The 144,179-nt window shown below is 42.3% G+C and overlaps 4 protein-coding genes, 1 non-coding gene and 1 pseudogene across 6 annotated transcripts in view; 5 read left to right on the top strand and 1 right to left on the bottom strand.

Moving 5' to 3' along the window:
• Positions 1 to 6,971, top strand: part of Me2 (malic enzyme 2) — a 43,502-nt gene extending 36,531 nt beyond the window's left edge. The window contains exons 14-16 of the mRNA XM_038330494.1: positions 3,034 to 3,104; positions 3,941 to 4,039; positions 6,376 to 6,971. Of these exons, the coding sequence (XP_038186422.1) occupies positions 3,034 to 3,104; positions 3,941 to 4,039; positions 6,376 to 6,543 (338 nt within the window). The 3' untranslated portion in view covers positions 6,544 to 6,971. The remainder of the gene's footprint in view (positions 1 to 3,033; positions 3,105 to 3,940; positions 4,040 to 6,375) is intronic.
• A 10,260-nt stretch (positions 6,972 to 17,231) lies between these two features.
• On the top strand, positions 17,232 to 17,338 carry LOC119816008. The gene has a single exon (XR_005285666.1). It is a non-coding gene; the product is annotated as a U6 spliceosomal RNA (small nuclear RNA).
• Positions 17,339 to 18,924: 1,586 nt separating this feature from the next.
• Positions 18,925 to 37,293, top strand: Elac1 (elaC ribonuclease Z 1). Of its 2 annotated transcripts, none has more exons than XM_038330663.1 (4): positions 18,925 to 19,034; positions 24,854 to 25,018; positions 30,005 to 30,469; positions 32,990 to 37,293. In XM_038330663.1, exons 2-4 carry the CDS (start codon positions 24,862 to 24,864, stop codon positions 33,454 to 33,456), a joined length of 1,089 nt encoding a protein of 362 aa, XP_038186591.1. In that variant the 5' UTR covers positions 18,925 to 19,034; positions 24,854 to 24,861; the 3' UTR covers positions 33,457 to 37,293. The 2 variants fall into 2 exon arrangements, with proteins under 2 accessions (XP_038186591.1, XP_038186592.1); XM_038330664.1 differs by lacking the exon at positions 18,925 to 19,034 and adding an exon at positions 23,629 to 23,809.
• LOC119815384 lies at positions 36,886 to 42,714 on the bottom strand (annotated as a pseudogene).
• A 23,483-nt stretch (positions 42,715 to 66,197) lies between these two features.
• On the top strand, positions 66,198 to 123,760 carry Smad4 (SMAD family member 4). The gene is made up of 12 exons (XM_038329527.1): positions 66,198 to 66,328; positions 82,478 to 82,853; positions 84,695 to 84,869; positions 85,489 to 85,518; positions 93,670 to 93,882; positions 97,708 to 97,827; positions 97,930 to 98,046; positions 99,407 to 99,457; positions 105,873 to 106,056; positions 106,911 to 107,079; positions 116,625 to 116,763; positions 118,048 to 123,760. Exons 2-12 carry the CDS (start codon positions 82,605 to 82,607, stop codon positions 118,257 to 118,259), a joined length of 1,659 nt encoding a protein of 552 aa, XP_038185455.1. The 5' UTR covers positions 66,198 to 66,328; positions 82,478 to 82,604; the 3' UTR covers positions 118,260 to 123,760.
• Positions 123,761 to 130,444: 6,684 nt separating this feature from the next.
• On the top strand, positions 130,445 to 131,474 carry LOC119814535 (ras-related C3 botulinum toxin substrate 1-like). Its single transcript, XM_038330377.1, has one exon. The coding sequence runs from the start codon at positions 130,679 to 130,681 to the stop codon at positions 131,255 to 131,257; it is 579 nt and encodes a 192-aa protein (XP_038186305.1). The 5' UTR covers positions 130,445 to 130,678; the 3' UTR covers positions 131,258 to 131,474.
• Positions 131,475 to 144,179: the final 12,705 nt, after the last annotated feature.

Raw genomic sequence — 144,179 nt, 5'->3', positions numbered from 1 at the left:
AACTTGAGCCTTTGCTCTGCACTGTCAGTGCCTGGCAGAAGCAAACAGATGTCTCTGAAAGCACATCAGTCCTCAAGTTGTTTTTCTAAAGAAATGAACAAATGCAGCTCTTGTTTGGAAGGAAAAGAGAGACCTGTGCAAATCCCTAAAACACCAGCAGATGCCACAGGACAAGATGACATGTTTGGGCCCACAGGAAGACAAGTGCTAAACACAAACGTGTGTTACTTCATAGCAATAAAGGCAAAGCTTCTGAATTTAGTCAAAATCATTCACTTCTCGAATTGAGTGACAGTAATAATCTAATGGATGCATGAAGATTAGACCAAAGCAAATAACTGGAGGGCACCGCAGAAGAAACTATGAATGAAGCAGGCAAAAGGGAAAATACGGAAAAGTAAGGGCTAGACCTTTGTCATTATTAAACCCTGGAAGAGAGTGAGAGTGGAGTGGAGCAGAGGCAGCATTGCAGGCTGCATGGCCAAGGATGCCTTCCAGCGCAGCTCCGGAAAGCCTCCGTGGGTTAGACAAGATGTCCATATCTAAGACCCTCACTGTAAAGGGTCGGAAAGGCCCAAGAAAGAGAAATCATGACAGCAGCTGGCGCAGCTGTGGGAGCAACATTTGATTTCTCAGTATCGCCGAGGGCCAAGAGGACAGGAGTGATCTCTACTTGCTGCTTGTTGGAAATACTTGCCAGCCTAGAATTCATTACACAGTGACAGTTTCTCACAAGAATTAGGGCAAAATGGAGACATTACAGTAGTACAGAGAACTCACTGCCTGCTTATTTGTATGAAACAAAAAGACAGAAAGTCTTGTTCCTTAGACCAATGGGGAACTGTCCCAGGAACTCGGAGATCTAGGAGGAAGAAGAACAAAGCGTGCTGCGCATGGACAGACAGACAGCAGGACGGGGACACAGTACTCCAGAAGATGTGTAGACGTAGTGGACAACGGTGCTTGTCCAGTGAAATAAACCTGACCTGTCAGGGATTTTCCTTATCTGGCAGGAAGATAAATTTTAAACTAATGGGAACTTGTGGTGAGGACACACGCTGTGAATTTGAGGATGGTCACCAAGATGCTAGGAAACCTGCCATTTCCAGACAGGAAATAGTGGGGGTAAAATGCAACAGTTAAAGAACAGAACAAAAAGCAGTGGGGGAAAAAAGAAATCATAGACTGAGCAAGACAAACACAAGACAAAGCACTAGCTTTAGCCTCAGACCCTTAAATGTCTACATTACAGTGAGCTGGACCGCTAACAGGGAAGGGGGAGAGAAGGGCATTAAACTTTGGGGCCTAGAGATGGCTCACAGCAGCTGCTCTTCCAGAGTCATCTAAGAAAAGTCTCTCGTAAAAAAAAATTTAAAAAAAAATTTTAAAAAAAAAATGATTGCTGTCATAAGAGACCAAAGCAGTGTTTAAACAAAAATGGACATCTTGAAAGAAAACAGGTCTGTGGGGAAAGTTTTTGAAAAAACTATAAATATCCTCATAGAAAGATTATATTTCAAAACAAGATAAAATTTCAAATTAGAAAACAACAAATTCTTGAAAATAAGTTGATAGCAGAAAAATTATAATAAAAAAGTTGAGGGAGACAGTTTAAAATGAATTTGGAACAGGAGATAGCAAATAAAGTTAGGTGTCATCTCTAGAGGTACAAGTTCAGAAAACAGAAATTTCAGAACGAAAGAAAAAAAAGCCCCCAGGGTAGGGGTGGGGAGTGTGGCATCAGAGACAAACATTTCTCCGAGTGGAAAGGCAGGGGCTCAGAGGGGCTCACCAAGGAGTGCCAGACACGGTGGGTTTGGAAACATACCCGAGACACAGTTACAAAGCCCCCCAGACAGACCCTGGGCCAAAGCTGGAAGCTAGGAGGTGCAGAGCTATTTTCAAACCGAGCCCAGAGGAGTGGAAATAGGTCAACACATATATTTTCAGTAATGTGGAGTTTCAAAAATAAAAAAAAATGTATTTCCCATCAGTTGTTTCTCAGAACAACTGGGGAAAATCTGTCCTGCTCAAAGGAAGAGTAACAAAAGACTAGGAAAGGGGGTTGAGTAAATGGACTCAAAGAAACACAGTCCCTAAATGATGGGGTGAAGAATCAGCTGAGCTAAGAGGGCTGCTGCGAAGATTTGTGCAGAAAATAAACGGGATGCTAGAATACAAGATCAGACAGTTAAGGAAGAGGTCCAAGGTAAAATAGTGTTAATTACTAAAGATCACGGTAACAGGGAAAACAGAACAGTAAACTTGGGGAAAGGAAAATTTATACCAAGAGGAAGTAGCCCCAGTATGACATGAACATGGCCGGTACTGAACAGCACTTAAAAAATCATAGTGTAGACCGCGAGTGTAGACCGGACCCAAATTAGGGTTTATCCATATTGGGAAGAGAGAGAAGCTTAGAAACAGGAGAGGGCAGGATGCTTGTGTTTGGTCAGGAGGAATCACAGCTCTCTGAAGCTCAAAAAACCTAAAGAAAGTAAAGCCTGTTTTTAAAGCTCAGAAATACTGAGGTAATCAGCTGAAGGAGCTGGCAGCAGCTGCTCCTGTGAAGTCGGGGCCAAGGTGGCCTGGGCCTGCTTTGTTGTTTGCTGCTGTCCTTAAATGTTAGAGAGTGTGTAGTTTTGTGTGACATTGGTGTTTTTCTGGGCTTGTCTGCCCAGTCTCCCGACCCTCCTCCCCCTTGTGTCTGTTTCCCTGCCTCTCTTTTGCTTGCTCTCATATTTTGGCACTAGGGTTTGAGGTAGGCCCTGACTCAAACCTGGAAGTATTTGCTATGTTAATAAAGGCAAAAAAAAAAATTGAGAAGGCCACTTAATTCTAAGGTGATTTTGTTAACAAATAAGAAATAGACATGACCAAAGATCATTTACTTTCATTTTAGTTTGGTTTTGCTTTCTCTTGGACTGTTTCGGTTAGGAGTTGATTACTGTTTATTTTTCTCAGTTTAGGAATTGAACCCTTCATAATCTGAAAAGTGACCATATTAAATCAGCTGTGTAATGTATATTCTAGGTGTGGCGTTAGCTGTTATTCTGTGTCAGACCCGGCACATCAGTGACAGTGTTTTCTTGGAAGCTGCAAAGGTAATGTTTTAAATATTGCTGATGTATAAAGTATGGGTTATAGAGGTGAATGGATCTTAGAACCACAGTGGGTTAAGTATCCTATGATGAAAAGGAAGTTAGCAATCCATTACTTTTTATTTTTCTACTTTTGTATTATGTTTACTTGTTAAAATCATAACTGTTCATATGTCTGATCATAAGCTGTGAATCAGTTCATATTTATAATACTTGTGCCTGTGTCTCGTGTGTGTATATATATGAAGGTGACATGGCACTCCCTCTGCTCTGCCCTGTGTCTCATGTGGTCTGGCATCTGAAGGTGATGCTGTGACAGTGGAGACAAACTGTCACTCCTCCCGCATTCTTCATGGAGCACCACACTCGAGCGGGAATTCTGAAGACCTCGCATTAATGCTCGTGCTGGTGTCTTTTCCTAGCTGTTACTGCGTGCAGCTTTGTGTGCAGAAGCAGAGTATACCATGAAGTCTTTAGATCTGGTTATTTATTGATTGCGTAGTGGTGAACAGAGTTGTTTCGGTTCTGTTGTGTTTGAATGGGGCTTTTTTATTTATTTTTTAAGACAGTCTCTCGCTGTGTAGTCCTAGCTAGCCTAAAACTCACAGTGTAAACAAGGCTGGCCTCCAACTCACAGGTCACTTGCTTCTGCCTCTGGGTGCTGAGATCAGTGTGTCCCACCATGCCCAGCTGTGATGAGCAGTTTTAATTTCTACATTGGTTTAGTGTAATCTTATAAGAATTAAAAATTCTGTTGTCTTTTTTGGTTTTCCAATGCTTTTTTCATTTTACTAGAGTCTTCTGTTTAAACAAAAATATGATACTGGTTTTTCTTTCAGGCACTGACAAGTCAGTTGACCGATGCAGAGCTAGCCCAAGGGAGGCTGTACCCATCACTTGCTAACATCCAGGAAGTTTCTGTTAACATCGCTATTAAAGTAAGTCATCTGTCCATCTTACATAAACTCTAATGACATTTTCTTGTCCAAGTCATACAAGTACATAAGTTCCTAATATTTAGAAGGAAATTTTATGTGATCCATGTTCTGATGTTTTTGTTAAAGAAGAGGTGTTGTAGCCTCGTCTGCTATGTCCAGTATGACAGTGAAGGAGACCACTGTGAATCACTGCAAGACTGAGCCCAGGCTGGTTGCACTCCTGGGAAGGAAGGGAATCTGTTGCCACTTCAGACTTTCCTTTTTAAGAGAAAAAAAAAATCAGGAAAATACGCATGGCTTTGTAGCCATAGGAACCTGCAACCCCTGACCATCTCCTTATAGCCCAGTGGCCAGAGAGTTCTATATCAGGTCAGGGCTATTGCGTGTTCCCCAGTTTGCCGCCAGTAACCCCTGCATCCGTGCATGACCAGCTGGGGCTCTTACCTAAAAAGGCTGACTTTTAGTCATTTTGTCAGCAGGATATGGGGGAAATGCCAATGTGAACTCCTATGCCCGGGCCTTTTAGCTCAGGGTAAAGCATAAGCTTCCGTTCCCTGGCACCCTGATGTTTTAGCCGCGCACTGTTCCCTGCAGTCTAGAAACTGTCCCACTTTCCCTTAAGGTTTTAGCTGCCTATTTGTTACCTGTACTTCGAGACAGCGTCCCGCCTTCCCTTCAAGAGTCTTGTCCCCTGTTGATGGGAGTTTTTTTCTTTTTCTTTTAAGGTTACTTTTATTTTATGGTTATGGGTGTTTTGTCTACATGTATATTAAATGTACCACATGGTTGTGGTGCCCAAGAAGGCCAGTAGAGGGCATCAGATCCCCTAGAACTGAAATTACAGGCAGTCATGAGTCACCGTATGGGTGCTGGGAACTGAAGCCCCCATACTTGGTGAGAGCATCAAGCGCTCCTAACTACTGAGCCCCAGAATTTCAAGTTTCTGTGTTACCATGTATTGTTATCTCAGTGGATGGGCCTAAGAAATTGAAGGACTTTTATTTAACTATTGTTATGATTTTTTTCCCACAGTTTTACATTTCAATCAAAAGTGAACATTTTCCTCCCTTTAAAAGAACGGCACTAAAAATACAAGACAAACATTTAGAGTTTACAAGGAACCGGCTTATTGCACTAGACAGCCTGTTTCGAATGGGAAAACTCTTGTTGACAGAGTCCAGGCCGAAGGACCAGGCTTTGGTCATGCGAGGCTTTATAGATTTGTGGTGGAGCCCAGAATTTGCTTTTCAAGTTCACCTATGGTGCTGGTGCTCCTGGTCTGAGGACTGTGTGTCCTATCAGTACCTCATGTGGTGTAGGAAGGAGGAACTGTCCAGAGCCAAGAACAGGAAGCTTCAAGCAGGGCGACTTGCATACACAAAGATTTGCAGAAAAGCTTTTTGGGGGTCAGGATTCGCTCTGAAGGCAGCAGATAGCCCCTGAAGGTGGAGTCGGCCTCACATACTTCAGGACAGTGGTTGATGCAGCTGTGCTTCTGGGTGTGTCTGCTTCTTTGTCAGTCCAATTCTTGTTTGGCACAGTCGTATTTAAAGTTGTGATTGCTCTTTGAGGCCGTTCTGATTAGGAGGTAGAGTCACCTAAACAACACACACAGCCTTTCAGCAGGGCTGTGGGAATGGTGACTGGAACATCACCTGCATGGAGATTAGCCACCGAGACTTTGATTTGCTTGTTGAATTTAAAGAAATACTCATAATTCTTTCCTACATCAAGAAAGGTGAAAGCCGGGCGGTGGTGGCGCACGCCTTTAATCCCAGCACTCGGGAGGCAGAGGCAGGCGGATCTCTGTGAGTTCGAGACCAGCCTGGTCTACAAGAGCTAGTTCCAGGACAGGCTCCAAAGCCACAGAGAAACCCTGTCTCGAAAAACCAAAAAAAAAAAAAAAAAAAAAAAAAAAAAAAAAGAAAGGTGACCAGAGGGCTGGAGAGATGGCTCAGAGGTTAAGAGCGCTGGCTGTTTTTCCAGAGGTCCTGAGTTCAATTCCCAGCAACCATCTGTAATGGATATCTGTCGCCCTCTTCTGGCGTGCAAGCATACATGGAGGCAGAATGTTGTATACATAATAAATAAATAAAAAAAATTTAAAAAAAAAGTGACCAGAACATCTGAGTTATCTTGAGATGACAGATAATTTTTATTATATCTTTCAAACTTTACATAGTTTTAAAATAATTTGAAACAAAGTAATATTATTTTATATTTTGGAAAAAGAAAAGTGCCATTCTTCTGTATTTGTGTCTGTGTGTTCTAATGCTATTTATTTCTCTGATAGGTTAACATTCAGAGCCTAAACAGTAATGGTGTTTATTTTCCAGGTTACAGAATACCTGTATGCTAATAAAATGGCTTTCCGATACCCAGAGCCCGAGGACAAGGCCAAGTACGTTAAAGAAAGAATATGGCGGAGTGATTATGTGTCCCTGCTCCCGGACGTGTACGATTGGCCAGAGTCTTCACTGAAGCCTCCTCAGATGACCGAATAGAAGCTGCCCCATTAAGACATTCCATGCTTCAGAGAACCACTATTTTTAGACAAAAAGATCATCTTCTCAGAGTTGCGGTGTCGCCTGTGCTTTATTCCTCCACACCACTTGCTTGGCATCTCTTTCTGTGAATCTCTCTCTCCTTGGGGACAGATGTGTTGACTATACTGCTAATGCCCACCAGTGCCCACAGTCCAGTACTGAGACCGCGTCAGTTCTAACGATTGTCGCCATTGTGCCCTTGTTGGAGCTGGCCACGGTCATCTTGCTGTTACATGAATGTATCCTCCACCTCCACTCAGCTCTTCCAGGGCTGTGGATCTGGGTACAGAGTATTGAGAAGAAGCCAAATTTTACCTAATTCCAAAGAAAACTTGTCAGTACTTAGAACTGTTCTTTTATATGTACTTCATTTTACTTTCGTGCTCTGAAATCCATTTGTAGTGTACAGATCTGGGGAAATAAGAAGAAAACTCCCCAATTTCCTGGACCTAAATCAAGGCTAACTAACATTATAGACGAGTGGGAGGAGCCCGTGCTGCCTTTAGACAAGCTGAAGAGTCACTTGCAACACTGTACAAAAATAAATACTACTTATTTAATAAAAGTAATACCTTACATTTGATTGTTTCAGTTACATTATCTTATTGATCAAACAAACCTAGGTTTGTTGATGCTGAAAACAGTTTGATTGTCTTCACGTCTAGTTGAGGGAGCGTCACCAACTAGCAGCTTACGACTCGTGTCATGTGACTTGGAAATCGTATCTGAAGGACTTGACTACATACAACCTACATCTTTTTCTTCCCGCCATGTTCTTTGCAGTCATTTGGGATTCTCCTATGACTCATTCCTTTGAGTATTGGTAGTGGCATCTTTCTCTGCTGAGAATGAGTAGTAGGTTTCCAAACTCAGTGGATATAAATAAAGTAGAATTAGACCAGGAAATGCCTTTTGTTTTCTCGAGGCAAGGTCTCCTTGTGTAACCCTGGCTGTCCTAGAACTAACTCTGTAGACCAGGCTGACCTAGAACTCACAAGAGATCCACCTGCAGAGTGCTAGGACTAAAGGTATGCACCACTCCACCTGGCAGGAAGTACCGCTTTTATCCCAGGAAGATGGCAAACGCTATATAAAGGCATCAGTGTTCACAGGTCACATATGGGGGATGCTGAAGGGCCTCTCTGAAGTGTTTTGAGAAGTAGCAGTGTGGCGGTGATGTTTGCCTGTCTAGATGCTTTGGGGGACAAAGCTCGCTTTTGTTATGAGACTGAAGCAAGGTGGCCTGGAACTCACTGTGTGTCCCTGGCTTGCTTCCAAATCCTGAGATCATAGTTACAAACCACCATGCCCTGCTCAGGACCGGAACTTAAAGATGCTCACCTGGAATGGTAGCGGTACAAAGCAGTTCATAGTTACATATCACAGGAAATACTTTATGCTCTCTGTTGGTGAAAAGGATCTTTTCAGCTTCCCGCTTAAAGAGATGGATTTAAAATTCTGATATCAAGACTGCTTAGTGTATACCAGACCTTGGGGTCACTCCACAGGACCACACCAAAAAAGAAGCAGACTTGAAATGGCTTTGGCATTTTAAGTATGGATAGATTGGTGGCTAATTTAACGTATGAGTAGTCAGACGTATGTTTAGCAAAATACGTCATAGTTTGATGCCTTTGAAGATGAAAGCGTATACAACCCTGGATCCAGCACTGAGGCAGGAGGACCTCAAATTCAAAGCCAGACTGGGCAGCATATCATCTGGTCTACAAAAATGAGCCCACAAAGTGAAAGCAAGATCGTTCCGTGGTTGTTAAGGCCTTTGTCCCCGAACCTTGACATTTAAATTTAGTTCCAGGACTCATGGAAAACCAACTTCCAAAAATGGTCCTCTAACACACATACACACCATAAATAAATTTAAGGAGACGCCTGAAGCGTCTCCCCACTCCTGCTACCCAGCATTCTGTTCTGTCTACTCTGCCTACCTAATTTTCTGTTCTCTTAAAGGGCCAAGGCAGTTTTCTTTATTAATAATGAAAGTAACACATAGACACTCCTCCATCACTTATAAAAGTCAATTATTGGATGTTAATTTAGATGTTTTTAATCTAAGAATGGGAGGCATCAAATTGAGGAAGAAGTATTTGGGCCTTCCATGGGGAATTTTGCCAAGCAAGAAGGTAATTACTTGGAAGAGTGGTAATGAATGGGCCCTTGCTCTGTGGAGTAGACGCGTTCCCAGTCACCAGTAGGAAAAGGGCACTGTTTTCTCTCTTAAGTTTACAGAGTGGGTAACTTGGTGAGGGAAGCTGATACATAAATATTAAATTCTAAAGGTCGCGTTAAACCCATTTTCCAAGGGTGGCTCCTAAACTACAAGTTTGCCTCCAAACCAATGTGACTCTTTTCAGTGGAGACTGTCCCCTCCCCACCCTCTCAGTGACCTCCGAGGGAGAGAACCCGGGGAAGGTGTCCTTTCAGCCGCACCCCAGGGTCCTCACAGTCACCACCGCACTGTGGGGCATCAGGGTCATCGGGATGGTTGACCCCGCCACTGTTGCTGCTGGTGCAGTTCTGGGTGGCATTCACAACCTTGCATTTCTTTTTTTAACTTATTTTTTATTAGTTTCCACACAACATATTTTGATCTTATTTCTCCTCCCCCAGATTCTCCCAGATTCCACCTCCTTACCTGCTTCGTGTTCTCTCCCTCTGTTTCTGCTTCTTCCTGGACAGAAAGGAGCAGGGCCGTGTCACCGGGTGTGTTGACACCCTCCAGGGCAGTCCCCAGGCCGAGGACTATGTCCAACACAACACAGACTCATGGTTTTCGTTTTTTTTTCTTTTTGTTTTGTTTTGTTTTGTTTTGTTTTGTCTTCCTCTTTGGCTGTTGAGATCTCATGTTTCTAATGATCTCACTGATGGTGCCCATGTTGTTGGTATAGAGAACTGGCTGGTGGTTTTGCATATGAGTACTGCCTGTCGCATGCTCTTTAGTGCCCAGACACTGTGTGCTTCGATATAAATGAAAAGGGTCAACTAAAATTCTGATACAGAATAGCCTTCATCTAATTTTATTTAATTGATACAGGATATTTTTTAAGCTAATAAGAAAACTTTGGATATAGTTTGTTCTATAAAAATATAATCTAGAATACTTTATTAAGCTCATAAAATCTAGTGGCCAGTGTGTATGTGTGGAACAGCAACTGTCCAATGGTTACATGGGCAGTTTTCTTTATTCTCTTGTCAAAGGACTTAATGGCCCTTTGGTTTTTCTCTTAAGTTACCGACTTCTGGAGAAGAGTTACTGATGGGATTCGGACTGATGTGTTCAGGAGTTCAGAGTGGAGCATTCCTCATTGCACCTACGGGGGATGGTGACAGAGTGCACAGAGCCTTGCCTTTAGGGGAAGTACAAATGTCCCTGTAGCTTTGTGTTTGGGGCTTTCTTGTGTTCTCCAGTTCGCCTAAACAGAATCAATCCTGGAGAGCATTTGCCATACTTGAGAACATCAATCCAAATCTCAGAACACCTTACTGGGGTTGCATTTTCAGAGAAGTCCTGCAGGGAACAGCAGCAGCAACCCATTCCCACTCAAGATGCACTGCAGTTGCTGACTGCACACGTGGGATGTGTTTGTTATCAACCAATGTGACTTGCCCTTTGTACGCGGTGTTAAAATGAGACTCACTAGCCAGGTGTGCTGCGAGCCTCTAATCCCCACACTTGGGAAGTAGGAGTGAAGGGTCAGGAGTTAAAGGGCCAGCTTCAACAAGAAATGGATGTCAAGGCCAGCCTGGGTTCCATGAGACCCAGCCTCAAAAGCCAAAACCTCTAAAGATGAACTAACGAGGAGATGAACTAAACATTTTAAATATTCAAGATAATTCAGCTATAGAAAACCACCCCATCTGAAGTCAGATATCTTAATATGGGGTAGAAGAAAGACAGTGGATGGGTTTTTGTTTTTCCTTTCAAATTTCAAGACATTCAGATGGTCCAAAGGAGGATATGCCTTGTGGAACTCTCGAATCTTTATTGGGACTTAAAGTAGTGCTTAGGTTTTAAAGTAATTGTGTCCTTCAGAGAGAAAAGGAAATGGCATATGTAGTTGATTTGTGTTGCATGCATGTTTAATTTTATATTCTATGTTTCCAGGAAGGAAATATGTCAAGTAAGTGTATCTTTGGCTAATTGATATTTCCCCAATAACTGAACTCTATTTTTTCTTCAATTAAAAATGTATGTGCAGTTTTGCTGCTTTAGACATTATTCCTACATTCCATACCCTATTTAGTCTTAGACTCTGAGACATGTTTCTGTATTCCTCTGTTTTCAAGACCTTTGTTTGCTTTCACTTGACTTTTTTATTTCTGTTTTTATTTGTTCTAGGGGCTGGACCATTGTAGCCCTAGTCAAACCTTACACTTGTGACTGAGCCGCCCCCCGTGCATGCCTGAAGAGTTTGCACACATTCTAGAAACATTATCTTCCCTTTCCCAAGTACTTCTAGAAAATCTTTGATTCTCATGTGACCATTGAATTGTCACCAGTGCATTTCATATACCCTTGGCAAATCACGACAGACTAACATGTGGCTGTGGTAGATTTGGCAAGTCTTGACACACTAACTCGTGGCTGTGCCTGCTCTGTGTCAGGCCTTCAAAGCATCTTGCCATTTATACCGGAGCACTGTGTTTCCGGCCCCGTATTACAAACAAGGACAGAGTCATAGGGACGTTGAAGAGACCATGGTGAGCAGCTGAGTTGGAACTTGGCTCCAACCCCTGTCAGTGAAGGGCCAGCCTCTGCAGCCAATTTTACCTGAGTGAGAATTCTCCAACTATTTGTACCAGATTAGTTTTGAGTCCTCTTGAGTGCATTTTACCAGTTCCTGTGATTTTTCCTTTGTCCCTACTTAACAATTCAAATGCACTACAAACCTCTTTATTAAGTATTGGATGTGTCTATTAAGGTTTTTAAATTTTGTTTTGCTTCGAATTTGATGGGTTACACAAAAGATTCTCAATAGCTGGTTCACTAGCAGCTCTTGATTTGGTAATACTCATAGACCCATCAGCTGCTCCACTCTTCTGCAAACCAGAGTCGGTGGCACCTGTCATTCACTCTGCGAATCTATTCCTATCGGCGTGTGCCTGGTGTATCACATGCGCACACACAGCTTCCATAAAGGAGGGATCCATGTGGAGGAAACCATATTTGCTCAACATCTGACAACATTTCTACCTGGTGTTTTTATTGTACTTTGCCTGATACGCTTTAAGATCAGCAGGAAGTAAAGCGTGATGTTGTTGTACCCGCTCAGTACTCTTCCCCAGCATCAGTCGCTGACTGGGAGAAACCACACATTGCACGTCATCGCTTAGCCTTTCTCACCACTGCGTTATGGTAAAATAATGGGCTAAGGCTTGTGGTGATTCCCCGGCGGGAAGACCAAGGGGATGCTCTGTGGAGAGCGTATCAGACACAGTCCTGAGACTGGTATAAAAACTTAATAATTATGTGAACTATTTTTCCCTTTTTGTGACATATTATTACTTGTAATGAGATGTGTTCTTATATTTTCTTATTAAAATTTTTCTTATGCATAAAAATGGCTGGTGACCTTTTTATTAATTAAATGTATTCAATTCTTTTACATCCTGACTGCAGTTTCCCCTCCCTCCTCTCCTTCTATTCCCTCACACACATTGCCCCCTACTACCTCTCCCCTGCTTCTGTTCAGGCTTCGCATGGGTATCAAAAACCATGGCATATCTAGTTGTTGTAGGACTAAGCTCCTCCCACTGTTTATAGCTGGATAGGCAACCCAGTATGTGGAATAGATTCCCAGAAGCCAGCCAGAGCATTGGGGACAGCCCCTGCTCCAGCTGCTGGGAGTCCCACAAGTAGACCGAGCTACACAACTGGGTGCCTTGTTTTTAAAGAACACAGGATACCTTTAAAACTTGGTATTATTGTGAGTTCCTCCTCTCCTCCTCCTCTTCCCTTGACCCCTTGGGCATTTGTTAGATTTAAATTCACACATAGAACATTACTTAGGCTCCTCATCTTTGCCCTTTATTTTCTCGTGTTCTGGGTCCCACTCTTTGTACCTCCCCATTTAGCCAAATTGCAATAGTAAAGGGAAACCGAACCCCATGCCAACACTTTTAGAAGAGAATGCGGACGTGATGATGAGCAGGTGTGTGCTGTAATGGACAGCACACACTGAGTGTTCACCGTATCAGCACTGTTCTAGGTGTCTGGCAAAATAGCTCACTTAGACTTCAGAACACTTAGGGGTGAAAAAAAAAATCACCAACTTCAAGAAGCCATTGCTGTTGTCTGGCGTGTCCCTGCCAGTGGATTTCTGGTACCCGTTCTCTCCAATCTCTGACATCCTCCTGCATCTTCGTGCTATGCAGATGCCTGGCGTCCATCTCACAGAGAAGGCTCAGAAGAGGGCACCCTGGGGCTCTCTCGCCATTGTTCTCACTGCTAACAACTCATCTAGGCTTGTGTTCTGTTGCGTAGAAATCATTACACAGAACATCAACCCCAGACAAGGCCACGCTGATCAGGATGGAACCAGATAAAAACAGAAGCACTTTGTAACCTTGTCTGTACCTAGATAAAACACAGGCATTGGTTGCTGAGACCACAAAAAAACAAAAAAACGATCAATCCACCCCCACCCCACCCCTACCCAGCACACCTAGTCAGAATGGTCAAGTGCTGATTCTTGGCAGATGGTTTGTTGAGACTAGCTGTCCTAGAAATTTCTCTGCTTCCTGACACCTCCAATCCTGAGCGAACCCCAACTTCAGTGGTCCTACAAGTTTACCTAACCTGATCCCCAGCTTGCAAGAGGTATAGTTACTCATTTTTAAAAATTTGTTAATGGAGTCTGGGGATCAAACCCTCATGCATGTGAGGTAAGTATCTGAGTTCAGCTCATAGCAATAACTTATTAAGACGGCCCCTACTTTCCAGCAGTATACATACTCCTTCACAAAACTAAGCAATGACCCAACTCGGTGAGCTACATATGCATCCTCGGGGCCTTTGACTAGAAGACACTGACAACCTTCATCCACACACACCTGAAAACAAACAAACACCTCCACCAGGACCGTGTGCTCTTTAGGCTCTGAGCTCGTTTCTGCTCAGTTCAAGAGTTCAGTGCTGTTGGGTCTGCTGTCTCGCTGGCCCTCGGTCCTCCCTCCGCAGTTCGCTCGCACCAGGATGCAAACTCACTTCTACTGTCCTCATTCTGAAAGTAGTGTTGGGAGGGCTCTTGGATCCTCTCCCTCTCAGGCCATGGCCCCCAAACAAAAGCTAGCAGAGAAATTTTGAACTAACTTCTTCCTGGCCTCAGTTCTCACCTTCCAGGCTCTGGCAGTCCTGACGTCACGCATGCTAAGCAAATGCTTTGCCACCCAGCTACAGCGCCATTCTTCGGCTGCTGTCTTGGCTCACCCCATCCAGGCCCTCACACCCATCCCACGCTCAGAGATCCTTCCGCTGCTAACCAAAGGCAAATTTAAATCCTCATAATCCCATATGCATGCCTACAGGTAATTTCTTCTGGCTTTTCTATTTGTTTTGGCCGGGGTGGGGGGAGGGCAGGAAAATGGTTAAGTCCAAGTAACAGAGCAGGTGCAGAAAGGAAGGCAAGGACTGCCAGCCTTGACCCAGGGACACATTTGCTTACATTTGGCCTCATCGTTCCTTCCCTCCTCCTCCTCTGTCGCTCTGTACACAGAAAGGTTATTTTCTGAATGATTGGGAGTGGGTTGCAGGCATGATGTTGGATCTCCAGAGCGGCCTCCACGCTCCCTGCACCCTCTGCCTGGAACTCTTGAGTTCACAGCATCTGCACCTCCTTCGGTTTTCGCCCACATCACTTCACAAAGACTTTCTCTGACTCACCCTCTAATAACTGCAGCTGAGACTCCCCAGCACCTCTCTCTAATTGTCTCCGCTATCTGATACAGTGATAATACTTATTTCATGTGTTTGTCTCTCCCCTCCTGAATAAGAATGCTATGAAAACCGGGCTTTTTTTCTTTCATGTTTTCAAAAACACCCGAGTTTCTCCCACAGCACTCTCCCGGCAAACTCCTGACCTCTGGTGTGTGTGGATTTCCCTTCATCCCCAGCAAGCGATGGTGCAGCCCTCAGGATCTCAGTTTTTCTTTCACTGTCTACCTGGAGACTTGGGTGTGGCAACCATGAGAATGCTTTCATCATGTCGGATTATGAGCCACAAGCACTACACTTTGAAATCGCCTTCCCTTTGAACTTGGAAGATGGGCTGCCTTTGGACTCTCTCAGCCAACAACTTACGGCAGCATGCAGCATATGGACTGCAGGCCCTTTCCTGAGAGTCGAGGACTGGCTCTTCTAAAGGGCAACATCAGTTCATGGCCTCCCAGTGGTCTTGCAGAACAAAACTATATCTCCACCTAATGTGCTTTCTTATTGAAACATTTCTTCCCTACCTGTCTCCTTCACGTTGGATCACATCTCCATCACATTTTGAAGGTTATCAAAGCCTTGCCGGCTCCCTCCCCACTTTGAACAAACATTTTTCCTAATATGTTACTTGCATGTTTAATTTTATCTTGTGTGTTTCTTGGAAGGCCAAGGCTAGCACAGGAGATGATTCTGGAAATGTGTCTGCAGATAAATACTAAAATGATGGGAATTATTGATGAGGTAATTAGAATTCTGCATTCTTTTTTTTTAAATTTATTATGTATATAGTGTTCTAGGCACCAGATCTCATTATAGATGGGTGTGAGCCATCATGTGGTTGCTGGGAATTGAACTCAGGACCTCCGGAATAGCAGTCAGTTCTCTTAACCTCTGAGCCATCTCTCCAGCCCAGAATTCTGCATTCTTAATACATACCATTTTCCCCCAGATTTAATGTCCCAACTTCAGCCAATACTATGAAATAACCTCAGCCAGTTTGCAAACATGCTCTTAATTAGGCACTTAAAATTTAATGACAATACCAAAACAATTGTAGGTGAGAAGGTTCAGCTACCCTCTACTTCATTATGACGAGGAATTAATGAAAATAAGTCTTAAAACAATTATATGTAAACACTCAATAGGCAAATATTCTATTACAAGCAGACTTATATTACTTGTCTGCCTTGGTTTTACAGGGTTGTCATAGCAAAATACCAGAGATGAATGATTAAACAATAGGAATTTGTTTTCTCATAGTTTAAAGGCTAAAGCTAAACCATCTTGGTTGGTTTCTGGTGAGGGTCCTCCTCCCGGCTTTTACAGTAGCTCCCCTATCCTTAGAAGACAATCCAAGGCCCAAAGGGGATGCTGGACATTGTCAGAAGTTAGATGATGGAGCTGAGCTCTAAGTTGTTTCCGTTAGAAGCCTGAAGAGTTTCCATAATCTGTTACGAGCCTCAACTCAGGCCAAACAGAGAGTTATAGCTTCAGTACAGAAAAGAATTTAAGAACCCATCAGTATGAAACAGAATTGGAGATTTTATTAGATACTTTAATACAGTATGGGTATGATGGTGTACACCTTAATCTCAATACTCAAAAGGCAGAGGTAGGTAGATCTCTGTGAATTCTCAGCCAGCTTGGTCTACATAGCACATTCCAGAACAGCCAGGGCTATATAGAGAAATCCTGTTTCAAAAAGAAAAGAAGGAAGAAAGGAAGGAAAGAAGAAAGAAAGAAAGAATTTTAATACAGGTTTTAAGCATGCGATGAGGGCTAAGAGAAAGCGGTGATCAGAAAGAGCATATACCATACTCAGATGTCAAGTGAGCTCAAGGGAGAGCTGCTATTACTGTGTTAGTGTTAGATATGTGTTCCATTTTGGTGGCTTTCAGGTTATATCTTTTTTTTTTTTTTTTTTTGGTTTTTCGAGACAGGGTTTCCCTGTAGTTTCTAGAGCCTGTCCTGGATCTAGCTCTTGTAGACCAGGCTGGCCTCGAACTCAGAGATCCACCTGCCTCTGCTGGGATTAAAGGCGTGCGCCACCACCGCCCGGCTTTCAGGTTATATCTTAAGAGGTTATTAAGAGGAGCCTGAGAGATGGCTCAGCAGTTAAGATCACTGGCTGTCATTCCAGAAGAGCTGGGTTCAGTTCCCAGGACCTACATGGTAGCTCAGAGCTCTCTGTAACTTCTAGACACCAAGGTACTGCATGTAAGTGGCACACAGGCATTCATGCAAATAAAACACCCATACCTGGTGCGGGAGAATTGTCTATATTCTGTCAATTATGTTTTAAATAAATGCTGATTGGCCAGTAGCCAGGAAGGAAGTATAGGCAGGACAACCAGACAGGAAGTAGAGGCGGGGAAATGAGAACAGGAATATTCTGGGAAGAAGGAAGCTTCCTTCCCAGTCATATTCAGACACCAAAGAAGCAGGATATGACCTGCCCCACTGGAAAAGGTACTGAACCATGTGGTTAACATAGATAAGAATAATGGGTTAATATAAGTTATAAGAGCTAATACGAAGCCTGAGCTAATGGGCCAATCCGTTTGTAACTTATGTAGACCTATGTGTGATTTTCTTTGGGGGCTTAGCGGCTGTGGGAACTGGTCAGGACATAAACCCCAACAAGCAGGTCTTCATGTTACACATACCCATAAGATAATTTTTTAAAAAGTTATTAAGCATGCTCACTTTGGCAGCACATATACTAAAATTGGAACAATACAGAGAAGACTAGCATGGTTCTTGTATAAGGATGATATGCAAATTAATGAAGTATTTAATATTTTTATACCCATAAGAGACCTAGTCCTTTCTAAAGAGAAACAAAAGAGGAGGGAGTTGGACATACAAAATGAAAGAAAGGTAAAAGAAAAACCAAATGGTAAATGTAGATTAATAAAAACAGGTTAAGTTATAAGAGTTATAAATCAAGGCTAAGCTAAGACTGAGCTTTCATAATTAAGTCTCTGTGTCAGTACTTGTGAATTGGCAGCCCAAGGAAAAATCTGACTCAATCCTCTCAATTCATTCCTCTTCTGTTTTAAATACCATATTCTGTAGGTCTCCGAAGTGTTTAAAGGCCACCTATCTAGTTAAAATATATCTCTGTTTGATCTTGAAAAGACACGTAACAAGTTTGACTGTTATAGATAACTACTAACCTGTCTTTATTATCCTAAATAGCTTTCAAGAACTAGAAATTTACATTACATTTTAAAATGAGCTGCATAGGCACCATACTTTAAACACATATATGTGTGTGTGTATTAACAAAAATAACCTTAAATTTATATCAATATACTGAAATCCATACCAATGCAAAATATTTGAGTCTAGTGGTTGTTCAAAAGTAGATAATCAACCCTTTTATCACATCATTTCTGTACTATATCCCTCCCCCTTTTCTTTTCAGAAAGAAATCCCTGACTCTTATCTCCTTTGTTTAGCTTTTTTTCCTGACCATGACCAACAATCAGCCCCCATAAATAATGATAAGCATCCATAATGCATTGAATGACCAAAAATCACCTACCCCACCTCTTAGGAATGTGGGCATCATGTTCTCTAGACTGCTTCCTGTTGTCTGGGGGTGACAGCATCTTCAGGGGACCCTAAGAAAATTGTGATAATGGTCAAATCCTGGGAGAGCTAGCTGTATCTTTTGTTGTCCATTCTCTGTGTAAGTGCAGGGCTTATCTAGAGTCTTGGGTGGAGTCGTACATAAGGCTGGACCATCTCAGCCCGCCACTTGGAAGTTGTTTAGGATCCAGAATTTTGAGGAAACTGCAAGAGAGGCATCCTGAGAGGCTGGGTCACCTGGGCTACTTGTCTTCATTGGTGTCTGGTCCTTTTGTTCTGAAAACAGAAACTTTTAAAGGTAACATATATATCTGCATTAACACAAATATGGTATGTGCGTTAAAGGTAACATACATATCTGCATTAACACAAATATAGTATTGTGGCGTGTACAAGTCTGCTAGAGATTTTCTATTTTGTTTGATCCAGTAAAAGGTATCTGTCAACTCTAATTTAACCATTTTGCTTTACATGAAAAAATAATTTATAAACCAATTTGTTCCATGGAAACATACCCCACCACCAAAAAAAAAAAAAAAAAAAAAAAAAAAAAATCAGGAGAAACATTGTTGTCTGGGAAAACGGCATGAAAATCAAACCAAACGCGGAAGAGTAAACGTTTTCCCTTCGAGGTCAGCAGCTCCAGCCGTCACGCGTCGCAGCCACCACATTAGAGACTTGGAAGTTAGGGAGCCGCGACCCTCTTCAGGCTACGCAGCCAGGCCGAGCGGGCGAGCGGGCGGGGGCCACCGAGCGCGGACCTCCCGCGCACCTCCCACGCGCCTAGAGCGGCAGCGGCGGACCGCGGGGCGGCGCACTTCCGGCCGCGCGTCTCTGCTCGTGCTCTGCTGGGCCTCGGAGCCGGCCTGTGCCTCCCTCGCCTCCGGCGGGCCTCGGAGAGAGGGTGAGTGGGGCCGGACGCCCGAGGGGGGCGGGCGCAGAGGTCCCGGGAGCGCCTGACGGCGAGGACGCGCCGAGTGGTGCCCGGAGCTGGCGGTGGCCACAGGCCTGGCCACTCACTCTCAGGCCCACACAGCTCCTTCATCTTCAGAATGATGGGCGGCGTCATCACCCTCCTGCTCCCCAGGCCTTGACACTGCCTTCCTGGAAACTGAGGAGCTGCTGGGCTCCACTAGTAACCCAGGGGCTGTGGGAGGCCACGGTTAGCAGAGATTGTGATCTGCAGTCAGGCCCACTGTGACAAGTGACAGCATTGTCAAGGCAGAAATTACTACGCACGCTCTCGAACGTGGATGACAGTCTTGGGAAAGCCAGCAGCTGCTTTTTGTCCAAGAAGACAGGGACCAAATGTGGTTTGCTAGCATTTAATTCCTAATAACCTAGAGAGATGCATGTCATCAAACCACCATTGCTTAAATAGTTGCTGTTTGCCACCTGACCTGCTGGGAGGGTTTTGATTGTTGAGTATATTTTTAAACTTTGTATTGGAGAAATTTTCAAGCATACATGGAAAAAAAAATTCCCAATTCATGATCAAGCTTCTTTCACCCATTACCCTCTTTCCCGCGGTTGTTTTAAAGCCATTCTGAAATGTACCCATTCCATCTGCTAAATGCTTGTCGATAAGCATTTATGTTTTTGAACATAAAGTCATCATCCATCTAGTTAGCATTTCATACTATCATCTATTATCCAATTAGTGTTTTTTTTTTTTTTTTTTTTTTTTTTTTTTTTTTTTTTTTTTTTGGTTTTTCGAGACAGGGTTTCTCTGTAGCTTTGGAGCCTGTCCTGGAACTAGCTCTTGTAGACCAGGCTGGTCTCGAACTCACAGAGATCCGCCTGCCTCTGCCTCCCGAGTGCTGGGATTAAAGGCGTGCGCCACCACCGCCCGGCTCCAATTAGTGTTTACATTTTCCCTCCTGTCTCTTCCTTTGCCAGTTTATCTTGTACTAGCTGAAAAACCAAGCCATGTGTCCTATGTGTATTTTCCTACCACCTGCATATTGTTATATATATATATATATGTATGTACATATATATACATACATATACATGGAATTCCTTAGTAAAGTGATATTTAGCCTTTTCTGGTTCTGGTTCTGGTTCTATTTTCGGCAAGAAAACCTCATGGAGGCCTACCGTTCATTTCATACTGCACCATCTTAGATAAGATCTTGCCTCTCTTCATGGATCTTTAATATGTAAAGCGCACCTCAGGGTAAGCAGATAATTGAGTAAGGAACAACTAAGGGCTACTCACCTTGTGGCAACCCCTAATGAAATAATGGGTCTTGCCAGTGATCATCTGTAGACATTAACAGCAGAAAAGGAGGCATTTCTAACACTGTGTCCTTCCTGTTGGAAGCCCCTCCTACCCAGCTGGGTTGGAGAGGAATCCAGGTTGCCCAGGAGAATTTGAAGCTCCATGAATACTCTATGGCAATGTATTGAACTGACATGTCTAATTCTGTGTGTGTTTCAAATCTCTCCTTTTCTTTGATTTTTGTCTCAAGATAGGGTTTCTCTAGGCCAGGTTGACCTCAAACTCTCAATCCCTCTACTTAAGCCTCGTCATGCTAGGGTCCGAGGTGTTCACCAACACACCCAGTTGGAATTTGTGTTGATGTGTGCCAATGCATGTGGAGGCCAGAAGTCAATGTTGCATGTCTTCCAGATCACCCTCTACCTTAGTTTTTTGAGGTAGACTAAGGTCTTTGACTCACAGGTTGTCTAGACTGGCTGGCCAGTGAGTTCCAGGGATGTGCTTGTCTACTTCCCCAGCCCTGGGGTTACAGACACCCCTGCCAGACCTAGATTTTTATGTGGGTGCTGGGGATCTGTACGCAGACCCTCATGCTGTGTGTCTGGCACTTTACTTGGCTGAGATATTTCTCTAGCCTCTGAAAAGTTTCAACTTGGGTTTGTTTTTGTTGTTTTGAGATAAGTCCTTACTGTGTAGCCTTAGGTGGCCTAGAGCTTGCTGCGTAGACTATTTAGAGAGAGATCTGCCTGCCTCTCTTCTGAGAATTGGTATTAAAGGCATGTGCCACCATGCCCCACCTGAATATTTTTTTAATAAACCATATTTTTAATGTTGACTGATGATTTCAGGCTATGATCCTTGGGATATAGTTTTGTTTGTTTGTTTCCTGGGCTGGTTTGAAAGTATCTCTTGTAGCTCAGTCTGACCTTAAAGTTGCTGTGTTGCTTAAGCTGGGGATTTTGTTCTCCCAGATCCTCTTAGCTCCACTGTCTGAGTGCTTGGATCACAGGTGTGCACCACCTAGCCTGTTTCACTAAACACTTCTAAGTGTGACTCGGTATTAGAATTCTGGGAAACAACCCTCTACCCTCTCAAAAACAATGTTAAACAGGTGCCTTAGAGAATTTCCTGGTTAATTGTTCTGGGATGGGCCCTAATCATGGGTGTTTTACAGCTCCCTGAGTAACTATGATGTGTTTTTAGTTTTCCAACCCCTTGTCTAGATCCATTCTTTGTTAGGGATTGCAAACCAATTATGTAAAGTAGGGATAGGAGCCGCAGATAGGAGATTAGGAAATTCTGCTAGGACGTGAAAATGCCCATCCCTGAGAGCCCTGAATGGAAACTCTTCTTAGTTTTGATGATTTGGACTCAGCTAAATTCACATGTACATATCATCTGGCTTCTGATACATCTTTTTCTATAAACTCTAGCACTGCTCTTGGTAAGGAGGAGACACATTGGAACTTCTCTTTCCACAGTTCTGGCCAGAACTGTAAAGAAACTGTTCCTTCCATCAGTTCTGTCTCCCAGTTTCTCAGTGGCAAACAACATGAATGCCAGCAACAGTTAGCATCCTGTTCTTCTTTCTGTGTTTAAGTTAGCTTTTTACATTAGCCCTCACTTCCTGAAAAGTGCAGTGCAACAAGGAAGGGGTGCATAAGCCTGCAGACACTAAATTACTTAGTTGTCAAAAGGTGAGCTTGGTCTTAGAGGCAAAAATGCGGAATAAACGCCGGGCGGTGGTGGCGCACGCCTTTAATCCCAGCACTCAGGAGGCAGAGGCAGGCGGATCTCTGAGTTCGAGGCCAGCCTGGTCTACAAGAGCTAGTTCCAGGACAGGCTCTAGAAACTACAGGGAAACCCTGTCTCGAAAAAAACCAAAAAAAAAAAAAAATGCGGAGTAACTCATGAAGGGATGCTAACAGTAACGTTAATGCTTGGCTGTAGATAACCACTTTCAAATTCATGGCCTCTTCCTTAGTTTCTACTGTTCCACACATATATTCATATATATGTATGTATATATATATATATATATATATATATATATGACCTACGAAATAATGGTGTTGCTCACGTGTGCATATGTTTAGGGCTGACCAGCTGGGATTGGATAACTAGGAAGTGGAGGAAGCCCTGAGTGAATGTGTGCTGTTGACACAGCCATGTCATGGACCTCAGCCTCAGACCCATGGGAAAAAGGCAAAGCCTATCAGAGACTGCTCCTGCTGACGTTAGCTAGCCCTGCCTTCCTTTTTAATAGTAGCCCTGCCTCCTTATTCAGCTATGTGCAGTAGTCCTCTCTGTTCAACTCTCTAGAATAAAAGCACTGAGCTTCTGGAATGTTGGGTTGCTCCATCAGATAGCCCAGCCCATCCAACTCCAGCTGTCTGTGTATGTGTATGTATGTTTGTATTTTCTTCGTTCCCTTGCCACCACAGTCACATCTGTCCCTGGATCCATGCAGGACACAGCAGATAACCTGTCAAGTGACTGGCTGGGTGGATACAGCAGATAACCTGTCATGTGACTGGCTGGTCCCTGGAAAAAAACTAATTCTCCCTCCCTAAACACCCATTGATTTTAGCTCTTCCTCTAGTGTGGGACCTTTGGAAATTTCCACCATCCAGGTGGCCACATGGACTGGTATTATCATTTGCAGCCCATGCCTAGGCAGCCATGCTGTTGAGGCTTCACGTGTGTTGCTTCCCGGTCATATTTAGAAGGCACTATCTAGCAGCAGGCATCCTGGTCAGCTGGCCCTTACAAAATCTTTCTGCTGCTTCTTAGATTTGCCTTAGCCTGAGATTTTGTGGATGTTTACCTTTTTCCTGTCATTTGACCGAGTTTCTGAGACACAGATGTTACAAAATGCTGTAATATTGTTTTTTAAAATTTCAGAGCTTCTTGCCTATGCTGGAAAGACTTTTCTACTCCCCAAAGTTACATATTCTTCTGCTCCCCCACCCCTACCTGAGTGTTGGGGCTGGAACCAGAGTTTCTTCCACATGAGGCAAAGGCTAACCTATTGAACTATATCCCCAGCACCCTCCTAATCTTAAAGCATATCCAACTCATGTGGAACTGGTCATTCATAAGTTTCAGCTAGCCCTCATATATTGTGTGTGACACATCCCATCACAGACAGAGATCAAAGGTGGCACAGTGCCTAGATCCAGTGAGAATAGTGCCAGGAGCTGGCAGAAATCCACTGGGCCGCAGATCACTGAGAAGAGTAGCTAGAGTCCTGGCTAGAGGCACACTTGCGGCAGCTCCTCTGTGCACCAGGCCCTGTGCTTGAGCCTCAGGACTTGGGGGAGAAGTCAAAGGTGTGCTCTAAACCAACCATGAACTCTGCCCTTGAGGGAAGGACACCATCCGCACTGCTGCGAAAGATCTGCAGGTGTCCCCGATATTCCCGGAAAAGGGCTGGTCTCCACGGCCGCCACTTGGTGAGCATGGTCAAATACTATCCCTTGTTTAGAACCTTAGCCAGATCCAAGTTTTATTAGGACTTAAAAAACATGAACTATTACAAGTATGATGCCTTCTCATCGGCCTTCTCATCCTCTATTCCCCACTTCTGTACTAACATGAGTCTGGTAAGTTCATGAGCCAGTATAGTCAATTATTAACAAATGTTACTTGAATTTTTGTGTTGTGCACTGTGTGCACTCACACAGAACAACATTTCCTTGTCTGTATATGTGGTACTGGGGTCAAATCCAGAGCTTTGTACATACTCTACCCCAGTTACATCCCCATTTCCAATATAACGACATTGCTGACTTGATTGCATCATATAGAATGGTTTTGTTTCCTTAGAAATGCACATCCCCTATTAATCCTTTCACTGGTATCACCAGCAAACCCCCATCTTTTTACTGTCTCTGTAGTTTGTCTTTTTGAGATTATCATAGGGTTGGAATTCAGTCGCAGTGTTTTACTTACAGTGCCAAGTACCAAGCCCAGAGCCTAGTACGTGCCAAGCAAGAGCTCTACCATTGAACTAAGCCCCGACCCTTCAACTATAGGTTTTTAAAAAATATATATTTATTGATTTATCTGTGTATGGAGGGAGTGTGGAGGTAAGAGGAGAACTAGGAACAGGTTCCCTCCACCATGTGGATTCCAGGGGTCACACTAAGGTTGTCAGATGTGGTGGCAAGTGGCTTAACTTTAGTGCTTTGTGTGTGTGCATACACATGCATGTGCACATGTGCCTGCAGTTGTATAAGGTTTGATGGCTTTTAGTTTCAGCCAGTTAAGATATAATCAGAACTGGAGTATAGCTCAGTGTTAGAGTACCAGCACCATCTTAAACCACCAAACAAGGGATAGCTCCACGGAGAACTCATGTTCAGCCAGTATGGAGATCTAGGCTCAGTTCCTGCACCAAAATCAACTAATCAGTCATCAGTCAGTAAAGCTCAGAGGAATGTGTTTTGGTGCGGTGATTTTTTAAAAATAACCCCCAGGTAATATTTCTGTTGCAGGTTGGAAGATGTCTATGGATGTGACCTTTCTTGGGACAGGAGCAGCATATCCATCCCCAACCCGGGGTGCCTCCGCTGTGGTTCTTCGGTGTGAGGGCGAGTGCTGGCTCTTTGACTGTGGGGAGGGAACACAGACACAACTTATGAAAAGCCAACTTAAAGCAGGTTAGTGCACCCAGCCTCTTGCATTGTCTAGGCTCTCGGGAGCTCTTGTGTAACAGCCCTGAGGTAGCATCCACTTCAGAGCTAGGGCTCTGTCTGGCAAGACTTGGAAGAGCATCCGGCATCCAGCAGTGCCTGCTGAATGTCATATATGCCTTTACTTGCTTCTCACTCATCCTGCAAGTGTTGAGAGAAGGATTTATGAAGGCCTGGGCATTCAGGATAGCGAGAGACACAAGAGGTGTAGCAGATGAACCCTGCCCTGACAGAGGGCTGGTGGCCAGACTGGTCTCCTGCAGAAGATAGCATTCTGGGAGAATGCAAAGGGCAGGCAGTCGGAGGGCAGACGGAGGATGCTCCCCTTGCTGTCATGGTAGCCATCTGACAGGTTTATCTATGAATTGCTGAGAGAGGAAAACTCCCTGGCCTGGGGAGAATGGAAGTCCAGCTTGAGGGAATGGAGTAGTGAGCCCAGACCAGCACCTGGAGCAGAGGATTCCAGTGGTGAAAGCTCTCAGCCTGGAAACAGCAGACCTGGGTGTTAGGCCCAGTTGTATCTCCGGTTTGACCTTAGCAGAGCAGAGGGCTTAATCAGGACAGGGATACGAACTGCCTAAAAGAAATGCTATAAACCAGTGTGTAGCACTTGCTTGGAATCCTAGAACTCAGGAGGTAGACAGGATAGCCTGAGCTACACAGTGAGCCCTTGTCTCAGAAAAAATTAAGGGAATTATATATATTAAGTAATTCATCTCTTCCGTGGTTGCTTCCATCTCATCATTTAAATCTTTAAAAATAATTTCTAATAGCTCATCAATTATCAGGTTTTCATCATTTAAATCTCTTCTCAAAGGCTATTTCCTCAGGATTTCCTGAACCTCCTGGGTTAAGTACCTTCCCCTACTCCAGTCATTTCTTTATTTTATATAGTTTATTAACTTCTTAGCGTCATTAGTGTCTGGAACTGTGCTATTTAAGTAGTTTTTGTGCTTGCATATTGATGTGGAGTTAGGTAGGTTTATTGACACTTGTGTGCTTGGTAAATGCCTAATAGGCTCCTGTTCATGGTGAACAGGTGGGCATTTAGGGTCCCACTCTTGAGGTCTTGATAAATCATAGTTGCCACAGATCATCAGAGGGTGTGCACTTGGTCTTTAAAGAAACATACTTCTAGTGTCCAGGGACCAGCAGCCATCAATCATGTAAATACAGAAAAAAGGGAGGTTTTTAAATACTTGCAGCATGAAAGAGGGAGTACTAATTATGGTAGAATGCATGCTTAGTATATATACCACCGTGTTCCAGTCCCCATTATTGAAACCAAAGCCAGCAGAGCGGAGGAAATGAGTATTAGGCGGTCCCTAGAGCAGTACACCAGCAACAGCACGGCGACAGCACAGATGACAGCGTGGTGCGTGGTCCATTTGCAAGGCCCTGATTCAGAGAGAGAGAGAGAGAACTGGCCATTGAGTGCTCTACCACTGAGACATATCCTAGTACTTTTTATTTTGAGGTAAGAATTTGCTATGTTACCCATTGACTGTCCTTGAATTCACTCAGTAGTCAGGAAGGCCTTGAATTTGTGGTCTTCCTGATTCAGCTTTCCCAGTAGTTGGAACAGTAGGCTTGTGCTACCAGGTCTGGCTAATTGTGTGTGTGTGTGTGTGTGTGTGTGTGTGTGTGTGTGTGTGTAAGCTGGAGCTGGAGGGAGGAAGGGAAGGAAGAAAACCATGTTGCTGAAGCTGCTCTAGTGACACATTCCTGTCAGCCCGGTACTTAGGTGGTAGAAGCAGGAGGATTAGGAATTCATGGTTATCCTCTGTTTTTGTAAAGCCTGAGCTACATGAGACCTTGTTTCAAAGGAACAAAACTTCTTAGTTATAACATTTTTGAATACATATTTTCATTGAAGAAATTCAAATAAAATAAAACTAAAAGGTGTAAATAAGAAAAGCCCAAGTCTTCCTCACATAGACACCCTCAAAACCTCTCTCTCTTTTCTTGTAGGCAGGGTTTTGTGTAATCATGAGGCTTTGAGCTTGTTATGTAGCCCATGACTTTGAATATCAACCCTCCTGCCTTTTTTTTCCTGTGGTACTGGGGAGTGAATTCAGGACTTGATGAATGATAGACAAACACTCTACCAACTGAGTTACGTTCCTAGCTCCCACAGGTACATTCTAAAAATACAGATGTGGTGATGGTGTGAATATGTATAGAAGTATGTGTAATTTGCCTAACTGGAGCCACACTGTACTCGACATTAACTACTTTGGATGTTTTTAGCTGAGCGGTGTGTTTATCACATACTGTAGAACAGCAGATTTAATTGCACCGTCATGTCCACCTAAGGATGCTCTGTGTTCTGCTTCTCTGTGGGCAGTGTTTCCCCACCACTTCCTTGTGCCTAGGGGAAGGGAATCGGGTGTGACCTCCACTCTTCACCTGTCGGCTTCCTCATACCTTTCATAACTGTGGTCGCCATTCCTTGTCTCTCAGAAATCACATTTCCCGAAAATGAAATGCCTGGCCTTCTTGAAACTGATAACTGTGGGAAGCAGTTTTTCTCTTACTTTGTTTCCCATGCTTGTTCTGGGTTCCCAGGCTGTTTTGTGTTCAGTGCTGGCTTTGTTTTGCAATAGATAGTGAGAAGACTTAGAAAGCCTGATGTTGGCAGTGTTGAGGCCAACATGGGATCTGGATTCGGTAACTGCTGCAGTTCTTTTGTTTCTAGAGTCCTTGGGTCACATTAAGAGACAGCCTGGAAAGGGAAAATGGGAAATTTAAGGATTATCCTTTCATTTGAAGTTTTTTTAAAAAGAAAAAGCAGTAAACTATGAAGGCTAAAGGGCCCAGGAGTGTAGCTCAGTGAGCACTCGCTAAGTGTGTGTGTGGCGCCCTAGATTCAATCCCCAGCACCACACAAAATTATAAATCAGACCTGAAGAACAGAAGAGCAAAGGCAGCATGTGGAAGACGAGGGGGGGGGGAGGGGAGGGCAGGGGGTCCTCGAGGACCCAGTCGGCCTCTGAGCCAGCTGTTGTTCTAGGCCACTGTAGCCTCGGCAGCCTCGGCCTGGTCCTTCTGGGAAGTCTTGCTTTGAGAGCATTGCTGTCAGAACAAGTCATGGTGTGATAAACTGTTCCTGTTCTTTTATGGTGTCAATAAACTGCTCCTGTACTTTTATGGTATCATATACTTCAGATAGGTGGCCCTTGAGCCTGTTCTACTGGAAATATGCTGTTTGTGATTGTTACTTTCAAAATGCCCATGGTACATCTCAGAAAATGCTGATGTGGCATCCTGCCAATTACCAGCAGTAAATTCAGTTTACCATTAGCTAAATCAAGTTATGACTAAGCCAGTGTGCACTGAAAAAGCTGTTATGTAGATTCAGACTGGAAGCAAGAGCTGGGCCCATGTGCCCTCGTGTAAAATGATCAGGGATCTGCCTTCAGTCTGCAGCCTGGCATCTGGTGTTCATGACCCACCTCTTCTCTCACCTGTTCCTCTTCTAGTTATCTTACTCTTCCTCCTTCTTCTTTCTTCCTCAGTCCTTGTTCTGTTTGTCCTTCTTCCACATCCTCACTGGGACACATAGTTCAGTCTTCATGGCTGAATCCCTATTCAGGAAGGAGACCTTAAAAGGCAGTTTTGGGGTTAGGCCTGAGGCAGTCAGTTAGAACCATAGCACATTCCACTTTGCTGTAGTGGTGCGTCTCAGAGGACTGACAGCAGACAGTGTAGCCGAAAGATACTTTGACACTTGAGGCCTAGTTAGTTATCTTGATAAACTTTTTTTTTTATCTAAAGTGAACAGTTGACCTACAAGTGTTTTGATTTTGAGATTTATTTATTACACATACAACATTCTGCCTCCATGTATGTTTGCACACCAGAAGAGGGCACCAGATCTCATTATAGATGGTTGTGAGCCATCATGTGGTTACTGGGAATTGAACTCAGGACCTCTGAAAGAGCAATCAGTGCTCCTAACCTCTGAGCCATCTCTCCAGCCCTCTTGATGAACTTTTATATTTCACTTTGGAAAATGAGGATACACAGGAAAACACTTGGAAAGCTGTAAAGCATTGTAATTTGAATATTTTCATAGAAAAAATAATATCCTGTTTAAACCATCTGGTGGAACTGGGCTTGGTAGTTTACACCTATAATCCTATCACTTGGGAGGCTAAGGCAGGAGAATTGCCACAAGTTCAAGGCTGCCTGAATTACGTGGTGAGTTCCAGGTTAGCATGGGCTACAGGGTGAGATCTCAGAAAGCAACCAAGTAATGCTGGGTAGATGTCTCAAGGGTAAGAGTGTTTGCTGTCCAGCTCGAGGTCCTGAGTTCAAATCCCCACATCTGTGTAAAGAGCTGGGCATATCTGGTGCCTTTAACCCCAGCATTAGTGGGTAGTCAGGGAAGCAGAGCCTGGGAACTCACTGGTCATCCAGCCTGGTCAAAATGGTGAGCTTCTGGTTTATAAGAGAGCCTGTCTGAAGATGAAAGTAGGGAGCAGTAGAAGAAGTCACCCAAACACCTCCTCTGGTCTCTACGTGCATGTATAGCTACATATTCATGTGCACAGACTACACACACAACACCACATGCACACCCCACAAACATACAGAAAACATACAGAAAACCAGCCAACTAATAAGAGCATAGAGCATAATAAAACCTATCTCTCTTTTCTCTGGAGTCACACAGCAAGATGAAAGGAATAAGTAAGTGGATGGTAACATGCAGAACGTCCAATTTCAGCTTACTGCTTTTTACATAAGTTCTTAGTCTTGTTTTAAATTGCTTTGTCTGTGGAACTGAGGGTATTCCTAATGGCAGTGCAGTGGCAGAGCAACTGTTTTGTGTACACAAGGCTACCCTCCAGCATCACGCTGAGGGCTGGGGATATTGAGTCAAATAGTTTTGTTTTGGTTTTTATTTCTGAAAATTATCCTAATGTTTTTCTCTGTCTCAATCAAAAGGGAGAATTACCAAGATCTTCATCACACATCTTCATGGAGACCACTTCTTCGGCCTTCCGGGCCTCCTCTGTACGATCAGCCTACAGAGTGGCTCTGTGGTCACAAGGCAGCCTATTGAAATCTATGGCCCTGTAGGGCTTCGGGACTTCATCTGGAGAACCATGGAGCTCTCCCATACAGAGCTGGTCTTCCCTTATGTGGTCCATGAGATAGTGCCCACAGCGGGTCAGTGTCCTGTGGAAGAAGTAAGAGAACTTCCACATGTGAACGAAGCAGACAGCCCTCCCAAAGGACAGGGACGAACCATCTTGTTAGACACAGAAGAAAACTCCTACTGTCTGGTTGATGATGAGCAGTTTGTTGTAAAAGCATTTCGCCTCTTTCACAGAATTCCATCCTTTGGTTTTTCAATTGTGGAAAAGAAACGTGCAGGTAAACTCAATGCACAGAAGCTGAAAGACCTCGGTAAGTATGCCTTTCCTTCTTTATCTGAGCTGTCTTACTGGAAGCCACTGGGAGTGCCAGGGTAGCCTGTTTCCTGTGTGGTCACTGTAAGCACTCACTTCCTTTGCCCAAAATTTGCTTATTAAGGAAAATCTTTGGTGTCTAAACATACTATTCAGAACAAAACTAGAATATTTAATATATTTTAATCTTTTCTCATTAGTTTACTGGATTCACATTCGTTTTTCTTCCTTTTTGACTGCATTGGGGATTGAATCTAGGACACAAGCTAAACAAGCACTGAGCTCTATCTCCAATTCGTTTATTATTTTTTACCTGAGCCAGGGTTTCACTAAGTTGCTCATGGTGGCTTTGAATGTGAGATCATTCTGAGAAGCTGGGATACAGCCTGTATGACCAGGCCCAGCTCTGACTTGGTTGGCAAGGTGGTTTGAATTGGGCTGGTAAGTCCATGATTTATTTTTATTTCCTTGTACTTTCCTTTTTTTATTTTGGTCATGCTAGGGTTCAAGCCCATGTGCTCTGCCACTAACCTATACTTGTAATCTCTATGTTTTATTTTTGAAGTTGTATTTTCGTTTTTTAAATGTTTCTATTTTTATTCTTGTTTGATACAGGATTTTCACTCTGTAGCCCAGCCTGGCCTACAACTCACTATGTAGCTTAAATTCAAACTCATGATCCTCCAGCCTCTGCCTCAAGATTGTTTGGAATTGGAAATGTGCACAGTCCTCAGGTATGTTTTTGATGACATCTTTGTGTGAGGTGTGTGAGCTGTGTGTGTGTGTGTGTGTGCTCTCATTCACGCATGTGCATGCAGAGGTCAGAGGTCAACATGAAGAGTCCTCAATTACTGTCTACCTTTTTGATGCAGGCTCTCTCACTGCACCTAGAGGTCATTATTTTGGCTAGATTGGCTCCCCAGAGAGACCCTGATGCTAAGGTTGCACCTGGCTTTTACATGGGTGCTGGAATCTGAGCTCAGGTCCCCCAAGCACTTTACCCACTGAGGCATCTCCTTGGCCCTTCAATGCCATCTTCAGTGCAAGGATTTTTGCCATGGGTCTTTACAACAGCAGCCAACTTCCTCAAGACTTCTTTTCTGTCTACCTTGCCTGCTCATTCCATCCTGAGTAAATTAATTTGGCATTCAGGACACTGCACCTTAACTGGTTCTACATATACCATGGTCACCATAGTGGGAAGGAAACACACAAAGATGGGAAAAGGGCCTTGAAGAAGTTGTCTTTTCTCCCTGTGAGGCCATGATGCACAAGTGATGAGACCTTAAGAAATGGAGGTCAGGTCCATCCTATGCCCAGCCTTACCACTACACCTGGCATGACATGGATATTCCTGTTGAAAGAACGGTAGTGATTCATCTAAATTTTAGTTACCTTCCCCAACTGAAATAATATACTAGATAATGAGGAAAGTGATGTAGGTCAAAGGTATTTTTGTCATTCTGTGACAAAATTCTGTGTAAATAGTTATATTTGGAAACTTTAAACATGATCACTGTTGGAAATATTGACCATATATTTGTTTGTGTTATCCTCTGTGTTAGTCTGTATTAAATAACACTAAAGCTTGAAATCTGGAACTACTACCATCTACCAAGAAGATTAATAATCATGTATGATTGCCTGAAATACCCCTCAACCTTATTTTTGGTGGTTTTGCTTGGTGTGTGTGTGCATGTGTGTTTGCCGTGGTGTGCAGGCAGGGGTCAGAGGATAACTTTTGAGAGTCGATTCTCTCCTTCCACCATGTGGGTCTCAGGAAACAAACTGAGGTCATTAGGCTTGGCTGCAAAGGTCCCTAGCTCAAACTTAGGATCCCAATAGTCCTCTCTACTAAGTTTTTTATTCAGTTAGACTGTTTGCAGACACTTATTCTGACTGGAGATATTGATTATATGATTATTTAGATGTACTCTTTGATGTTGTAGTAAATAAAGGATCCCCCAAACTGTTATCCCATGCAAAGCAGAAAATCAAAGCTGGTATCTCGAGTATAGTAAGGCCTAAGTGATACTTCAGAGCTTAAAAGTCAGCTCACACATGTGCTAGGAAAAGCGTAAAAAATAAATAAATAAATAAAAAGAAAGAAAGAAAAGCATAAAGCCATTGTTAATCGCAACACTGAACTTTTAAAATGTTTAACTATCCCAGTTGTCTACTAGTAGGAAAACACCTCTTGCAGTTTTGGAAATGATCAGGTGTCTTTAATTTTTTAATTTTATGTGTATGGATGTTTTGTCTGCATTATGTGTGTACCATATACCTGTCTTTCATCCTCAGAGGCCCTGGTACTGGAGGTACAGACATTTGTGAACTGTCATGTGGGTGCTAGGAATTGACTTCAGGTCCTTTGGAAGGGCAGCAAATGCTCTTAACTGCTGAGTTAAGAGCCCTTGATGCCTTTGCTGTTTGCTGTTTGCTGTGCTGTTGAAGCTGTTTCTTTATAAATCATAACTCCACGTCCTTGATGTGATGTTATCTCTCTCTGCATCATCAGGTGTGCCCCCAGGTCCTGCCTATGGAAAGCTGAAAAATGGAATTTCGGTTGTTTTGGATAATGGAGTTACAATTTCTCCCCAAGATGTCTTAAAAAAGCCTATGGTTGGAAGAAAAATCTGCATACTGGGTGACTGTTGCGGGGTTGTGGGTGATGGAGGAGTGAAGCTGTGCTTTGAAGCAGACCTGTTGATCCACGAGGCGACTCTGGATGATTCTCAGATGGACAAAGCAAAAGAGCATGGCCACAGCACACCCCAGATGGCAGCGACATTCGCGAAGCTGTGCCGTGCAAAGAGGCTGGTCCTGACTCACTTCAGCCAGCGGTACAAACCGATTGCCTTGGCTAGAGAGGGAGAGACAGATGGCATTGCAGAGCTGAAAAGGCAAGCTGAGTCAGTGTTAGATCTCCAAGAAGTGACGCTGGCGGAAGACTTTATGGTTATTGGCATTCCCATCAAGAAATGAGAGCAGTGCTCCGGAAGGCACAGACATGGGCGCGCTGTAGCTGGGTCCCCAGACCTGCACTGCAGGCTTCTGTTGTTGGTCGTGAGTGATTTTTTTTCTTTATGTTTTGGATTTTTTCCTTAAAATTATTTTGTCCCTAATAATCCTTAAGATGGAGCTGGATTGCTGAGCTGACTCAGTAGTGAGAGGGAACAATAAATCATTTTTAAATGATAAAAATACCCAGCATCCTTCTTAAAGTGCAGATGGGATAGAATCATAGATTTTTCAGGGGTATTGCTCTGTGTCTCTCACCACAGACAGAAGCCAGTTCTCCACGCAGTGTTGGAGTTAGCTCTGCCCAGCTTAACTGCCATTATTGGCAAAGTGTCTAGGACTGGGTCCTCTTGGCTACAAAATGATATTTTGTCAGTTTGTATAGAATTTGTCCTAACATGGAGATAAATGTAGAGGCCATATTGATGGTGACATGGTGAGCGTTCACTGGAATAGTCAGTGCGGCTTGGACTAGGGTTCATCTTAGCATTTTATTCAACATCCCAGTTTCTTTCAACACATGGTCCTGGGTAGTTTACCGGGAATTAGATGCCATGGAGTTGGTTCTCTTGTAGCAGTGACTGAGGAAGATGGTGGCTCCACAGTGGCCCAGTCAAGGGGGTCAGGAATGCCGTGTGTAGTGCACGGTTCTGCATAACAATCACCTTGATATTCTAGGCCTGTTCAGAGACACAAAACTTTACTCCCAATGTGAATATACTTTGCCAAAATTAGTGATGTAATGGATTGAATTAGTAGACAAGCTCAGTCTTCCAATAGATGGTAAAGGATGAGCGTGGTCGAATGAAAATGCCACATCAAGTATTATTTGGAAAAAAATGAGCCATCGAGTGAAGCTTGTAACTGTGGGGAGAAGTATCCCCGAATCCCCCACCCAGGGAGAGGATCTCCTTCCGGGCCAGCGGCCCTGGAGCTGGGCTGTGAGCTGAATGTGCAGGTGGACCCATGGACGACGTCAGGAGTCAGAGTGGAGCCTGCCGCTGCAGCACTGAGCTAGAAGACACAAGTGCTGCACTGCCTCGGAGAAAAAGGCCGTCTTTTCTCTCAGTGCTTAAATTGAGGGTGCATATACAGAGATGTTTTATAGATTCTTATACATGTGCTTGCGTATGTGCATAGTTTATTCATGCATATTTTTACGTGAAGGCTGGTCTCCCTCCACTATTTTCTTAAATAAAGATATTTTATTGGACAAACAAAAACTAGGAGTTTATTATCAAAAAATCCTCTGTAAGAAACTCTGAGGCATTATTTTTGGCACAATAAAAATAATGAAAGCCATAAAGGGGCAAGTAGCTAGTGATGTGGAGAAACACTGACTGTAGGGGCTTCAAGACAAAGCGCTGGCTGACAGACGAGTCTTCAACTGCTCTTCTCATGAGCGTTTCTGTAGCATCAAGTGGTCTCTGAAAATATGAGCTTAGTGATTTTATTTCATTTTAGAGTTGTGTCTTGGAGCACTGAAGTTGTTTTCTGTTAGTAGAAATAAAGCTAACATGGGGTCTTTATGTATCTCCAAGTCATTCCTTCTTTCTAGTTGATCTCTCTGTCAGGCATGGTGGCACAAACCTGTTTCTTTTGCATTTGTGAAGGTAAGGCAGGAGAATTCAAGATCCAGGAGAGCCTGGCTTACATAGTAAGACTTTAATCTAAAAAGGAAGGAAGGAAGGAAGGAAGGAAGGAAGGAAGGAAGGAAGGAAGGAAGGAAGGAAGGAAGGAAGGAAAGAACAAGGACAGAAATACATCTGACATAACATATTTTCATATTCATTCATGTTCCTAAACCCACACAGGAGTGGCCTGTTTTATTAGTCTATTGAAAATACAACTTCATCAATTTAAAAGCCCTCTCTCAAGTCCCACCCTCTTCCTGTCTTCTCTCTCCTTTTTTAACAAGTCTCACTGTGTTCTCCTGCTTGAGAGCTGTCGTTATTAAGTATGCATTTGTAATCTGACTATAATGTTTTGAATATTTCTTTACTAAGGTTTGTAATTTTTAGGCTGCGAGTGTAACTTGGTGGTTAGAACACTTGCATAGAATGTCTGAGGCACTGGGTTTAATTCTGTAGTATAAAAAGGAAAGAAGATTTTTGCCTCCTAGTGCAAATATCTTTATTATGCCTTTAAGTTAATACATATAATTCAACCCTTATTTCTTTGCATATTCTGATGCAAGCTTGAAGTTTTGCTACTTTTCCCTTTATTAATAAAATAGAAATCCTTCTTCAGTGTGTTTGTCACAGATAGACGGGGTGACACCTTCATCTTACAGAGGTGTATGCTCATAGTGAAGTCTACAAGATCCGTCCTTACTGGCACATTTGAGAGCTGATGAGCTAAGGAAGTGATTAGTGGGAGCATTGCCATCCCATCTTTCTCTTTCTTCTTTTTTCCTTTGAGATGGGGTCTTATGTAGCCAAGGATAACCTTGAACTTGCTATGTAGCCAGGGATGACCTTGAGTTTCTGATGTTTTTGCTTCACCGTCAGAATGCTGGGGTAACAGTTAGATGCCATCATACCAGGCTTGTGTAGTACTGAGGATCGAACCCAGGACTTTGTGTCTGCAAAGCAAATACTCTACCAACTGAGCTACATCCCAAAGCCCAAATACATAAAGTTTTTGTTTATTTTGTTTTTTAGGAGAATATTAAAAGGAAGCACTGGTTGTGACTTTGAATATTCTCTCTTGACAGAGAAGAGCTAAGTTTAAGGAGGTGCTATGGGTTTATAGTGTGTGGTTTTTCTTCTTTTCCTTCAGTGTACAAAAATGAAAAACAACTATTTAAGGATATCATGTTTTAAAAAGCAAGAAAAGTGTCTGCAAATATAGCTTGGGTAGAAAGTGGTTAGCCTGAATAAGGTATTGGGTTTGATCCCCAGTGCCCCCACTTTACCACCTCCCTGAAGAAAAACAAGGGAGTAGTGAAGGGAATATAAATGGTTAAACGTATAAGAATTATGAAAATGTAATAAATACACTGTTTTGCATGATTAGTATGTGCTAATAACTTTTCTAAGTGGAGAAAGCCGCCGTGGCAGAGGGGCAGGAAGTCTGGGGAGCAACGACCACTTTTGTTGGTGACTTTTGAGTCACTGGTATGAAGGATATTGTGGCTGTTTGTATGTATATATCCATTTAGTATAGCATTGAATCACAGCACCCATAGAGATTAACCACTTCTCTGAATAATTAGCTGCCCCACACGGGCACTCCAGAGACAGTTCAGCACCAGTGCTTGTAATGTTCCTGTTTGTCATCTGTACTGTAGCTAGAGGAGTGGTTCTTCCCCCAAAATGTAAAGTTTTGCTATCTCTCCCTAACGTGAAACTTCGTAGTGGTCTGGTTCACTCATCTCTCTCTAACTTAATCTCACTTCTCAGTGCTACTCAAGTTTGCAGTCCCAGCCATGTGGGCCTCCTCTCCGTCCTCCAACAAGGCTTCCTGGTGTTCCAGAGCCTTCCTGTGGTCTGCTTCCTTCACCTGAAATGTTGTTGCCAACCCCAAATCAACCTAGAGAACCTGCAGGCCACAGCTCTGCAGCCTCATGGACTTGGCCTGCCCAGCTCCCGCTAGGTGGTGTGTGTGTTTTTCCCAGCGCCTACGCCATCTTCCCGCAGTTGTCACTCAGCTTCCCTTCGCCTCTGTATGTGACGTTTCTCTCACACCAGCTCTGTAAGCCACACAAGGGCAGAGCTCTGTCTGCTTCTGTTCCCCTTTATGACTGACTAACTCAGTGCCTAGAACATCAAAGGCACTCAATAAATAGTGTTGACTGGATCAAATGTTCTTGTCCTGTTATTTTGTTAGTGTTTAGTACTTTGTTATCCAATGGATTTTTCCTCCTGATTCATGTTAAACACACACAATGCACAGACCAAGTCTCTGACACAGAGGAAGAGGAACAGAACTCTTGCTTGGTGTTAGTGGGAAAATCCTTACAAATAGTATTCTGAAAGTTTAGTTTGGTGTTTTAAGATATGCAGGCAAAACCCTAGAGTGGGGGGAAAAGTTTAGAGAAAGCTTTTCTCTACTTAAGTTGGATACCAGCTTTGGCCGTGTAAGGATGTTAGAGCAAAGCAAGAAAGGAGCAGGGAGGCTGAGCCTTGGGCAGTAGTCTGGAGATTTACACGTGTAGAAAATGGCATGGGGACCTCCTTTTTTAATGTTTTTTCAAGACAAAGGTTTCTCTAGCTCTCCAAGAACTTGCTTTGTAGACCAGGCTGACCTTGAACTCACAGAGATCCACCAGCCTCCTGGGATTAATCCACCGCCCTGCTTTATTCAACTTTTTTTTCTAAAGGAAATAAAAAATAGTTTATTGTGAGCCAATTAAGAGAAGCTGTGACCTGATGCTGATACAGGTTCCCTTGAATGATGTGTTTTATTCCTGGCCTTGTTGTCCGGAAGTGAGTCCCTGCGTAGTCCTAAACGTGGAGGTCTGCGAGATCCATGCTTAGAGGAGTCTTTCTGTGCGCTACACAGCACTAATGGAGAACAAGTCCTGAATGTTGTGACAGTCTCCTGTGGGGAAGGGGGACAGCAGCATGCAGACAGTGAACAATCCCTCATGGGGAACAGTTCCAGACGCTGTAGTCAGAAGTGACCACAGAACTGCCTCCAAGAAATGACCAGAAGCCTAGAAGGAGGCACAGACTTTTATGGAGCCATTTTCAGTCACATCTAAAGGACAAGATTAATTGACACCTAGACGCAGATATTTCTATGTTCTTGATGCATTCTGAGGGTTGGATAAGGCTGTTCTTATTATCCTGATTAATAAGGAAGTTGGGGGGCCTAAGTTTTCCCAAAGCAAAAAAAAATCCACCCCTAAATAAAGCTAGCCGAGAAGCCCTGCTCAGATGTCAGCCTGCTAATTATATACTCAGCAGACATGGCAGGTACAAAGATTAAATTCACCCACAAAAAAAAAAAGTGTAAGGGAAAAGCGAGGGATCAGGTTTTTCAGCAGTATAAATCTCTGTAACTGGCAGGGCTGTTCAGACAGCACAAGCAGAACTAAGCAGCATTTAGTTCTGTGTCACCCAGCCAAACAAGGTCATCGTGTCCAGGTTTTCTACATTGTTGTGACTTCCGGAGACGATGAGTTAGTCTGACTCTCTCTCTTTCCCACGTCTGGACTGGAACTGACCTTCTCAACGTCCAGGTCTGGGCCAGCAACCCAAGGGCTAACCCTCGCCCCCATAGGACATGGGCACACAGCTAGCAGGACTAGAGCACAGTCCCTTTCTCCCGCGCACGCCTAGCCTGTGAGGCATCGTCACCTAGGACAACAGTCTTGGAACTAGCTGACTTTCCTGAGACGTACGGGCTACTTTTTAATGAAACACTTCTAGCATTTGGTCTTCCTGAAACCTAGGAGAGCCAGTGCCACGTTAGTGCTCAGGGTGGTGTCAGGATGAAGACCCTCCAAGTTACCGAAGACAAGGAAGACGGACATACTGGTCAAGGCTCAATGATAAATGATTAGCTAACACATTCTTTCTCAGGTCTAGTTTCCACTTTGTTGTTTAGAAAAAACTGAGGGAGGATGTCATTTGTTAACAGTATAAGGTGTGGGTTTTTGTTTTGTTTTTTTTCTTTTTGGTTGGTTAGTTGGTTTTGCTTTTGCTGGGTATTAAACTCATAGTGACATTTTAAAGATAAAAACTTTATTGAGCCGGGCGGTGGTGGCACACGTCTTTAATCCCAGCACTTGGGAGGCAGAGGCAGGCGGATCTCTGTGAGTTCGAGGCCAGCCTGGTCTACAAGAGCTAGTTCCAGGACAGGCTTTAAAAAAGCTACAGAGAAACCCTGTCTCGAAAAACCAAAAAAAAAAAGAAAAAAAACTTTATTGAGCTCGAATTCACATAGTTTACAATTCAATGTGCAACTATCACTATTACCGGTTTTAGGGTGTTTTTATTATCCCCCAGAGAAACCCCACACTGCCGGCAGCTAGTCATTCCCAACCCACTCCTTTCCACTCATTCCAGCCCCCTAGCCTGGGGAGCCTGGAATCTGTTTTCAGTTCTGAGCATTGTGTCCGAATAAGATTGTACAGCATGAGTTTCTTCGTAAATGACTTCTTCCACTCAGCATATTTTCAATATATGTCCCATCAGTAATTGTCCTTTTATGGCTAAGTACTATATGGATATACTTGATTTTATTTATCCATTCTTCAGTAGATTGGATAGATTATTTTAAAATATTTTTTATAAAATATCTATATTAGGGATATGAAAGGAGATATTGGTACACATATCAGCATTAATATGATAAAAATAATGCCATAAATAGTGTTAATATTAGGTGAAACTACTAAAGCAACTTTTTAAGAAAGCAAAACCTACGAGCTGAGCATGGTAGAGCATCTCTGCCCTCCTGGCATTTAAGAAGCTGAAGCAGGCCGTCTTGGGCTGCACAGTCAAATCCAGTCTCAAAAAACAAAACAAAAACCTCAAACCATCAACAAAAAGGACCAAAACAAACCCCTCCCCTCCTCAACCATTGGACAGATGTGGTTTTGTTTGTCTACAGTATCAGTGCTTGGGGACGGTCTGGAACCCGGGAGTTTGAGGCTGCCTATGCCAACATAGTTAGACTCTGTCTCAAAGTCAAAGATTACAAAGGAGAGAGAGAGAGAGAGAGAGAGAGAGAGAGAGAGAGAGAGAGAGAGAGAGAGAGAGAGAGAGAGAGAGAACAACCCAAAACACAGTTTGTCAGAACTTATACAGTACTTTTGAAAATACTTGAAAATACATAGTATGAACTTTTCAGAGCATTCTTAAGACTATTATTTTTAAAAAGTTTAATTTATGGCTAAAAATTTTGCACTTTTTCCTTGGTTTCCATTAGTGAATTATTCTCCAGAAACACCTTCCTTCCACAGACACTTCTAGAAGGCTGAGAAAAGGGAATTTTCCCAGCCTTTTATGAGGCCAGTATAATCTAGATGATGTCGAAATGGAAGGACAGAAAAAGAACTGACAGTTACATGCTAATCTCTCCCATAAAACCCTGAAGAAAGTAATTAGCTAATTGAATCCAGTGACATATATTACAAAAGACATCTTTACGAGGGAAGTTCATTCCAGGAACGCAAAGCTTTTTAACACTGGGAAAAGCATTGCTGTTCACATCAACAAAGATGGGAGAAGAATGGCAAGACACTCTCCCAGACAGGGGCATTTGTACAAAACGTAACGCTCTTTTATAATAAGAAGAATTCTGATCATATTAAGGAGATGCCTTTATTCTAACAAGTAATATCTAAAAAATACAGTAAATGTTACACCTAGTAATTTTTTTGTAATAAAAGTTTTGTCTCTAAGAAACATTTAAGAATGTCCACTTAGTACCATATTAATAATAAAGGGTTTTTTTTTTTTGGCCCAGCTTTATTATGACAAAGATGGGGACAATCCCCACCTCACCTCTGGACAGGGAGCTCTTGTACCTTTCCTTGAAAACCCCATTTAGAGAGTCACACACAACCCCACTCCCCATGCTCAAGTCCTAGGAACCTCCTGAGAGAGAGGGATAGACAAGCAGGGTCTTCTGCTCACAGGCACCACCAGAGAGCACCTGAACTCTTGCTGGAAGGAATGTATGGGGCGACAGCTTAGACCGACCTGAGGGATGGGAGACGCTCTCACAGGTCTTTTCTGCAAGCATAGGACCCCAGCTGCTACTCCAAGGAGACCCTGCTCACTCCATGAACCTGCTGTTGAAAGGAATTGCTTTGTTTGGTGTGCGCTAGGGTCTCGCAGTCCATACTCTGTGGCCCGAGAGGCCAGGTTCTGCAGTGGTAACAGCAGTAACTGCAGTTTATGCTCCAACACGTCAACCCGGGACTGCAGCCTGTGCATCTGCTCCCTCACCATGCTATCTGCTCCTGCTGTGGGGTTTGGGGCCACTAGCGAGGTCCTCTCTCCTTGAGCAAACAGAGCATCCCATCTGCAGATGGGCTTTGCCACTCCCAACACTGGCACCACTGCCCACAGCATTGACACAGCGCTGGAAACGACTGGCCTCTTCAATACTGCATTCATCCACATCTGTCTGGCAAGTGTCTCCCTGCCATCACACACGGCAGCAGCAGTAGCCTAGGAGGATGCAACTCCCTCCATTTGCACAAGGAGGCTGCCATGTTGCAGCTCTACAGAGCCCCAGGGAGCCCGCTGGTCCTCTTCCAACCAGAGCAGCAGCTATAGCAAGGCCTGGTGGGAGTCGGCCCAGGGCTATGGGGATGAAAGCCTGGTAGATGGTCCAGCGGGTGCCGCGAGCTCAGTGTCCATCGCAAGTGATAAGGAAAGACTGGTGTAAACGTTGCACAAAGGACTCCGAGACAGGGTCTGCAGAAAACCCCATGGCACACACTCCGCCACTGGGCCTGTAGACATGCGCAGTACCGCCTACTGCCAACCCTAGAAACCATGGCACAAACAGCTCTCAGGAGCCCCACGCGGTTCGTGGGGTAGCTTTCTTCTTTTGGTGGCTGCGTGGTCCTGGGTGCACACCTTAATATATTTCCTTAAATGTCATAGCAGTACAATAAAGCAAGACATATAAACAAGCAAACAAACAAATAAGTGAAAATTAAAAAGAAAGAGATAAAATGGCCTTTGTTAGCAGGTAATGTAATTGCCTGGGTAGGAAGTCCAAAAGAATTAAGCAGATAACTGGGAAGGATTAATAAATTAATTTAGCCAGGTTGATGAACATAGTTAACATGTAGAAAATAAAGCTTATTTATAATGTACAGGGGGATAGCCCCCTTTGCAACAACCGTGACTTAGAGTAGAAAGTGATGCATTTACAAAAGCTTTCAGAGGGCATATGAACAAAAATCTGAAGGGTCACCGGTATAGCAGATGAAATCATAGACTCTGACACAAGTCTGGGGGGTGGCTGTGGAGCAATTACTTCATCTCTCCTGTGGCTCAGCTCCTTTGTCTATCATTGTGGGGCAGCAGCAGGATTCTAAAGAGTGTGTTGTCACGCTGCCTGAGTGGTGGCAAGTGCTTAGGACAGGAAGTGCTGCACACAGAGCTAACGTTGTCACCTTGGAGCCTGAGGTATTATCCGGTCATTCTCCGGGAGTTCTGGAAGCGGCCTTGGAGAGTTCCACTGGCCTGGAGTATCGGGGAGACAGCACCTACAACCCCGCAGCTCTGCCACTGGGCCTGTAGACATGCTCAGTACTGCCTACTGCCAACCCTAGGAACCATGGCACAAACAGCTCTCAGGAGGTAGGTGAAGGACATATTGCTTCCCGTCGGTGTTGAAGTCCCCAGCCACATGTGACTACTGAGTGCCTGAGCTATAGCTGGCCCAAATCAAAATATGCTGGGAGCAGACAATACTCACAGGGTTTCGAAGACATTTGGAAGTAACATGATCCAATTTTTATATTGACTATATGTTAAAATGGTATTTTAGCCATATTAGGTTATGTTATAGTATTGATGTTGGCTTTGTGCTTAGGAAGATGGTTCAGTGGGTACGGATGTTTGCCGTCCTCCAGCACCCGTGTACAAGACAGGCTGTCTGTTGCGGGTAGAGACAAGTAGATCCTGGGAGCTCTCTGACAGTGGGAATGGTGAGCTTCTCGAATTCTCTGAGACACCGTCTCAAGGGAATAAGGTGTAAAGTGACAGAGGAAGGAAGACACTTAATGTCCCCTGGCTTCCTCATTCAAACACACACACACACACACACACACACACGCTATTGAGTTCACCTGTGTTAGTATAGTTTTGCTGTATTTGCGGCAGGGTCTCACTATAGATGCGGGGCTTGTCTTTAACTTTCAATTATCATGCCTCGGCCTCCCAAGTGTTTGGATCATTGAATACTACACCCATCTTTTTAGGTGCTAGTGTATCTACAAGAAAATTCACAATTACCATTTGAATCTCAAAAGGACAATGCTACTTTACACCATATAGATGAGAATGGAGTCCTTGAAAGACATGGTTCAGGTCATGCCGCTACTCTATTTAGAATTCTCCACCGATACACACTGTACTCACCAGAGAAAAACAATCTTGACTAGATCTTGCGTGAGTGATTAAACTCCCCCATCTACAACCAATACAGACTGTGATGAACTTGAACAAATTAATGGAGAAAATAAGTCACAATAGTTTTCTGGACTCTTCAAAATTTAGGTTCTGGCCTTCTGATGTGTCTTGAGGCAACCAACCAGACATCCTGATGGAGAAACAAGTTCTCTCATCTCAATAATGCTCTCATGAGCTTTGACCCAGTCTCTGGTAGCTCCTGAAGCTTCCTTGAATTTGTCTGCTTGGACCTCACTGTCTATCGCTACTTCTCCCTTTCCTTCCCACCAATGGGGTGCTAGAGCTTGAATCTAGAGCCTCCTAAATATGCACTACCACTGGGCAACAACCTCCACCCCTAGTCCCTTTCCCCTCCCTGCTCTTCTCAGCAGCAAGCAGTATACAGAGCACACGTAGAGTTTTCCATTGTCTCTTTCCTGGACTAAAACGTTCAAGGGCTGGTGAGATGGCTCAGCTGATAAAGAAGTGAAGTGTGTCCACAATCAGTGTGATCTGATTTTGGTATCTGAGACCCACATGGTAGAAGGCAGAGAAAAGTCATCAACAATCTTTATTTTTTTTGTTATGGATCTATTTATATGTTATCAAGAATTGTTATCAGAAATATGTTATCAAGAGTTTGGGTTTTGCTGGGTGGTGGTGGCGCACGCCTTTAATCCCAACACTTGGGAGGCAGAGGCAGGTGGATCTCTGTGAGTTTGAGGCCAGCCTGGTCTACCAGAGCTAGTTCCAGGACAGGTTCTAAAGCTACAGAGAAACCCTGTCTTGAAAAACAAAACAAAACAAAACAAACAAACAAACAAACAAAAAACCAGTTTGGGTTTCACCCTTTGAAAATGGGTTTCACCTTCAACAATCTTCCCTGTGAACTCTGAGGGCTACAGTAATGAGCTGTCAATCAAGATGAGCCCATCGGTGCAACGGTGACATAGCTGATGTGGGGCTCACCAACAACTTCATGGTTGACTCTGAGGCCTACTCCACAGGGAGAAACTCATGCCTGGTTCTGAAAACCTCGTCGAAAGAAAGCCCTTGGCTAGAAAAATCACAGGCCCTGGTTGGGGAAGATGGGTAATCTATTAGTACTGTTTTATATATGGACATGTTGCCAAACTACCTTCTAAATACTCGCGTTTATACTCATAGATTGGGGCTGTGCTCAACGGTTATAGAGAAGGTTCTTTGTTGCAACGGGTGTAGTAGTTAATGCAGAAACACGTAGATTGGCAAACTGAGAATAAGTGATGGTAGAGTGTTTGGTCCTAAATGGGACCTATACATCACCACCTCTGAGGCGTGGGGAATGTAGAAAGAAGAAGGAGAGAAGAGAACGTAATAGCCAGAGGACAAAGGGATAAACTACAACAACGTCCTCGGCATATGACATGTTCCTCGTCTTCATGAAGTCACTACAGCTGTCAGTAGTCATACAAGACCTGCACAAGATTGGCTCCCTAGGGGGCTATTGAACATTAGTGGTTGCTGTGGGGGTGGGTCTCCCATTCTTGGGTGGTCTAGCCACTAATAAGTTGCCCATGTCCCCTCAATGTTCATGCAAACAGCCCTAATGAAAACTTGGTTGGTCATGCACACACAGCAGACATGAAAGTGAGCGAATTTGTGGGAAAGAAAAGTTCTGGTCACGGGGAGGCAGGGTGTGAGAGAGGGTAATGGGGTGGGGTGGCTCACAACTGCTCTTTAACACCAGCTCAAGGGATCCAGTGCCCTCTTCTGGCCTCCATGGGTGTACCTGCACACACATGTACACATGTACACAGACACGCATATACACATAATTAAAAATAAATCTTCAAAACCCACAAATATAGTGTGACTTGAGTCAGAAGGTATTCTGTTCTTTTCTGTGTCTTTCTAGAAGAGTAGTTTAGCATCGCATTTAGTAACATGGACTTTGAAATCCCTACTCAGCTGCTTAGCCACGTGCCCGTGGACCAAGTCACTGACCTCTGTGAAAACTAGATAATTTCTGTTTCACGGGACCATTAAAAAGAGCAAATGAGCTGACAAGAGCTGACAAGACTGAAGCACTTACCAGAGTACCAGGCACACAGTCAGTACCTAGTAAGTGTGACCAAGAAGTGTCATGTCTAAATTATGTAAATGTTGAATTCCTCAAAAGCAGGAACCCTTGCATGCATTATTCAGAGCCCTGCTGACATGTACAGAGCGCTCGAAGCTTTCCCCTCGCTGGGTTCCGCAGTATTAATTTATTAGCAGATGTAGGCATTGTCTTATTTGCTGGTTTCTCCATCTGCTCTAAACTTAGTACTAAGTAAAGACAGTTGTGGGGGTGGAGGAAGTTGGCCATCTCTGGTACAAATCCATTGGGCTTTTTTGTCTTGTGCAAATGCTGTAATTCAGGCAGAGTCTGGAAGCATCTGCTGAAGATCAGTGTAGGCATGCTTTGCAGAAATCGGCAGCATCTGTTCCCATCGTTATGTGCATTCATACGCTGAATCTTTAACCATCTGCATATAGTAGCATCCTTACTTACATTCCAAATTTGATACTACTCTGTATGTGGGCTTGTATGATTCTCAACACCTAACAGATATTGAAGAAGTTAGTTTATCCGTTGCAGTCCTCTTTCTCGACCACGGTAAGTAGAATAGCTGTGATTCCCCCAATCTCTGGTTTGAATAAAGATCTCCAGTCCTAACTTCACCTGACAATCTGTACTGTGCATGACAAAACCTTGCCTGTGTCCATTTTGCTTAATTCTTCCAAGCGCTCAGCCAATGAGACAGGAAGGTGTGTACCATGGGCTTCTCTGTACGGATGAAGATATGTGAAAAAGCGGTGTTAGCTGAATCACCTGAGTTTCTTAAAAGCTAATAAATGGTGCAGCTAACACCACACTCAGTCTCCAGCTGCTTGCCAGCGCCTGCTCCACCTTGTTAATAGAGATTAATGACAAGAAGTTCCCCTTTTTCTATCATTTTTGTTTAATATTAATTTAAATTATGTTTAATTTTGTGTGTATGTATGTCTGCGTGTCTGTATGTGTGTGTGTACGTGTGCGTGTGCGTGTGTGTGTGTGTGTGTTGGGGGTGCCTATGTGGAACTCTGAGAACGATTTTATGAGTCAGTTTTCACCTTCCATTGAGTGGGTCCTGGGGATTGAACTCAGGTCATCAAGTTAGGCACCTTCGCCAACAGAACCACCTTGACAGCCCTAATTGTTTAATTTGGGGAAAGCTGGAAATTGAACCCAAGGCCACATGTACACCAGACAAACTCCATACCGCTAAGCAACACCCACAACCTTCTCACCATGTTTAATAAGCTTTCTAGGAAAGACTGGGAAGTACTTGTCAATGGCCGTCTGTTGGCATCCTTTAGCAAAGTGTGTGGTTGGTCTCACCTTGTAAATGTGATAGTCCCATCCCCCGCAGCCATGAGGATTTATAGTGTGTGCATGTTTTTCAATAGTAGCGTTTAACTGCATATTCTGGAACTGAGAAACTTGAGAACTGAAAGGCAAACAAGAATCATGGCTGGGGGTGGGTGAGATGGCTGCTCTGGTAAACTATTAACTACTGAGCCAAAGTTCGATTCCCAGCCCCACACAGTGGAAGGAGAGGACCAGTTTTCACAGACTGTTCTCTAATCTCCACACGCAAGCTAACACACATACACACATTCCCCAAACAAAATAAATAAATAAAAATGGAGAGTCACCGCTGAAGTAACTGGAATAGTGGTGGAGAACCTTCATGTTAATACTCAACCACTCCATTCCTTCAAGTTGAAGGTGGCTATAAAATCAGACATGGTATTGTATGGCTTGGATCTCAGCACTCTGAAGGCAGAGGCAGGCAGATCCCTGTGGATTTCAGGCCAGCTGGGGGGGCTGCGTAGTGAGACCCTGTCTCAGAGAAAGAAATCCCACATGAGGTAAAGCAGAAACAATTCCCTGGGTGGAAATTTGAAGAAAAGCAGTTCTGCGGGGTATTCGGACTGGATGCAATTTTCATTAGAATTCTTTGTCATTAAATAGAGGGGAGGGTCAGGGACCAGGAAAGGGAAAGTCTTATAGGTTCAGACTCATGCAAGCAGCACTAATTGCAGTCCACGGGTTATTAAAAAAAAATGAACAGGTCACTAAAGTGGCAGGAGAAGGGGACATGTTTGAGGGAGAAGGGGACGTGTGTGTGTGTGTGTGTGTGTGTGTGTATGTGAACTTGTCAAAGTAAGAATAAAAAGTTTGACACAAACAAACGAACAAACAAATAAATAGAAGATTTGGCCAGAACAGAATTTTGGGAACTGGCTCCATGTGTTTGAAGTAAGGACTGATTATTTCGTAAAGGACTTAGTGGAAGGTGGGAACACAGAATGACTAAAGCCCCTACATACTCTGCATATGCTATCATATGACTTAGATAAGATCATATAGACAAGGCAAAACAGCCAAGAGTTGGACATAGAAACGAAAAGACAGGTGACAAAAGAATCCATTCTCCAGTCATTGCAGGTGACAGCTCAAATGGATAATTATAAAAGCATTTGTATTTCAAGGAGCTGGGAGCCTGCTCAATGAGTGTGAACAATAACAAGATTTATTGATTTTTTTTCACAGGTGACGCGAGCATCAGAAGCAACCCAATCCAGAAGCTCAAAGAAACCTGGCTCCGTCTCTTCTGGGGGTCAACTCTGTTCTATTTTCTCCTGCTCCATCCACTCTGAGATGTCAGCTAGCCACGCAGGCTTATGCTCCCTCCAGCTTGGTTTTCAACTTTGAATCTTCAACCAAACCCCAGCGCAAAGGATCAACACTCTTCTGGCTTTCATGTATAAATTCCCAGAGATGGATTGTGATTGGCCAGCATGGGCCCAAGTTCACCTAAGCTCAAACACTGGGGCAATGGATTTCTAGGGTTGGTCAACCCTCCCTTAAGTCTCTACACTTGACACAGACGGGGGGAATAGTAGTGTCCTATCAGAAAATTGGTGCTGAGGAATTTGATTGGAGTTAAAAAAAAAAAAAAAAAGCTCCCAACTCAGGCCTGTGGAAGCAGTAACAGCCATCTCTAGCATATCAGTTTCCTATTGCCCCTGCCACGAATTTATTTAATTCATGATCTTATTGTTCCGTAGACCAGAAGTCCAAAGAAGTTTCGCTGCGCTAAAGTCAGGGTGTTGCTAAGGCTGACTTCCTCCCGAGGAGAGCCCATTTCTTTGCAAGGCTGCCTCTATTCCTCGGCTTGTGGCTCCTCCCTGGAGCTGGTGCTCAGCCCACTTCCTTCCTTAAATTTAGTCTGGGACCTTAAGGTTCAGCCTGAAAGATGCAGCCAACAGCAGAGTGGGTCTTTCCGCCCCAGTTAAACCTTCCTAAAACTGGACTCCCACACAAGCCCAGAAGTGTATCTCCTAAGTGATGCCAAATCCCATCAAGATGACAATCAGGACTGACTGGGGGCGATGGCTCAGTAGTTAAAGTGCCTGCCACACAAGCTTGAGGACCTGAGGTTGGCTCTGTGCTACCCAGGCTTCCTCCCCCCCTCTCCCCCCAAAAAACTATGTGTATTAGCACGGGTCTGTAAACCCAGTCCTAGGGAGGCAGAAACAGACCTAAACAGAGAACGCTCAACAGAGGAATCTAAAATGTCTGAAAGATACTTAAGGAAATGCTCGACATCCTTAGCCATGAGAGAAATGCAAATCAAAACAACTCTTAGATTCCATCTTAGGCCTGTCAGAATGGCCAAGATCAAAAACACTGATGACAGCTCATGCTGGAGAGGTTGTGGGGTAAAAGGAACACTTCTGCATTGCTGGTGGGAATGCAACTGGTACAACCCCTTTGGATGTCAGTGTGGCGATTTCTCAGCAAATTAGGAAATAACTTTCCTCAAAACCCAAAAATACTTGGGTATATATACTTGGGTATATACACTTGGGTATATAAGGATGCTCAATCATACCACAAGGACATATGCTCAAATACGTTCACAGCAGCATTGTTTGTCATAGCCAGAACCTAGAAACAACCTAAATGCCCCTCGACTGAAGAATGGATGAGGAAAATGTGGTACATTTACACAATGGAATAGTACCTAGCAGAAAAAAATAACGACATCTTGAAATTTGTAGGCAAATGAATGAAGCCAGAAAACATCATATTGAGTGATGTAACCTAGACACAGAAAGACAAATATCATATGTCCTTACTCATAAGTGGTTTTTAAACATAAAGCAAAGAAAACCAGCCTACAAACCACAATCCCAGAGAACCTAGACAACAATGAGGACCCTAAGAGAGACATACATAGATCTAATCTACATGTGTAGTAGAAAAAGACAAGATTTCTTGAGTAAATTGGGAGCATGGGGACCATGGGAGAGAGTAGAAGGGGAGGGGAGAAAAACGGAGGGGAGCAGAGAAAAATGCAGAGCTCACTAAAATCAATAAAAATGGAAATTTTGTCTATAAATTTTTCTTTTACTTTGTACTGTTTATGTGTATGTCTTCTTTATCTTCTAGACACCATCAATATTTCAGTAGTTCACTAAGTCTTTGATTTTGTTCTTATTTATTGGTTTTCCTCTACTCTCTTCTTTATTATTTATTTTCTAATTTTTTATTCTTGGTTTTTGTGCTGAATACTTTCCCATTTGATTTTTAATACTTCTTGTTAAGTAAATAACACTATAAGAGAATATGACACGATAAATCTTTAAACACACAGAGTTTTCACAGTAAGATTTTTTTTCTTATTGTAATTCAGTGATCACCATCATCACCACCTTATCTCGTTATGAAATTCAGACTGACTTTTGATGCTCCAGCCTCAGCTTTCTGAGAGTTGGGATTACAGTTGTGCACCACCATTGGCCAGCCACAATTTATTCATTTCCTTCCTTTCCTCCCTCCCTCCCTTTCTCATTTTCCCCAGGGCTGAGATTTGAACCTATGGCCTCGCACACATGCTAAGCAAGTGCTCTACCACTGAGCTATGTCCTCAGCTCACAACTTACTTCAGAACTAAATAGTAGGGCTAGAGAGATGGCTCAGGACAGTTGAGAGCACTTAGTGCTCTTGCAGATCTTGGTTCCCAGCCCCCAGTGGACCTGACAGTTCTCTTCCATCCTCCACAGGCACACACAGTCTCTCTCTCTCTCTCTCTCTCTCTCTCTCTCTCTCTCTCTCTCTCTCTCATGCACGCACACACACACACACACACACACACACTCAGTTCTGTCCTCCACTGGCACCCCAGTCATATGCACACATACACACACAAATAAAAAGAAAACCTAAAAAAAAATAGTATTCCTTACATCCTTACATTCCTAAGCATCAAGAAAATTTTAACTATCCTTTTATTTAAACTACCATTTTTTGTTTTTCAAATTTATTGCATTGTGGTCAGTGAATATAAGCTATAAGATATAAATGCTTTGAAATTTATTGAGCTAAATGACAAGATGTAACTGGCTGTGGTTGGCTCATGTGTTCTTTTGTCTTTATTTTTTAATTAATTAATTATTTTTTGTTGTTTTTTTAGAGATAGGGTTTCTCTGTGTAGCCTTGGCTGTCTTGGAACTCGTTCTATAAACCTGGCTGACCTCAAGCTCACAGAGATCTGCCTGCCTCTCCCTCCCAAGTGCTGGGATTAAAGGTGTGTACCACCACCACCTGGAGGACCATGTGTTCTTGTTTGCTTGTGTTTGAGCCTCTTGTATTCCAGGCTCGGCTCCTTTGAACTCCTGATCCTCCTGTCTCCACCTCCCAAGTGCTAGGATTACAACATAACTAGTTTTCTGTGGTGCTGGAGATCCAACCCAGGGCCTCCTGGCTGTCAAAACAAGGACTCTACCAATTGAGCCACATCCCCCAGCCCCTGTTCCATGTGTTCTTGAAAAGAGGGGATGTATTCATTTGGGGAGCATAAAGTTCACTATGAGACTGAAATTAGTTATTATTATCTACATTATTTACAAAGACTGTTGGGTGACACATACCTGTAATCTTAGCTCTTGGGGGACTAAGGCAGAATGGTTGAGTTTAAAGCCAGCCTCTGTTACATCATGAGCCTACATCTTGAAGAATGACACCCAGTCCCACACCAAAGTGCCTATCACATTCTGTGTGACCGCCGCAATCAATTCTGCCATTAGAACTAATGGTGTACCAGTTTTCCAAGAGACTATCTTAAACTAATGACAATCCTACTGTTGGTTTATATTTTAGAGCTGTACTATTAGGTGATAACTTGCATTCCTTAAGCCTTTTGAACCAACGTTGTCTAATGATGTTTTCGCTATCAGGCGTTTTTCTGTGTTAAAGTCCATTCTAAATGACGCTGAGATGTATCTCCTGGGGTTGCGTAGGTCTGCAATTACCCGGTGCATTGCTTGCTTTCCACAGTGCTGTGACAAAATGTTTGACAAAAGCCACCGACGGAGTGGTTTATTTGGCTCCTGCGCTGGAGGTATAGTTCACGACAGCCAGAGAGAAAGAAGTAGCAGTGAGACTGGCTCACTGCGGCAGCACGGGTGCCAGTGTGGGTGCCACCGGGCGCTCGCGCTTGTCTGCCAATCAGGAAGCATGGAGAGGAAGACCAGCGCTCCACCCCTTTCTCCTTCCTTTTCATTCAGACTGGGGACTCCAGCCCATAGGATGGTGCCCCCCAACCCCCCGCCATATTCAGGGTGGGTTTTCTTTCCACTCAGTTAACCTCTCTGGAGACAGCCTCACAGACAAGCCCCGAGGTGTGTCTCTTAGCTGATTCTGAATCCAGTCCAGTTAACTCTGAGAACTCACCTTCACATCCTGCTTGTCAACTTCCCATCTCCTAACGTTCAAGCAATGACTCACGGGGCACATCTGGAGGCAATGCTCTGCTACAGAATAGCAAGTATCAGGGGACCACAAGGTCCAGCTCATAAAGTTGCCACAGATGGCCTTAGCAGTCACCAACGTGTTGCCTCACCCTACTCAGCTTCTCTCACACCCATGTTATTCACTACGACATATTTACCTTGGAGCATGATGCCTAGCACCTGGTGGCACTCGGTACATATTTGTTCAATAGATGGACGAACTCAGAGAACATTCGGTCAGTCCCAGGGGCATGTGTCTGTCATCCCAGCTGCTTGGGAGGCTGTGGCAGGAGGGTCATTGGAAGTTCAAGGTCTGTGTAGGCAACAAAGGAGACATTTTCTCAAAGGAAACAAACAAACAAATGAGTCAAAGCAAGAGTCTGAAGCTTCAGCAGGAAAGTGGAGACCCTCTCAGAGCTGTCCTTTCTGGTACTCTGACTGCATTCCAAGCCTCTTCAAACACCATCCCTCTGGTTTCATTTGAAGAGTCCCAACTTTCTTGCCTTGCCCTGGGTTGACTTTTTGGCTGTTTTGTGAAAACACAGAGCTTCCTTCTGCTTCAGGATCTTTATACCTGCTCTTCTCACATTTGCACACCGCTCACTTCTTGTTTTAGTACTACTGTTTTTTGTTCAGTTTCTGTTTGGTCTTGTTTTGAGACAGGGCCTCACTATGTAACCTTAGCCTGGAACTTAATACATGGGCTAGACTAGCCTTGAGCTCCCACAGGTCCGCCTCCCTTCATCCACCAAGTGCTGGGAATAAAGACATGCACCACCGTGCCCGGTTTATAGCACACTGCTTGACGTCATTCAGGTCCCTGCTCTAATGCCAGCCCCTTGGAGAATCTCCTGACACTAGATTTCTCCCAATCTCATTATACACTGTGATCTTTTGAAGAAAAAAAAAAAGCACCTTAATTAAACGCCCTTTCAGTTACATGCTAATCACGTGTATCACTCATTAGTACGCAAGCTCTTTGAGGGCACAGAATTTGCCTTGGACACCAGTATGTTCCCATCTAGTGCAATACCTTGTAAAAGGAGACTGCTCTTTGGTTTCCCGGCTGTCCAGACCTGAATAATCACACAGAAACTTTATTAATTGCAACACTGCTTGGCCTATTAGCTCAGCCTTCTTATTAACTAACTCTTACATCTTAAAGTAACCCATTTCTCTTAATCTGTGTATTGGCATGAGGCTGTGGCTTACTGGTAAGGATCCGGCATTTGTCTCTTTTGGCAGCTACATGGCATCTCTTTGACTCTGCCTCTCTCTCTATAGCTCTGCTCAGATTTCCTGCCTGGCTTTGTTCTGCTAAGCAATTGGCTGAAACAGCTTTATTCATTAATCAATGGTAATAAAACATATTGACAGAATACAGAGGGGAATCCCACATCCGTACCTGACAAATGGTGAACTCTGGGTAGATTGTTACTGGATGTAAGCTTTCACTACATTCTCAGGAGAAAAGATTAAACAGTGTTACAATACTTCTTGTGTAGATGATTTAACTGAGGTTCGGTTATGCCTAGCAACTTGCCCAGGAGCAAAGGGCTGTACAGAGCAAGGATTTTTCATGCCTTGCCCATTTGAAAGATCATTTATAACCCAAAGATGTTGTGCTGCTATCGCCTAATTAAGCAGGATCTAAACACAGAGGACAGTAAAAGTCACAGGAGGAGTGGCTGGTGGCTGTTTGGATGAGATCAGTGGAGATGGAGTCATTGGCAGGAGACAGGCCAGGCCTTGTGAACAAAGGCTACTTGGAGAGATGAGGAGGGGAGTTAGGGAGGGAGGCACACTGCCTCACCCCAGACCCTCACAGGCTAAAGACTGTCCGCTGTGTTCTTGGCCTTGGCTGAAGAATCCTGTTTGAAGTTTCCCTTCCCAGGACAGCATTGAGGGGAGAACATTTTCCAAAAAGCTTTAGTGGACTGTGGTTAACTGTAGTCTTGACCGCATTCTAACCAACTGGTCTAGCTTTGGACAAGTTCAAGCAAGTTCAAATGAACTTCACAATTCTCAGGCAATGCTACTTGCCTGACTGCTGAGCAAGGAGGTCCAGGCCTCAGACAAGACTTTGCCTACAGCGTAGTTCCTTCTTAAAAAACAAAACAAAACAGGGGTTGGGGTGGGGTAATGTGTGTTGTACGTGTGTTTTCATGTGCATGAGTCAGAGTACATATGTCACGGTGATTGCAGAGACAGTACAACCGTAGGTGTCTCGCCTTCTATCCTGTTTGAGAGATGGTCTCTTGTTTATCACTTTACAGGTAGGCTAAATGGTCCATGAGCTTCTCTGTAGATTCTTCCATCCACCTCCATATCACTGTAGGGTACTGGGACTGCAGAGGTGTGTTATTGTATCTGGCATTACATGGGCCTCATGCCCAAGTGCCTTACCCACTAAGCCATCTCCCCAGACCCTAAGGGCATCTTTTAAAAAGAGGATCATTGATGATACTGTTGAAGAAGGTAGGAGATGACCTGGGGACCAGCTTTCAGGCTGCTGCCAGAGGGTGTCTGGAGGAGTCTCCTTCTGTCTCGAAGATGTGCAACCTGCCTAGGAAGCTGCCTGGATGGGGAGGGCAGTAGCAACCAGAGGCAAGGAAGAAAAGGGGGGGGGGTAGTTCCCAGGCAGTCACTGGATTGAAACTGGTTGGAAGTGCCAGGGAAACCAAAGTCAGCCATGGGAAAGAGAAGAGGTAAAGGTGGACAGGCGACAGCCAGCACTTGCAAAGATAAAGGGACAGGAAAATCTCGGGAGGGGTGGTTGTGTCCAGGAGGCCTCAGGGAGGCGAGGGTTTGGCAGGTGACCTCTTTGAAGGAGGCTGAGCCCTAGATGCATTCGTCATCTCCCCCACATCTTTCACGAGGAGATGAAGGCGCCGTCTGCTCAAATGTTCTGAGCATCTCCTCTCCAGCACCTGTCTACTGAGCTGAATTCCCACCTCCGAAAGTGACATCACATTAACCTGGGACCTTGAAAAACAGTAACTGACTTGGGTCCGTGCAAAACAGACTATTTTCACTGAGTATTTAATTCAAAGAATGATGTTTGGAAAATAAGAGTCGAATAGGGCTGGAAAGATGGGTAAGTAGATAAGGACGTGTACTGCGCCTGGAGAGGACCCAAGTTTGAACACCAACAGCACCTATGTCAGAGTTCACAACCACCTACAACTCCAGCTCCAGAGGTGTTCAGTGCCTCCGGCTCATGTTCTCTCTCTCTCTTTCTCTCTCTCTCTCTCTCTCTCTCTCTCTCTCTCACACACACACACACACACGAAGTTATTGAAAATGAAAATGTTAAGTATGAAAAGAATTTGGCATTGTTTAGCTAGTACAGCTACCCCCTTAAGATCAGAAGCTAAAAATATATAACACAAACATTAATTAGAAGTGACTTCTATCACTCCAATGATACCACAGCACGACTGCCAAGTCTTGGTTTATTTTTTCCCCCTGCTTTTGGTAAACTTGTCATTTCTGGAACTCCTTTCCTGAAAGATCCTCTCTTGTGCCTGTGGCATTGAGACTTAGATATGAAGTTTACCTGTCGGACTCAGCACTGCTTCGACTTGAGGCTGATTTGGTGTCACCTAGGAGAATGGAATGGATGAAGGATAACTGTTTCTGTTAATGTTCACTCGTCCAGCTCTGAATTCCAAAATGTAGCATCCGGTAGGTACACTCTGCATGTTCTATGAGGGAAAGCATGCTTGAAAGAAAACCAGCTCGAGTTTACGGGACAGCATTTGGAGTGGATAGATGGGTGACTGTGGATGACTTCCTAAATCTTCTTGTGTTTCTTTTCTTTCTGCTGTTCCCACAGTGAAAAATGTCCTCCTACCCAACTGAACGTCATCCCTGTTCTTATTCCATGTGGTACCACCACAACGTGGTAACTATCTTATTTCTCCTTTAAAACCTAAATCCCACCACAATATTCTCATTATCAGCCCTCCGTTAGGGGGCATCAGTCCCCTGGGATATACAGTCTGACATTTTCTATTGGATGTACCATAATTTATTCAAACATTTCTTTTTGATGAACATTAGTATCTATTTACCATAACAAACGATCCATTGTGTAGTCTTTTATAAAGTTTTCTGGCTTTTTTTTTTTTTAACATGGATGAGTATATGTCGCTACATACTGATTTTTTAAAAACCATTCCACACAAACATACCAACAAATTTCATGTTTCTAAGTTGGTTCCCTTTGCTTTGAAAACCTCCACTCTGTCCTGTCAGCCAGTGACCACTTCACAAAACTCAGCAGAAGAATTGCTTTTTCTGAAGCCTTCTACAAGTTCTGTCCCACCTCACCTTCAGAATCATCCGACATCCCACCGTCACCCCCAGCCTGGGAGCTCTTCCAGAATGCTTGTTGGCAGATTTATCTCTGAATCACTCAGTTATTTGACACATAGCAGGCACCAATATTTGACACATAGTAGACAACAAGTACAACATTCAAAGAACTGGTGAGGGACCTGGATCCCCTAACTCAGAGTTGTGAGGCCACCTCTCTCTGTCAGCTCTGTCAGTGGCCTCTTGGGAATTTTGAGGGTTGCTGCCAGACAAAGATGGACTGTGGGTTTTCCCCTCCCCTCCTAATTCCTTCCTTCCTGCTCCACCTCTTTCCCCCCTTGGGATTCTGTCCGCAGCTGCCTGTGAAGGTTCTGGTGGATCCAGTTTGGGCAGCAGCCATTCCTGACTTTTGAAAACAGTAAAGATGGACCCTTTGCTCCATCCGTTTCTTTGTTTCTTTTCTCATCTCCAACTAAAAAAGAACAATAGCTTGGTGGTCAAAAATCTTTCCCTGGTCACGAAGCCAAAGATTACTAAAACACTTGCCATTTAGGCTAATCACTGGTAATTCACTGAAGGGCACAGAAAGGCTGAATTTTTAAAAAGACATCGGGTTAAAGGACTGGGCTTGGTAGTACAGTTTCATCATCCCAGCATGTGTGAGGGTGAGACAGGAGGATCTTAAGCTCAGGGCCAGCCTGGGCTACAAACATGCCCGTCTCAAAAAAAAAAATTGAGCTAACATTAAACTATGTCAGTGATGTGCTTGAAGCTGGCAATTGCTACGTTGTTTCTGTGGCATAGTTCACTTCTGTTCCTTTCCCTGCCGGGTGACACTACTAAGGCTTTGTCTCTATCTTCATAGAGGGCCTGGAGGTTCACAGTCTTCTCTCCTGGGAAATCTCCACCTAGGAGGTGAGGGCCCCTTAAGTGACAGCAGAAACACAGGCTTTGAAGCCTCTATCTGCACAGGTCAGAGATGCGGGTGAGAACAGAGATGGCTCACCCAGGAGAGCCCTGCAAAGGGGCGGCTTGGCTCCCTGTGCTCTGGGACTGTGGTCCTCAAAATGACTTCTTACTTGACTCATAAAAGGAATTTGAGTAACCGTGTTCCTGGTACTTTTAAAGGTCATATTTAAAGTGTTTCCTTGTAACTTTAAATGATGGCAAGCTTTATTATTTCTGTCATATTGTAATTATTGGTATTTTAAAATAAGATTGTTACGTCATTCCTTAAGTATATCTAGGGGAATCTACATATCATAACGCATCTCTCATCCATCAAAAAAATACACGAACAAGCTTTTCTTTAAAAGAAACTTTATATCACTCTCTAGTCTCTGATCTTGTTTTTCCATTACATTTGTTTCTGAGAATTTTAATGTAATATTTTAGGCTGGAAAGTTTTTATTGATCCACCTATAATATTTCTCTATGATTTAAAAAATATTTATAAAATGGAGTCTCAGTGTCTCTTAAGAGCAAGGAAACCTGTCCTTTTGTTGTTGTTTCTTTCTGAGACAGGGACTCTAGTTGTAGCCCCCAGCTGGCCTGGAACTAATGCAGATCAGGTTGGCCTGGAACTCAGAGACCCACTCATCTCTGTCTTCCAAGTGCTGGGATCCAGAGGCATGGGCTACTACAATAGCAGGTATAACGAGTACAATGTGTTTTAGTCAAGTGCTGGGATCAAAGGCATGCCCCACTGCACCCAGAAAGGAAACCTATCTTGGTTGTATAATAAGTACAATGTTACTTTTCTGCCCAGAAAGAAAATTTACCTTGATTGTATAATGAGTACAATGTTACTTTTCTGTTGCAGTGGTAAATGCCACCATGAAAAGCAACTTACAGAAGAGAGCTTTTCGGGAATGGGTTATGTTCTCAATGGCAGGGTAGGCATGGCAGCAAGTGCCAGAGCAGGAAGCTGAGAGATCACACCTTTAACCACACAGGAAGCAGAATGAGCTGGAACTGGGATGAGGCTACAGAGTTTGCCCACTGTAATGTACTCCCTTCATCAAGGCTGTATCAACTAAAGCACCAACACTAAACAGCATCACAGACCAGAGGGAATGTTCAAATACATAAGTCTCCGGGGCACACATCATTCAAATCACCACTAATAGCTAATTGAAGCTAATTGATATAAACAATGTAAAATACTACTGAAAAACAAAACAGGGTTTCTCTGTGTAATATGGAACTAACTATGTAGCTCAAGATGGCCTTGAACTTACAATACTTCTGAGTCAGCCTCCCGAATTCTAGGATTACAGGCATCTGCTACAATGCATGATGAATAAATTTTGACATACCCTTAAATTTTAAGTATAGAGTTCCTGGAGATATTGATCAGTGATTTAGCACACTCACCACCAGTCCTAACAGCCTGAACTCTCTTCGACTTCTATACTCATGCAGTGAGCATGCATATCCCTGAAACAAACCCGACACTTGGCAAACACTAGCAAGTACTACTGTAAGTCTCTGCTCTTGTGGAGCTTATACTCCAGTGTGGAGGGATGATAGACGACCAACCAACAAGGTAAACGCTATGTGTGACGAGAGAGCGGGGTGACAGCAGGATTGAGGTTGGGGATATAGGTCCATAAAGTGCCTGCCTAGCATTTGCAAAGCTCTGGGCCTGACCCCCAGCTTGCCAGAAAAATATAAAGGAAAAGAATGGGTTGCGAATTTTAGAAAGGTTATGGTGGCCCCACTGAGAAGGTGACTGACCAAAGGAGGGAAGGAGCTAGAAATGTAGGTCTCTGGGGGAAATGTGTACCAGGCAGAGGACAGAGCCTGCTCAGAGGGAGCAAGTATGGTGTCGTCCACAAGGCAGGTGGAGGAGACTGATGGATGAATGAAAGGGGAGGGGAAGGAGACAACGATCAGGTGTGGTCGTGCCGATCCTACGGAACTCTGTTAGAAGGGTATAGATTTTTACTTGGATCAAACTGAGGAATATTAATGAAGAAATGAGTTGAGGTTCTGTTATTTATTTTGGTACCGAGGATCAAACTTATGGGGCCTGTGTACGGTAGGCAAGTGCCTCACCACAGAGCTGCCCACCCAGAAGCAGCCCTGTTCTCTCTGTGACTGTCTCACTATGTAACTCAGGCTGGGCTGAAGCTTCCAGCCTCCTGTCTGGTGGGACCATAGGGAGCGTGTCAGGATGTTTGGCTGGTGGTGATGTGTTTCTAGCTATTATGTTGAGAAGGGGAAAGAACAGAAGAGAGAACGGTATGAGGTCATGGTGTCAGGGAGGTATATTGTTCAGTCTGATGTGTGGAGTTTGAGATGTGGCACATAAGCACAATATGGAATTCAGATGAAAGTGTGAGCTGCTGATATAAATTGGACAGTCGTCATCATCTGGTGACATCATACAGCTGAGATGGTACTGAAAGTCAAGGGACTGGATGAGATCACTGAGAAAAATATGTATAGATTAAAAAACAAAGGTGAAATTTAAGGAATGAGCCTGGGGCCACTTCAGCGCAAGGTTAAACAGTTTGGAAGAAGAGGTGGAACAAGCAAAATAACAGGGAAAGAGGGACAGGGGAAATCAATAGGTTGGAAAACCCAAAACAAACAACAACCCCAAACAGGTCTCCCAACCCAGTGATTAGCTGCGTCAGCTGTCATAAAAAAAAAAACATGTCAAGATGGGACTTAACCATCGGATGTAAGCAAAATGAAGCTCATTGTTAACCTTGCCCAAAGTCGTTTGGGTAAAGTAGTAAGGGAGTGAAGCATGATGGGAGGAGCTGAAGGGAAGTGGAGGACCTGCCGCTTCGGCTGACAAAGATAAGGTGCATCTATGACTTCATGTGTGCAGTCAGTCTTCTGTGTATTCACGTGTTTGCAGATGTTATGTGTATATAGAAATGTGTACACTTTGTGAACATGTATGTATGTGGCGGCCAGAGGTCAATCTTGGTGACTTTCCTCAGGAAGTGCCCTCCTTATGTTTGAAGAACGGGTCTCTCGACTGGGACTGGGGATCAACAATTAAACTAGTTTGGCTGATCAGCAGCCCTAGGGATATTTTTGTCACCCCCTTCCTCAGGATGTATCAAGAAGATACAACCAACTGGCTTTTTATGTAGGTGCTGGGTTCTCAGGAGTCTCCCCAGCTTATAGGTGTTCATCTGAACACATGTTACTTCTTTTTGGACTTTTTAGGAACAGTATGATATTCTATGCATGTTCCTAGCATGGGAGAACTAGGAACAAAGTATTGTTATGTAGAACACTCTTGGAGTTTTGCTGCAGAGGAAGCAGAGAAAGTAGCTGGCAGAACAAATGGGGCCAAGAGAAGGCTTTGTAGGAGTGGGAAAATAACGGCTGTTGATAGGCATCTGGAGTGAGCAGCAGAGACAGAAACACTGATAACACAGAAAACAGGGAATGGTCAGAGTGAAGGTAAGAGGGATTAGGACCTGCCTGCCACCTTTAGTGGAGAGCTAGCAGCAGCCAGCTCGTAGCAGCTTCCTCTGAATTCAAACACTTCCTCTGGGAGGGAGGAGGGGCTCATGAGACTCAGTTGGTTAAATAAAGGTCACATGCCTGGGAAAGTAGAAACTTGGAAGACTTTTTTTTTGCTTTTTTAAAAAAATTAAAATAAAATTACATCATTTAGTCCTTTTCTTTTCTTCTTCCCACTATTCTCACACACCCTTTCTTGTTCCCTCTTGAATTCATGGTTTTTTAAAAAATTATATACATATATAAGCTTAAATAAAGAAATACAACTTGGTCAGATTTACTTAGTATTTAGTATTCCTTGAATGTTGTGATTTCAGGGCTAACCACTTGGTATTGAATAACCAGTTAAGATACTCATCCCTGGGGAAGGCTATTTCCCTGGCCTCACCATCCGTTAGTTGCTTGTACTTCTTTCTTTAGGGGTGGGGCCCAGTGAGATGCTCTCTTCTGGCGTTGCATTTGTTTGGGTCTTGTTTAGGCAGCCATATTATTGAGGTATCATGGGTGAAGCTTTCCTGCCACTTTTAGGAGACACCATCTCACAGCAGACTTCCTGGTCCTCTGGCACTTGTAGTTTTTCTGCCCCATCTTTCCTGATGTTCCCTGAGTGTTAGGTTCAGGAATTGTGTCATAGATATGTCAAATGGGGCTAGTATTCTATGATCACTTGTTTTCTGCATTTTGATTGATTGTGGTTTCTGTAATGGTCTTTGTTACAAAGAGGGTGTTGTTTGTTTGTTTCTGATGAAGGGTGGAGCTACATTTATTTTGGTTATCAGAGTAAATATTAGAATGGTAGGTAGGGTTTGGTAAACTGTTGATATGAGGTTCTCCTCTAAGATCCATGAGCTCACTGGCCCTGGGTAATTGGCTGGGTTTCCAGTCTCAGCCATGGTTTCTCTCCTGTTGATCAGGACTTAGGGACAGTAGACAACTGTAACTTACCTCCAGGGCATGAATGCCAGCCACTATTGCACTCTTGACTTGTAGTGCCATGCTGGTTGGTGTTGCCGCTTCATAGAAGTCACAGTTGCGTAGAACTCCTGGTTGCTTCCCACCCTTGGAAGCTTGCACAGCACCTCCTGGTTCTATGAAAATTAGACCTCCGGGAAGACCTGATCTCATCCAGCCTGGATCCTCTGGTGCCTGAAGTGTGTGATAACTTAGGGACTAACCTTCAACCTCTGGGAGGTAACCAATGGCGGCAGCAATTGTCTATGTTGCTTTGGGAAGCTGTTGGACCAACAACTTGAGAGGTTTCATACACCTGGCATTAAGAGTTTTTGTTAGTTTAAGATTCTTAGTGGCAGGGAGGAGTATTGTCAACTCAAGTGGGAAAATTTCATTATATATATATACACATAAACTTACATGTATATTTATGTTTAGATAAATAATAGTGATTCCTTATGGCTCTTTCAGCCCCCCTTAGTGTTATTTTGCCCTCTTTCCTCTCTGTCTTGACTTCCTTCCTTCCTCCTCAATTAATGCCCTGCCCCTCTTTCTCCAGTCTCCTTCTTCAAATCACACAAATCCTGCTCTTCCCTTCGCTAGTGCTTCCCACAGTCATGTTTAACTTTCCTCACTGGTTATTCTTGAAGGTCCCTCCCCAGCTTCTTGAAGAAGAATCCAAGTACCGGAGGAGGATACTCTGACCAGCCGAGATGCAGAGAGGAAATTTGGGGGAGACGCCTGTGCAGAGTTCCAGGGTTGTAGCTTTCATGAGCCATCACCAGTGTCGGGGGTGGACTTTCCCAGAAGCAGCTGCTTTTTTGAGTCATCCCTGCTCCTGTAAGTAACCTTTCATCCACACTCCAGTTAGTAACAAACTCATTGCTTCACCATGTTGGTTATGTGCAACAGTTACTTTGGTCATTCCTGGGTTCCCTTTCTGGAATGAGTAGATAAGTATGTCATTTCTCCCCAGAAAAAGTCTCTCACACAATAGCTGGGCACACGGAAATCTAACTGTCATGAGGGGCAAGGTGGAGACAGAGCCAGTGTGTAGATGAGGGTAGATGTGATTTGTGTCTCACTGCTTTAATGCCCTCAATGAAACAGAAAGCAAGGTAATTCCTTGAAGAGGAAGATGCATAGGTTGGAAGAATGAAATCTAGAAAGAATGGAGGGGGGGGGGGGGGAAGGAACCTGAGATCCACAGTGATAAAATGAAAGCAAGAATTGTTTTCCTATAGCTATATTCAGATGCTTGGGTCCTGATGTCCAGTAGCCAGCTTGAATCAGGATTGTGTTTTTGCTGAACTCAACAAAAAAGGGGAGAAAACCAAGGGGCCGAGGATATGTGCAAGAGTGACTATCACGGCTGGGCAGAAGCTAGAGCTAGGCAAGGATTTGAGAAGGCAGAGGTGAGAGTTGAACTCCTTAAGAATTTGGAGTAGTTGACAGAGTGATCTGGAAAAAGGAGGTAGTGATCTGTGTATCAGCTGTTTGAAACTTTGATTATGAAGGTGTAGAGTTTGATACGACTCCCATAAATAACACCATAGGAATGCATGGTTGAGCTAGGGAAAAGGCCAAGGAGCCAAGAGACCGGGATGTAGGGAGCATTGCCCTGTAGAGGCACTAGCTGAGCTGTGCCTGGACTCAGGAACAGACAGTAAGAGCGGACTGCTTTAATCCTCTAACTTATAGTAACGCATTAGACAGACACAGATACCTGATATAAAAGTTCGATGGTAGCAACGATAATTCCACTTTAACAGACTTCTTTCAGAAGCAAATTCCCAAGGACTCATGGATTGATCCACAACCAATCAATTTTAATGATCTGCCAGCTGACAGATCTTCCATCTTTCAATTGTATTCTTTGTGGGGTTCCATACGTGTATACACTGTGTATAGACCTTTTCCACCCTGACCTTCCCTACAGTAGCTACTGAATTCCCCCAACCCTCATATCCTCTCCCAGTTCCATCTCTTCCTCTTTTTAGAACCCACTGAGTCCATCAGTGCTGTACCCTTCAATTTTGATGACAACAAAGTATTGGATTTGCAAAGGAATTTAATATCGATTTATTTAAGTAATGCATTTTCTCATCACAGATACCAATTTTTGGATCCCTGTGGATAAAAAATCCCAAGTACCTACAGCTTGCCCTGGGGGTTTTACATATTGGGCCACCTTAATAGTGGGAGAGAATTTTGACTTTTTTTTTTTTTTGTTTTTCGAGACAGGGTTTCTCTGTAGCTTTAGAGCCTGTCCTGGAACTAGCTCTTGTAGACCAGGCTGGTCTCGAACTCACAGAGATCCGCCTGCCTCTGCCTCCCGAGTGCTGGGATTAAAGGCGTGCGCCACCACCGCCCGGCTTGACTTTCTTTTGTAAGGTATGAGGAGTCTTGAAACACTGCCCTCAGCTGCCTTGTCGAGGTGAGGAACTTTAGAAACAGTACACACTCGGTAATTAGTAGGGTCTGGACATGAATTCTCTGCATAGTCTTGAAAAGCCTTCCTACACCTCAGGAGTAGATCAATTTCAGCTGAAAACCTCAGGGCTTTCTTGTTGAAGAAGTTTAGACCAGGCTGGGATGGTCAGACCGTGGAAGGACGTGTGTAAAGTAATTAAGAAATGACTTAAATGGTCTAATAGCTTGTCTTAAAGGAATCCTGATGGAAGCATTTCCAGGTTGGTGAAAAATGAAAAAAGACACCAATAATTTGTTTTCTGGGACGTCTAAATTAATTATTTTAGAGATAGGGTTTCACTCTTTAGTTCTTGGCCTTAAATTCCCTATGTAAACCTAGCAGGCTGGCGATCCCCCTGCCTCTGCCTCCCAAGTAATAGGATTACATGCGTGTGCTATGAATCTAACCCAGGGAGCATGTGGTAGGCCTGTGTTCTAATCACTGAGTACAAAAGTTATAAAATTAGAAAAGAAAATAATTATGAAGTTAAAATCAAGAGTGGGTCTTTTGCCACCAACTGACCAGACTTTTGCAGCGTGGCGCTGCAAAGGAAACAGGCTTTGTAAATAGACATCAAATTTTGAATTTCCCTTGAGGTTGCCCTGGATGTTTTAGATATCCGGCCATTCGGCCACCCAGGGAATGGGAGAAAATTTTGACTTTGCTCTGTAAGGTGTTAAGTTTGAAACTGAGCTATATGTCCCTGCTTGCACAACCTACCCAGCAGGTGTACAGTAGGTGTGGAGGTCGCCTCCAACTCGAAATTCCAACTGCTCACATTTGGCAACATGGGCCAAGGCCCCTGATCATGATTCCTTTGACTGCGCGCCCTCAAGTCGGGCTCGATTCCGGGTCGGTGGGAAGAAAGGGACAGATGCTTCCCCCATCCCCCCACCAAAGTGAACTACTACAAACACCTGCAGTTAGCGCGGCCGAGTCCACCAAGGTCTTCAAAATCCCAACCCGACCCGGCAGCCCTGCCCATCGCACATCCTGAGCTGTTCCGCGCTGCTGGCGTACTCTTTAAACTGTCCCTGCGAAACTGCAACTCGCCTCCACCGCCGCCACTCGGCTCCGCGCACTTAGCCTGGGCCGGCCCTGCCGGGACTAGGGCTGCGCGCAGCCCGCTACTGCGGGCGCCTGCGCACTGGGACCCTCCCGGATCTGGGCGGGAGGCGGGGGCAGCCGGGAGAAAGGAGCACTGCGGGGGGGAAAAGGGCCAAACCCTGAAATTACCCGGATGTGGTCCCCGCGCGCGCATGCTCAGTGTCCTTCCGACAAGTTGGCAGCAACAACACGGCCCTGGTCGTCGTCGCCGCTGCGGTAACGGAGCGGCTCGGGTGGCGGAGCCCGTACGTGTGCCCGCCCGCCCGCCCGCCTTCCGTCCGTCGGTCCGGCCGTCCTCGGGAGGCCCTTCCCGCGTCGCGCTCGGCTCCGCGGCCGTCCCCCGGGGGGCGGGAACGCGTGACGGGAGCCGGCGGCCCGCGAGCGAGGCCCCCCGCGGCGGGGCGGCTCCGGAGCTCCAGCGGCCCGGCCCGCGCAGTCCGCGGCGCGCGCGGCGGGGAAGAGGGGCCGCCTGGGCCCGGACGCCGCGGGCGGGACCCGGGAAGCTACGGCTCGGCGGTGCGGAGCCCAGGTAAACGCGCGGGTCGTCCCCTGGGGCTCCCGCGGGCCCGGCGAGGCTCGGGTGGGTCGTCCCCCGCGCGCCCCAGCTCCGCGTGCTCGCCCATGGGTCCCAGGGCCCCAACTCCACTCGCGGTGAGGCGCGCAGTCCCTGGAAGTCGAGCACTGTTCGCGCCGCCGCTCTTTGTTGTTCGGGAGGAGTTTGGCCGCGGCCCGGGCCGTGGCGTCGGGCAGCTCGGGAGTGCGTTGTGTTCGGGGTGCCCCGGTTCCGTCAGTCCTCCCCCCCCCCCCCCCCCAGCAGCAAGTGTTTGGTTTTTTTTTTCTTCTCTTTATCCCCACTTTCTCTTCCTGGTTGTGTCCTTTCAGTTTACGCTTGTAGCTTTGATTTGTTTACTTTTTGGGTATTGTGGGTGATGGCGGCTTGCGGGAAACATTCTTAGCGCCTAACTGCACCACCTCCCTCCCCTAATAAAACGTGTCTTCTAATAAAAGGCGTAGTTTATTTTATTGTTAGGGCTACATGCACAGAGCGTGAAATTGGTGGAGGGTGGAGGGCGTTGGCTTCAGCACCCCAAACTGCTGTTATGATTTCTCAAGCCAGATTTTTCAAAGACATGGGCGTGTTTAGTTAACTTGAAAGGTTCCTTTGCGAGGAGGGAGGCTTTAAAAAGCCCTGTTGATTGATAGCTCCTCCCAACTACCCCCACGAAAGCTGGAGTAAACTTTAAAATTTTTAAAGTTGATTTTTTTTCTAGGTAATTCATTTTTAAATTACTTTTTAAAGTGCCATCAGGTTTTGATAATTTAAGAAATTTAAGGTGGGATTGTCACTTCCTTAGAAATAAAGTATCAAGATAAAAGAGGAGTTATTGAAAACGCCCTGAATTCGTGTTCTGCAGGCTTGTAATCTCGGGTAATTTTTTTAAACCATCTTTGACTTCTGCCGGATTTAGCGTCCTTTTCCTCAAAGTAGCATCTTGATTATTTGAACGTTTTAAGAATTAAGTTCAGGATTTTATGCTGAAAGGCAAAACCGTGTGGAATCTTACTTGAAAGTACGGAAATGTATAAATTCCACAAAGTAGTTAGATTTTAAGCACTGCATTTGAATTATTATTATTATTATTATTATTATAGGTCTCCTGATTGACCTTGTCTTTAGGACCTGAAGTATTTGCAGTTGAAACGTAGCTTAGGATGTTCTAAAGTAACTTTGCTCTAGTATTGGGGGCTTTTGTCTGTATTGGAAAGACCTGATAGGATTAGTACATGCTATTTCGAGGTGAAAATGATTGGTATACTAATTTTAAGAATACAGTTTCTCCCTAATGCTTCATCCTTAATACTGTCAAGAGTTTGCATGGCTTCGTACTCTCCTCACCATCCTTTTCGGTCTCTCAAGTGCTGGAGTACAGGACTGGGACAAGGTGCCCCAGGCCCAGGCTTCTGTTTTCTTCGGTGAACTAATACCCACGACTCCAAGTAGCTTCAGATCTTGATGTGATGAATTTCGTAGGCTTAAATTGCTGGAATTTAAACGAAACCTTTCTGAAGAGAATTAACAATGTTGACTGCAGTAATATAAGTGACTTTGCTTTCTAGGCTTTTGAGTGAGTTTGCCTTAAAGACGTATTATATGTACTTTTGTTTGTTTGTTTGAAAAGTAATTCATAGTTCTGATTAAATGCTTCTGTTGGAAATCTTAAGTTGGGGGAAGAATTAAAATTGTGTTTTCAGAGTAAATGAAAATTTGTACTAAGCAAGTCAGTGAAAGTAGTTTGGAATATGTTCTATATGGACCTGCACTTTCCTATGGCTTTGCCCTTGAAACAGTTCTGCTTATACTGGGTTAGGATCTTGTTTTTTCCAAAGTCACTGTTTTGTTTATTCTATATGTTAGTTGAAGTATTTCTGTTGGTGAATTTTGTATCTGAATTCCCCTTTGCTTACACACACACACAGAGAGAGGGAGAGAGAGAGAGAGAGAGAGAGAGAGAGAGAGAGAGAGAGAGAGAGAGAGAGAGAGAGAGAGAGAGAGAATTAAGAAGTATTAAACTAATTTATGTAGCCCTGTCACACCCCAGCTCATTTAGAACCTATTTATCTTCCTGATTGAGCCAGAGTTATAGTAATATTGACATTCACTATTCTAATTGAGCTGTTCTTGACTGGGGTCACTACTAGGGCAATTAACTCTATAGAGTTAATTGCATATTTGGGCTTGTTGAAAATTTTGCCTCTTTTGGTGTGAACATACATTCTTTTTCTGGTGTTAAAATATTAATTTATTTCAGTTCTGTTTTGTCCCCATCTAGTTAATGCCAAGGTTTTTGTTTTTCTTTTCATTTCTCATTCTTCCAGAGTGGATAGCTCTTTAAACATCTTGTAATAACTTTTTCAGTGCTTCATTGTATGGTTGTATACCTCCCACCTTCCACTGTATTTTGTTCAAGCCATGAGGAAGAGTGACTCAGGTGAACCCTTAATCATGTATAAAACTAAGCTGACTAAATGGTTTCATTGTTTTCTGTGCTAAGTGAAAGTTAAGGGTCTTAGACTAGAATGTCACATTCAGTATAGCTTTCTCAAATTATTTAGATTTTTTTGTTTTGTTTTTGTTCATTAGTTAAATGACGATTCACTTGTTTAAGATGAAACTTCAGATAACTGATAAATATGTATAGATACTGTGCATATGAGCTACTTTGGTTATGATGCTGTGGGCATCTTAATATCCTCAGCTTATGCTAATGAGTCATATTTAGAATTGTTGGAGTTTTTCCCTTGTATTTTAAATTGTGTAATTTTGGTAATGGAAATTTTGGCTGAATATCAGCTTCTCAGAAACAAGGTATTTTAGATTGTGTCACCTTGACACTGTTACATGGTGTAATTGGCATCAAGGAAGATTTATTTTCGATATGGAAGTGAATGAGGACTAGGATGGTTAAGGACTAGGTGGTACTTACTTCTGTAAAACTGGAATGGTAGGTGATCAGATGCTTAGTGTAATAATTGATAAAGTCCATAGGTCAGACAGTTACTAGAGATGATTGTATTTGAAGCTGATTCTAAATCTCTTTCAATACAATTCATACCTTAAATAAGATTCTCTTTTTCCCAGTTTGGAAAACTTATTGCTCTAGGCCTCCACTGTTGTGGGGGTAGAGCTTAGACCTCATGAGTGCGGGGCAAGTGTCTTGCCACCGCGCTGTGCCCTCCTATCTCTTTTCACTGCTTTTTTTAATCCCAAGGATTGGGACAGTGATTTTCAGTCTTACTTGAACATTGAGATTTCTTGGAGAGCTTTACGAAACATTGATGCCTGACTAATACCACAGAAGTTTTGGTTTGTGCTGGTCTGTGTAGCCAGCTCAGAAAAATGCAGTAGTTGAACCTTAGGGTCCTTTTAACCTGTTTCATTGTTGATTTTAACTCCCCCTCTCATTTTTGTTTGTTTTGGGGACAGGGTCTCACTATGTACATATGGCTGACCTTGAACTTTGGTTAACCCCCTTCGCCCGCCCGCGCCCCCCCCCCCATACTGAGCAGTATGGTTACAGGCCTGTGATCCCATACTCAGTTCTGCTTTACGTTCTTTGTAGTGCAGTGATACATTCATGCAGAAGGTCCATTGCACATTTAATTTAATGTGTCTTTTGAAGGTATTGCCACGTTTGTTTTGCTTTTAAATCTCTGCCTTCCTCTTCCCAACCCCCTTCTTTCTGTCCCCCAGTTTTATTTTTTTCAGTTTATTTATATTGTTTAGTGACAAGTTTTAAGAAGCTACATTTCTTATGATCATGAAATTGGTCTCTAAATTAGCATCTAAACACCCAATGAAATTTTATTTCTTTTTTAAATATTTATTTTTATTAATTATAAAATATATTTCTATGTATGGGTGTTTTACCTACTTCCATGCCAGCACCACTTGCATACCTGGTGTCTGTGGAGGCCAAGAAGAGGGTACTAGATCTTCCGAAATGGGAGTTACAGATGGTGGTGAGTCACTGTCTGGGTGCTGGGAATTTAATCTAGGTCCTCTGGAAGAACAACCAGTGCTTTTAACTGCTGGGCCACATCTCCAGCCCCCTTAATAATTTTTAACTATACACATATGTGTGTACTTCTCTGTAGGTGACTAAGACCACATGCCCAGAGTGGGTGCTAGAAGAAACAGTACGTTCTCTTAACTGGGTAACCATTTCTTCAGCCCTGGAATTTAGTCATCTTCAGGGGTTAATGTGCTTGGAATCGATACAGTTTTCTAACCATGACTTCTCTGGGCCTAAAGAGGAAAGTTGCATTGATTAAACCTGTACAGTTGGGGGTTTGGTTTAACTTTTGCATTGTGAGAAAGTTGCTCAACTAGCCCAACTAGTTGGCAGTTCTGTAGAGAGATCATTTGGTCACACATGTTATCTTTTTCCTAATTTTCCCTGCGCTGGTGATGAATTTAGGGCCTCAGTTTGGTTAATTAGACTAGTGCTGTGCCACGGAGCTCCCCAGCCCCTCTACTTAGGTACTCCTCCTGAAATTGCTCCAGAGCTGGGCTGTAAAGTTAGCTGCATCTCTTGTCTTTGGAAGAACTATTTATAAAAGTAAAACTGTTTTGTTCTCTAACTGTAGCGTGTGCGCACGCACATCACACACACACACACACACACACACACACACATTCAATTCAGGATGGGAATAGAATGAAGGAGGCATGGGAGTAACTATAGGGAAAAAAGCCCTGTTTTTGGTTATTTATACTGCCTATTATTTCTGTATTTGTTTATACCTTTTGACCATCAGTACTTTGGAGTGTTTTATTTAGAACCTATCAAATCCTAATTTACATGTTTTGAATGGAGTTCTTATGATTAAACAGAAAGGATTACTGATAAATAATTGCTCTCCTAATAGTATGATTTCTATACATATGGATGAATCTATACAGTTTGGACTTTCTCAGATTAAATGTGTATATATACATGTGCTTGTGCTTACATATTTGTGTGCATGTGTGTGTTTTCAGACAAGGCCTTGTCATGTAGCCTTCAATTTCAGGACATCTTCCCTCAGTCTCGTGGATTACACATTTGTGCCCCACACCTTGCTTCAAAATATAGTCATAAATTTGGAACTGAATTAAGGGTATTTATTAGTGGTAATTGGCTGACTAGTTAACTCTAGAGAAGGTAATATGGTGGACAGTCATTGTATCAGTTAATCATTTGGGGGGAAAGATTGACAAAGCGTAATGAGCTGAGAGAAGCTAGGAATTGTTAGGACACTAAATGCGTTAAAGACCCTGTTAAGATCAGTTGAAGACTGGCATGGTGGCAGTCTTGAAAATCAGCATTTGAGAGGCAGGAGGCGGGTAGCTCTGAGTTTCAGGCCAGCCAAGGCTGCATAGTGAAATTCTTTTTCAAACAAACAAACAAACAAAAAAAAACCCAAAAACAAAAACAATAAACGTAGTTGAAAGAATAATTTTATGGATGTAGGTATTGAAATGATGCTGATAATTATATTAAAAACCCACTTTGTTATTAGACTTTTCAATTAGGTGTATTCATGGTACTTTAATTTATTTTCTGTATTTTTGGTAATCTGTAAATTAAACCAGTGCTTTGTGGAATCGATAGCATTTCAGACTTATACTTTTAAAGGTTAGCCTTCACATACTGGAGCTACTTTGCGCTCCCATGCTCCCGTGGAATTCCAATACAGTCCTCTTCCCAGTGGCCAGGTATTAAAATTCAACTTCCTTTCTAACCTTTTGAAACGGTGGTTCCCAAAATATGCTCTATGGACTTCTGGGATCCCCACAGTCCTTTTATTAAAGAGGTCATGAGCTCAAAATAATTTTCATTGTAGGGGGAGACATTATTTGTTCTTTCCCTATGTCCAGTTGTGCTGTGGTACAGACTGGTGACTCCTTGGCATGTATTAATTAAGACAGTGTCTTTGTGTTTTTCACATCCAGATATATGTTCAGCATTTGAAAGAAAACTCCAGTTTCACTTAAGAGTGCCCTTGGTGAGGGTCTAAGTAAACAGTTTTTTGTGTGTTTTGTTTTGTTTTGTTTTTTTCAGTTTTTTCAAGACAGGGTTTCTCTGAAGCTTTGGAGCCTGGCCTGGGACAAGCTCTGTAGACCAGGGTGGCCTCAAACTCATAGAAATCTACCTGCCTCTGCCTTCTAAGTGCTGGGATTAAAGGCGTGTGCCACCACTGCCCAGCCAGTGGTCGCTTTTAAATAGTCTTTATTTTGTGTGATTAAATGCGAAGTGTGTACGAAGCATTTTTGCATGTTCAGGTGAACTGCTCGTGTCTAGGAAAACCACTTATGTGACTGAGCTGCTTTTGAAATGTGGTGTCATTTTTATTTTCACCTCGCAGAATGCCTGTAGCTACACGCCTGTCATTTAGACCTACGTATTTGGTGAAAATGAGTGAAATGAACCCGCCACTTAAAGGAAAGTAACTTATTTGTCAGTGATAAAAAGTCGAATCTTTCAAATGGAAGTTAGGGTTTTGGAAAACCAGAGTCAGTCAGCATGAATTTGCTAGTTTCCCAGTATGTGTTTCTGGTGAGATTGTTGGTGATTTTCAAGGAATGAATCTCTTTTTTTTTTTTTTTTTTGTATTTTTTATGGTTTATTTAATGTGCATTGGTGTGAAGGTGTCAGATCCCCTGCGACTGGATCGTCACAGAGAGTTGTGAGCTGCCATGTGGATGCTGGGAATTGAACCCAGATCCTTTGGAAGAGCAGTCAGTGCTCTTAACCACTGAGCCATCTCTCCAGCCCCATCAATCTTTTCTTTTAAATACATGTGTTCTACCTGAACATGGTGTTGTGCCTGTAATCTTAGCATGTGGGAGACGGAGACAAGAAGATAACTGCTTCAGCATTTGGAAAATAGGAATAACTCACCAAACGTGTTTTTTCCTAAATGATCAATTCTTAATGTTATAAATTTTTTCCAGAGAAAGATGTAGATAGATTTGTATGTGCGTGCACGCGCTCATGTGCAGGTGCTGCTGTGTATTGTATGCTCCAGAGATCTGTCTGTTTTTACTTCCCAACATTGAGTTAGAAGCATGGCTACCATGCCCAGCTTTTTTTTTTTTGTTGTTGTTGTTGTTGTTGTTTGTTTTTTGGTTTTTTTGGGGTTTTTTTTTTTGTATGGGTTTGGGGCTCAAACTCATGTCCTCATGCTTGTTAGTGACTGAGCTACCTCCCTAACCCCAGCCCAGTGGATTTTTATGCAACAAACCTGGAATTTAGATTCAACTTAGTAACCTGCACTAGTCTCCATTTGTTGCGTTTTGGCATTGAATAAAAGGTGAGTACCCATTATTATCTGAGAAGACTGTTAAAATATTCTTTCCAACTATACAGATTTCTGTGTCACATTTCCTTCCTGTACTTTCAGATCTCCAGCAGATTGAATGCTAAGGAAAGTAGGAGAGTCCAGCTGTCTTGTGTTAATCAGACAGTAAAGAAACTTGCACAGATGTAGAGCAGTGTCACTCTTACTGACTTTTGTGTTGTTCTAGGAAAGGTTATTTTTCATAAAAGTTATTTAGGTTAATATTAATAGGCCTGTTGAAAGTGAATTAAAATTTCCTTAAAGTTTTACTTGTTTTAATTTGTAATATGATAAATATTGATATAATCCATATTTTAAAATTAGTTTCAGAAAATAGTCAAATATATAAATAAAGGGAATCAGAAAACAGTTTGACAGGTACAGTTTTATTTTTTTTTTAAATATTTATTATTATGTATACAATATTCAGTCTGTGTGTATGTCTGCAGGTCAGAAGAGGGCACCAGACCTCATCTCAGATGGTTGTGAGCCACCATGTGGTTGCTGGGAATTGAACTCAGGACCTTTGGAAGAGCAGGCAATGCTCTTAACCACTGAGCCATCTCTCCAGCCCCCTAGTTTTAAAATAGCTAGTTCTGTATTTTTACTAGATTACCAATGGGATATATTATTAATATGTTTGGGCTTATCTGAGATGGTAACTCATGTAATTTTTTTTCAGTTCTTTAAGTTTTTTTCAGTAAGTGTTTCAGTAAGTTCAGTAAGTGTTTTTCAGAAACATATAACAGTCAATATTCAGGTACTTCATTGACTTGACCCTAGATTGCTGGTTTCAGAATCTCAACCAGTGTTGTCAGCATTGCCTTTTAGGTTTGATTTCCTGTTCTTTTCTGTTAAATTCTCAGGTTAATTATTTTCAGCTTAGGTCCAGCATAAAAGGAACTCCCCTTCCTATTTTTTAGAGATGGATTTCAGGTTTGTGACTTGTCTCCAGCTTGCCAGAGTTAGGATTTTGGGCACGTGCTACAATACCTGGCTTATGTGGTCCGGGCATCTTGCTAGGCAGGCAGTCTATCGACGAAGCTCATCCCTAGCCTTCACAAGGACTCGGTTTCTTTTGTAATACCCCCCCCCCCCATTGTCTGTCAGAAGTTATGCCACTGGCTAGGGTTCTTTCATCTCTTGGGTGACAGTGTGGCCAGGGTTTGGTTCTATGGACTCTGGCTGGGAATTGTCTTGACTGCCTAAATAAGATTTTTTCCTGGGAAACCAGACTGTTGTTGCAAAAGGAGAATATATGCTGGCAGATGAAGTAGATGCCAGCTATAGTATTTATTGATCCTTTTCTTTTTCTTTCTTTTTTTTTTTTTTTTTTTTTTGGTTTTTCAAGACAGGGTTTCTCTGCAGCTTTAGAGCCTGTCCTGGAGCTAGCTCTTGTAGACCAGGCTGGTCTCGAACTCACAGAGATCCGCCTGCCTCTGCCTCCCTAGTGCTGGGATTAAAGGCGTGCGCCACCACCGCCCGGCTCTATTGATCCTTTTCAAACAGTGTATTTAAACAGGTTCTCTCTGTGTAGCCCAGGTTGGGTTGTGAACTGCAGTGCTTTTGCCTTTAACTCCTGAGGGATAGGATTATAGGTGTGGACCACCATGTTGAACTACAACTTTAACTTACTAAACAGAAGGTGTTTCTTTTTTAAAATTTTTATTTAATTTTGGAGATAAGAGCTTATTTTGTAGCCCAGACTGGCTTTGAATTTATGGCAATCCTTCTTCCTCAATGTCCCAAATACTGAGATTACATATATGTATGATTCATTATGCCTAGCTTCAAAACATGCTAGTTTTTAAACTAAGGTTATTTAATACTAGTTCATGAAAAGCATTTGAGTAAGCAGAAGCACATGTCCCTATTGTCTCTTATAGTTCACCCTAGAAGTTACTATACAAATACTTTTTGTTGCATTGGTTGCATTCGTAATACTTTATGCTTTTGGATGTCCTCTAGCTACCCTCAGAGGTATTGCAGCCGTCAGTGTAGCATCTGGACTGCCGCTTGTTACAGGAAGATAAGCCTGAACAATTGTGAAGCTTATGTTAGAATTTCTTCCTAGTCCCAACTCACTAAGCTAGCACCATTCCTCTGGAAAAAAAAAACAAACCTCTTGATCTTTAAAAAAAATACTTTCATACTAAGTATTAGTTTTATAATCACTTACCAAAACACATAACTTCTAGAAAATTATATGCTTGACATATGTAATACAGTTTCCTTTCTTCCTTCTTGCCTCTCCTCCCAAACCTGGTCTGATGCTTCCATGGACCTGCATACACAGTCTTTTTTTTTTACAGTCTGTTGCTGCCGTTCCTCCTCTTTCCTAATATAAGCCTACTCTAGACAAAATATTTGACTTATTTCTTTGCCCTATTCCTGTGTTCCCCCATTCCCATTTAGCCTTGCAATTCCATTTTGATGTGTGCAGACTGCACTGTTCTACCAAGTATTCTGATGGCTCACCTGGCATGTGGTAGAATTAGCCTCTTTGTCCTTTTTTGTTATCCCCCTCCTTGAAATTTGTGGTAGCCTAGGGGTCTTAGCTCAGACACCTGTCATTTTGGATTGGGTAGTTTTGCTCTTTTCATCAAAAATTACTACCAGCTAATACTCACCAGACCTGTCCCTGCTCGGCTTTTGATATCAGATATCAGGCACATTTAGGGTGTGATGATCAGAAGCCAAACATTTTTGTAGACATTGCCAAACATCCCTTATGAGACTAATTCCCTGTTGGAAACCACAGGTATGGCCATGTGAATTTGGCCAATCAAAGGCAAGGATAAGTAATAACCTTTAAAAGATAATGTGTGAGCTGTCTTCTCTTTGCTCCTTCTTCTTAACATGGGAAGATAGTTCTTCTGTCAGTCTCTAAAGTAGTGGAGCAGTGGATAGTGCCAGATGATCTGTGATGAGTGAAGAACTTAAACAAAATCAGCCTATAACTGTAGGTATTTGGGGAGTTGGTTATAAATGTGACACAGCCCAACCTAACTTGATTTACACATTATGTCAAGATAGGACCTTTCTGTGTTGTTCCGTTCACTTTTTTTTTTTTTTTTTACCTCTTTTTAGTTCTTAATAGTTTGGTAATATGCTTGGGTTTTCTAGATGTGTTATGCATACACATGCTTTAGAAATTGCCTTCATACAACACAGATACATATTTCACCACTGCCTCAAACTGTAGATTCCAGCCCTCAGGAGGCAGAGACAGGCCAGTCTCTTGAGTTCAAGGCCAACCTAGTATGCAGAATGATTTCCAGGACAACTAAAAGAAATTTGTCTTAAAAACCAAATGAGGCCGGGCGGTGGTGGCGCACGCCTTTAATCCCAGCACTCGGGAGGCAGAGGCAGGCGGATCTCTGAGTTCGAGGCCAGCCTGGTCTACAAGAGCTAGTTCCAGGACAGCCTCTAGGAACTACAGGGAAACCCTGTCTCGAAAAACCAAAAAAAAAAAAAAAAAAAAAAAAAAAAAACAAATGAAACCAAAACGAAACAAAAAGACAAACAAAAATAGCCTTAAAAATATTTTCTGAGTTGAAATCATGCTGTGTTGCCCAGGTCAGGTTTTTTTAAACTTTTTGTATTACTGACATTTTTATTTGACTTATGTATAAGCATATAAAAAAATAGGTATTCAAGTAAAACATTTGCTGATAATAAGTATAATAATATCTAAAAATTCTTTGCTGTAGATAAAATTTTATCATTTATTGAAGATCAAAGTAAATTAGCACTAATAGGATGAATGTATTTGTTGATTTTTACATAAAGAATGAAATCTTTGCTGAATATTCGATGCTGCCTGGTATAGAACATCTTCAGTGTTTTCCATAATTGGTCAGGGTTTTCATTTTGTCATCATCAGTGCTGAGAACCCTGCTTCCCATGCATACATAGTACATCCCATGCATACACAGTATATGTACATCCCGTGCATACACACTATATCCCGTGCATACACATTACATCCTGTGTATACACATTACATGCTGTGCATACACACTACATGAACATCCCATGCATACACAGTACAAGGTGGAAGAAGTATTTCAAAATTGTTGGAAATTTAGTTCTAATTCCAAACCCAAATTCATTAAGCAAGTAAAAGAAAATGAAATTCAGGTCAGCCACTCAAATGACAGTTCTTAAAATCAGACATTCTAATATAAGATAATCCAAAGTTACACTAACTTGATACATGCTGAAGAATGCTGGTAGGAAAACCTTAAATTTTGTCCTCTGTAATTAAACCTTTTAGCAAGAACTAGAGACTTGCAGTAAGAACACCATAGTGTATAACACAGAAATCTGGAATCGCTGCAGTGAGGTCACTTTGAGTATGGGGAACGACGCACCACCAGAAACACCTTGGGTTTATTACTTATTTTTTGTGGGTTCAGAAATTTCTTACTACTGTTGCTTGTTTTTGTGACCTTTATATTTAATTACAGCCCCCCCCCCCCAGATAGGTTCATAATTTACAGTTGAGGAACTATGGGCAGGTGGTTTCCTGTCTTAGCTGGGGCCACTCATTGGTGTGTACCGCTCCAGCCAGCCAGTGTCCTTGGTTTTTGTTGTAGAGACTTCCGTGAGAGGTCCTTGCAGGTGGGGTCTAAGGAACAGCATCCTTGAACAGGCAGTGAAGAGTTATCTTAGCATCTCTCACATAGGAAAACATAATTAGTATTTAGTCCATTTCTAGCAATTACATTTTTCTTAATTGAAGCTTTTTTCCTTTGGAGCTTTATTTGTTCACCATTTGAGAAAAACCATTGTTACCAACTGTGCCAACATAATACTTGTCTTAAAAGTCTGGATATGCAGCCATCATGTTTATGAGGCTGCATAAAGTACAAGCATCTTAACTCCTTTTTAAAAAATTGGGTTCCAGAGTTTAACCAATGATAAAAGTATTCTGCTGAGTTACATTCTGGGCCCTTAACTTCTATATTTGCATTTTCTCATTGGTGTACTATACATCAAAATGCAGATTTTACTATGTGAGTCTTTTCTTCCTTTATCTAAAGTTAGGATAGAGTTGAATTTCTCAAAATGTATAGATTATATTTTTAATTTCAAGATATCAAAGGAGGTGTCCTAGGTTGTTAGAGATAGAGTTTTGGTCTGAGCATACTTTCTGATACTTAACCTGTTAGTCTGTGTCCAGACTGCAAGCATAGCTGTGCTGCCTTGGTCAATATGGCTCCTACTTTGCTTTCCTATACATTGTTGCATTTTATTACTTGGGTAGTCTGTAGAGTGGGCAGGACAGATACTGCCCATTGTATAGATGGGGCCATTTTAAGAGATTATTTATGTTGCTAGAACTTTAATTGGAACATACAGTTTTTATTTATATCATGTCAGTATTTTCCCATGTGTATCACATTTCCATAATCCAAAGCTGTATAATATAGGAATACATTTATATGTCCCTGCTGATAATTGTTTTCTTGTAAGAAACTTCTAAATTAAGAACCTTATGATCCAAGAAATACAACAAAATCCAAGATATGAGAAGGCTGTTTTCTTAAAAACAGCCATTACTGTATTCAGAGAAACTTATGATTAAGACAGCCTTTGCAATACTGTCAGACCCCAAGTAGCCTAAGTTTAATAAATGATGACCTTTAATATTGACATCGTGGAGAAATATACATTGGCACAATTTTCAGTAATTGTGAAAACAGATAAGCTTATTTGCAAGCTTAAATGTGTCTTAAGACAGATCCACAGAATAAAAATTGTCTAGATGATCCATAGATACTTGGTATATGTCAGTGTCTTAGTTACTTTTTTACTGCTGTGACAAAGCACCATGACCAAAGCCGCTTAGAGAAGAAAGCATTTAATTGGGGACTTGCCTGCAGTTCCAGGTGGAGTTCTCACCATGACCATCATGGTGAGAAGTATGCAGGCAGACAAAGCACTCATAATAGCCGAGAATGTACTTGTTCAGGCAACAGCCACAAGATGGTGGTGGTGGGAAGTTGTGACACAGACAGGAGAACATAAAGTGGAAACTTCATGGCCCATCCCCAATGACACACCTCCTCCAACAAGGTTATACCTCCTGGTCCTTACCAAACAGTTCTACCATTTGGGAACCAAGTATACAAACATAGAGTCTGTCTGGTTGGGTCATTCTTATTCAAACCACCACACTCAGGAACTGCATGGTGTTGGGAATTTCTAAGGTGAAACTGTTTTTTTTTTCTTGACCTTCTAAATTTATATTGTTATTTTTTGAACTCCTAGAACTGAGAGACAAATATAGTGAAATTACTGTAATTTAGTATGTAAAGAATAATAAAAGTGTACCTTAAATTTGAGAGAGAGGAACCAAGTAATTCTTTGGAATCTAGAGGCAAGGTGGCAACGTAGCAGGGGGAAGAAACTCTTCAGGACAATTCAAACTTAGGCTATAATTTGAAAGGAAGCCTAGGGCCTAATTATTAAGTGGCTAAAATGGTGGTAAATGTTTAGGTCGAGGAAATACTATGAATTAAGCATGTGAAACTCAGGATTGCACCTGTTGGGCAGTATGTGGGACTTAACCTGTTTTAGGATTGGGTATATGATGGAGAGGATGGCTAGTTCAGTCTCAGTCCACAGGTGCCTCAATCAGTGTCTTATTGCTGCCATGAGACATTATGACCATGGCAATTCTTATAAAGAGCATTCAGTTGGAGCTGGCTTACCGGTTCAGAGGGCTAGTCTATTATCACCATAGCAGGTGCATGGTGGCCTTCTTAGAGCTGGAGGGGTAGCTGAGAGTGCCATCCTGTTCTTTAGACAGAGAGAGACCGTGTATAACATGGACTTTTGAAACCTCAAAGTCCACCCCCAGTGACACACTTTCTCCATTGAGATTATACCTCCTAATTCACTCCGTGGATGAAGCATTCAAATATGTGAGTCTTTGGGGGCATATTCACCAAACCTGTACCACAGATGCTTGTAATACAAGAATAAACTGGTAGTGAGCGATATTAGGTCAGATGGAGGGTACCCTTTCCTCCAGTCTGAAGATTGACTCTTACATGTTCACATGCTAAGCAGACACTTTATTACCCAGCTATATCCTAGCCTTAAGAAAGAGGGATGTGTGTGTGTGTGCGTGCGTGCGTGCGTGTGTGTCATTGAATTTTATGATCTTCTTGTCTCAGTCTCCCAAGTACCTGGGTTTGCAGGTGTTCACTACTCTGCCTAGCCAAGATTTATGCTTACTGTTTTGTTTTCCTTTTCTTTTTTGACCATACAGTAGTTTCTTTTACATTTCCCTTCTTTCTTTTCTCCATGAATAAATCACCATTACTTAAAAATAAGACTTTGCACACTGAGTACATGGCCATTTTTCATTTTTAAGTTCACAGTCTAGTAGCAAGTGCCACTTCTGGAAACAAATAATAGTTTTCCAGTTCAGATGGGTGTGAGCTGTCCTTTTACCTAACCTCCTGCATGCCTTTGAACTGTAGTGGCTTACCTCTGTCATTGCCTTCTTACATTTCCTATGGTGTGTATTATTAGGAGAAAATGCAGACAAATGTATAATGTGTTTTGGGATAATATCCTTTAAAAACAAATGTCTTAGGATTCAGACAGTAGGTACGCCATACTGAATGCTGTATGCTGCATACTTCGTATTGCCTTGTGTCCTTTGAGTTCTCCTTTTAGTTCCAGATTCAGAGTGTAACTCTTTGCCCAACTTCTTAGTTTAACTGGAATCCTCCTCCAGTCTCTGATTCAATCCACCCATGTGCAAATACTCATTATTCGAAAAGTGTACCTTCAGTGACTATTTATTTATTAGCTGAGTATGATCTCAGCACTTGGGAGGCTGATGTAGGGGTATTGCTGTGGGTTCCAGGCCGGCCTGGGTTGCAGAGTAAAACCTTGTTTCCAAAACAAACCTGCCAAGCAGTGGTGGCACATGCCTTTAATCTCAGCACTTGTGAGGCAGAAGCAGGCAGGTCTTTGTGAGGTCGAGGCCAGCCTGGTCTACAAGAGCTAGTTCCAGGACAGCCAGGGCTGTTACACAGAGAAACCCTGTCTCAGAAAACAACAAAACAAGAACAAACCTTTCCCCATCTTTTTATTTATTTGTATTTATACATATGGATAAGTGATGACTATTGATACACATAAATTTTCTTCTTTATGTGAGGATATAAATTGAAAGATGTTTAAGAAATGACTCCAGAGAGTGGTTCTCAATCTGTGGGTCATGACCCCCTTTGGATTGAGTGACCCTTTCACAGGGTTTGTACATCAGATATCCTGCATATCAGATATTTACATTACAATTCACAATAGTAGCACAATTACAATTATGAAGTAGCAGTAAAAATAATTTTATTTTTGGGGGTCACCACAACACAAGGAACTCTATTAAAGGGTCGCAGCACTGGGAAGGTTGAGAACCACTGCTTTAGAGGAAGTGATTATATGAATTCTAAAAAGGCTCAAAATTGCAGCACTGGCATAGAAAATAGAAAGGGTGCAGAAATAACTAAGTGAAGATTTGGGGTAATGGTATGTTTGGTAAAACTTGTCTTAGTGTGCCTTTGCATTAATGAGAAAGCCTGATTTTTTTTAAAATGATTTTGGAATATCAAAACTAGCTACATTTTATAGTTAAGCTGTTTCACACTTTAAACATTTTTTAGAACTATGAATATTGAGTCCTTTGACTTAAGTGAAACAGTTCTTTCCCCCAAGTAATTGTGTCTACCTTGTGAAATATATTCTCTCCCCGCTCTCTCTCATTCAGATTACCCTGTTCACCAGATGTCTGACAGCTCTTCTTGCAACATTGGCTATTGGTTTTCACTGCCTTCACAAGATCAGAATTACTCCAGAAATTGGAGAGTTTGATTTAAAAGAAAAAACTTAAATAAATGGACAATATGTCTATAACTAATACACCAACAAGTAATGACGCCTGCCTGAGCATTGTACATAGTTTGATGTGTCATAGACAAGGTGGAGAAAGCGAAACGTTTGCAAAAAGAGCGATTGAAAGTTTGGTAAAGAAGCTGAAAGAGAAAAAAGATGAATTGGATTCCTTAATAACAGCTATAACTACAAATGGAGCTCATCCTAGCAAGTGTGTCACCATACAGAGAACACTGGATGGACGGCTTCAGGTTGGTCTGCAGAGCTTTCTGTCTTTGCTAGCAGAGTAATTGGTGTTTTTAGATTTCCTCTTAAGGTCTTACGAATTTAATGTGAGCTTTATCTCTTTGTATATTTATTTATTTGTATATTATTATTTGTATGTTATGTATTTATGTATTTATAGAATTTTTTTTATTACTTGTGTATTTGCACATGTGTATGTACAGGTACTGGAAGAGGGCAGAAAAGAGCATCCCCAGATGCTGGGATTGAATTCTGCTCCTCATAATAGAGCATCAGGTAATTCTTAATGCTGGACCACCTCTTGAGTTCTATAGCTCTGTCTCTTGGCATACTGTACATCTGTTGCCAGTGTGTGTGATGAGAATACGTGGAAGAATACATAAAAGATGGATCTTAAATTTTTTTATATTCTCAAAGTAATTCAGTGAAGAAAATTTGAAAAATAAATGAGAAGCCCTGTATTTTGAGAACTACCTTAGCTCTTTAGTATTCATCATTACAGTTCACACTCTCCCTATCTGCCAACCTCTTTTGGTATTGTAGATGGTCAGACTGATATGTTGGACTCCTGTAATCTTGGTATGTTATATTTACCGTTGGTATGAAACATTCACTGGTCACATTTTTTTCATGTAAAGCAATATCATTTGTATGAAGTATAGAAAAAAAGGTGATGTTAGATTTTTAAAATTTTGTTTCTACATTTTAGGCATAGTTTATGACAAATTCATAGTTTTTGCATTTTAAAAACCTGAGTGCAAGTCTTGAAATTGAACACTATTTCAAATTCTCTCTATGATCCTGACTAGGTCATTTATTCATTGTAGCTGGCCTAACCTGGAACTTGAGGGTTTTTTTATCCCCACCTCAGCTTCTGAGTGCTGAGATTGCAGGTGTGTGCTCCTTTGCTCTAGTTATTTTGAGCTTTGGATTCTCAGGAAGGAATGGTTATAATTTGACATTGGCAGTGGAGGTGGGATGGGGAGTGGGACTCTCAAACCAGTTTTCCTTTCTATAAGTATGCTCCAGCCTATCTCTTTTGTGACCTTCAAAGGTGTGAAGGTTTCTTTTATCTTGGTAAATAATCACGTGGGCAGGTAGCCTGAGCATCCTCTAATTCAGTTCAGTTCTAACACGGTCTACTTGGAGATGCCAATCATAACTGTCTGGTTGTTTTACCTGTGCTTCTTTCCGTTGTCTATGAAGGGTTCCCACAGTCCCACCAATGGTTCAGTTAATTTAGTCAAGCATAGCCCGTGGCTGAGGGAACCTTGTTTATCATTATGAAGGGTATTGCAGAGGCCACAGATTGAGAGCTGCATAGGCAAGGTAAACCACCATGCCCTCTGAAGGTAGATCAACCTCCAGGACCTCCACATGCTCAGCCATCCCAAGTGTCCAAACCCCATTCTTTGTGTCTTTCTTTTTTTCCCCTTTTAGGTTTTAGTCGTTGATTGTGATCAACTCTACATAATAGCCCCTTTCCCTTCCACGGGGGTTGGGCCTAAAGTTCCAGCTTCCCTATTCTGCCTCTCTCTTTTCTGTGATCAGCCCCCATCCTAATGGTACTTGTGAGTGTAGCCTTTAGTTAGCTCAATACCTCAAAAAAAAAAAAAAGATACTTTTTTTTTTTAAGCACATGGATACACTCAGGAGGATATCATTTTTAGAAGCCTAAGATTTTAGTTTTATGAAAGAAAATACAAGCAAAACCATGTGTATGTTTTACAGTATTACAGATGCTGACTTTGTAGAATTTGAAGATTAAATAAGAACATTTTTTAAATCCCTTGTGTAATGTATAATACAAAACTGGTACTTAATAAATGATGGCTTCTTTTCTCAGGTGGCTGGTCGGAAAGGATTTCCTCATGTGATCTATGCCCGTCTATGGAGGTGGCCTGATCTACACAAGAATGAATTAAAACATGTTAAATATTGTCAGTATGCATTTGACTTAAAATGTGACAGTGTCTGTGTGAATCCCTATCACTATGAACGCGTTGTGTCACCTGGAATTGGTAAGTTGACTGTCTTTGCAGAACCTTCATAAATCTATAAAGGGAAAAGATCCTAGCAGTATTTTAATTTTCCTAGTTTAAAGCTTGTATTTGAGGACTACTTAAGACTTCAAATAAAGTTCAAGAATCAGAATTAAAATTTTATTTTAGACAAGGTCTCATCCCAGGCTGGCCTAGAGCTGGCTATGTAGCCAAGGATAACTCTTGATCTCCTACTTCAACCTCCTGAGTAGTGGAATTAGAGGTATGCACCACTATGCTTGGCTAAAGATTCAGATAATTTAGATGAAATGTAAATACTTAAACTTGTGGTTTTGATTTCTAGAATTGAGTATATAAAATTGATACTCTGCCTACTTTTTACATTGTTGTTGAAGATAAGATGGGAAACATAAATTTAAACTTATAAATTTATGTATATATTAGTGTATATGTATATATTAGTATATATACTAATTATATATAATATATATTATATATATAATTAAGATCTACCCTACTTTTAAATTGAAATGGCTCATGAAGTTTGGTAATCTCTGGCTTACATTTATGTTCTATATGTAATGGAAGATATGTTCATAGTAATGATTTATGTTTCATTTTTTTCCCCTAAAATAAGATCTCTCAGGATTAACACTGCAGAGTAATGGTAAGTAACTGGCTTCCTTTAACTTTTTTCTATTTTCTTGTATCATGTCTTAATTTATTTTTTGTTCACAGCAAGTGGTTTGAGTAGGAGCTAGTAACACCAACAAGAAAAAAGTTGCTGCTCTGAACATGTAGATTTTGTAGGGAGGTATATATTAACATTTAAAATTTGGCTTATTAAATTTTTTTATTTTATGCATCTGAGTGTTTTGCCTACATGTATTTCTATCTACCGTGTGTGTGTGTGTGTGTGTATCTGTGTATCTGATGCCTGTGAGACCAGAAGGGATATCAAATCTCCTGAAATTAGAGTTACAAATAGTTGTGAGCTACTTCTGTGGGTGCTGGGAATTGAACCTGGGTCATCTAAGTGCTCTTAGCGGCTGAACCATCTCTGGAGCCCTGTAATACTAGATTTAAATTGGCTTTGGCTCTGAGTTTGAACTGCCACTCATGAGTTAAAATTCTTTAAATGTGATAGATGAATACACCAGGACATGAGTCTAATTAATGGTCAGTTTGAACAGATTTTTAATTGTTAAAGGAATAGTTCTTTGTAATAAAATCAAGTGTAAATGGGTATCAGCGACCATAGTGTGTAGTAATTTGGAATTGTGTACCATAGCTTACAAGATATCTATTTTAGTTTTTCTTCATTTCACCCTAATTTACTTTCATGAATGAAAATACTGATGATGTTTTTAAATTATTCATATTAATATTTTGAAAAGGTATTTCAGTGAAACCAAAGGTTAAAATTTGTTTTTGTTTTTTTTGTTTTGTTTTTTTTGTTTTGTTTTGTTTTTTTTTTTTTTTTGGTTAAAATGTTTTGAGGTGTGAAAATCCTCTTGCTTTTAATTTTGGGGTAAAAATGGACTTCTCTAAATCTTTAGTTCTAATCACTTAGGACCTATTAAACTAAAATCTCTTTAAAAATCTATACTTTGTGGAGATGCTCTGGTACAGAACCACTGTTATCTTAAAGCAGTGAATGCTTGTTCTGCAGGCAGGAGTAGTATGGTGTTTCATTCTTTAGACTCTCAGAGGTAGGCCAGAAACACCACATGACTTTACATTGTCAACTGTGCCTGGTAATAAAGGGGTGTTGTTATTGTGACTTACTGGTTCCTGAGAGCTGCTTGGCAGTAGCGGGAATGTGGTCGTCTAGGGATGGTAGCTGTAGAGCTGCTGAAGCTCTGCCTCTGCCAGCACCGGGTGTGCTGTAAACAAGCACCAGCAGTTGTCACCGTCCTCCATCCATTGTTTTTGCGATCTAATGCATTTACTCAGTGGAAATTAGGGTTTAGGAAACTGTAGTGATAATTTTAGAATTTCAATATGGATTAGTTGTGAGGTTCCACATCCGAGTTGTGGGAGTTGATATTCTTCAGGGACACTAAGGCCATTGTCAGCCTTGTGGATCCCCCTAGTGGTAGTTTTGTAGACCGTCTTGCCTGGCTTATTTGCTTGGAAAACAAGATTTCATTTTTGAATTGGACAAAACAATAATAGTAGAGCAGGTAATGAAAAGTTGAGAAAAACAGAACCCTTCCTTCACTTGTCAGTTGGGACCTTGTGATTGTCCAGCACAACTCATCTCTTTCATGGAACTCTGTGACCATACCGACCCATGTATTCATTGTTCAAATATTTAGTGAGTTTATTATTGCCTGGTACTGTGCTAAGGTTTAGGAATATTAAGAAAAACATGTTTTTTTTTTTTCCAGTCAGAGTTCAGAGTCTTTTGGAGGGGAGAGAAAGTTAGCAGAGAGTGGCTTGCTAGCGGGTAAATGACTTGCCTGTGGCAGTGGCAGAGTGCCTAGTGGCTTAGGCTTAGTCCTTTTCACCTATGGAGAATTCACTATTTACCTCTCATAAAAAAACTTTATATTCTTATGACTACTCTAAAATATGCTTTAAAATAGCTAACAGTTCTTGAATGCTCATTTATAAGGTACTGAGCTAAGTGATTTATGGCTGTCTTAGTGTTCTGTTGCTATGAGGAGACGCTGTGACCATGGCAACTCAAAAAAAGCATTTTAATTGGAGCTTGCTTATAGTTGCAGGGGTTTAGTTCATTATCCACATGGTGAGGAGCATAGCGCTACGCAAGCATTCATAGTAGCTTAGAGTTCTACATCCTGACCCAAAAGCAGCAGGAAGAGAGAGTGACGCTTGGCCTGACTTGAGATTTTGAAACCCAAAGCCCACTCCAGTGACACACTTCCTCTAATAAAGCCACATTTAGTTCGTTTGACAAGGCCGAACCTCCTAATCCCTCTCAAGCAGTGCCACTCCCTAATGACCAAACATTCAAATATATGAGCCTATGGGGGCCATTCCTGTTCAAGCTACCACAATGAGTATTGTGTCATTGTCCACTTAATGCTTTCTGTGGTAGGTGAGATTATGTTCACTTCCTTAGATTAGGAGACATGAGCCTAGAGATCAAGGAACTTGCTCAGCTAGGAGTTAGAGTAATGTTGGTTTGCTATGGAATATTAAACAACAGAAAAGCATTACAAAAACTGAGGCACCATTAAATTAGTCATATTTGTTTTTATTGATATATCCCATTTGTTAAAACAATATGTAGAACATGTATACTCAGTACATTTTTTTTGCTAAATGAATTTGTTGAATATAAATTCAGAAAGGAAAAATATAATTTGGTATGTGTGCTGACTATTAGTTGTCAACTTGCCTACATTTATAATTCTCTAAAAACCCAAGCAGCTGGGCACACCTGTGGGACTTTCAGTTAATTGGCTCATTTGAGGTGGGAAAATCTGCCTTAAATCCATATCACTTGAGGTTGGAAGAGTCACCTTAAACCTGGGCCACAGATTTGTAAAAAACATGGAATAAGGAAGATTTTGCTTTGTTTGCCCTCACGCTCACTGGAAGTTTTTCCTTTACTAGTATTACAGCCACTCAGGATTTCAGTCATGTATACTGAAGACCAGTTAACTCACTGAGCCTTATGGCTGAGCACCCGCTAGATTCTTGGATTTTCCTTTGGAAGACAGCCATTGTTGGACTTTTTGACCACAGCCTGTAAGCTACTCTAATAAAGCCACGCACACGCACACGCACACACACACACACACACACACATCCTTCTTTTTCCAGTCATTCTGTTAGTTCTCTTTCTCTAGAGAACTCTGACTCATAACAGTTCATGTGTCTAGGGAAACAGAATTGTTTCATGGAAAGGACAAAACTTTGTCCTTACTGGAATGTATATTTGTTCTGGTTAAGGATTTCTATTTCTAGCCTGTAATGCTTCTGCCAACACTACCATTCATGGACTTAAAGAATGTCTTATCTTCCATAATGTTATTCCATACACTATTGCATCTGACCAAGGACCTCACTTCGCTAAGTGTGACAATGGTCATGGAATCCATTTGTCTTGCCTTGTTTCCCACCATCCTAAAGTAGCTGGCCTGATAGAAGGATGGATCAGTCTTTTGAGACATGGTTACAGTGCCATTTAGGTGGCGGTAGCCTAGAGGACTGGGGCAGGGTTCTCTAGAAATTAGCATATCTTGAATTAGCATCAAATATGTGATATAGTTTTTCCCATAGCCAGGATTCATGGGTCCAGGTCTTAAGGGGATGGGAAAGGGAATAGTTCTTCTCACTGTCACTCCTAGTGATCCACTAGGAAAAGTTTTGCTTCCTGTCCTGTTCTGCTGACTTAGAAATTTTGGACCCAGAGTGGGGAGTGCTCCTGCCAGAGGATAAAACAAACATTCTACCAAACTGTAAGCTCAGACTTCCTCCTAGCCACTTTTGCATTCTCGTGTCCTTAAACCTACCGTCTGAAGAAAAAAGAATAACGTTGTTAGGATGGATGACTGATCCAGACTACCAAAGGGGAACTGGATTGCTTCTCCACAATGGAGGTAAGCAGGTTTATGTCTGGAGTGCAGAAGATCCTTTAGGGGGCGTCTCTTGCTGTTACCATGTTCTGTGATTAAAAGCAATGGGAAATTACAACAACCTACTCACAGGCAGAATGACAAAGGGCATATAGACCCTTCAGGAATGAAGGTATGGATCACTTCCCCAGGAAAAGAGGTAGAGGAAGGTAGTTGAAAATAGCTAAGGCCGCGTGACCAGTAGTAGAAATGAAGTTTATAATTGACATGAGTGTTTCTGTCATATTTTCTTAAGAATGTTTGTACAGTATTTGTGTTTTCTTTTCTCTTATTTCTTTACCCTATAGTGTATCCTGTAATAGAGGATGATTGCATTCTCCTCAGCTGAGATAATATTTCAGTGCTTAATATTAGAGATACTATAAAAATGTCCTTCAAAAAATTGTCACCTTTCCTAAAGTCTATAATGCATTTGGTTGTAAGTGGGATAGTATATCATGTTAGGCAAAATTATGACCTGCTTATTGTTTTTATTTGGAAATTAGGCATAAGAAGATGTGATTGTGTGTTAGGTTGACAATGGGGTAGACTTGTGTTAGCTCTTCTTGAAAATGGTCTCCTGTCACCTGATGAGGACATGGGGCTTCCTATTCAGCCTCTGTAGCCTCTGCATAACTAGGAATAGAAAAAAAACAGGACTATTGAAACCCATAGCTGCATGCTATTCTAATGCACTCAAAATAAGTCCTGGAGGTGGACGTTTATGTTTTTTGGAAATGTATCTCTGCAGCACCCAGTGTTGATGTTGCAGGTCCTGGATGACCTTTATATGCTCATATTTAACAAGCAGCTGGGCAACATCAGACACAAATTGATTAACCCTTCCGGTCCATGGTTTTGATATTTTGGATGAAGCATCCCTTGTCTGGAAGTTGGCTCTTAAGTTCAGCTAACTCAATGGTTAACATATGAAGACAGCGGTTCTACTTACTGATATCTTATCACAAGAATTGCACCATTGCTTCAAGTGAGCCAAACTTGTGGGAGATTGAGGAGACTCGTTGGTGACCACGTCAGACTGGGTGATTGAGTGTGTACTCCTAGACTGACTTGGTGATCATGAGAGACTCCTGAGGTGTGTAGTTTGAGGTTCATTGTCTCAGGTTAGTCTGGCTGCAGTGTCGTCTCCAAGGGCATTGAGGATAAGGTTAAACATGGGAGCCTATGAATATGTTCTCTTGATGTACACCCAGGCACCTTGTTTTCTCAGGGAGGTAGGATTCTTACTCACTCAGTGAAAGGGATAGAGATAGCCTGTGTCTATGGAGGGACGGAGGAACTCAGCACTGCGAACTTTTTCTTAATGTTCTTTCTTGATGAGTTGTTATACTCAGAAGAAATCCCAGGATGAGGTTCAAAAAGGACACTCTAGGTGTCTTGTTCTTTTTCTCTGGCAGTTAAAGAATTAAAAGACAGGAAAGATCAAATGCAATAGATGACAGTGGAGAAATCTCAATACCAGCAGACAGAATCGGCAGGTGTAGAAAGGTGTTTATTGGAAGTGAGGAAACACACAAGCTGTAGGCAGATGGAGAAAAAGATCCATTGCAAAGTAGGTGGTGATTTGAGAAGCTGAACGATCCACATTCCAAACTTTGGGGAAGTTTAGTCGACATGTGAAGGAAAGGAAACCTTGGGAGGCGTAGCTATTTAAAGTACACAGCAGTTGACTCTTGTGATATCACGGTCAACTATGCAGCTGTCACGTTCACAGCTGCTCCCTTTTGTATTAGTAATGCCATCAGTTAAAGGATCTCAGTCACTTCAACAAAAAAAATTGAATAGAGATGCCATTAATTAGATAGTCCATTTAACAAATAATTAAATAGATATTGCCAAGATCTTTTTTTTAAAGAATTCTTTTTTTGAAATAAATATTTAAATCTATTATGTACACAGTCTTCTGTCTGCATGTATGCTTGGATGCCAGAAGAGGGCACCAGATCTCATTACAGATGGTTCTGAGCCACCATGTGGTTGCTGGGAATTGAACTCAGGACCCCTAGAAGAACAGCCTCTTAACCTCTGAGCCATCTCTCCAGCCCTTGCCAAGATCTTTATGAAGAAAAATTCAGAATTTTGTTGAATAGATTAATCATAAAAACAAACAAGCAAACGGAAAAGCTTAGCCATCTATATACCACTGTGTGTTCTGAACAGGATTTTATTTATTATAATTTTCCCAACATTAGTGAGTATTTAGGGTCAACTTTTTTATTTAAAGTTCTTTTTTACATACAGTATATTTTGTTTTTATACTTCTCCTTCCCTAACTCCTCCTGCATCCTACCCTCCTCCCTACCTCATTTAGACAGCTCAGTTGAGTCTCTGCACATTGTCCAGTTGTGAGTCTCTGTTAATTCCCACCTACTGCAAGGGAAGCTTCTCTGTTAAGGGCTGAGTGATGCACTAATTGATCTGTGAGTATAGCAGTATGCCATTAGGAGTACTTTTGTTACCATGTTCTTGTAGTAGAATAGTATTAAGTTTTCCTCTAGGACCTATGAACTACCTGGTCTCAGGTTTTTGGCCACCTTAACAGTGTCAGGTATGGGTTCCCTTTCACTGAATGGGCCTTAAATCCAATTTTAAAAAATGATTGCTTACTCTGAAAACATTGGTGCCACTCTGACACAATTCTGACACAAGAAACAACTTGCAAATATACTGATACGTGATAATGTATTAAGCATCTTTTTATTATTATATTGGTTCCCTTAGAAGTTACTTTGGGGGGCTGGAGAGATGGCTCAGAGTTAAGAGCATTGCCTGCTCTTCCAAAGGTCCTGAGTTCAATTCCCAGCAACCACATGGTGGCTCACAACCATCTGTAATGAGGTCTGGTGCCCTCTTCTGGCCTGCAGGCATACACACAGACAGCATATTATATGCATAATAAATAAATAAATTTTTTTTTAAAAGTTACTTTGTTTTTTTTTATTATGTATATATTTTTGTGACTCTGTGTGGGTTTGTGTACATGTGTGCCAGTGCCCGTGAGGCCAAAGGTGTATTGGTTCCCCTGGAACTGGAGTGATAGAAAGTTATGAGCCATTTGATATGGGGTGCCAGGAACCAAACTAGGTATAAACAAGCTGCTCTCTTAACTACTGAGCCATCTCTCCACTCCCTACTACAACATATGAGTTTCACAAATAACGTTTTCATGTTTCAAAAGTCAAAAAAAGAGGTTGTATGCAGAAGCTTGAATAAATAATGGAATATTTCTACTGTTAGAAGTCACAATTTAGTAAAAAAAAAAAACTGGATAAGGAAAGTGACACACTAGTTTTCAGTTGAAGAGAAGGTCTTTGTGGCCTTTCCTTGATAGCTCTAAGAAGATACCTAATACTAGAATTCAGTTACCTACAAGTGTTAGTTCAGAAAGATGAAAAGATAATTTTACTACAAATAGACAGCAGAACCCGAAACAGTGGGTCAAGACCATACGAGAAGGCTCTGAACAGAGAACTGATAGGAACACGGTTCAATTTCCCTTAAAAAAAAAAAAATCAAAGCAAATAGACCCCTAGTTTACTAAAGATACTACTTTACATGACCTGGACACTAGATATGTTCCTTAAGCTCTTTAAAGTCTGAAAAATTTAATTATTGATAGTTCTTATCAAACTTTTTTATGTAGATTGGGATTCCAAAAAGAAAATTTCAATTTGATGACTCGTGATCTTCCTGGCCTGTCTCCTGAATGCTGAATTACAGGCCAACACCCTACATTTGGCTTCTGTTTGACTTTTTAAAGGGGCGTTTCAGGACAGCAGTTTCAAATAATAAGTCCAGGTCTTGGCATTGAGTACCTTTTAGATCCCACTTCTATCTCTGTACACTGTCACGTTCAGAAAGGCAGAGCGAAGTATGTCGTCTCAGTTTGTCTTGAGGAGTAAGTGGTCTTCACAGCTGAGTGAACATTTTGCTAGGCATTTGGTTTTTACTTATTTAGATGATTATGCACGTCTAGGTTTGTCAGGAAACTGAAGAATAGTTCTTTAGATATCAGAGAGTCATAATTGATAAAAATTTCTAAAGTTACTGTAGCTGATAAAATATGCTTTTTTATATATGAAAAATTTCTGATTTTGAATTATTTATACTTAGCTGATTTTAGATTTTGTCATGTTGTTTGTATATAGTTTTTGTGGAAATGGAAGAATATAAAATATATAAATGTGTTTTTTTTTTTCTCATAGCTCCACCAAGTATGTTAGTGAAGGATGAATACGTTCATGACTTTGAGGGACAGCCATCCTTGCCCACTGAAGGACATTCAATTCAAACCATCCAACATCCACCAAGTAATCGTGCATCCACGGAGACATACAGTGCCCCAGCTCTGCTAGCCCCATCTGAGTCTAATGCCACCAGTACCACCAACTTCCCCAACATTCCTGTGGCTTCCACAAGTGAGTTATGCAGTTCAGTACGATTGTAAGTCTTCCTAACCCTAGAGTATTTACGTGTAGTCACTTGGAGAAACCCCAAGTAAGTAAAAACTTGTTGTGGTCTTTATGGTGCTGGGTTCGGTGTCAGGGCCAGGTGCAAACTAGATGAGTTCTCAATCCTGAGCCATACCACTCAGCCCACAGGGAGATATGTTGAATTGTTATTTGAGTTTATTCTGGAGAAGATGGTGTTTATAATTTATTTAGAATTTCTAATGTTGATATACAGTCAAATGTAATGCCTTTGATTATACTGTTATTACATTGCATAAGTAAGAAGTCTCCTGATTTTTCAGATAGATTTTAGAGAAATATTTAAGGAGTTAACAAGTAATTTTTTATTATTATATGTATGAGTGTGTAATTGTTTGTGTATATGTATGCCCATGCTTGTGTGTACATGTGGGCCATGGTATATTTGTGGAGGTCCGAGGACAACTTGGTAGAGTCATTTCTCCTTCCATCTTTACATGAGTTCTTGGTATCAAATTCAGGCAACTGAGCTTGTGTAGCAAGACCCTTTCCTTACTGAACCATCTCGATCACTGGCCCAGCAAATAACTTTGAACCAAGGTGTTTATAAAAGTCTACAATCAAAACCTTTCTTTTAGTCCATTATTTTGTCTGAGAGGGTAACTTTATAATAGTTTCTCAATTTCCTATTGTGACTACTTGGAAAAGGCTCTTAAAAAGACTTGCTTTTACCATTTGTGGCCCCAGGAAGGCATCAAGTATTTTAACCAGTTTCAGAATAAAGCTAACACGTGCATCTTTGAAAAGGATGTCATAGGGGGTTCTCAGTCTGCGTTCTGTTCTTTTTGTCTTCCTTCTTTTCCTGTCTTTGTTTCTTGATCATGTCAATTGAAGCTAGGACCTCTCCCGTGCCAGATAAACCTTGGCCACTGAGCTGTACCCCCAGCCCAGGCTCAACTTTTCTGGGACCCAAATAAAGACAGTGTGATCTGGTTTTGTTTATATTGTTATTTGCTTTTACAATTCCAAAAGTTGAACTTTGCTTTGTAAAGTAGAGTAATTTGCTTATTTAATTCAAAAATTAAAGAAAAAGAGTTACTGTGTCTGTGAGTGCTGGCACGTGTTGTGGTGTACATGCGGAGTTGGAGTCAGCCTTTGTTGTTGTCCTCTCTGTCCAGCTGCTTGAGTCAGGGTCCCTTACTGTTTGTGGCTACATATGCCAGGCTCTGGCCAGTGGGCAGGGGTTTCTTGTCTTGACCTCCCATCTCATAGGAGGAGTTAGTGATACACACTATTGTGTCTGTCCAGTTGTTTGTAGGTTTATAGGTGAGAGCTGAGGTCCACATGCTTGCAGGGCAAGTGCTTTACCTGCTGAGACATCTTTCTAGCCCTAATTATTACTCTTATTTTAAATTTAAATATCAAGCATACAAATAGTAATAATTTGATTACTAAGAGCATTGTTTTTAAAGCTAGATTGTCAAGGGATAGTTGACTGATATAGATGGATATTTGTTATTACCTAACAATGGAGTATCTATGTTCATATCAGTTTAGACTCAACATTGAAATTTTAATCTTTGTGATAATTAGATTTATTTCTGAATTGTTTTGCTCCCATCCCACCACCTGACATTTCCCCTAGTGCTGGGAATCCAAGCCACTGTGTTACCCCTGATAAGCATGATAAGCAAGCACTTTACCACTGAACTATGTGTCTGGCCCTGTAATTGTCTTCAGAATTTCTCATTAGTCCATTTCACCACTTGAAAGCAGTCTTTTCCAGTGGTACAATCTTAGCACAGATAATTTCTATGCACATTTGATATATATGTGTATGTATATACTTTTAGGGGGAGGGTTGAGACAAGCTTTCACTCCGTAAGCCAGGCTGGCTATGGACTTCTGATTTCCTTGTCTCAGCCTCTGAAATGTTGAGATTATGTGTATGCAGTATAGGACCTTGCTTGCATCTCTGGCTGTCCTGTCTTTATTTGATTATTTGGAGTATGGTTGACTCCAAATGGTGGAGATGAAAAATAATATAGATGCATTCACTTATGTGTAGATTATTTCTGGGCCAGGCATGCACTTCTGTCTTGCATTCCCTGGAGACTGAGCTTTGTTCAGTTATTTCCTTCCCTCCCTGCAGGAAGAGTTGTGCTTGAAGGCCAAAAAAAAGATGTGAATGAAATATATCCAATTCTGTCTTAATACTTTTTAAAGTATATTTTTATAACTGAAATATAAATATTGTAGATTTTAGAATTTGCGATGAAAGTTTTCCTTATTTCTAAAATGATTGATAGAGTTAAAGAAAAGAAATTAGATTAAAATAGAGGAATGTTTTTACACGAGCTGGTTTCACATTGTTAACATCTTATACACTTGGTTCGTGGTGGTGATTCTCAGTGTAGAGGACTACAGTGGTTTTGCAGGTCCTAGTTTTAAGGAATTACGCTGTGTAGGGAGGAGAAATGTGCCTTGTTCATTGTTTCTGGTTTTGAGACAGAAGTTTTACATTATAGCCCAGCTGGCCTTGAGTTTGTTGAGCTTAGCTTTTCTCCTGCTGGAGTTGTAGCCATGCCGCTCTGCCTGGCAAGTCCCTTCTCTTGATGTTTAGATTGCGGTGACTTGTAGTTTCTTCCTCTGACTGCACCCACTATGAGGAGAGAAAACCAGTGTCACTGACAAATAGCAGTAAGAACACTGCAGTGTTCTCCAAATACAGTGAACATGACAAATGCTCGCTCTAAGAAATAGCCTTTTCCACGTACAAAATAAAACCTATAAATGGCAAATAATGGAATATATTTTGAGTCAAATGAAATCATTTTCTTGGTGAATTACAGAAGGAGCAACTGATTTGATGCAAATCTGGGCATACAGTGACTTTATTGAGTCTGATTTTTTTAAAAAAGAACATGGAAAAAGTTTCAGAATTGATGACCAGGTTTTGTTGTTTTACCAAATGCTGTGTTGGTTCGACAGTGGAGCAGGTTATTTTGTTAACTTTCTCACCCTTGCCATCCTATTCATTGGAAACACTTGCCTCCTGTGCTTTTCGCTGTTGTTCAAGCCATTGTCCTGCCATTATCAGCACCAGTGTCATGATAATTAACTTTCCGTTGTCAACATTTTCTTGCCTGGGTTTTGGAGATCCAGATCAGGAAAGTCCAGCATGGTCTGGTGAAATGCTTCTGAAGCTGTTGCTGTAGCCTAGGTGTGTCGTGTGTTTCTTAGCATTTGAAGAGGGCCTGTGAAGAAATAGGCCACTAATGTTAGGAAAACATCTTTCTGCCTGCCTGCCTGCCTGCCTGCCTGCCTGCCTGCCTGCCTGCCTGCCTGCCTGCCTGCCTGCCTGCCTGCCTTCCTTCCTATTTCATTTATTGTGCACTGGTGTTTTACCTGTATGTATGTATGTATGTATGTATGTATGTATGTATGTATGTATGTCTGTGTGAGGGCATCAGATTCCCAGAAACTGGAGTTATAGATGGCTGTGAGCCACCATGTGGGTGATGGGAATCAAAGCCAGGTCCTCTGGAAGAGCAGCCAGTGCTCTTTAACCGCCAAACCACCTCTCCAGCCCCAGGAAAACATTTCTTAAGAAAAGGACATTTTAAATAACTTCTGAAGGTTTTCCTTTATAAATGCTTTTAGCTTTTTTATTTGATAGGCAATGGGTGAGTTCCACTTTTGGCCCACCTTTATAATTGTGGATTACCAGGCATAATTAGACCTTCATTTTTGTATAATAGCATGAAATTGCATCTATACATATGCCATGTTAATGTCTTCTTGTTTCTCTAGGTCAGCCGGCCAGTATTCTGGCAGGCAGCCATAGTGAAGGACTGTTGCAGATAGCTTCAGGGCCTCAGCCAGGACAGCAGCAGAATGGATTTACTGGTCAGCCAGCTACTTACCATCATAGTATGTACATGTTTTTTAAAATCTTTTAAGTAGTTGAGAAAAAAAAAAAACCTAGGCAGCCTTTATAAAAGCAAATTAATGCATATGGGCCTTAATTTTTAGACAGCACTACCACCTGGACTGGAAGTAGGACTGCACCATACACACCTAATTTGCCTCACCACCAAAACGGCCATCTTCAGCACCACCCGCCTATGCCGCCCCATCCTGGACATTACTGTAAGCTCTTGTTTTCATTGTAAGCAGGGCCTTTTTCTTTTCTAGCTAGGACTTTAATTTCTATTTTCTTAAAAAATGGTTTTACATCTTTTATTCATCTTACAATTTAATTTCATTAAACTGTTAATGTTTTTACTTTTTCAGTATTTGTTTGTAAAGAGTTCCTTTAAGTGGTTCTCACACATTTGTTTTGCACTAATGTTCGCTGAGTACATTCATTTGTCTGTGCTGATGGTTCATCAACACCACATCGATTTCATTCGTTTGTTTGCTTTATGTGTGGTTTTAGGTCTTGTGTGTTATCGCCTACAGTCAACTGGAGCCCTTGAGTACTATGATCTCAAGGTTTCCCTCACCATAGAGTCAATGCAGTAGATGCTATAGATCATAGGTGTTGAGTAATGCTCCATACAGTTGTGACTAGGAGAGGACACTACAAACAGTCCAGTTTCAGGCAGAATAGGAACATTGTTTATTTGATTTTAAAATCGTGAGTATAGGGATGAAGGGAAAAAAAAATCAGGGATATATATCTTTCATAAATATAAAATCTCTTTTCCTCATTTTATGATCAATAGTATCAAAAACACTAGAAAAGCACCAAAGGCATAAATAATAAAACTGATTAAGATCTTATGTAACCTAGACATAGTCACTTCTAGTATTACTTCCTTCCAGTCATATAAATGGGTGTGTGTGTTTGTGTGTGTGATATGTATTTTGGGGGGAGGGTCATGCTATATGCATATTGTTATGTATCAGTTACAGTGCTGTCTTTCCAAGTGTTCAGAGAATCTGATTTCTGATGGACCAGTACATAGGGTATTGGGTTTGCTCTGTGATTGCTGGTCACTTATTTAAACTTATTAAGCCTCCAGGGCTGTAATTTTATTTAGCAACATTGTAAGAAGTGAATTTAGTGATTCTGTAAGGGTTTTAGCACAATGTATTAACTAATAAACTTTCAGTTATAATAGCTATTGATCCATCACATAAGTATCCCTAATTTAATAAATAAAAGCACTTATTTCTAGAATATATTAGCAATTTAAATCATTATACATTGCATTATAAATTTACTAATATGTTACATGAATTGAATAATTTATAACGTGCATTAAGTATTGCATGTATGACTTTATAAATTGTTAAATAGCGTGTGTCAGATAGCACATAAAAGTTAGCTTATTAGTATCACAAAAAATTTAAGAAATAAGCTTTTAAATTCTTGAACATGGCATAAACTTAATCTAAGCCAGTCTTAAGACTTATAATATTTATATTTAAAGTTTTTTTAAAAAGTTTTGGCATTGGAAAACTTTTAATAAGTAAAATGGGATTTTCATTATATTTTCTTTAGGGCCAGTTCACAATGAGCTTGCATTCCAGCCTCCCATTTCCAATCATCCTGGTAAGTATATTTCAGTATTGATTTTCTGTATGTAGATTTTTATTTTGATAATTGGTACATGTATGCCAGTGATTATTTTACGGGTAACTGACCTCATAGTGTAATATTTGTTATGACTTAATCAGAAATTTAAGAGTAGCTGATAATCACACATAGACTATATTTAATTCATTTTTAACTAACTGTCTGAAAGAAAAGTAAAAACTATGTTTTGAAATCAGATACTAAGTACAGAATTGCCAGGTTTTAGCATTGCAGCAGAATTAAACTAAGCTTAAGTAGAATAGTGTCAGACCTATCGCTTAAAAAACACAGGGAAGAGGCTGGTGAGACGGCTCAGTGCGTGGAGTGGCTTGTTGCCAAGTTTGATGAGACAGTTTGACCTCTTGGACCATGTGGTAGCAGAGACTGACTTCCATGAGTTGTTCTCTGACCTCCACATACATGTTATGTCGTGTGTGTGTGTGTGTGTGTGTGTGAGAGAGAGAGAGAGAGAGAGAGAGAGAGAGAGAGAGAGAGAGAGAGAGAGAGAGAGCGCTAAATTTAATTAAAAGGTCAGAGAAGAATCTTAAATGTTAAAACCAAAAATAATTGTAAGTAACTGTTTTATAAGAAAGATGCAGATCAGTGGTGGCGCACGCCTTTAATCCTAGTATTTGGGAGGCAGAGGCAGGCGGATCTCTGTGTGTTGGGGGCCAACCTGGTCTACAGAGTGAGTGCCAGGACAGTTCCAAAGCTACACAGATAAACCATGTCTTGGAAAACAAACCAACAACAAAAGAAGAAAGATGCAGATCCTAACCAAAATTTAGAAAATACTGTGTTAAATTCTAGAAGCAGGAAAACAGAGACCCCCTGAAAACTTGAGATGCCAAAGCACCTCTGTAACACACAATAGGGCAAGAGCTTTCTCTAGCCCTGACTTTGTAACTGGTTTTCTTCACTTCAGCTGCACTTAAAAAGTTATGTGCAAATCTGGGGGTGGATGCTCAAGTCCTTTATATATAAGACCATGTAGTATTTATTCTCATGATTTACATATGCCTTTTTGTATATTATTTGCAAATATGGCATCATTTTACATAAGAGACTGAGCATCTACAGATTTTAGTGTCTGATGGCTCTTCTGGGACCACCCTTTTTGGACATAGGACAACTGTTTGTTTTCAGTAAAGTCTTAAAAAAAAAATAGCTACAGTCACCCTTAACTATAGTTAAAGGATAGCTCATAGAGTTGTGTAAGTGGGTTTTTGTTACTTATGTTGATTGCAGATTTTTTTTCTACCTGCCTAAAAGTAATTGGGTAGACGATCTGTGTGCATACAGCTTTTCTCATACTTTATAATTAGAGAGTAACGTAATTCCTAGATCAAGAGAGAGAATGACTTTATTGACACCATAGTACAGCGCCAGTCTTAAGATGCTCATTAATGTATATGTAATTCTTAATGAGCATTTTGCTGTAATACATTTCATATTTGGACACATTGTATCAAGATCTTAATTTATGTTTGGAATTGCAAGAATGAGAATTTCTGCTGACTCTGAGGCAGCATTCTTGAGAGTCAGTACTTGTTTAAATCTCTTTAGTGTTTGTGTAGCTTAGAGATGGTCTGCAGGAATAAGGATGGTCTGGTTCTGAAGAAAAACTTAGCGAGGTGGTGTTGCTTCACACCTTTAATCCTAGTACTGAGGAGGCAGAGGCCTGTGGATGTCTGAGTTTGAAAAGGCCAGCCTGCTCCACTGAGGGAGCTCCAGGACAGCTAGGACTACACAGAGAAATCCTGTCTTGGGGGGAAAAAGAAGAAAGGAAGAAAGAACGGATGGACAGATGGACTTATTATTGAATGGAATGTACAGTGAGAATAGATATGGTAGTCAGCTATCATCTAGACTTGATTTAGGCTCAGCAATTGCCTTTGACCTCTTGATAAATTTGCTTCATTCTTCAGTAGAATGGATGATGAGACTGAATTGCTCCTAATGTTCAGAGAATAGTATTGATTACATGAGGATGCATCTGTAGCAGCCCGTGTTGACATTGATACTTGTCTTTCAATAGAATACAGATGTGTCTTAATGGTGAATGCATCCTAAAAGGGGTTTTGTGTGGGTTGTTTTTTGTTTGTTTGTCCAGTTGGTTGTAGGAGGAAAAGGTTAATTCTGCACATTTAGTGGTTAGAACTCAGGTCTTGCTTGATGATTGATATGGGAGGGCCCAGCTCACTGTGGGCAGTGCCACCCGTGGGTTGGTGGTTGTGGGTGCTATAAGAGGAGCAAGCCAGTTGGTAGTGTTCCTCTGTGAGCTCTGCTTCAGTTCCCGACTTAAGTTCTGCCTTCACTTCCCTCAGTGATGGATTTTGACTTGACACTTATAAGATGAAATACATCCTTTTTTTCCCAAGTTGATTTTGGTTGTATGTTTTCATAGCAATAGAAACTCCAAGAGAAAGGTAAACAAAGATGTTACTTATCAAGAGGCAAGAAACATTTGAGACCATGCTAGAGTCATGCACCTCACTCTCCCTTCCTAACTATAGTTTAAGCATACCCATGTTTGTGCCCCATACCTAGTGCTGGCCATACTGAATTACAGTAACCAGCTTACACGTCTGCTTTCCTAATTGAACAGATAGAAAAGAAATCACTTAAATATTCTTCTCCCTCTAGCTCTGGCTGTCCAGACAGTTAATATTTATATTTAGACCAGGGTAGCCTCAAACTCAAGAGTTGCAGTGTGACGCCTAGGTTATTAAGCAGGTGGTAGGGAAGTAATGAAAGGTTTAGTGCATTGGCAGATATTTCAGTTGGTAATAATAAAAGTACATTTTTTTCTTGAACACGGAAGCTGAAAGAAACCCATTTTTTCTTTTTTGAGTTGACTTGCCTACAATGTAGCTTTAGCCTTCAGTAGAAACTGAGAAATACATTGTACTTGGAAATATCACCCCCAGCATTATATTCATTTGTAACAAAGTTTTCATTTCCTACTCAAAGATCTTGTAAGGGCTACTAGTTTTTATTACTGTCAGAAAGTTGGGTAATTTTAAAATTGCTTCAGTCAGTAACTGCTGCTTGTTTGCTGGTTATTACTGTTCATGACATATGACATCTTCATTAAAGAGATTACTTGTGGGGGCTGGGGCTGGAGAGATGGTTCAGCAGTTGAGATCTGCTTTGGCTCCCAGCACCCATGTAGCAGCTCTCAGCCATCTGTAACTGCAGTGCTGGGGGTCTGTCATACTGTTGTGGCTTCTTTGTGGTCTGCACATGTGACAAACATACATACATGCAGACAAACATACTCACAAAATGCAAACAAATATTTTTTTAAAAGGTTTTTACCATAGAAAATAACTTTACAGGCAGACAGTGGTGGCACACATCTTCAATTCCAGTTCTAAGGAGACAAGGCAGACAGATCTCTGAGAAACTCTGTCTCGAAAAATCAAAAGAAAATCCACAAATATTTCAAAACTGGTGTTAAGCAATCAATTAGGTATAATTTTATAAACAAACATATTTAAAGAATTATATTTGCAGTGAATTTTTTGGATTGATGTTTCAAAGCTTTTAGACATTTTTGAATTATCTACTCTTTTTTTTTTTTTTTTAAGACACAGTGTCTCTGTATAGTCTAGGTTGACCTAGAACTCACTGTGTAGTCCATGCTGGCCTCATTCACATTCTTCCTATGTTAGCTCCCTGAATGTTGGCGTCATGGGCATGCCTTTGTGTGCCTTACTAACTCCTCGTTGGTAAGTGCTCTTTTGCTTGACAGGTTTTTGCCCGGCAATTAGGTACCTTTATATATTAGCTACTTCTCTTATTGCTATGGCAAAATACCTGTTTTTTTTTTTTTTGTTTTGTTTTTTGCAGCTTAAGGAAGAAAGGGTTTATTCTGACTCACAGGTGAGAATCTAGCTCACCATTGCAGAGAATTGGGTGACTAATCTCTTTATTAACTGCTGCTGCCACTTGTCTGTAGGTTCAAGCTCACATTGTTGTTGCAATTGCATGTTTTCATATTTCCTGCTCTGCTTTTTGTGCTTCCTGTAGACCTGGATGAGAGCTGTGAGCAGTAACTATGATGCAGATTACATATTCTGTTTGGAGACTTCGTCCATCCAGCACATTAGCCCATTACTTTTAAGCTTGGTCTCGCTAAACTTTACAGAACACAGGCATAATCCAGGTAGAGTCTAGACAAGCTATAATATAGAATGGCCTCTACCCAGTTTTGGAAAGAGTGCCTGGCCTCTACTGTCTGAATTTCTCTTGGCATTCAGCTTTGCCCATACTCATCCAGAATGACCCCTTAAGCTCTGTTTACAGTGTTCTAGTGCTTTTCTAGGTCAGAGTTTCAAACTTTGACACACAGAAAGAACCACACAGTCAAATGTATCACAGCAGTGACCCTGTTTCTTGGTTCTCTGTTTCTGTTTTACTTATTGCTATGAGAGAATATGTGTGACATAAGAAGGGAAGGTTTAATTTCAGCTCAGAAGTACAGTTTGTCACATTTGGGATGTTACTGTGTGGCAGAGGGGTTAGGAGTGGGTTGCGTTGCATCTGCAGTCAGAACCACAGTACCTGTGCTCTGCTTTCTTATTTGTTCAGCCCAAAGTGGCCTTGGGTCTTCCTATTATATATGGTTAGTCCGATTCAGACTGTCAGACGGTTTCAGAGCTTAGCCATCATAGTCCTGTAAAGTGTTGTTTTTCTTTTTCAGTTGGTTTTAATTACAATTTTCTTTTTTTGTGGGTTTTTTTTGGGTTTTATTGTTGTTTTTTTTTTTTTTTTTTTTTTTTTTTGAGACAGAGCTTCTCTATATAGCCCCAACTGTCCTGGAACCACTATGTAGATCAGGCTGGCCTTGAACTCATAGATTCACCTGCCTTCACCTCCTGAGTGCTGGGGTTAAAGGTGTGTGTCCACCACTCCTGCCTCAATTAAAATTTTCTTTTGAGAATTTCATTTATGAGTACTCTTATTTACATAATTTCTTTTTTAAGTTTTAAGTGTTAATACTTCATTTTTTTCTGATGGAACTAGAAGTCTGGACTGGTTTTTGTTGTTTCAGGGTGCAGAAAGTTTTGATTCAGATTATACATAATTCATAACACATTGTAATGCAGATAAATCTGCAGACAAAACTCTTACTCCCTAATCTCTCAGAAGTTCTTTCTCTGGGGCCAGTACAGGACTTTCATTCAGGTCTTGAGTTTTCAGACGGAATGTCCTTCAACTTTGTAAACTGACTTGTTCCTTCCATTCACCTTCTTTTCCATAGCGTTCCTCCTCCACCCTATCCTCTACTCCCTCTCTTCCTTCTCCCCTTATTCTGATTACCTTTGCAGTGTTGTCATGACCTGGGCTCCATGTTCATTTGTTTGCTCATTTGCCCAGTTGAGGAACCTCTGTGAATGGTTTTGTTTGCTGCTTTGCATACAGTGCCAAGAAAATTCCCTAGATGCTCGCATATATCTGTAAATAAACTGTGAAAGAGAAACTAAGCAGAGTACATGTATACAAACTTTCTTCAATAATGCAAACAAAATCAGAAATAATTCTCTGTATTTGCAATCCAAACCAAATATTGTTTCTTCTCCTAGCCCCACCCCTGCTTGTCATTTAAAATAATCGTTTTAAATGAATATATCATACTAGTTCACTAAAATGACTTCTAAAAATGGGATATGTGTACATTGGGCAAATGACCTTTGATTTTTGAGACACAATTATGAATCTGTAAAACAGCTGTGCAAAGTTCTGAAGTATGAGCAGGAGTGTGTCGACTGATTTAGGTGCTTTCTCCTAATTAGGGTCTGTAAAAACATACTGTAGACTATGTCTTAGGATTAGTGTACTTTTCAAAAACGAAGTTCAGACAACAGATGTGCAATCAAATGAACTATCATGATAGAACAGTTTGTTTTAGAGTATGCTTGTTTGCTTCCCTCCCTCCCTTGCTTCCTCTCTCTTGTGCATGAGCGTGTTCTCTCTCCTCCCCTCCCCTCCCCTCCTCTCCCCTCCCTCCCCTCCCCTCCCCTCCCTTCCCCTCCTCTCTCTGTCTGTAGACCAAACTTGTCTTGAACTCACAGAGATCTGCCTCCCGAGTGCTGGGATTAAAGGTGTGTGTCATTACTGCCCAGCTAGATCTGATTTCTTGTGTTCTTTAATTTTAGTTGATTTGGTCCTTGGAGTGTCAAGGTGTAAGTACTACCTGCAAATAAAATATGAAATCACTATTTTTCAAATGTATTGCATTATTTTAATCCAATTCTCTTATGTGCTTCTCTAACTCCTCTTTCCTTCATCTTCGTCTAGGTTTATTTTGTGGATGAAAGTACCTTCCTCCCCTCTAATGTCTTTGCAGCATGGATGAGTGATCTTTTTCATTTATTTTCTATAGCTCCTGAGTATTGGTGTTCCATTGCTTACTTTGAAATGGATGTTCAGGTAGGAGAGACATTTAAGGTCCCTTCAAGCTGCCCTATTGTAACTGTGGATGGATATGTGGATCCTTCTGGAGGAGACCGCTTTTGCTTGGGTCAACTCTCCAATGTCCACAGGACAGAAGCTATTGAGAGAGCAAGGTACGTTTAAAGAGTAAAAATAATTAAAATAGTGCATTATCTTTTCTTCAAGATTATTATTTTTCTATGTATGAGTCTTAAAAATAATGGAATAAAGGTCATTCTAAATATTCAGAACTTGTAAGCATTCCACTTTAATTGTAGGTGTTTACTAAATTTAAAGTTATAAATAACAGCAAGTTTTTTATATTTTTATTATTTCTATCTGTACTATCCCATTCAGTAACCATTAGCCACATGTGGCTTTTGAAAACTTAAAATATGGTTCATGTGACTGAGTAGCTGGATTTTAAGTGTATTTTAAATAGCTGTGTGTTGTGGCTGTTGATTTGGGCAGTGTAGCATAAAAGCCTCAGTTTCCTTAAAAAAATAGAAATTATATGAGGCCGGAGTAATGGCTCAGCCATTAAAAGCGTTTGTTATTCTTCCAGAGACTAGAGTTCGGTTCCAAGCACCCACAACTGCTTTTAACTAGCTCCAAGGGACTTGATGATGACTTCTGAGCTTCATGGGCACCTCCCTCTAACACGCACACGCGCACGCACGCACACACACACGTGCACACACACACTTTTTAAAAAGTAAAGAATTTACCTTACTGAGTTGTGAGGGTTAAATGATATTTGTGTTAAGTGCTTCTGATATAGTAAGTACTGTATCTGTTTATATAGAGATTAATAAATATTTGTTATATACAAAAAGGAAATACCAACAATGCCTACAGTGGCAATCTTTTGTGTATTGTATTATATTTTTTATTTTATATTTTATTATTATTTTTTATTCTTGCTATGTACCTAAACTAAAACTTACTATACCTAAGATGAAATGTAATTGTGTCTTTCCTCCCTAAGGTTACACATAGGCAAAGGTGTGCAGTTGGAATGTAAAGGTGAAGGTGATGTTTGGGTCAGGTGCCTTAGTGACCATGCAGTCTTTGTGCAGAGTTACTACCTGGACAGAGAAGCTGGACGAGCACCTGGCGACGCTGTTCATAAGATCTACCCAAGTGCATATATAAAGGTCAGTTACATGTATATTTGAATATTTTAGACTTAAAAACCTTTTTGTTGCTTGAAGCCTGGAAATGGAGGTGCGAGGAATGGAAACCTGTTTTGGTCAGAAGTGGTGAGACAGTTTTGTCATGGGAACATTCAATAGAAGGATGCGGGAGGATTATGAGCTCAAAGCCATTCTGGGCTGTATACATTGTGAATTTTGGGTCAGCCTTGGCTACATTATGATATCCTATCTCAACAAACAAAAGTACCACTATAACAAAATATGCGTGTGTTTTTGAGTATAAAGCACATTTTCTGGAGATCTGTTTCTCATTGCTTTTAAACATAAAAGTGTCTTCAGCTTGTGAAGTCGTTTAGAGTGACACATAGATCCTTGAAAATATTAATGAAACCTCCAGACTCTAGAGTTTGAGTTTAGCAGGTGTTTATGGGTTTATGGAAGACAATTCTAAGTTAATAGTCTTTCAAGGGATGGAATCTTTTCTTTCAGTTCTAGGCACCTGCGCTAGTACTTTGTCCTGAGCTTTGTCCCAGACCTTCATAAACTGCAAATTAAGATGCCAGGAAACCGGAGATAACTTTTACTGATGATTACATATTCAACACATTCCCATTTTATTTTTAACATACACTCTTTTGTGAAATACAAAAATAGGTGCAATAACTATAAGTCTGTTTTCAATGTCAGAGTTTTCAGTCCCCTGAGCACTTCCTTATCAGCTGTCACACATGGTAGGACTGAGTGTGAATCTCACCACCTCCTCTGGAAGTGCTTCATTGTGCAGACCACTGTGTCATTCCAGTCGCATTCAGTCAAAGAATGCCTTGAGGGGCGGTGGAGACAGTGTCAACTCCTGAGTGCACACTTGCCCACAACCTGACCCTTTGTGATGCTTAGAAACATACCAGGTATAGAGAAAATGGCAACCTCCTGGTACTTTGGACCTTGGCAACTGATTTTGCCCGTCTCTGTTTCTCTCCATACTTTACTAAATCTTGACATGGATAATTTCACAACAGTTGCATCATTATGTAGTTTGCTCATAGAAAACTCCATTAGAAATGTATTTGTATTTGTACCTTTACTACAAGGAATTTTCATAGTTCATTTGTATTGCTCTTTTTGTTTTGAGGCAGGGTCTTATGCAGCCCAGGCTGGACTTATACCTGTTAATTGGTCTCATGTAGCCCAGGCTGGCCTTACACTTGTTAAGTAGCCCAGGCTGGTTTTGAACTGCTGATCCTCTTCCCTCTGCCCTGCCCTTCCCTGAGTCCCAGGATTACAAGCCTAAGACATTACATCCAGTGTAAATGGGGATGCTAGATCACACAGGGCTTTGTCTGATCTGTTAGTGGCATTGGATTTATATGGTTTATGCTTCATTTCATTTGGTTGACAAATTTGTTTTGAAATAATTAATTTTTAAATTTATTTATTTATTTATTTACTTACTTACTTATTTTTGGTCTTTGTTTGGATTTCTATTGCATGGTGAAGAGACACCATGACCATGGCAACTCTTAATTATTTAATTGGGTGGCTTACAGTTTTCATAGGTTCAATTCCTTATCATCATGGTTTGTGGCATTCGGGCAGACATGGTGATGGAGAAGGAACTGAGAGTTCTGCATATTGATTTTTAGGCAACAGGAAAGTGTCACTTGATCATAGGAGACCTTAAAGCCCACCCACAGTAACACACTTCCTCCGACAAAGCCACACCTCCTAATATTCCGGCTCCCTATCAGCTTATGGGGCCAGTTATAGTCTAACAACCACTTTCCCTGCCATTACTTTTCCCTATAGGGCAATTTTGCCTGTCACTGGAATCCACATTTTAAAACCAGATTTTATAATAGGAGGTAGGGAGACTTTTTCTTTTGTGGAAATTAAGTTTTTATCTCTGGGTATTCACAGGATTAAATTCCATTGACTTCATTTCTTTGATACCTCTGCTTTGGGCAGTATTTGCATTTAAGGGCATATCTAAACTGACTATCAAACTATTTTTTGTACTTGGTTCATTGGCAGATGCCTAGTTGTGTCCCTGAGAGTTTTGACTGTTGTCCCTTTTTACACTGCAAACAGCTGGATTCTGTCTTTTACCCTCTTAAAGTCTTGGCTGACTGAGTTTTGTCTTCAGTTTCAGCTGTCTGCTGTGAGGTTCTCTCTCTCTCTCTCTCTCTCTCTCTCTCTCTCTCTCTCTCTCTCTCTCTCTCTCTCTCTCTCTCCCCTTCCATCATCCTCCCTCTTTCCTTCCCTTCCTCCCTCCCTCTCTCTATTTTTTCAATAAGCTATAGATAATAACTTGTGGGACAGAATATTAGGCATTAAAACAACATCCTACTTTGTCCTCTTAGCTGTCTAAGTTATTACTATCCTCATCATTATTGAGACAGGATCTCGCTGTGTAGCTCTGGCTATACTAGAACTCACTATGTAGACCAGGCTGGCCTCAAACTACAGAGATCCACCTGCCTCTGCCTCCTGAGTGCTGAGATTAAAGATGTGTGCCACCACACCTGGCAAGAATTTTTTCTTTTTAGCAGCTATTTTATGTTCTTCAGAATAATCTTATTAGACGGGTATAAATAAATCTTAAATTGAACTACTGATATTTTCTTATTTGCTAATTCATTTGGCAGCAGTGAAAAATATATATTCCTGTTAGTGTTGCCCAGGTAGATTGCCCCCAGGGATGATGTTTCTAGAGTGAATCATATGTAGATAATGTGAGCCCCTGGAAGGAGTGCCTGCACACTGAGAAATACACATAGAGAGACACTTCCCTTTGAATTAAAACAAGGTAAACAAACATATTAATGTTTTTGGGTTTTTGAGATACGGTTTTTTGTATCCCATGTTGGCTTTTAATTTGCTATGTAACAATAGATGGCCTTGAACTCTGGGATACAGGCATGCTCTACTATACCTTTTAAAATTTAAATGAAGCAAGTTTTTTTAACCCCTTTTTTTCTTTATATGGTGGTCTTTCACTTTTAAGGAGGGGGCTTTTTTATTCCTTATTTCATTTTATATGTGTGTATGAGTGCCTGCGTGTATGTGTTCCTGGTGTCTGCAAAGGTCAGAAGAGGGAGGGCATCAATACCCTGGAACTGGAGTGCAGGGGGGATTGGGATGTGCTGTGGGGTGCTCTGTGAGAGCAGTGTGTGCTCTTAGCCGTGGAGCCGTCTCTCCAGTCATCTTTCTTTCACCTCCAGAAGTAAGGTCTGTTATATTTTGTCTTTAGTCCTGGGAATTCTGGTTTCAACAGCTTTATTGAGATAAATGTAATTCATATGTCATACTAATCATCCATTTTAAGTATTCAGTAATTTTTAGTGTATTCGCAGAATTATACAGTCATCACCAAACTATTTAAAAATATTCTAGAAAGAAGACCCATATTTTTTAGACTGTTAATTATATGTAATAATGTATTTAACTGTGACATTTTCATACATATAGGTGATCTGTTTTCATCTTTTTAGATGTGACATAGTTTAGGATTGGTTTACAAAAGCATATGTTCCTTAACAGTGGCTATATCATTGAAAAAAATATCTCAACAAACATTAACTGTGTAAAACTGAGGCCCCATGAGCCCCTTTTCTCCCTCCTCAATGACAGGGCATTGATGGGCTCAGTCATTTGGCCATCTTGTGCAGGTGATTGCAGCTCTTGTGGGTTTATCTGCCATGTCAGTGCCCAAAAGGTAGCCTTCCACATCACTTCCTCCTTTTTCTCGCATTGTTCCCTGACTGGAGAAGGTAATATAGATTTCCAGTTATGAATAGCATCCAGTACTCACTTAATTCTCAGCACTTTGATCAGTTATGTGTCTCTGTGGTTGCCACTGATTACTGCTAAAAGCTTTTCTGAATGAAGCTGACGGCAGCATTTAATATGTAGATGTAAATGTAGGTATTTAGAAGGCAATTTGATGGGCATGTTATGTCCATTTAGAAAACAGCAGTAGTTTCCCCGCTAGGGCTTCTGGCCTTCCCCAGCTGCTGGGTCTTGTTCAGGTTTATAGAACCAGCCATAAATTCCCCTGTGAAGTTTGTCTCAAACATAGTATGAAAGTGGTTGGTTACTTGCATAACCAGCTTGCCACTGTTGCACCTGTAGGCACATCTTGTCTGTGTGGTTAGTCTTGTGTCAGCAGTATTGTACTCAGAGTAACAGTGTTGATGACAGTTCTCCTCCAGTTGCCCGCCAGGCATCTTTTAACACAGCTCCTGGCCCAGTTCTAGCTTGATTTCACTGTCCTGTGACCAAGGTATGCATTGTCTCCAGGGTAGGTCTTGTCATCCAAGAACCACCAGGTTTTAAAGTAACTTCTACTTTTGAAAGATCTGTGTGCTGGTTATTTTTATGTCAGTGTGATACAAGCTACAGTCATCCTTTTAATTAAGGGAGCCTCAGTTGAGAAAAGGCCTTCATAAGATCAGACTGTAGAGCAAGCCTGTAGGGTCTTTTCTTAATTAGTGATTAATGTGGGGTAGAGTCAGCCCATTGGGGTGATACCATTCCTTGACTGGCAGTTCTGGATTCTCAAAGAAAGGAGACTGAGCAAGCTGGGAGGAGCAAGCCAGTAAGCAGAACCCCTCCATGGCCTCTACATCAGCTCCTGCCTCCAGGTTCCTGCCCTGCTTGTGTTCTTGCCCTCATTGTTTTTGATAATGAACTGTTATATAGAACTGTGAGTGAAATAAACCTTTTCTTCCCAAGTTCCTTTGGTCATGGTCTTTCATCACAGCAATAGTAACCCTGACTAGGACAATCTGCTAGACCATTTTACAAAAACCATATATTCCAACTAGAGTATGTGTAAGTGAAGATTTCAATTTACCTATTTTTCATCAGCACTAGTGGGTCTGAAGTGAAATCCCATAGCAGTTCTGTTAGCATTTCTGATACTGGATCAATTTGTTTTTGAACATATACATATTGGGGCAAAGAAGCAGGAGATGCTATGTAGAAGGAACGGCGGACGGCCGCTTCCTGCCACCCGGCTAGCTTTACCCAAAATAATTACATGGTAACTGTATTCATTTAAACCATTAGTTTCATCCTTTTATTGGCTAATTCTCACATCTTGCTCAACCCATTTCTATTAATGTGTGTAGCACCACAAGGTGGTAGCTTACCAGGAGAGATCTTAACCTGCGTCTGTCTCAGAGAGGAGAGGCATGGTGACTGCCTGAGGTGTCTGCCTGACTCTGCTTTCTTTCTCCCACAATTCTGTTCTGTCTACTCCGCCTACTTAATTTTCTGTCCTATTAAAGGGCCAAGGCAGTTTCTTTATTAACCAATGAAGTAACACATAGACAGATGACCCTCCTCCATCAGTGCTTTTAAAACTAAAAGCTGTTTATATGGAGCTAGATTAAAAAGTATTATGTACCCATTAAGCTTAATTTATTCCCATCATCTGCTTATTGTTTATTATTATTTTTTATGTGTAAGTGTTTTGCCAACATATGTATGTATGTTGCATGTATGCCTAGTACTTGCAGAGGTCAGAAGAGGGTGTTGAGTCACCTGGAAATGGGCTTGCAGGTTATAAGCTTACCATGTGTTGGCGGAGGTTTCTGTCCCACTGGGTCCCGCAGCCATTCAGTCCTAAAGAAACACACAGAGGTCTACATTAATTATAAACTGGTTGGCCTATTAGTTCAGGCTTCTTATTAACTCTTACAACTTACATTAACCCATAATTCTTGTCTGTGTTAGCCATGTGGCTTGGTACCTTTTTATCAGTGAGGCATTCTCATCTTGGCTTCTGCTGTGTCTGTAGATGGAACCTTTTTCCTCTTCCCAGAATTCTCCTCTTCTGGTTGCCCTGCCTATACTTCCTGCCTGACTACTGGCCTATCAGCCTTTTATTAAACCAATACAAGTGACAAATCTTTACAGGGTACAAGACCATTGTCCCACAGCAGTCATGTGGGTACTGGGACTCATACCTTAGTCCTCTGCACGAATAACAAGTGTTCTTAAGCACTGCACCATTTTCCAGCCCCATATTGTGATCTTTAGCTTTAGGTCAGGTAAATCCTTTGTACAGTTTTAATATTCAAGCATTGTACATACTACACCACCATGTGTTCGCCTTCCAGACTGATGTTAATTCAATTAAGCCTTAGGGGAAAAAAATCAAATTTTGGTTCTTGATTGAAAGATACTGAAGCAATGTTATATTCACATGTGTTGTATAATGAGTTTGTAATCAAGAGTAACTACAGAAAACATGATAATAAATAAATGAAAGCATGATTAGGTTGTTCATTAGCTTAGGAGTGATGGGTCAGAAATACTTTTTTGGATCTATGCTAAAAGGAATATTTACAACCTTTGGTTCCTTTGAATTGCTTCAGTCAACAACTTAGATGGTTCTGAGTGGAAGACGGCACCTTTCAACAGTAGCGCTTACTTTACCTTCCACTAAGACAGGCCTGCTGTGTGGTCGGCCATGTGCTGCGTGAAGCCAGTGAGCGGCACAATAGATGCTGTATAGCTTGGCTGAGACTCTGTTCTCCAGTCTTGGTATTGTAGTCACATGGACGGTCTACGGGAGAAGGGTTGATGAAGCTTGGTGCATCGTATTTACCCTCAGTCACGTCATTGCTTTTCATTATTGTGGTTTCTTGACATAAATGCCATAGTGTACTATGTACTTGACATAAATGCCACTAGTGTGCTATGCATTCAGTTGTGCATTTGATGCTCTACAACATAATCGTACTGTCCCCATATGTGAAGATTATTTGGTTGATTTTAATGATTCATGGTGGGCAGGGAGGAGTGTTAAGCATTTTTTTAATCCTTTGTTTAGATAATAAGATTACGTATGGGCTAGGCATAGTGCTATACACCTTTAGTCCAGCACTGGAGAGGCAGAGACAGGAAGAGCTCTGAATTCTAGGCCAGCCTACATAGTGAGTTCCAGGCTAGCCAGGAATATATAGTGAGACCTCCCTCAAATACACCCCCCAAAAGGATTACGTAATTATACCTGATTAGTGATGAGTTTTTTAAAGTGATTGTATATAGGTAATATAAAACTATGAAATTCCTATAAGGTATGAGGATTAAACCTTAGCAAAACATCAAAGGCTTGATTTATAAAAACAGTTGGTAATTTGTGCTTCATTAAAACTGGTTTATAGGGTAGGGATTAGGAAAATGGCCCAGTTGGCAAAATACTTTCTCCACAGACTTTAGGATCTCCGGTCAGATCCCCAGTACCTGTGTAGAAGCCAGGTGTGACAGTGTGGGCCTGTAACCCTAACATTGTTAGGGGCAGGTAGGTCAATAGCTCCAGGCTCAGTGAGAGACACTGTTTCAAAAAAATAAGGTAGAGATCTTGGCATGGTAGCACAGGACTTTAATCTCAACCCTTGGGAGGCAGAGGCAAGTGGATCTCTGTGAGTTTGAGGCCAGCCTGGTCTATAAAAGCGAGTCCCAGGACAGCTAAGGGTTCACAGAGAAACCCTGCCTCGAAAAACAAAACGAAACAAAAGACACTTTGTGCAGAGCTATTGAGATGGGAAGGGGTTCGGCCATGTGCTGTACTGTGCTAGACAAACACCTTCTAAAGGTCAGACCCAGTAGAAAAGTTGAGTATCTGAGAAAACTGTTGGGAGCTGCAGAAAGTAGCTTTTCTGTTCTAGGCATTGAGGAATTCTGATCCCTAGGACTTGTCAAGTTCATTTTTGAGTCTTTCAGGACTTTGTAGTTGACCAGTCTTCCTACTCCTAGCCTCTAAGAGAAGGATGCTCTCGGTTTGTTTTCAGATGTGCGAGTTAAAAAATGTTTTGTTTCTTGTTTTTTAGAAAATGGGTATCGAGTTAAGGAATAAGTAAATAGGATTATGGTTTGTTATTTGGAGAGATTGTGTTATTGTTGTATGTCTTTATGGTTAGTGTTTAAATACCATGATTAAGACATTGTAAGTGTCAGAAAATTTATGGACTTGGTTCCAAACCTATTATTACTGAGTATAAATTTATGTACACTTTGATTTTCCTTGTTTTCAGTGATAGGGTAGCATGTGCTTGGATTATCTGCATTCCAAATTTAAAGAATTAGTTATGTTTTAAATAGGAGTCAAGTTACACAGTTCAGAAGCTAAAGCCTTGTTCCTACCTCTCCTGCCCTCTCTCTTTCTGTGGACTCTCCCACAGCTTACTAAAATGGCAAGAGAATTATTTTGGGAAGTAAAATTTAAAATGTAGATGTTTTTCTCAGGTAATGAGGTGATTTGTTACCCATAAGTTGTTGGTTATTGAAATCACATTCCAGTCCTTACACAAAAAAGGAGATAAAGTGCCACTGGCCGCTCTTCATTACGTCAGTCTTCTCTTGTTGATGAGAAACGACTTACAAGTCTTTCTTAATTCCTCTTGAAAGGAAGATGACTACCGGGAAGGCTTAAAGCAAAACAGTAACATCTGTTAACAGCAAGCTGTATAGTTAACCCTATGAAAGTATGTGGACTTAATATTCCTATTTTATGGTTAGGCTCTGAGGAGGTTAAGAACTTACCACGTGTAACTCGTTGGTGGTCAAAACTGGCTCTTTAAAAATTTGTAAACATTTCAAACATGAAAATAGAAACCATTTCCATGAATTTCCATATAACCATCACTTAACTAAAATAGTTATGTTCTTATAATTGTTTGGTTTGCCTTTTATAAAACAAATTCCTTCTCTGGAAGATTTGAAAGAAAGCCTTAGTTTTGTTACTGTGTTCTGGGTTCTAAAGTATACTTCTTTTAAAGATGTGGGTGTGAAGCTTGGAGAGAGGACTCTGTGGTTAAGAGTACTTGTTGCTCTTCCAGAGGGCAAGGCTGGGTTCTGAGCACCCACATGAGGTGTCTCCCAACTACATGTAACTCTAGCTCCAGGGGATCAGACACCCTCTTGTAGCTGTCTTGGGCATCTGCATACACATTGTATGCACCCAGACAGACATACAGAAACACACATGCACTAAAGTAAATCTTCTAAATATAACAACTAAACTATATCTGCTTTCCTATATATTGACAATGCAGCTGGGCAGAAAGGCAAAGCTATCCCCTCTAGCCTAAAGAAAACTGAATAGTTTGGCTCTGGAAGGATAGGCAATTTCCTACTTGTTCATTTGATACAGAAAGCTAGGGACAGCTGGCCCACACAGGTCCTTCTAGACAGTGAAGTGTGCCTCTCGCTGATCTCTACACTGTACAGTCTGCATAAAAACATTTAAAACTTCTTTTGAAAAATTATTTTATGCGTTCGGGTGCTTTGTCTTCATGTATGTCTTTGTACCACGTGATTGTCTGTAGCCCTTAGAGGGCATCCTATCCCTGGGGCTGAGAACACATAGCTGTGAGCTGTCATGTGGGTGCTGGCGTCAAACCTGCGCACTTTGGAAAAGCCCTGAAATTGAAAAATTTCAACTCTGAGTGTTGGTCTATTACATGTTGGCTTTTGATGAATGTAATCTTGGGTGGTGTACTTATGTATTAAACTTAGACTTTTGTTTTACAAAGGTCTTCGATTTGCGGCAGTGTCACCGGCAGATGCAGCAGCAGGCAGCGACTGCTCAAGCTGCAGCTGCTGCCCAGGCAGCCGCTGTGGCAGGAAACATCCCTGGCCCCGGGTCCGTAGGTGGAATAGCTCCAGCAATCAGTATGTATATTTTTCTGTCCAAAGTGTAATAGTGGCTTTTAATCTTGATTTACTCACTTGATCAATTGTTTAAATAATAATAGAAATTAAAATTTTTTACTGGGTTATAACATTGGAATTTGTAAAAATCTTCACTTTTCTGGGTTAGGATCCTGTTGGCATTAGGCGATAAAGGGGGCTGTCATACTTTGTTCTCTCCTCTTTGGGTGATGCTTATTTTAGTTGCTGCCTCATCAGCCAGGGGACTAAATCACTGAGATGTTGACTTTGTGCTGTTGGGAACAGCTACCACAGGTTCAGAACTAGACACCTCCATTTAGAAACAGTATGCTGAACACAGCGCTAAGTGAGGGTGGCATTTTTTAACTTGTAGAGTTTTGAATTGTGCCAGGTTTCATACTGATGAGGAATTTTTTACTGCAGAGTTAAACTCCTGACTCTAGACTTTTATGATGGAAACACGTGGCAGTCATATTCCACGTCTGAAGGCATAACTAGTGATTCATTCAGCCCCTGTTGTTAACTTCTTCAGTGTGGTAAGCACATCACACTGGCTAAGGAAACTGCAGTGCCCTGCAGGAGTTGCCCAGCTCATTACAGACTCCTCCCATTAGGCTCATGGCAATATTGATAAATGGGAACTGACAACATGACTGTATGTTCTGACTGGAAAATTAGATATAGTCTGTTGTGACATATGTTCAGGAGTTTACAATTTAGGTATATACAAGATACAGTCACTAATTCAATTTAAAAAGATTAGGGAGCTAAACATATGCTAGTTTTAATGTTATAGACAGACATGTTCTGTTTCCTTAAGAATTCAGACTAGTATTGAATTTCTTTTATCTATCTCCCCCCTCATGTATTATCTCAAAACTGAGAGACAGACACAGGTCAACTGAGGGGTCTCAGTGGGACCAGGTACATGACTGATTATCAGTCATGGTTTAGGCTAGTGTGGCCATTTAGACACTGAGGTTAGGACCATGGCATGCTCTGACTTTTACAAATGAAGTCAATTCTTCCTCCTATATCCCAACTTCTAAAGAGGAAAACGAGTGAAGTGTTGGTGGATTGTGGGAAATTGGGTGGTCTCTGGTAGTTAAAATACGTGGAATGTAAACTGTCCTAACCAGATTTTCAGTCTTGATAAGTTTAGACCCACAGTTAACTTTGACAGAGAAGTTATATGCTGAGGAAAACACATAAAGAAGACAGAGTGTGGGGAGGACGGAAAGAGATGACCCTGCTCCCTGACACCTTCCATGCTTCTTCTGTTAGGTCTGTCCGCTGCTGCCGGCATCGGGGTAGATGACCTCCGTCGCTTGTGCATACTCAGGATGAGCTTTGTGAAAGGCTGGGGCCCGGATTACCCGAGACAGAGCATCAAGGAAACACCGTGCTGGATTGAGATTCACCTCCACCGCGCTCTCCAGCTCCTTGATGAAGTGCTCCACACCATGCCCATTGCAGACCCGCAGCCTTTAGACTGAGAGCTCTCACCACGGACGCCCTAGCCATTTTCAGGATGGTGGACTATGAAATATAATCCTGTTTATAATCTGAAGATCTATTGCATTTTTGTTCTGCTCTGTCTTTTCATAAAGGGTTGAAGATGTGTTTGCTGCCTTGCTCTTAGCAGACAGAAACTGAATTAAAACTTTTTTTCTATTTTAAAACTTTTCAGGCATGGCTCAGAGCTTGAAGATCAGGAAGACCCAATTCTTACTAAATCTTCTCTGGTTATGTATGAAGGAGTCACTCCAGTGCTGGGAACTCAGCCCTTGACATGTGCGAGAGCTGCTCATGCTCAGGACACTGGTGTGTTCCTCTGCAGAGCAGTTCTCACAGTTAGCTCACCTGTTACTTAGTGAGCAGGTTATTGTTGGACACGCCGTGTTCAGGTGCCACGTGGGCGAGTCAGTTTTACTGAAAGCAACTTCACTCTGTTTTAAAAACCTTTTATCCAGAATGTTTTTTGCAAGTTAAACAGTGAAGGTGAATTAAATTCATACTGTCTTGCAGACTTCAGGGTTTTTTTTTCCCCCAAGACAAAACACTAATCTGTGTGCATAGTGACAGTTCTTTACAATTACCAGTCAAAGAAATGCCATTCAAATTTTTTTTTAGCCCTAATGGGTGACCATTATCAAGATGTGTACTTTTGCCCTGTTAAACAGTAGATGAATTCTTCTATATTTCTAGGCATATGGTTGGTTATAAAAAAGCCTAGGGGGAATTTCTTTGCCCTTAATTCACAGGGAGGTTTTGTATTTATAAAAACACTAAAAACAGTGTTGCTCTGCCTGACGCTTCACTGTTCTGCAAGGTGGCAGTGCTTCAACTAAAATAATGACTATTTTGGAAACTGCTAAATTCTCTGTTAAATGCTGTGCAGAATAATGGAAACATTGCGGTTCGTAATAGGTAGTTTGGGTATTTTTGTACTTGATTTGATGTGTGACTTTTTTTCATATACTGTTTAAATCATGTATGTTTTGGCATTGTTTAAAATTCAGTTTTTGTATCTTGGGGCAAGACTGCAAACTTTTTTATACCTTTTGGTTATTCTAAGCCCTTTGTTTGACATCATCGATCAGTCGGCGGTGACTGTGCAGAGACTGAACTAGAAAAGCTGCAGAAGCGCTGACTGTACCACAGACAATGTACACTTTTTACCTAGTTAGTGCCGTAAATAAAACTGAGTCTCAATATACAAAGTTGAATTCTAGGTTTTGTTTTTAAAATGCTTTCCTTTTGCACTTTTGAGTCCAGTCTCAGTGGCAGGACACCTTCTACTAAATGACAGGCAACGCCAGCTGGCGTGTACAGCTCTGGTTTCCCTCACACTCTGCCAGGACTTTCCCATGTACATTATGTATCATGTGTAGACTTGGTTATTTTCTGAATTTTTATTTTACTGTAGCGAAACTAGACCTGGGGTTAATAGTGAATAAAATCAGGATCACCATCGAGATGCGTTTAGGCCTTGCTCTGAGAGTTCCCTGGGAATTCTGCAGTGCGGCAGATGTCGGAGCTTTGGAAACACTTGCACAGCGTTTTCCTTGTGCTGCAGTGAACAGGCCCTGCGGCCTGCTTCAGGCCGAAGGGCCAGAGACCCCGACTGCTGCCGTGACGACGTGGAAATCTCACCCCACCTTACACACCTTGTTTTTTAAGAAGCTTCTTTACTGCTTCATTTCTAAGAACTTATAAATACTTTTGCTACAGACCTAATTATTATCTGTATAAGTTTAAGGTAATTTTTTAAAAATGTTGTATTGGCAGAATTATAATGTATGTCCAGAAAGTTTGTCTTTAGATCTCTTTTACTGGGGAATAGGAGTGAGAGGGGAGAGTTTTAGGGTAACAGACTTTCAAGAGTCCAGGTCATCCGACTAGAACATTGTCCATGCCATGGGACACCTTGATGCTTCCTTTTCTACTTTACGGACAGGTTTCCATGTTTAATCATCTTCATAAAGTATGTGGGAAATATTTGCTAAGAAGTATCTCTTCAGAGCCAAGCCACCTGTCTTGGTTTTTTTAATAAGAGCCATAGAATTTTCTCCTAGTTATTGATAATACTTGTAATGTGACCGTCCTATGCTTTTATAAACTGTTTCTTTTTGTTCCTTGGAAGTTGTCATCTTTGATGAATAAGACTTAAAAAAACTTACCTAAGCTTCAAAATTTTGTGTCCATTTTAGGATAAAACAGTTTCTGTAGTTTTCAGAGTCTGATTACGATGTGGGTGTGGTTCTGGGTGTTGGTCTCTGATTCATAGCTCAAGAGTCTCCTAAGATTCAATTTCACTGGAAACTGAGTGAGAGATGAAGTAGGCCTACCCGGTTTGAAACCCATTCTACTTTTGTCTTGTGCCTTTCTGTGCATAGTTAAAGGGAATCCTTAATGGTATTTGCCTTTATTTGCTTGGAAGTAGATTCTTCTGTGGGATAGTCTACCTTAACTGTTCTGCTTTACTGCCCCTGCTGGACAAAGATGATGACATACCACTACCATGTACTTGCTTCTCCTCAGATACCCACAGGTTCACAGGCAGGAATAGCCTCCGTAGGGGACATACCTGGGAAGTCCAGCAACACATGATTAATTAGGCTGTATTTCAAAGTTAAAAATCCAGTTTTATAGGGAGTAGTGTGGTTTGTGTTAGCAGCTTTAAAGGCAAAGTAAACTCAGAGGTTTTACAGGTTGGAGAAGGGAATCTTCCGGAAATACTTGTGAGGTATCTGTGGAAGTGAAGTATATTTGTCCCTGGTCTGCTACAAGTTAGCTAATTGCCACTCATTAGGGTTTTTTGTTGTTACTGTTGTTTTGTTTGTTCTTAATTTCCATTTGTTGTTCCATCCGGTTGAGACCTCTTGGAAGGAGCAGTTGTATTTGGAGTTGGCCAGAGTTCCTCTTGGTGGCTTCCGTAGGTTGCTGTCCTCACCGCTGTCATTTTACCTAATGACAGGAGTGGTGACGAGGTGAGCTAGATCACTGTGGTGAACGTGAGCACCAATCCTGTCACGGTGGGGCCTGGTGGAGACCAGCAGCGTGCACCTCAGTGCGGGTGGGGGCATGCGCCTCCCTAGCAGACGAAGTCATCTCGCTACACAGCGATCTGTAAATAGCCGCTGGAGTCCTCCTCCGCATGGTCGTAAAGAAAAGACTCCTGCTCAAGCCTTCCCAGTTTTCTCTTCTAATAACCAAGCAATTTCTTTTGTGGTACATTAAGAAGTGTGTAAAAAGCCGGTGGCCTTATCCATAGCAGCGTCCTTGGCAGAGCCTCTGACCTACACTTTCGGTGCAGCGAGATTGTTTATCTGGTGTTACTGAAGAGTGAAGGTTTTCATCATCTTGCCTTATTAAAGAGTAAAACCTTTTAAAAATTAGCCATTTGTTGGTGGGAGCTATTTAAGCAATCAGGATGTCTGGGTACACTGTTTCTTCTCTTTTTCTCTACTGTCTCTGTGGGCTCTGGGCCTCTGAGATGGACAGCACTATGTAGCCTTTTCTGAACGCCCAAGACTGCTGTAGTTTGGGTATTTTCGTTTTGAATTCTCTTCATCCTCCTTTCTCACAGCTACTGCTTCTTGGGTGGTTGGCAGTCTGCCTCCCCAGTGTTCTCATTGTGTTCTAATTCATTGGTCCTAACTGCTCAGCTGAGGGAAGCAGTTGAGGGAAATTAGTAGTATTCACCCAGGACACTTTCCTCTTGGCATTGATTCGATTGCTTCCAGTGGTCTCTGATTCTTGACGAGTTTTATATGGTCGATACAGAGAGAATTAAGTCACATTCATAGCCCCATAGCCTCCCTTGCCCCCACACAGTTCACTTCTAAGAACTGTACTGTTCGCTAGGGGCATCAGCAAGCCGCACACGCCCTCTTCCAAAAGCGTCCTTGCTTGTTTTGTGTCCTCCGAACCCCACTCTGGCCGCCTTCCTCTGTAGATACTTCTGACCTTTAGGTGCCTTTATGAGATTTGAGGGTCTGATATCATGCCCCAAGGAGTAGCTAATGTAATGACTGATGTTTTCAGGGATTTTAGCATCATACTTAAAATGAATGAATGAAGCTTTTTATTCCTTTTTTAATGTGGGAAGAACTGAGGAGAATTTTGGTGAAGACAATCATTTCTCTGTGTTCACACAGTTCGTTTAAGATGTTTTCTCAGTTGGTCCAGAGTTCATGTTCCTGTTCAGCCAAACACGTGTGGCTCTGGACTCAGACAGTAGCACTGTCGGGTCACGATTTAGTGTGTCCTGGGCCTCCACTGCCTCACCTGTGAAACGAGGCCAGGACTGCCCTGCGGCTCTGGCTTTTAAGTGACCTTGCCGACCTTGCAGCCGTTTGTGTTTGCTCCGTCCGCTTGTTCTGCTCTTTGAGGGGGGTTCTTGCTTATTTCTTTGTTATTCAGTGAGACAGGCTTGATCTTTCATTAGTTGGTCTTCTGTGGACAAGTAGTTATATATGTCCTATGACTTACTTTAACCAAAGGCCTAGCACCACCTTAGGGGCTGCAGTGAGTCCACTGCGAAACATAAACAGCTGGGGTGGGGGAGCCTCCATTTCCTTTCCCCATTGTCTGTGCTCACAGCCTGTCTAAAGGCTCTTCTGAGTTGTGGCGTTCAGACACAAGTTGGTATGTGTGACACTGTCTTCCTGAGTGCTGACGATTCTTCACCTGACATGGATTGAAATCCTGTTAATGCCTGCTGATATCAGAGGTCCTTTCTTTGGGTCTTTAGTTGCTTAACTCTTCTACGCTCAAAGCAGGAAGTTCTCCAGAATTGTATCAATATTTTAATTGATGCTATGAAAACCAGTATCAGTGAATGCTTATTCACTTCAGTTTTGCCTCTTTTCTATCCATTTTGATTAGACAACTTTTTGCTGGATCATTCTTTCCAGAGAGTTCTCTTCCAACTTGCTTGGATGAGTATAACTGAATTTGTTATTTTTAAGGACCTGGGAACCTTTCTAGGGGGTGGGCTAGGGGTGGGGGTTGGGGAGTCCTGGTAGAGGCCAGCTCTGCGGTAGCTGATGAAGAAGGGACGAAACCAGCTGCTCTTGCTAAGGCTGCTTGTCATTGGTAGAAGGACTCACGGGCTCGGATTGGTTAAAAGGCTGACTATGGAGTTGCAAACTTCCTCCAAATGGAGGGTTTTTTGTTCAGTGCATCAGACATGTGACTTACGAGAAAAGCATGACTGTCTATAGTGATGAAAACGGGCATGCTGCAGAGCCCAGTGTGGGAGAGCGGCGGAGGTGCCGGTGCCGGGACGGGACAGATGTGCTCTCCCAGCTCTGTCTCCCGCTGGGGGCTACTCAGAGCTTGCGCTCTTAGGGAAGCCCGCAGACTCAGTTACTTCCTTTCTATATACTTTTGCCTGGTTGAAGTCTGTGGCTAAAAATAAAATAGTTGAAACTTTCTTGAGAACTCTGTAACAAAGTATGTTTTTGATTAAAAGAGAAAGCCAACTAAATCATATGTGCTCATTCTTTTTCTTAAGCTCAGGGATGCCTTGGATCTGGAAAGAGTTCCTGATTACTTTAAATATCTTCACACCTGAGATGGACCTTTTCTTTCTTTGTGATTTTGAGTTGGGAAATAATGACATTCCAAAGACAGCCCAGGAATAGCATCCCTCAGCCTTGTCTCTGGGGAGTGGTGGGTGCTGGGAGGGAAGGCACTAGGCATGGAGTGGAGGCAGAAGGGCTGAGGGAAGCTGTTATCCTCTCAGTTTCCAGCTCTCGGAGACGAGAAGGGTGTATATAGCAGGTAAGTGTTTCTACAGTAATGGCTAGTATGACCACATCAGCTTTTTCATCTTGATGAAGTTTGAGAGAAGCTCAACAGGCCAAGAGAGTTGTTAGTTCTTGTTTGCTAACTTGAAGTTTGCAATATTTTAGGCAGGAAGTAGATGGGCAGTAAGTCTTACTGAGAAAAAGATTCCTTTGTGGAGCACATTTCGGGAGAAGGGAAAGTTCTATATTTTTTTCTGCCTTTGCTCTTTTTTCTTTTCTTTTGAGATGAGGCCTCACTGCATAATTTTGGCTGACTTATCAGCCTTCTATGTCAGCCTCTTGTATACCAGAATTCCAGGCATATGCAGCATCTCACAAGGGAGTTGGAGGCAGTCCATTAAGGAGACAGAAATCCTAGACAGCGGGCACCAAAAAGTTGACCTGCAAAATACGTGAAGCAAAAGGTGCTGACAGACTTCAGCAACCCTTTTATTAAAGACCCCAGAGAACAGCAGCACTTGCAGCTAACAGGGTCTGATTGACATTTGTAGGCCAAATCACTCCTGTCTTAGCTTTCTGCTGCTGTGAAAAAGACTGAAGGGGAAGGGGTTTATTACACCTCACAGCTCCTAGTCCATTATGAAGGGAAGTCCAGGCAGGAACAGAAGCAGAGGCCATGGAGGACACTCTTCTTGGCTTGCTCCCCATGGCTTTGTCTTAGCTTCAAGCATGACGCCTCCCTCAGTCATTAAATCAAGACAGTGCTCTATATACTGGCTTACAGGGCAGTCTGATGGGGTTATTTTTCCCAGCTATGGTTCCCTCTTCCCTGATGACTCTAGGAAAATATACATGCAAAAAAAACAAAAACAAAAACGTATACATTTCTGGGAATGAAGAAAATTTAAATCATGGCTGTAGTTGGGTGCCAGAGTTACAGACATGTGCCACTATGGTCATCTTCAGAAAGATACATTTTAAAATTTCTTCAAGGCTAGCTAGCATCAACTTGATACCGGAACCAGATAAAGATAACAAAATTGATAGATTTTTTTTTTTATGATGAACATGAGTTTTCAATAACAGTCTTACAATTTGAATTCAAGAGCACATGAAGGACTTTGGGGCTAGTTTAGCCCAGTGCTTGCATGAAGACCTGACCTCAGCTTCCAGACCCACATGGAAAAGCTTGCCATGGTATAATCCAGGGCTGGGAGTTAGACACAGGTAGGTTCCTGGGGCTCGCTGGCCAGCCAGCCGCACTATTTGGCAAACTCTGGGTCAGAAAGAGACCCTGTCTCAAGGTGTATTGCGCCAAAGGACACCTGAGATGAAGGACGTGTCCTTACCTACATGTGCGTTTACACATGTATGCGCAGTGTCTCCATCCACATGTGGGTTCACAGTCACCTCTAACTCCAGTCCCAGAGAATTTGATGCCCTCTTCTAAACTTCATAGAGGCTAGGCACGCACACAGTATACATACATGCAGGCAAACCACTCATACACACAAAATTTAAAAAGTCTTGAAGAAACTAGATGAAAGAGCTCAACATAACAAAGTATACATGATAGTTTTGTAGCCAACCTTATGCCAAGTAGGAAACAACAGCATTTCCCGAAAATCCAGAACAACATACTCTGTTGTTTCTTTGATTGGTCGATTTAACACCGGGTTCTCTAAAGAGCCCTGGCTGTCCTCAAACTCAATGTGTAATGGAGGCTAGCCTCGAACTCACAGAGATCCTCCTGCCTCCGCCTTCTGGTGGGTTTAAAGGCGTGCGCCACTTCACCCAGAAAGATACTCTCATACAATATAGTGCTTGAAGTTTTAGAGCATGGAAATGTCAGAGGACAAGCAGGGAAGGAAGAAACCAAATTGTGCTTGTTTGCAGATGACACAGTCCTGTTTGTAAAGAACTATCCATTATAAACACCTGCAAAGTAGTAGGATCCAAAATCAAGAGAAAAAACCATAGTAGCTTTTCCACTTACTGGCAGTGGATTCATTGAAAGAATTTTGGGGTAGGAGGTTGGTAATATCCACAATAGCCTCACAAATCCCAAATAACTGAGAAATAAACCTAACCAGGAAGGTAAAAGACATCTACAACAAAACTTCACTCCGAGGGGGGAAAAAGATACTAAAAGTCTCTTATGCTTATGGATAAGAAGAATAAATATGAAAATGGCAAGTGCCACCTCAGGTGCGAGAGTGGCACTTACATATTGGCAATAACCAAACCAACAGCTGTCCAATTGGACTTGAGTCCTCCTCAAGAGGAAGCAAACATGCCTGGTACTGCGAACCCAGCCCACTACCTGCGGCTCCTGAAGTCACAGATATCACCATCACTTCCTAAGCCAGTGTAGTCCCTAACTGTAGCGTGAGTAGCTACACCACAGTCAAGTGTAGCTCTCACCTGTGTCAAAGAAGCCTCTTTTCAGAAGACCATTACAGAAAGCCTCAACTGGTCAAAATTCTGATGGGTACGCAACCTCAATCAATACATCTACAGCACAACACCTGAGACTCAGCGAATGTGGAGGAAGGGAAGCAGAAAGATGTTCGGAGCCAGAAAGGAAGTCTGCTGCAGCAATTGCTTTCCAGATATACAGGATTTTTTCTAGAAATGTCAGGAAAGCCCCTCCCATGAAATCTCAACAATATGGATGTTAAAACAAGATGTGAACAATGTCAACACTAGTTGATATGTCAGTGTGATTGGAGCCAATCCCATGGGGCCCAACCCCAGACGAAGAGCTATAGGCAATTATCAACTGCTGAGGAAGGGAATATTAGTCTTTCCCAGGATGAGCCCCCTAATTGGTTATCCAGTACCAAGTAGTCAGCCTTGAAAATATACACATAAGTAATATTAAACATGCTTAGCAGATTTCTTGTAACAGAGTTACAAGAAACAATCCTAGCCAGGCGGTGGTGGCACACGTCTTTAATCCCAGCACTCAGGAGACAGAGGCAGGCAGATCTCTGTGAGTTAGAGGCCAGCCTGGTCTACAAGAGATAGTCCCAGGACAGCTAGGGCTGTTACACAGAGAAACCCTGTCTCGAAACTCCCCCAAAAGAAACAATCCTAAAATTCATATAGAAGCACAAATGCCCCCAAATTATGAAAGCAATCTGTAGCAGAAAAAAACAATGCCAGAGCTTTCATAATCCCCGATCTCAAATTACGTTACAGAGCTATAGTGGCAAAACAACACATACTAGCACAGAACAGAGGCGTGCGTCAGGGAGCAGGACAGAAGACCCCGAAATACATAGTTCTGAACACAGAGATCTTGGCAAAGCTGTCAAAAATACACATTGTTGGAAAGATAGTCTTTTAATCCAATTGTGCTAGGAAAATTGTATTTCCATATTTTGGAGAATGGAACAATATCCACATCTCTCACCTTGAAAATTAATTCAAAATGGATCATAGACCTTAATATAAGATTTAAAACTTTGAAATAGAGGAAATCTTCACAAGGGGCAAGCATAGCAAGGGTTTTCTGTACAGGGTTGCTTTAGCGCAGAGAATAACACTCAGAGTTGACAAACGGGATTATCTGAAGTTAAGAAGTTTTGTCTGACAACCAGCAGGATGAAGAGCTAGCCTACAGCATGAGGAAAATATTTGCCAGCGTCAGACGGGAGTTGATAATCAAGAAATAAATGAAACACCAACCCCTCTCCAAATTATTGGATTAATAAATAAACTAGTTATCTTTTGAAACTAGTTTGAAAAGAAGAAATACAAATGGCTAACAATTAGGAAGGCACTTAGTATCCTTAGCCGTCAGAGAAAAGGGAAGATTGCCTTCGGTTTCCAGTTTGTGTGACATGGGATTGGGCAGAAACTCTTGTTTTCCTCAAGGTTTGTTTTGTTGCCCGTGTGGAAGAGGAGACGGCTGGTTAAAGTTAGGTGATCAGATTTGTTTGGGAATGGAGAGTTCAGTAAAAGAATTAATTTTTAAAAAATATATAAAACAGTATCAGTTAAATGAAGAAAAATGAGAGGGACAGTAAATAATGTACGGGATGTATGGAGTGCTTCACGAAATCAAGACACGCCTGGCCTGGGAATGAGAGAAACAGGGACAATGAAGTTGAAGGATCACACAGAAATTTGGGTATCGGTGACAGATCAAGATATGCTCCTGGGAACGGGCTGTTGTTACATCCCATCCGGGTCACATTTAGGTCCCCAGTGCTGTGTGTTCAAGTCTGCACCTTATATACAAAATGTTTACTTCCTGCTTCCTCAAATGAGACTGTCATAATGTTCATAGACCTTCACACTGTCACCCTCCAGCCCAAGGTCCAGGCCACTCTCTGCACACTCGACCCTCTTTCCATCCCGAGAAATGATTCATCCAGTTTCTATTAAAGCTGCCACGTGGGTGCACACTCTGGAACCGATGCCCCTCTTGAGGACAACCCTCTGGGAGACTGCTCCTGCTTCTGGGGGGTTCCCCTCTCTGTGGCAGTACTCCCTCTGTTGCCAGCTCATCCTTTGACTCCCCTCCCCCCTACATTCTTTCCCTTTTGCTATGCTTTCTTTTGGAGGAAACGTTGTAAAGCTCTTCACTGTGTTGCTTTTCCCGCTCCGTCTCCATTTGTCTTTCCCCACACCACTCCAGCTTGCTGCTGTCTTGCTACCCCTCTGCAGCTGGGGCACTGCTAGTCAGCAATAACATTCTGTCAGATTTAGTGACCACTGCTTCACTGTCCCTAGCAGATTCCCCACAGGCCTGTGACAGCGTTAGTCACGCCTCTTTGTCCAAACACTTTGCACTTGTGGCTTTTCTCCCTCTTCACTGGTCCTGTCTCTTTTCCTGGCTCATCCTTATCTGCTCAATCTCCAGATGCACCTGGAAACCATGCTGGTATTAGATCCACAGCTGGGACTGCTCTACTTGAAGTCTATACTGAAACACATGGTTTAAGAAGCATTTCCTGACAGCTTGGGCTCCCAGCAACACTTGGAGATCACCCATTTTATTGTCATTCTAGTTCTGGGTGACTTCATATTTATTCAGAATATGCAAATGACAAGAGGGAAGTTATTTGTTCTAGGTTGTGGGCAGCTTCCAAACCTTTCCGTTCTTCACAGTTTCATACGTCAAATGTATGTACTTGATTACATTCACCCCCCCCCACTGTCCTCTTATCCCCTAATTTCAGATATTTCTGTGAATGAGAAAGTTAACGTCTCCACGGCAACAAGCATCACTCACTAACAGCTGTGTCTTCGTTGCATTTTCATGTTTATCAAAAGATTGCATGACATGGATTAAGATTTCCCCATGCATCTACAACATAAGATTAATTTTTCCTTTCACTTTTAGCAAGGAGTATCTAGAACTTCAGACAGCTTTAGAAACCACTAAACAAAGACATGATACGTGCATCGAGCTTGATTGACAGCTCAGGGATTCCTGAGTTTGAGAATAAAGGAGCAGCTACAATCAGGAGCTGAAGCCTGACTCTGATGAGCCTTAAAGAACAGGCAGAGGAGGGTGAGCTTCCGCAGAAAGGCAAGGTCAGCTTGACTTATTCTGACATTAATGGTCTCACCACTGCCCAAGAGGGAGAGGCCATATTCCAAGTTAATATTCCATTTTATACCTAATATGAGAGGGAGAAACACAGGCACTTAAGCCCGGAGTAAACACAGTCATTACTGTGACCACAGAGCATCACCGATGGACCAATAAAAGGGAGGACTCATGGGAGAAGAGAGCCCATCTCTGCAGTGAGTAAAGTATCAAATCAACACTCGTAAACCTGCTGCCCTTTCCTGGGGCCCTCTGAGCCCTGCTCACAAACCAATTGCCCTTTGTTATTGTTATGAGTTCTGTTTGTCTCCACGAAGGGCATGTTGGTGTCCTATCCCCTGGTACCTGTGAATGTGACATTGCTCGTGAAGAGAGACTTTGCCAGTGAAATTGTGGGAAGATGGGCTCGGTAGGATTAGTGTCCTTACAGGAAAAGGAGACAGACAGACCGACACTCAAGAAGACAGTGTTAGAGACAGAATTGGGGGGCCAGTCACAAGCTGAGGATTGCCGGGGACTGACCCCAACGCCAAAGGCAAGAGGGACAAATGACCAGGGAACACAATGATGGGATGGAATGGGATGGGCTGGGGATCACAAGGCTCCAGGAGTGGGGCACACCAACGACATCCCCACTGCTATAGCCCCACAGAGCAGTAACTGGCAGACACCTGGAGGTGTGCTTGACCTGGTTAGAGTGTCTTGTCATCTGTCGGACACTGTTTGGTTCATGGCTCCGTTGGATCTTTGGCAATTCTTAAAACTTTTTTTTTTTAAATAAACAACAGTAATCTTTCTTAGTGTTGACATTACAAGAGCGTGTGTAAACTTCTCAACAGTGGGAGGGGAGGCCGGATGTGAGTGGAGCGGCCATTTCCTGTTTCTCTGCAGTTTTCCTCAGCTTTGGGTGGTGGCTGCTGCTGTGCTTCGCCTTCCAAGTCCACTGAGGGCCAGGCGGCGTGGACAGCGGTCCCGGCACTCGGCGCCCCGCCGCCCGCAGCCTTGCACACGCCCGCCCCGCGCTTCCCGAGCCCGCCGCTTCCCGCCTCAGTGACCGGCCGCCGCCGCTGCGGCCCACGGAGCGGCCCAGATGCAGGCCATCAAGTGTGTGGTGGTGGGAGACGGAGCTGTTGGTAAAACCTGCCTGCTGGTCAGTTACACGACCAATGCCTTTCCTGGAGAGTACATCCCCACCGTCTTTGACAACTATTCTGCCAATGTTATGGTAGATGGAAAGCCAGTGAATCTGGGCTTATGGGACACAGCTGGACAAGAAGATTATGACAGATTGCGTCCCCTCTCCTGTCCGCAAACAGACGTGTTCTTAATTTGCTTTTCCCTTGTGAGTCCTGCATCATTTGAAAATGTCCGTGCAAAGTGGTATCCTGAAGTGCGACACCACTGTCCCAACACTCCCATCATCCTAGTGGGGACGAAGCTTGATCTTAGGGATGATAAGGACACGATTGAGAAGCTGAAGGAGAAGAAACTGACCCCCATCACCTACCCGCAGGGGCTCGCCATGGCAAAGGAGATTGGTGCTGTCAAATACCTGGAGTGCTCAGCGCTCACACAGCGAGGCCTCAAGACAGTGTTTGATGAAGCTATCCGAGCGGTTCTCTGTCCACCTCCTGTCAAGAAGAGGAAGAGAAAATGCCTGTTGTTGTAAATGTCTGAGCCCCTCATTCTTGGTCCTGTCCCTGGAACCTTTGTACGCTTTGCTCAAAAAACAGTGGAGCCTTCGCATTTGATGCCAAGTTTTTGTTACAGATTCATTTTTCCATAAAACCATTTTGAACCAATGAACCAGTCGATAATTTTAAGGTTCTGTTTTAAATGTAAGAATTCCAACTTACGGTCTATTAAAATTCAGCCCTAAATGACAAGCCTTCTTAAAGCCTTATTTTTCAAATCCCCTAATCTTGCTCAGATTAAGAATTGCCAAAATACCTTCTGAACTAAGTCACGTTGTGCTGAGAACACTTAAGTACTAAACTGTTGAGAGAGACTTTTGTTTTTAAGAAGACTGCAGCTTCTGGAGTTGGGGTGCAGACCCTTCCCTAGTTTCCAGACCGCGTGACGCAGCACAGCCTCCTAACGACACGTTGCCATGTAACGCACCTGTAACTTATCAGCCCATGTTCATTACATAACTTTGTACTGTACGTCACAATGAGTGAGTGTAACAGCTCAGCCCTTTGATTTCATAGTGAGTTTTCTAAAATCCCAGTTGACTAGCTTTTGCAGACTTTGAACAGAACTCTGGTTTCCCGTGTTGCCTCTAATGAAGTATTCTGTTCCTAGTCGTGGGTGTGCTGGGTGGAGTGTGAAACACGACATGATCAAAGGATAAAGACAGTATTTTGACTAATATGAAGTAGAGATTACTTTACACTACATTGTACATGGAGTAATTCAACTGAATAAAAGTGTCACGGGTAAAGAGTTTTAACGGTTAATTTCTGTCAGACACAGTAGATGACAAAGGTCTTATCAGTGTCTCTCTTGAGCTTTTCCTTACCCTACACTGCCGTCCCTCCCCAGATGGGTGCTGAACCCATATTTAAACTGGCCATCCCCACAGATGCTAACTTTTAGCAAGTACTTTTCTTTAGGGCCCCTTCTTCACGAGCAATATGTCTGACCTGTACTATAAGATCTTTCTGATAATGCATTTGGAGTTTTTTTTCTTTGTTTTTTCTTTTTTTTTTTCCTTTGGTAGATGGTAGAAGTGCATTCCTGTTCACCTTACTTTACTCAAAGCTAATAAGTGCTTTCCTTAGTTTTCTAGTAATTAGGTGTAAAAATCATGTGTTGCAGCTTTATAGTTTTTAAACTATTTTAGATATTCTTAAACTATGAACCTTCTAAACATCACTGTCTTGCCGGAGTACCAACACTGTCATGTGACTAATGCTGCCCCTCTAGACCTCACCCACGTGGACACATGCTTCCCGTCGTGGCTCTGCCTAGAGCTGTTGCTTTGGGTCTGTGAGGTTCTGTCAACTGCTAGTGCGAATGCTGTTCTGTGCAACCTGACTCACTGGCAAGAACACAGTGTTGGCCTTCCAACCACTAGAACAAACTTTTCAATTGACAGTTGCAGAATTGTGGAGTGTTTTTACATTGATCTTTTGCTAGTGCAGTTAGCAGTATGTTTTGCATGTATGACTTAATAAATCCTTGAATCAGAAAAAAAAAAAAAAAAAAAAAAAAACTTCTCAACAGTGGGCCTGGTGCCTAGAAGGGTGCACCAAACCCCAGCTGACACCTTCATTCGGTGATCCTTAAAGCAAAGCCAGAACGTGTTGGGAATGTCGCCTGGTTTTTAAAAGAGGTAGGGAAGGCCTAACCATGCACTTACAGGAGGGATGTGGCCTGGACTCTGGGGCTCCAGCTTTGGAACAGGCAGACATATTGTAGGTTTGAGGCGAACCTTGCGCCAAGAGGCCAGGAAGAGGTTGCAACGATTGTCTGGAAGACGCTTCTGCGAACACAGCTGCCCAGGGACTGCCTGGGTAGGGATGGGGGGGGGACAGTAGGAGCGATGGTCGTGCAGAGAATCAGGTTATGAGAGCAGGTATCCAAAGAGCCTCGAAGGTGTCACTCCAGGATCCTTGAAATCAGTACATGGACGCTTATCAGTTCCTGCTGCCACCACTGGGTGTCGCTATTGTCCCGCGAAGGGTGCAGAAGTGTCAGGCTATGGCGTCTCCTTCACCGGTAGCTGCACAGACTCGGCCCTGCCTGGCCCAGGGCACCCCAAGGAAGCACAACGGGTCCCGCCATTTGTCGCCCACGCTTACAGCAGCCCGCGCCCGGGTCAGAGGCCTAGGTCTGCTGGAGCGCGTCTGTCCTGTCCTTCAGAAAGCAAAGCTGCTGCCGGACTTCTAGGGAAAGAACACTTGGAAATGTTTTGAGGTCTACAAGGACACCATTCTTTGCGGAGCTAGCAAGCCAGGCCCTTGTAATCCCAGAATCTGGCGCAAGCAGTCAGCCTCTCTAGGGGTGTCAGGCCCGTCGCACTCTGAGGTCTCAGGTCCCTGGGCCAGAATCAGTACATCTTTACACCTCACAGGGGGCCGCTAACGGAAGGTGGTTGCTCACCCCTGCCAGGACAGGCCAGGATTGGCATGCCCATGGAGAAGCCCTTCAGTGTGGAGGCTAGGGACTTTGGTTTTGGGGAGACCCCATAGAGAGAAGAGAGACGGAAGCTGGGGTGACAGCAGAAGTGGTCAGTTAGTGGGAAAGCCGCAGAAGTAATCTCACCTGAGGCGGCTGCTCCTCGGACTGTTTCCTGTTCTTAAACTGTGTCCTTTTCCTTTCTGTGTTAAACCAAACTCAGGGAGACTCGTGGGTGACTGGCTGTGCTGGCTTTGTCTCCCTGGCTTGTGTCAGTTGTCCTTGCCACAGACAGAAACACCCTTAGCTCTGGCTAGAAAGCCCAAAGAATTTCCGTAGGCCAGGAGTCCTGGGATATCACGGTCCAAGAAGCATGGCTGCTATCACTGCCTTAGTTTCCTCGTGGGAAATTAGGATCAGGTGCTTCCACGGAGCCACCAGTGAAACAGCGGAACTGAAAAAAAAAAAAAAGGGACCCTTTCTTTTTTACTCCTAGGAAGTGAAGGGGGGAGGCTAAGGGGAGGGGACATCATCACCATTTTTTTTTTTTTCAAACAGTGTCTCTTACTGAGCTGGAACTTACCAAATAGGCTAGAGTAGAAAACGGTCATTGAGCCCCAGGGATCTGCCTGTGCCCACCTCCCTAGCTATAGAATTACAAGCCCATGCTACTTCCTTCCTTTCTCCCTTCCTCCCTCCCTCCCTCCCTCCCTCCCTCCCTCCCTCCCTCCCTCCCTCCCTCCCTCCGTCCCTCCCTCCCTCCCTCCCTTCTGTCCCTTCCCCCCTTTTTATTTCTTGACTGTTGAGGATTGAACACATGTCCTCTGGCTTGAGAGGCAAGAGGCAAGAGTTTAAGGACTGAGCTCTCTCCAGGGGCGTGTCTGTCTTTTGTTTGAAACAGTATTTTGTGTGTATCAGGCTGGCCTCCAGCGTGGTATACAGCTGGCCATGGCATTGAACTTCAGCTACTCCCGCCTCCATGTCCTGAGTGCTGGGGTTATAGTACTGCCCACATATCCAGTGTATGCAGTGTTGGGGATCAAATTCAGGGCTGCTTGTCCTTTAAGCAAGCACCTACCATCTAAGCTGTACCCCTAGACCATGGAAATCCCTTCCATTCAGTTTTGTAGCTTTTTGGTAGAGATGGACAGGTATTAAAAGTTGTCCACTGCTCTGGGGGCCCTGTGAGGAGTGGCCCAGCAGCTGGCCTGTGGGGAAGAGAGACCATGCTTCAGCCAGAAGGCGGCAGACAGAGCAGACAGCAGCCAAGGAGTCCGACAGACCACTGCCAGCAGGAAAAACATATCCCGTGCCACCAGATCTGTGATTTCAAGGCAAACCGGAAATGTGGATTTTTATTGCTGTTTCCCAATGTTTGAGTGTTGGCAAGTGATTCAAATAATTGGTCCAATACTGAAAGCCAACCCAAACAGGTCTAAGGGCCAGATTAAGGGCTCTGACTTCCAGTTAGTTGACCTGAAATCCAGACCTCTACGGGACCTTGGCCTGCCTGCTGGTTCACAACTAGCCATCTCTTCAGGCAGTGGGAAGGCACCCCAGCACTTGCCTTTGGCCTTTCCAGCTATTATGTGGCTATTTGGGTATAGATACATGAAGGGTTTCCTGGAGATTGGTATCTATCTTCTCAGTATTTCCCAAGAACACTTTGATATGGCTTAAGTACTCTATACCAACAGAGGTGACTGTAACCCCTAGGTCACTTGTTTCTGGATCTCAGTCTTACTGTGTGTGATACGAAAATGTCTAACTAGACACTCATAACTCAAGCCTTTATTGGCTCTAGAGTCAATTTTTTTTGTTTTGTTTTGGGTGGTAGTGGTAATTCTGTAACATACTACTAAAACATAACCCTTCGACTTGTGGCTTTAGTTGAGCTAGGTTCACACCATCCAACAGGAGTGTGATGCAAGCAAGCCTTGGGTGTAATTTTAAATTTTCTAATAGTCACATTAAAAGAAAAAAAAGGAGAGGGTGGGAAGATGGCCCTGTGAGTGAACACAAGCATAATTACCCAATTGTTTGATCCCTAGCACCCATCTGTGTTAGAAAATAAAATCTGGGAATGGGAATGGCTGGTGCGTAGGCAATCCCAGTGTTTGGCGGGGGCAGAGAGGAGGATCCCTACAGCTTGCTGGTCAGACAGTCTAGCCAAATTGTCAAGCTTCAGGGTCAGTGAAAAGCCCTGTTTAAAAAAAAAAGAAAGAAAAAAAAGGGGTGATCATTAAGGAAGACACACTCGTTGATCTCTGGCTCCCACAGGCACATGGATGTACACTGCAAATGTGCAGATGTGTATTTGTACATACGCACACGAGTTGAAGATAGGTAAGATCGATTTTTAGTCTTATGTGCAGCAACAAATATCTCACGAGTCACTATGCAATCCATATGAAAAATCCTAGGAATATAAAGTATGTTTCAGACCAACTTTGGTTATCACTGTGGACACCACAGATCTAGGGTGAGAAGTGGCTGTGACCCTCAAATTCCCCAGTGAGACCTAAGAGGGAAAAAGAAGTCTGCATTTCCTGGCATGTGGGAGCTCTGAATATTCTTCACACAGCCCGTTCCCTCCAGTTTTTCTTTTCAAAGAAAAGAGTTCTTATAGGGAAAGAAGGGCACAGCATGTTTGGAATGCGCTGCGCCGGGGTCTAACCTTGGCTACCAGACACCATCTCTCTGTCTCTCTTTCTCTTTTATACTTAGTTATTTTTATTTTATGTGTATGGAGGTTTTGCCTGCATAAATATCACTGCACATGTGTGCGGTGGCACAGAGGTCAGAAAAGGACATCAGATCCCCTGGAGCTGGAGTTAAGGATGTTAGTGTAAGCATCCTTAGCACCTCATGACGTGTGGGATCCCCAGACTCCAGCTGTAGCCGTTCTCCATCAACATGATACAGTATTCCTGCGTAGTTATGAGAGTCCAGTCATTTCAGAATGTCCAGTGATGCATAAGTTATCATGTAAGTGCTGGGTATCAAAGCTGGGTCATCTGGAAGAGCAGCCAGTGCTCTTGACTGCTGAGCCAACTCTCCAGGCCCCAAGATGGCACCTTTCCCCACCAGCTGTGCATCAGCTTCGACAGGCAAGACCTGTAGAGAATCCGTATGAAGATGAGAGTCTGTCTGGGGGCTTCTGGGAAAGTACTGCCTGCAGCCTCATCCCCCAGCTTCCTGTTCCAGTCTATAAGCCCCAAAGAAGCCAAAGGCAGCTAGGAAAAGAAGCTAGAGAGAAGGGCCAGAAAAGTCAGGCTCTCCTTTGCAGAGGCAGGATGGAGGTGTGGCAGCCCTGGTTGCGAGGGTCTGGCGGAAACTGAAAAGGAGTTTGGGAGTCGTAGATTGTGCTGCTTGGTCTGTTAAACTAAGAACATTTTGTTCGTTTGTTTGTTTCTGAAGATTATAAGAGAATTTGCTTTCAAATATTCAAGCAAAAACAAGGGGTATCTGCTTGGTGGAGATGGGCATTTATGAAGCATAGTGGGTTCTGTACCCTGCTATTCTTTTTGGTCATACGTGAAACGTTTTCATAGTAAAAATGTATAAACAATACCGGAGATGGTGGCGTATGCCTGTCAGCTGACAGCCCCTTCTGATAGGCAGGTAAAATTTCTGTCCTGCTTGATTTATTGAGTTCCTCTGGGAGCCCTTTTGGTTTTTTTTCTTTTTTTTTTTTTTTCTCCATCATATTGTTCCCCAGGCCTCTGCTCCCTCCCACCTTAAAGGGGGAGGGGACGCAGGGTGCTGACTGTAGTGTCTGTAGGACCTGAGGGGTGACAAGGCTTTGCCCCAAGCTTTGGAGGTCAGAGGGCTTCTTTATCTACACAATCATGGGAATAGGGAATGATGGAACTGACCTCTCCACGGTCACACAGAGCCAGAGTTGAACCTATCTATCCCGTCATCCACCAAGGTCTGCTCAACTTCAGTTAGGACTAAAGGTTCCCTCCTTTGTGCCTGTGGCCTGTGATGTCTTGACTAGTCACTAGCTGTCTTAATTAGGGTTTCTATTGCTGTGACGAGATGCCAAGGCCATGGCAACTCTGATGAAGGAAAACATTTAATTGGGGTGGCTTACAGTTTAGAGGTTCAGCCCATTATCATCATGGTGGGACATGATAGTGTGCAAGCAGGCACGGTTCAGGAGATGGAGCTAAGATTTGTACATCTTGATCTTCAGGAAAACAGGAAGTTGATGGAGGAGAGTTATCTGTCTATGTTTCTTTCATTGGTTAATTAATAAAGAAAACTGCCTTGGCCCTTTAAGAACAGAAAATTAGGTAGGTGGAGTAGACAGAACAGAATTGTGGGAACAAGGAAGTAGAGTGGGGGAGACGCTTCAGGCAGTCTCTATAGGGAGTCTCCATGCTGCTCCTCTCCGAGATGGACGCAGGTTAAGATCTCTCCTGGTAAGCCACACCTCGTGGTGCTACCCAGATTACTAAATATGGGTTAAAGGAAGATGTGAGAATTAACTAATAAGAGGCTGAAACTATGGGCCAGGCAGTGTTTTAAAAGAATACAGTTTCCGTGTAATTATTTCGGGTGTAAAGCTAGCCGGCAGCCGGGTGGCCGGACGCAGCCCCGCCGCTTCCCACTACAGGAAGTGAACTGAGACAGAGTGACGCTTGAGCATAGGAGACCTCAAAGTCCACCACCACACCGACACAGGCTGTACCCACTCCAACAAAGCCACACCTCCTAATAGTGCCACTCCCTATGAGCTGATGGGGTTAATGACATTAAAACCACCACACTAGCTGCTGGGTATGATTATTTCCCAGGATTCTTAGGTTTCTGCTTACAATTACACATCGCGAAGACCTTTAAACCATGTTCTATTTTGGAACAACAGGAATAGTATAATCAGGGAAAAAGAAAAGAAAGACGATCTTAGGTAGACTTTCTCCTTGGCTCTCCTGACCCTCCCATCCTTCCCCACTCCCACACAGCCACAGGTGGAGTTTCCCTTGCCAAATGCTTATCACAGGCACACCCTGTGGATTTGCTTTAGTACTAACACTGAAACCTGGGGAGGCCTCATTTTCTTTTTATGAAAAATAAAGTTTGTATTTTTACTTTTTAAAGTTTCAGTTCTTAGACTCCATGTGCTTTTCAAATTAAAATTTTAATTTGCATGTGTGTGTATCTGTATGCATGGGGGGGCACATGTCTGCAGTGGAGCTCAGGTGGAGATCTCTTCTCACCATGTGGGTCCTGGGGTTTGAACTCGGGTCATCAGACTTAAGAGCATGTACCCTTAACCAGAGAGCAGTCTTTCTGACCCCCACTTTATGTATGATGTAGGTTTAAAAAAAATAGCTGAAAATAAAATACTGAGTATGAGCAAAAGAGCGTAAATAAATGTAAATACGATATGAAGGTTACAAGGGTCCTGTATGTATTCTTCCCCTTACATGTAAAATGAACATGGTGGGTATACTGGCTGGTTTTTGTGTCAACTTGACACAAGCTATAGACACCAGAGACGAAGGAGTCTCAGCTGAGGAAATGCCTCCATGAGATCCAACTGTAAGACATTTTTTCAATTAGTGATCAATGGGGGAGGATACAGCCCACTGTAGGTGGTGCCATCCCTGGGCTGGTGGTCCTGGGTTCTATAAGAAAGCAGGCTGAGCAAGCCATGGGAAACAAGCCAGTAAGCAGCACCCCTCCATGGCATCTGCATCAGCTCCTGCCTCCAGGATCCTGCCCTGTTTGAATCCTTGTCCTGACTTCCGTCAGCGATGAACAGCAATGTAGAAATGTAATTTCAATAAACCCTTCCCTCCCCAAGTTGCTTTTTGGCCGTGGTGTTTGTTGACGTGACAGAAAGCCCACTGAGACAGAGTTTGCCTTGATGTTCCTTGTAGCCACCCCGTGCCTCCCATCCTTTCGTCTCATTCAGTGACTCTCAGTGCAGGTACTTCCTGGGTTCGGTGTTCGTCATTTTCCTGCGTGCCGTCAGGTGTTGCCATGCTTGCTTGCAGTTGGGATGAGCGCCTCACTCCACATTTTGCACTTTATTTTATTTTATTTTATTTTTATTTTTTTTTTTTTTGGTTTTTCGAGACAGGGTTTCTCTGCAGCTTTAGAGCCTGTCCTGGAGCTAGCTCTTATAGACCAGGCTGGTCTCGAACTCACAGAGATCCGCCTGCCTCTGCCTCCCGAGTGCTGGGATTAAAGGCGTGCGCCACCACCGCCCGGCCACATTTTGCACTTTAAATAAATGCAGCGGCTTTGGAGACTGATCGATGTTGTTGTACACACAGCTCATTCTTTTCCAATCAGCAAGGTTCATACATTTTCTTTTGTTTTAAGATTTATGTTCATTGGTGCTGTGTGTGTGTGTGTGTGTGCGTGCGCGCACATGTACATGTGTTACGTGTGTGAGTGCTTGTGGCGATCAGGAGAGGGTATTGAGACCCTAGAGTTGTGAGCTGTCCGACCCAGATGATGGAGATGCAACTCCGATCCTTGGGAAAATCACAAGAGCTCTTAACTGCTGAGTCGTTCCTCCAGCCCCACGTTCATGTATCTTCAAGGCTACACGTGATTTCATGTATGAACACAAGGTCATCAGCAAGTATCTTATTGTTGTTGGGCAACTGAGTTGTGTACACACAGGTAAGTCCAACCTACGGCCCAGGGGCTGAGTGTAGCTGGTGACCGAGAATAGCTATGAATGTGGCCCAATGCAAAATCATAAACTTACTTAACATATAATGAGTTATTTTCTCATGATTTCTTTTACTTTTAAAATTTATTTTGGGTGGGGGTAATCTAGAAAGCTGTCCTTGAAAAGGACCTGGGTTTAATTCCCAGCAAACACATGGTGGCTCATAACCACATGTAATTCCAGTTTTAGGAGAATCCAACGTCTTCTGACCTTCATGGGCATTAGACACATACACAGTTGCAGTGCACATACATACATGCAGGTGAAATACCAATACACAGTGGCAGCGCGCACACACACGTGCAGACAGAACACTGATACAAACCAGGTAAAATAAATCTAAAAATATTTTCAGAAATTATTTTTAAACTGGCAGTTTAAAAATAATGGATAATTTCATACATATGTATAATGCGTTCCGGTTTCTCCAGCCCCCTACCTCTCCTGTCTCCTCTCACCCCTGTCAGGCTCCCCACACACACCCCCACCCTGTTTCCATATGAACCTCTTTCTTGTATTCATGTCTTCTTGCATTAGGATCCACTGAGTTTAGCTAGAGCTATGTGTGTGGTCATGGGTCTGGCCCTGTCCCCTGGCACTCAGTGGGCTCCCTCTCAGTCACATGACCGAGGACAGGTATTAGCAGCCCTCTGACAGAGCTATCGGTAGCCACTAGTCCAGCAGGAAGACTCAGAGCCTGTGAGACCCTCTCCCATCCGAGACTGACTAACACTAGACTCGCTCATGTTGTGCAGGCTCAGTGCAGGAAATGTCAGCTGCTATGGGGTCATGGGTGTCATGGGTGTGCCGTGCCCAGAAGATAGCATGCCATAGTCCTTCCCCTATTTCCCTATCTTAAGTTCTTCCCCTCTCCCTCCCCTCCTTCTCTCCTTTCCCTTTAGAATTCCTTTTCTTTATGTTTTGACAGTTTCATACATGTATACCTTATATCCCTTCATGTTTTATCTCCTCCCTTTTCAAAACATTGAGTTTAATTAACGCTTCACGCTGGAATGTTCCCTTGATCGTATGAGGATAACCACATCTGTAGCCTGTTTGTAAGTACAATACTTATGTCACACTAGAAGATCGGATTCCAAGTACTTCCCACTATCCTCTGGCCCTTGTGTTTGTTCCATCTCCTCTTATTTAAGAAGCACTGGTATTAGTTCTTTGAAGGTATGCTCAGTTTTACAAGCGTTTCAATCTCGGCCTGGACTTCTTTTAGTCGTGACATTAAATTTCTCTTTTCAACTGCTTGTAATAGATTTTGTTTACATTATTGATCTCATCTTGGTTTAATTTTAGTAGGTCATATACTGTTAATCTCACTGGTCAAGAATAAAATCCACTACAACAAATTTGAATCAAATTTGAAGCAAACTTTAATTAAATACTGGCCAGGAAGGATGGACTCTCTGGCTAGGTCCATCTCTGGGTTCACAGAAAAAAAATGGTTCCAAGTCATGTTTTGCAGAGGCTTTAGAAAGGCAAACCCCACAATTCACTACGTCCCATCAGGTCCAATCAGGTACAAGCATACTTCCTGACATAGTTCCTGCCTCTGTGCCTTCTGCCCACACTCAGTCAGGGGCAATCATGCATCCTGATGTATTTCTTGCCCACGTACCTCCTGCCTACATGTAACCAAGCTCATTTGGTGCAGTTGGTCAAACATAGGACAAACAGAAATTTATTCTAAACTGTCTTAACTGCAAAACAGAACCTGACAAGGTACGTTCTTCCTGTTTTGGTCTCCCATTAACTTGTAAGGATAGTTCCTGTTTGGTTCTCACACTATGTCTAGAAAAAGGATAGATCCATATCTTTTTCCAGCTCAGTAGGATGTATGTCTTTAAGGTATGATCTAATGATTTTTCTATGTTGTATTGATATCTGTTGTAATTGTTCTCTTTTCATCTTCAAATTTTGTTAATTTGGATCTTTGGTGTGGGAAGTCCTTCTGTAGATGTGTTGCTTTTATTGGTTAATGATTAAAGAAGGTGGCTTGGCCTCTGATAGGGCAGAATAGAGCTAGGTGGGGTGGGAGGATGGGAGGTGAGGTGAGGGATGGGGAGGAAACTAAACTGAATGTTGGGAGAAAGAAGTCGGGTGGGGGCACAAGATGCCTTGGAGCGGCCAGAGGAGAAAGATGCAAGCCACCAGCCGGAACCTTGCTGGTAGGCCATGAGCCTCATGGTAAACTATGAAATAATAGAAATGGGTTAATTTAAGAGATAAGAGTGAACTAGAAATATGCATAAGCTAATAGGCCAGGCAGTGTTATAAATAATACAGTTTCTGTGTGATTATTTTTGGGAGTCTAGGCAGCCGGGAAATGAATAAGCAGCCTCCTACAACAGATCTTCTCTCACCTTTGGTTAGTTTAGCTAAGAATTTGTCAATCTTGTTTATCTTTTCAAAAAACCAGCTCTCTGTCTCATTTATTCTTTGTATTTTTGTTGTTTCCGTTTTATTAATTTCAGCCTTGATCTTAATGATTTCTTTCCAACTCCTTACTTGGGTTTAGCTTGCTCTTCCTTCCCTGCTTGACTCATTCAGCTGTCCTTTGTCCTTTAGTTGAAAAGTTGAGGTCATTGAATCTTTTATTAAATTTTATTTTATTAACATATTTTTTATTTTATATGCCAACCAAAGTCCTCTCCTCCCAGTTTTCCTAGTTTCTTCCTTCTTTCTTTTTCTTTCTTCCTTTCCTTTTCTTTCTCCCCCCCCCCCCCCCCCCAAACCCAGACAAAGTTTTTCCTGGATTGGTGGATATAAACATGAATTCCTTTTAGCCTGTTTATATCATGGGAAGGTTTTCTTTCTCATTCAATGACTGCAGACAATTTTTCTTGGTAGATTAGTCTGGGTTGGCATCTGTGGTCTTTTAGGGCTTGAAGTATGATACTCTTAAGCTCTTCTGCATTTTAAAGTTTCCATTGGGGAGTCAGCTGTAATTCAGATGGGCTCGCCTTCGTGTGTGACTGATAGCTTCTCTCTTGAGTCTTACTGTGTTGTTTCTTTGTTCTGTATAGTTAGTGTTTTAACTACAATATGTGGGGATTTCTTTTCAGATCCTATCTTGTTTCTGTGTACCTCTTGTATTTGAATAGGCACCTCAGTTTGTGAAAAATCTTCTCTGATTCTATTGAAGATCTAATCTGTGCTTTTGACCTGGAATCCTTTGTCTTCTATGCCCATAATTCATAGATTTGATCTTTTCATGATGCTTCAAAATTTCTGTATATTCCATTTATGAGTTTAAAACATCATTTTTAGACAAGATCTCCTGAGTAAATTGGGAGCATGGGGACCTTGGGGGAGGGTTAAAGGGGGGAGGGAAGAGACAGGGAGGGGAGCAGAGAAAAATGTAGAGCTCAATAAATATCAATAAAAAATCACAAATTAGTTGTCTGTAACACACCCACCTATAATTCAGGTATATGAGAGACAAAGTGGGCAAATCTCTCTGATCTTGTAGAAAATGTAAGTCTATATAGTGAGTTCCAGGCCAGCCACAGATTCCTGGTGAGACTATTCTTTAAAACAAAAGGAAGCAATAGAAATGCAAAAAAGTAAATTATTAATAAAAATATAGACATGAAAAATTGGTTTCTTAAAAAAACACATCATTTTCTTTGATTAAGTGGTCCAAGTCTTTTGCCATGTCTTAAAGCCCTGACAGTCTGTCTTCTTTATGAATCATTTGACTGGAGGCTTGCTTACAGTTCAGAGGTTCAGTCCATTATCCTGGTGGGGAACATGG

The sequence above is a fragment of the Arvicola amphibius genome, chromosome 5, assembly GCF_903992535.2.
Source record: "Arvicola amphibius chromosome 5, mArvAmp1.2, whole genome shotgun sequence".
NCBI lineage: Eukaryota > Metazoa > Chordata > Mammalia > Rodentia > Cricetidae > Arvicola > Arvicola amphibius.
The sequence above is the reverse complement of the archived record's forward strand: the minus strand, read 5'-3'. Positions and strand labels throughout refer to the sequence as shown.

Bases quoted from the DNA above. Each gene is read 5' to 3' on its own strand.
- LOC119814535 (XM_038330377.1), top strand. From the start codon at position 130,679: ATGCAGGCCATCAAGTGTGTGGTGGTGGGAGACGGAGCTGTTGGTAAA.
- Elac1 (XM_038330663.1), top strand. From the start codon at position 24,862: ATGTCTATGGATGTGACCTTTCTTGGGACAGGAGCAGCATATCCATCC. The intron at 25,019-30,004 runs GTTAGTGCACCC...CTCAATCAAAAG, and splicing joins GAAAAGCCAACTTAAAGCAG to GGAGAATTACCAAGATCTTC. The intron at 30,470-32,989 runs GTAAGTATGCCT...CTGCATCATCAG, and splicing joins ACAGAAGCTGAAAGACCTCG to GTGTGCCCCCAGGTCCTGCC.
- Smad4 (XM_038329527.1), top strand. From the start codon at position 82,605: ATGGACAATATGTCTATAACTAATACACCAACAAGTAATGACGCCTGC. The intron at 97,828-97,929 runs GTATGTACATGT...CTTAATTTTTAG, and splicing joins GCCAGCTACTTACCATCATA to ACAGCACTACCACCTGGACT. The intron at 106,057-106,910 runs GTACGTTTAAAG...TTCCTCCCTAAG, and splicing joins GAAGCTATTGAGAGAGCAAG to GTTACACATAGGCAAAGGTG.